This window comes from Solea solea, chromosome 20 (genome assembly GCF_958295425.1).
Source record: "Solea solea chromosome 20, fSolSol10.1, whole genome shotgun sequence".
Classification (NCBI taxonomy): domain Eukaryota; kingdom Metazoa; phylum Chordata; class Actinopteri; order Pleuronectiformes; family Soleidae; genus Solea; species Solea solea.
This window is the reverse complement of record NC_081153.1, coordinates 16022571-16166749: the sequence shown is the minus strand read 5'-3', so window position 1 is coordinate 16166749 and position 144179 is coordinate 16022571. Positions and strand designations below refer to the sequence as shown.

Here is a 144179-nt window from a genome sequence, read left to right as displayed (position 1 = left end):
CAATAATAGAAATACTTGAACATGGGCACAAAATAATTTTATAAAAGTTGAAATGCCTTTGAGGATCTCGAGGTAGGAACGGATGAAAAAATCTATGTCTTAACTTTGAATCAGCCAGATTAAGTGCCTTATGAGTAATTTAAGGAACATGCCTCCCTGAGTTTTTTTTGTCCGTTTCCTAATTAAATCAAGTCCCATTGCACCACATCGGATAAGTACTGTACATATAAAGATGAGACAAAAACAAATGGAATGAAATGGAATTAAACTAAATAGAATTCATTTCAAGGGCCATTATATATCACATTTTAGTTTTTGTCTCATACCAAATCAAATATCTCAGGATATGTTAAATATATGGCTGAGACATGACAAACTCATACATATTCATACATATTCTCACAATTTTGACAACGTGAAAATAGCTGGAAAATCACAACAAGCAGTCATAGTAAAATATTATGGTGCATGGGAAAACTACTATTAGACAATTACAGTTTATAGTTGTTTTGTTTTTTTAAAAAGTTAAAATTCAGACAATTCGATAAGTGTACAGATCATTTTACTGACCCCCCCCCCCCCCCCATGTCATTGTGCAGGCCTTCTGCATCCATTAAGCATTTCAGCAAAAAAAACAAAAGAAAAATTTGTATGTGACCCAGTTGTATTTATTCTCTTTCCTTTGTTTGTCCTGTCCCGCAGGCTGAAAGTAGGTGAGTGTGTCTGTCTGGTAGCTTGCACCATCAAACTCGAGGTAATGCCAGCCTCCATTATGGGTTTGGGTGGATAAATCCTTGCTGATCTGTCAGCATGTTGATCTGATATGCACTGAGCTCAGGACGCGACAGTGAATCTCTGAGGGCAGAAGGAATCATGCACATTAGCACAAGACCCATTTTTAAACTTATAAACTATAAACCACAGTCAGTCTATTTCTGGAGCCAAGAATAAAATACCGTTCTAAAATGATAAGCTGTTTGGTCCATGTGCAAAGAAAACACACTATTTTATTTTATAAAGTATTTATATATTATTATAGTTATGTACTTAACTGGTTTGAGTTTCTTGGCACTGAATGAATCCACTCAGTGCTTGCTGTATGGAGCATCTGCTCTCTGTTTCAACCTGTGATGCATTTCATTTTTCATATTTTCATACAATACACTATACTATATATAGTATACTATAGTATGTCGTCCAAAATCACTCAAAAAAGTCATACTATAGTATGTCGTCCAAAACCACTCAAAAAAGTCATACTATAGTATGTTGTCCAAAATCACCCAAAAATGTCATAGTATAGTATGTCGTTCAAAATGTGACAAAAATGTCATAGTATGTCGTCAAAGTATGTCGTCCAAAATCACCCAAAAGGGTCATAGTGTAGTATGTCGTCCAAAATCACCAAAAAATGTCATAGTTTAGTATGTCGTCCAAAATGTGACAAAAATGTCATAGTATAGTATGTCGTCCAAAATGTGACAAAAAAGTCATATTATAGTATGTTGTCCAAAATCACCAAAAAATGTCATAGTATAGTATGTCGTCCAAAATGTGACAAAAATGTCATAGTATAGTATGTCGTTCAAAATGTGACAAAAATGTCATAGTTTAGTATGTCGTCCAAAATCACCAAAAAATGTCATAGTATAGTATGTCGTCCAAGATGTGACAAAAATGTCATAGTATAGTATATCGTTCAAAATGTGACAAAAAAGTCATAGATTAGTATGTCGTCCTAAATCACCCAGAAAAGTCATAGTATAGTATGTCGTCCAAAATCACTCAAAAAAGTCATACTATAGTATGTCGTCCAAAATCACCCAAAAAAGTCATACTATAGTATGTCGTCCAAAATCACTCAAAAAAGTCATACTATAGTATGTCGTCCAAAATCACCCAAAAAAGTCATACTATGGTATGTCGTCCAAAATCACTCAGAAAAGTCATACTATAGTATGTCGTCCAAAATAACGCAAAAAAGTCATACTATAGTGTGTCGTCCAAAATCATGCGAAAAAGTCATACTATAGTATGTTGTCCAAAATCACCAAAAAATGTCATAGTATAGTATGTCATTCAAAATGTGACAAAAATGTCATAGTATAGTATATCGTTCAAAATGTGACAAAAAAGTCATAGTTTAGTATGTCGTCCAAAATGGGTCAAAAAAGTCATAGTATAGTATGTCGTTCAAAATGTGACAAAAATGTCATAGTTTAGTATGTCGTCCAAAATCACCAAAAAATGTCATAGTTTAGTATGTCGTCCAAAATCACCAAAAAATGTCATAGTATAGTATGTCGTCCAAAATGTGACAAAAATGTCATAGTATAGTATGTCGTTCAAAATGTGACAAAAATGTCATAGTATAGTATATCGTCCAAAATGTGACAAAAAAGTCATAGTATAGTATGTCGTCCAAAATGTGACAAAAAAGTCATATTATAGTATGTTGTCCAAAATCACCAAAAAATGTCATAGTATAGTATGTCGTTCAAAATGTGACAAAAATGTCATAGTTTAGTATGTCGTCCAAAATCACCAAAAAATGTCATAGTTTAGTATGTCGTCCAAAATCACCCAAAAATGTCATAGTATAGTATGTCGTCCAAAATGTGACAAAAAAGTCATAGTATAGTATATCGTTCAAAATGTGACAAAAAAGTCATGGTTTAGTATGTCGTCCAAAATCACCAAAAAATGTCATAGTTTAGTATGTCGTCCAAAATCACCAAAAAATGTCATAGTATAGTATGTCGTCCAAAATGTGACAAAAAAGTCATAGTATAGTATATCGTTCAAAATGTGACAAAAATGTCATAGTTTAGTATGTCGTCCAAAATCACCAAAAAATGTCATACTATAGTATGTGGTCCAAAATCACCCGGAAAAGTCATAGTTTAGTATGTCGTCCAAAATCACCCAAAAATGTCATACTATAGTATGTAGTCCAAAATGTGACAAAAAAGTCATAGTATAGTATGTCATTCAAAATGTGACAAAAAAGTCATGGTTTAGTATGTCGTCCAAAATCACCCAAAAATGTCATAGTTTAGTATGTCGTCCAAAATCACCCAAAAATGTCATACTATAGTATGTAGTCCAAAATCACCCAAAAAAGTCATACTATAGTATGTCGTCCAAAATCACTCAAAAAAGTCATACTATAGTATGTCGTCCAAAATCACCAAAAAATGTCATAGTATAGTTTGTCGTTCAAAATGTGACAAAAATGTCATAGTATAGTATGTCGTTCAAAATGTGACAAAAATGTCATAGTATAGTATATCGTTCAAAATGTGACAAAAATGTCATAGTTTAGTATGTCGTCCAAAATCACCAAAAAATGTCATAGTATAGTATGTCGTTCAAAATGTGACAAAAATGTCATAGTTTAGTATGTCGTCCAAAATCACCAAAAAATTTCATAGTTTAGTATGTCGTCCAAAATCACCAAAAAATGTCATAGTATAGTATGTCGTCCAAAATGTGACAAAAATGTAATAGTATAGTATATCGTTCAAAATGTGACAAAAATGTCATAGTTTAGTATATCGTTCAAAATGTGACAAAAATGTCATAGTTTAGTATGTCGTCCAAAATCACCAAAAAATGTCATAGTATAGTATATCGTTCAAAATGTGACAAAAAAGTCATAGATTAGTATGTCGTCCAAAATCACCCAGAAAAGTCATAGATTAGTATGTCGTCCAAAATCACCCAGAAAAGTCATAGATTAGTATGTCGTCCAAAATCATCCAGAAAAGTCATAGTATAGTATGTCGTCCAAAATGTGACAAAAATGTCATAGTTTAGTATGTCGTCCAAAATCACCAAAAAATGTCATACTATAGTATGTGGTCCAAAATCACCCAGAAAAGTCATAGTTTAGTATGTCGTCCAGAATCACCTACAAATGTCATACTATAGTATGTAGTCCAAAATGTGACAAAAAAGTCATAGTATAGTATGTCGTCCAAAATGTGACAAAAAAGTCATATTATAGTATGTTGTCCAAAATCACCAAAAAATGTCATAGTATAGTTTGTCGTTCAAAATGTGACAAAAATGTCATAGTATAGTATGTCGTTCAAAATGTGACAAAAATGTCATAGTTTAGTATGTCGTCCAAAATCACCAAAAAATGTCATAGTTTAGTATGTCGTCCAAAATCACCAAAAAATGTCATAGTATAGTATGTCGTCCAAAATGTGACAAAAAAGTCATAGTATAGTATATCGTTCAAAATGTGACAAAAAAGTCATACTATAGTATGTCATCCAAAATCACGCAAAAAAAGTAATACTATAGTATGTGGTCCAAAATCACCCAGAAAAGTCATAGTTTAGTATGTCGTCCAAAATCACCCAAAAATGTCATACTTTAGTATGTCGTCCAAAATCACCCAAAAATGTCATAGTATAGTATGTCGTCCAAAATGTGACAAAAAAGTCATAGTATAGTATATCGTTCAAAATGTGACTAAATGTCATAGTTTAGTATGTCGTCCAAAATCACCAAAAAATGTCATACTATAGTATGTGGATCAAAATCACCCAGAAAAGTCATAGTTTAGTATGTCGTCCAAAATCACCAAAAAATGTCATACTATAGTATGTAGTCCAAAATGTGACAAAAAAGTCATAGTATAGTATGTCGTTCAAAATGTGACAAAAAAGTCATGGTTTAGTATGTCGTCCAAAATCACCCAAAAATGTCATAGTTTAGTATGTCGTCCAAAATCACCCAAAAATGTCATACTATAGTATGTAGTCCAAAATGTGACAAAAAAGTCATAGTATAGTATGTCGTCCAAAATGTGACAAAAAAGTCATATTATAGTATGTTGTCCAAAATCACCAAAAAATGTCATATGTGTCATTTTGTCATTTGTCATTTGTCAAAATGTCATTTTGAACGTATGTCGTTCAAAATGTGACAAAAATGTCATAGTATAGTATGTCGTTCAAAATGTGACAAAAATGTCATAGTATAGTATGTCGTCCAAAATCACCAAAAAATGTCATAGTTTAGTATGTCGTCCAAAATCACCCAAAAATGTCATAGTATAGGATGTCATCCAAAATCACCCAAAAATGTCATAGTTTAGTATGTCGTGCAAAATCACCCAAAAATGTCATACTATAGTATGTCGTCCAAAATCACCCAGAGAAATCATAGTATAGTATGTCGTCCAAAATTACTCAAAAAAGTCATACTATAGTATGTCGTCCAAAATGTGACAAAAAAGTCATACTATAGTATGTCGTCCAAAATGTGTCAAAAAAGTCATACTATAGTATGTCATCCAAAATCACGCAAAAAAGTCATACTATAGTATGTCGTCCAAAATCACTCAAAAAAGTCATACTATAGTATGTCGTCCAAAATCACCCAGAAACTCATAGTTTAGTATGTCGTCCAAAATCACCCAGAAAAGTCATAGTTTAGTATGTCGTCCAAAATCACCCAAAAATGTCATACTATAGTATGTCGTCCAAAATGTGACAAAAAAGTCATACTATAGTATGTCATCCAAAATCACGCAAAAAAAGTCATACTATAGTATGTCATCCAAAATCACGCAAAAAAAGTAATACTATAGTATGTCGTCCAAAATCACCCAGAAAAGTCATAGTATAGTATGTCGTCCAAAATCACTCAAAAAAGTCATACTATAGTATGTCGTCCAAAATGTGACAAAAAAGTCATACTATAGTATGTCGTCCAAAATCATGCGAAAAAGTCATACTATAGTATGTCGTTCAAAATCACCCAAAAATGTCATACTATAGTATGTCATCCAAAATCACGCAAAAAAAGTAATACTATAGTATGTCGTCCAAAATCACCCAGAAAAGTCATAGTATAGTATGTCGTCCAAAATCACTCAAAAAAGTCATACTATAGTATGTCGTCCAAAATCATGCGAAAAAGTCATACTATAGTATGTCGTTCAAAATCACCCAAAAATGTCATACTATAGTATGTCGTCCAAAATGTGACAAAAAAGTCATACTATAGTATGTCGTCCAAAATCACTCAAAAAAGTCATACTATAGTATGTCGTCCAAAATCACTCAAAAATGTCATAGTTTAGTATGTCGTACAAAATCACCCAAAAATGTCATACTATAGTATGTCGTCCAAAATCACCCAGAAAAGTCATAGTATAGTATGTCGTCCAAAATCACTTAAAAAAGTCATACAATAGTATGTCGTCCAAAATCACTCAGAAAGGTCATACTATAGTATGTCGTCCAAAATCACAAAAAAATTTGATAGTTTAGTATGTCGTCCAAAATCACCAAAAAATGTCATAGTATAGTATGTCGTTCAAAATGTGACAAAAATGTCATAGTTTAGTATGTCGTCCAAAATCACCAAAAAATGTCATAGTATAGTATGTCGTTCAAAATGTGACTAAAATGTCATAGTATAGTATGTCGATCAAAATGTGACAAAAATGTCATAGTTTAGTATGTCGTCCAAAATCACCAAAAAATTTCATAGTTTAGTATGTCGTCCAAAATCACCAAAAAATGTCATAGTATAGTATATCGTTCAAAATGTAACAAAAAAGTGCAAAATCACCCAAAAATGTCATACTATAGTATGTCGTCCAAAATCACTCAAAAAAGTCATACTATAGTATGTCGTCCAAAATGTGACAAAAAAGTCATACTATAGTATGTCGTCCAAAATCATGCGAAAAAGTCATACTATAGTATGTCGTCCAAAATCATGCGAAAAAAGTCATACTATAGTATGTCGTCCAAAATCACTCAAAAAAGTCATACAATAGTATGTCGTCCAAAATCACCCAGAAAAGTCATAGTTTAGTATGTCGTCCAAAATCACCCAAAAATGTCATACTATAGTATGTCGTCCAAAATGTGACAAAAAAGGCATACTATATAGTATGTCGTCCAAAATCATGCGAAAAAGTCATACTATAGTATGTCTCCCAAAATCACTCAAGAAAGTCATACTATAGTATGTCGTCCAAAATCACCCAGAAAAGTCATAGTTTAGTATGTCGTCCAAAATCACCCAAAAATGTCATACTATAGTATGTTGTCCAAAATGTGACAAAAAAGTAATGTCGTCCAAAATCATGCGAAAAAGTCATACTATAGTATGTCGTCCAAAATCACCCAGAAAAGTCATAGTTTAGTATGTCGTCCAAAATCACCCAAAAAAGTCATACTATAGTATGTCGTCCAAAATCACCCAGAAAAGTCATAGTTTAGTATGTCGTCCAAAATCACCCAAAAAAGTCATACTATAGTATGTCGTCCAAAATCACCCAAAAAAGTCATACTATAGTATGTCGTCCAAAATCACTCAGAAAAGTCATACTATAGTATGTCGTTCAAAATCACTCAGAAAAGTCATACTATAGTATGTCGTCCAAAATCACTCAGAAAAGTCATACAATAGTATGTCGTCCAAAATCACTCAGAAAAGTCATACAATAGTATGTCGTCCAAAATCACCCAAAAAAGTCATACTATAGTATGTCGTCCAAAATCACCCAGAAAAGTCATAGTTTAGTATGTCGTCCAAAATCACCCAAAAAAGTCATACTATAGTATGTCGTCCAAAATCACCCAGAAAAGTCATAGTTAAGTATGTCGTCCAAAATCACCCAAAAAAGTCATACTATAGTATGTCGTCCAAAATCACGCAAAAAAGTCATACTATAGTATGTCGTCCAAAATCACTCAAAAAAGTCATACTATAGTATGTCGTCCAAAATCACCCAGAAACTCATAGTTTAGTATGTCGTCCAAAATCACCCAGAAAAGTCATAGTTTAGTATGTCGTCCAAAATCACCCAAAAATGTCATACTATAGTATGTCGTCCAAAATGTGACAAAAAAGTCATACTATAGTATGTCATCCAAAATCACGCAAAAAAAGTAATACTATAGTATGTCGTCCAAAATCACCCAGAAAAGTCATAGTATAGTATGTCGTCCAAAATCACTCAAAAAAGTCATACTATACTATGTCGTCCAAAATGTGACAAAAAAGTCATACTATAGTATGTCGTCCAAAATCATGCGAAAAAGTCATACTATAGTATGTCGTTCAAAATCACCCAAAAATGTCATACTATAGTATGTCATCCAAAATCACGCAAAAAAAGTAATACTATAGTATGTCGTCCAAAATCACCCAGAAAAGTCATAGTATAGTATGTCGTCCAAAATCACTCAAAAAAGTCATACTATAGTATGTCGTCCAAAATCATGCGAAAAAGTCATACTATAGTATGTCGTTCAAAATCACCCAAAAATGTCATAGTATAGTATATCGTTCAAAATGTAACAAAAAAGTGCAAAATCACCCAAAAATGTCATACTATAGTATGTCGTCCAAAATCACTCAAAAAAGTCATACTATAGTATGTCGTCCAAAATGTGACAAAAAAGTCATACTATAGTATGTCGTCCAAAATCACTCAAAAAAGTCATACTATAGTATGTCGTCCAAAATCACTCAAAAATGTCATAGTTTAGTATGTCGTACAAAATCACCCAAAAATGTCATACTATAGTATGTCGTCCAAAATCACCCAGAAAAGTCATAGTATAGTATGTCGTCCAAAATCACTTAAAAAAGTCATACAATAGTATGTCGTCCAAAATCACTCAGAAAGGTCATACTATAGTATGTCGTCCAAAATCACTCAAAAAAGTCATACTATAGTATGTCGTCCAAAATGTGACAAAAAAGTCATACTATAGTATGTCCTCCAAAATCACTCAAAAAAGTCATACTATAGTATGTCGTCCAAAATCACTCAAAAATGTCATAGTTTAGTATGTCGTCCAAAATCACCCAGAAAAGTCATACTATAGTATGTCGTCCAAAATGTGACAAAAAAGTCATACTATAGTATGTCATCCAAAATCACGCAAAAAAGTCATACTATAGTATGTCGTCCAAAATCATGCGAAAAAGTCATACTATAGTATGTCGTCCAAAATCATGCGAAAAAGTCATACTATAGTATGTCGTCCAAAATCACTCAAAAAAGTCATACTATAGTATGTCGTCCAAAATCACTCAAAAATTTCATAGTTTAGTATGTCGTGCAAAATCACCCAAAAATGTCATACTATAGTATGTTGTCCAAAATCACCCAGAAAAGTCATAGTATAGTATGTCGTCCAAAATGTGACAAAAATGTCATAGTATAGTATGTCGTTCAAAATGTGACAAAAATGTCATAGTATAGTATGTCGTTCAAAATGTGACAAAAATGTCATAGTTTAGTATGTCGTCCAAAATCACAAAAAAATTTGATAGTTTAGTATGTCGTCCAAAATCACCAAAAAATGTCATAGTATAGTATGTCGTTCAAAATGTGACAAAAATGTCATAGTTTAGTATGTCGTCCAAAATCACCAAAAAATGTCATAGTATAGTATGTCGTTCAAAATGTGACTAAAATGTCATAGTATAGTATGTCGATCAAAATGTGACAAAAATGTCATAGTTTAGTATGTCGTCCAAAATCACCAAAAAATTTCATAGTTTAGTATGTCGTCCAAAATCACCAAAAAATGTCATAGTATAGTATATCGTTCAAAATGTAACAAAAAAGTGCAAAATCACCCAAAAATGTCATACTATAGTATGTCGTCCAAAATCACTCAAAAAAGTCATACTATAGTATGTCGTCCAAAATGTGACAAAAAAGTCATACTATAGTATGTCGTCCAAAATCATGCGAAAAAGTCATACTATAGTATGTCGTCCAAAATCATGCGAAAAAAGTCATACTATAGTATGTCGTGCAAAATCACTCAAAAAAGTCATACAATAGTATGTCGTCCAAAATCACCCAGAAAAGTCATAGTTTAGTATGTCGTCCAAAATCACCCAAAAATGTCATACTATAGTATGTCGTCCAAAATGTGACAAAAAAGTCATACTATATAGTATGTCGTCCAAAATCATGCGAAAAAGTCATACTATAGTATGTCTCCCAAAATCACTCAAGAAAGTCATACTATAGTATGTCGTCCAAAATCACCCAGAAAAGTCATAGTTTAGTATGTCGTCCAAAATCACCCAAAAATGTCATACTATAGTATGTTGTCCAAAATGTGACAAAAAAGTAATGTCGTCCAAAATCATGCGAAAAAGTCATACTATAGTATGTCGTCCAAAATCACCCAGAAAAGTCATAGTTTAGTATGTCGTCCAAAATCACCCAAAAAAGTCATACTATAGTATGTCGTCCAAAATCACCCAGAAAAGTCATAGTTTAGTATGTCGTCCAAAATCACCCAAAAAAGTCATACTATAGTATGTCGTCCAAAATCACCCAAAAAAGTCATACTATAGTATGTCGTCCAAAATCACTCAGAAAAGTCATACTATAGTATGTCGTCCAAAATCACTCAGAAAAGTCATACTATAGTATGTCGTCCAAAATCACTCAGAAAAGTCATACTATAGTATGTCGTCCAAAATCACTCAGAAAAGTCATACAATAGTATGTCGTCCAAAATCACTTAGAAAAGTCATACAATAGTATGTCGTCCAAAATCACCCAAAAAAGTCATACCATAGTATGTCGTCCAAAATCACTCAGAAAAGTCATACTATAGAATGTTGTCCAAAATCACTCAGAAAAGTCATACTATAGTATGTCGTCCAAAATCACTCAAAAAAGTCATACTATAATATGTCGTACAAAAAAGTCTTAGTTTAGTATGTCGTCCAAAACCATGCAAAAAGGTCATACTATAGTATGTCGTCCAAAATCACCCAGAAAAGTCATAGTATAGTATGTCGTCCAAAATGTGACAAAAAAGTCATAGTATAGTATGTCGTCCAAAATGTGACAAAAAAGTCATAGTATAGTATGTCGTCCAAAATGTGACAAAAATGTCATAGTATAGAATGTCGTCCAAAATGTGACAAAAATGTCATAGTTAAGTATGTCGTCCAAAATCACCAAAAAATGTCATAGGTTAGTATGTCGTCCAAAATCACCAAAAAATGTCATAGTATATAGTATGTCGTCCAAAATGTGACAAAAAAGTCATAGTATAGTATATCGTTCAAAATGTGACAAAAATGTCATAGTTTAGTATGTCGTCCAAAATCACCAAAAAATGTCATAGTTTAGTATGTCGTCCAAAATCACCAAAAAATGTCATAGTATAGTATGTCGTCCAAAATGTGACAAAAAAGTCATAGTATAGTATATCGTTCAAAATGTGACAAAAATGTCATAGTTTAGTATGTCGTCCAAAATCACCAAAAAATGTCATACTATAGTATGTGGTCCAAAATCACCGAGAAAAGTCATAGTTTAGTATGTCGTCCAAAATCACCCAAAAATGTCATACTATAGTATGTAGTCCAAAATGTGACAAAAAAGTCATAGTATAGTATGTCGTCCAAAATGGGTCAAAAAAGTCATAGTATAGTATGTCGTTCAAATTGTGACAAAAAAGTCATGGTTTAGTATGTCGTCCAAAATCACCCAAAAATGTCATAGTTTAGTATGTCGTCCAAAATCACCCAAAAATGTCATAGTATAGTATGTCGTCCAAAATGTGACAAAAAAGTCATAGTATAGTATATCGTTCAAAATGTGACAAAAATGTCATAGTTTAGTATGTCGTCCAAAATCACCCAAAAATGTCATACTATAGTATGTAGTCCAAAATGTGACAAAAAAGTCATAGTATAGTATGTCGTTCAAAATGTGACAAAAAAGTGCAAAATCACCCAAAAATGTCATACTATAGTATGTCGTCCAAAATCACCCAGAAAAGTCATAGTATAGTAGGTCGTCCAAAATCACTCAAAAAAGTCATACTATAGTATGTCGTCCAAAATGTGACAAAAAAGTCATACTATAGTATGTCGTCCAAAATCATGCGAAAAAGTCATACTATAGTATGTCGTCCAAAATCATGCGAAAAAGTCATACTATAGTATGTCGTCCAAAATCACTCAAAAAAGTCATACTATAGTATGTCGTCCAAAATCACTCAGAAAAGTCATACTATAGTATGTCGTCCAAAATCACTCAGAAAAGTCATACAATAGTATGTCGTCCAAAATCACTCAGAAAAGTCATACTATAGTATGTCGTCCAAAATCACCCAAAAAAGTCATACCATAGTATGTCGTCCAAAATCACTCAGAAAAGTCATACTATAGAATGTTGTCCAAAATCACTCAGAAAAGTCATACTATAGTATGTCGTCCAAAATCACTCAAAAAAGTCATACTATAATATGTCGTACAAAAAAGTCTTAGTTTAGTATGTCGTCCAAAACCATGCAAAAAGGTCATACTATAGTATGTCGTCCAAAATCACCCAGAAAAGTCATAGTATAGTATGTCGTCCAAAATGTGACAAAAAAGTCATAGTATAGTATGTCGTCCAAAATGTGACAAAAAAGTCATAGTATAGTATGTCGTCCAAAATGTGACAAAAATGTCATAGTATAGAATGTCGTCCAAAATGTGACAAAAATGTCATAGTTTAGTATGTCGTCCAAAATCACCAAAAAATGTCATAGTTTAGTATGTCGTCCAAAATCACCAAAAAATGTCATAGTATAGTATGTCGTCCAAAATGTGACAAAAAAGTCATAGTATAGTATATCGTTCAAAATGTGACAAAAATGTCAAAGTTTAGTATGTCGTCCAAAATCACCAAAAAATGTCATAGTTTAGTATGTCGTCCAAAATCACCAAAAAATGTCATAGTATAGTATGTCGTCCAAAATGTGACAAAAAAGTCATAGTATAGTATATCGTTCAAAATGTGACAAAAATGTCATAGTTTAGTATGTCGTCCAAAATCACCAAAAAATGTCATACTATAGTATGTCGTCCAAAATGTGACAAAAAAGTCATAGTATAGTATATCGTTCAAATGTGACAAAAATGTCATAGTTTAGTATGTCGTCCAAAATCACCAAAAAATGTCATACTATAGTATGTGGTCCAAAATCACCCAGAAAAGTCATAGTTTAGTATGTCGTCCAAAATCACCCAAAAATGTCATACTATAGTATGTAGTCCAAAATGTGACAAAAAAGTCATAGTATAGTATGTCGTCCAAAATGGGTCAAAAAAGTCATAGTATAGTATGTCGTTCAAATTGTGACAAAAAAGTCATGGTTTAGTATGTCGTCCAAAATCACCCAAAAATGTCATAGTTTAGTATGTCGTCCAAAATCACCCAAAAATGTCATAGTATAGTATGTCGTCCAAAATGTGACAAAAAAGTCATAGTATAGTATATCGTTCAAAATGTGACAAAAATGTCATAGTTTAGTATGTCGTCCAAAATCACCCAAAAATGTCATACTATAGTATGTCGTCCAAAATCACCCAGAAAAGTCATAGTATAGTAGGTCGTCTAAAATCACTCAAAAAAGTCATACTATAGTATGTCGTCCAAAATGTGACAAAAAAGTCATACTATAGTATGTCGTCCAAAATCATGCGAAAAAGTCATACTATAGTATGTCGTCCAAAATCATGCGAAAAAGTCATACTATAGTATGTCGTCCAAAATCACTCAAAAAAGTCATACTATAGTATGTCGTCCAAAATCACTCAAAAAAGTCATACTATAGTATGTCGTCCAAAATCACCCAGAAAAGTCATAGTTTAGTATGTCGTCCAAAATCACCCAGAAAAGTCATAGTATAGTATGTCGTCCAAAATGTGACAAAAATGTCATAGTATAGTATGTCGTTCAAAATGTGACAAAAATGTCATAGTATAGTATGTCGTCCAAAATCATGCGAAAAAGTCATACTATAGTATGTCGTCCAAAATCACTCAAAAAAGTCATACTATAATATGTCGTCCAAAATCACTCAAAAAAGTCATACTATAGTATGTCGTCCAAAATCACCAAAAAATTTCATAGTTTAGTATGTCGTCCAAAATCACCAAAAAATGTCATAGTATAGTATATCGTTCAAAATGTAACAAAAAAGTGCAAAATCACCCAAAAATGTCATACTATAGTATGTCGTCCAAAATCACTCAAAAAAGTCATACTATAGTATGTCGTCCAAAATCACAAAAAAATTTGATAGTTTAGTATGTCGTCCAAAATCACCAAAAAATGTCATAGTATAGTATGTCGTTCAAAATGTGACAAAAATGTCATAGTATAGTATGTCGTTCAAAATGTGACAAAAATGTCATAGTATAGTATGTCGTCCAAAATCACCAAAAAATGTCATAGTTTAGTATGTCGTCCAAAATCACCAAAAAATGTCATAGTTTAGTATGTCGTCCAAAATCACCAAAAAATGTCATAGTATAGTATGTCGTCCAAAATGTGACAAAAAAGTCATAGTATAGTATATCGTTCAAAATGTGACAAAAATGTCATAGTTTAGTATGTCGTCCAAAATCACCAAAAAATGTCATACTATAGTATGTCGTCCAAAATGTGACAAAAAAGTCATAGTATAGTATATCGTTCAAATGTGACAAAAATGTCATAGTTTAGTATGTCGTCCAAAATCACCAAAAAATGTCATACTATAGTATGTGGTCCAAAATCACCCAGAAAAGTCATAGTTTAGTATGTCGTCCAAAATCACCCAAAAATGTCATACTATAGTATGTAGTCCAAAATGTGACAAAAAAGTCATAGTATAGTATGTCGTCCAAAATGGGTCAAAAAAGTCATAGTATAGTATGTCGTTCAAATTGTGACAAAAAAGTCATGGTTTAGTATGTCGTCCAAAATCACCCAAAAATGTCATAGTTTAGTATGTCGTCCAAAATCACCCAAAAATGTCATAGTATAGTATGTCGTCCAAAATGTGACAAAAAAGTCATAGTATAGTATATCGTTCAAAATGTGACAAAAATGTCATAGTTTAGTATGTCGTCCAAAATCACCAAAAAATGTCATACTATAGTATGTGGATCAAAATCACCCAGAAAAGTCATAGTTTAGTATGTCGTCCAAAATCACCCAAAAATGTCATACTATAGTATGTAGTCCAAAATGTGACAAAAAAGTCATAGTATAGTATGTCGTTCAAAATGTGACAAAAAAGTGCAAAATCACCCAAAAATGTCATACTATAGTATGTCGTCCAAAATCACCCAGAAAAGTCATAGTATAGTAGGTCGTCTAAAATCACTCAAAAAAGTCATACTATAGTATGTCGTCCAAAATGTGACAAAAAAGTCATACTATAGTATGTCGTCCAAAATCATGCGAAAAAGTCATACTATAGTATGTCGTCCAAAATCATGCGAAAAAGTCATACTATAGTATGTCGTCCAAAATCACTCAAAAAAGTCATACTATAGTATGTCGTCCAAAATCACTCAAAAAAGTCATACTATAGTATGTCGTCCAAAATCACCCAGAAAAGTCATAGTTTAGTATGTCGTCCAAAATCACCCAGAAAAGTCATAGTATAGTATGTCGTCCAAAATGTGACAAAAATGTCATAGTATAGTATGTCGTTCAAAATGTGACAAAAATGTCATAGTATAGTATGTCGTCCAAAATCATGCGAAAAAGTCATACTATAGTATGTCGTCCAAAATCACTCAAAAAAGTCATACTATAATATGTCGTCCAAAATCACTCAAAAAAGTCATACTATAGTATGTCGTCCAAAATCACCAAAAAATTTCATAGTTTAGTATGTCGTCCAAAATCACCAAAAAATGTCATAGTATAGTATATCGTTCAAAATGTAACAAAAAAGTGCAAAATCACCCAAAAATGTCATACTATAGTATGTCGTCCAAAATCACTCAAAAAAGTCATACTATAGTATGTCGTCCAAAATGTGACAAAAATGTCATAGTATAGTATGTCGTTCAAAATGTGACAAAAATGTCATAGTATAGTATGTCGTTCAAAATGTGACAAAAATGTCATAGTTTAGTATGTCGTCCAAAATCACAAAAAAATTTGATAGTTTAGTATGTCGTCCAAAATCACCAAAAAATGTCATAGTATAGTATGTCGTTCAAAATGTGACAAAAATGTCATAGTATAGTATGTCGTTCAAAATGTGACAAAAATGTCATAGTATAGTATGTCGTCCAAAATCACCAAAAAATGTCATAGTTTAGTATGTCGTCCAAAATCACCAAAAAATGTCATAGTTTAGTATGTCGTCCAAAATCACCAAAAAATGTCATAGTATAGTATGTCGTCCAAAATGTGACAAAAAAGTCATAGTATAGTATATCGTTCAAAATGTGACAAAAATGTCATAGTTTAGTATGTCGTCCAAAATCACCAAAAAATGTCATACTATAGTATGTCGTCCAAAATGTGACAAAAAAGTCATAGTATAGTATATCGTTCAAATGTGACAAAAATGTCATAGTTTAGTATGTCGTCCAAAATCACCAAAAAATGTCATACTATAGTATGTGGTCCAAAATCACCCAGAAAAGTCATAGTTTAGTATGTCGTCCAAAATCACCCAAAAATGTCATACTATAGTATGTAGTCCAAAATGTGACAAAAAAGTCATAGTATAGTATGTCGTCCAAAATGGGTCAAAAAAGTCATAGTATAGTATGTCGTTCAAATTGTGACAAAAAAGTCATGGTTTAGTATGTCGTCCAAAATCACCCAAAAATGTCATAGTTTAGTATGTCGTCCAAAATCACCCAAAAATGTCATAGTATAGTATGTCGTCCAAAATGTGACAAAAAAGTCATAGTATAGTATATCGTTCAAAATGTGACAAAAATGTCATAGTTTAGTATGTCGTCCAAAATCACCAAAAAATGTCATACTATAGTATGTGGATCAAAATCACCCAGAAAAGTCATAGTTTAGTATGTCGTCCAAAATCACCCAAAAATGTCATACTATAGTATGTAGTCCAAAATGTGACAAAAAAGTCATAGTATAGTATGTCGTTCAAAATGTGACAAAAAAGTGCAAAATCACCCAAAAATGTCATACTATAGTATGTCGTCCAAAATCACCCAGAAAAGTCATAGTATAGTAGGTCGTCCAAAATCACTCAAAAAAGTCATACTATAGTATGTCGTCCAAAATGTGACAAAAAAGTCATACTATAGTATGTCGTCCAAAATCATGCGAAAAAGTCATACTATAGTATGTCGTCCAAAATCATGCGAAAAAGTCATACTATAGTATGTCGTCCAAAATCACTCAAAAAAGTCATACTATAGTATGTCGTCCAAAATCACTCAAAAAAGTCATACTATAGTATGTCGTCCAAAATCACCCAGAAAAGTCATAGTTTAGTATGTCGTCCAAAATCACCCAGAAAAGTCATAGTATAGTATGTCGTCCAAAATGTGACGAAAATGTCATAGTATAGTATGTCGTTCAAAATGTGACAAAAATGTCATAGTATAGTATGTCGTCCAAAATCATGCGAAAAAGTCATACTATAGTATGTCGTCCAAAATCACTCAAAAAAGTCATACTATAATATGTCGTCCAAAATCACTCAAAAAAGTCATACTATAGTATGTCGTCCAAAATCACCAAAAAATTTCATAGTTTAGTATGTCGTCCAAAATCACCAAAAAATGTCATAGTATAGTATATCGTTCAAAATGTAACAAAAAAGTGCAAAATCACCCAAAAATGTCATACTATAGTATGTCGTCCAAAATCACTCAAAAAAGTCATACTATAGTATGTCGTCCAAAATGTGACAAAAATGTCATAGTATAGTATGTCGTCCAAAATCACAAAAAAATTTGATAGTTTAGTATGTCGTCCAAAATCACCAAAAAATGTCATAGTATAGTATGTCGTTCAAAATGTGACAAAAATGTCATAGTATAGTATGTCGTTCAAAATGTGACAAAAATGTCATAGTATAGTATGTCGTCCAAAATCACCAAAAAATGTCATAGTTTAGTATGTCGTCCAAAATCACCCAAAAATGTCATAGTATAGGATGTCATCCAAAATCACCCAAAAATGTCATAGTTTAGTATGTCGTGCAAAATCACCCAAAAATGTCATACTATAGTATGTCGTCCAAAATCACCCAGAGAAATCATAGTATAGTATGTGGTCCAAAATTACTCAAAAAAGTCATACTATAGTATGTCGTCCAAAATGTGACAAAAAAGTCATACTATAGTATGTCGTCCAAAATCACTCAAAAAAGTCATAGTATAGTATGTCGTCCAAAATGTGTCAAAAAAGTCATACTATAGTATGTCATCCAAAATCACGCAAAAAAGTCATACTATAGTATGTCGTCCAAAATCACTCAAAAAAGTCATACTATAGTATGTCGTCCAAAATCACCCAGAAACTCATAGTTTAGTATGTCGTCCAAAATCACCCAGAAAAGTCATAGTTCAGTATGTCGTCCAAAATCACCCAAAAATGTCATACTATAGTATGTCGTCCAAAATGTGACAAAAAAGTCATACTATAGTATGTCATCCAAAATCACGCAAAAAAAGTAATACTATAGTATGTCGTCCAAAATCACCCAGAAAAGTCATAGTATAGTATGTCATCCAAAATCACCAAAAAATGTCATAGTTTAGTATGTCGTCCAAAATCACCCAAAAATGTCATAGTATAGGATGTCATCCAAAATCACCCAAAAATGTCATAGTTTAGTATGTCGTGCAAAATCACCCAAAGATGTCATACTATAGTATGTCGTCCAAAATCACCCAGAAAAATCATAGTATAGTATGTCGTCCAAAATTACTCAAAAAAGTCATACTATAGTATGTCGTCCAAAATGTGACAAAAAAGTCATACTATAGTATGTCGTCCAAAATCACTCAAAAAAGTCATAGTATAGTATGTCGTCCAAAATGTGACAAAAAAGTCATACTATAGTATGTCATCCAAAATCACGCAAAAAAGTCATACTATAGTATGTCGTCCAAAATCACTCAAAAAAGTCATACTATAGTATGTCGTCCAAAATCACCCAGAAACTCATAGTTTAGTATGTCGTCCAAAATCACCCAGAAAAGTCATAGTTTAGTATGTCGTCCAAAATCACCCAAAAATGTCATACTATAGTATGTCGTCCAAAATGTGACAAAAAAGTCATACTATAGTATGTCATCCAAAATCACGCAAAAAAAGTAATACTATAGTATGTCGTCCAAAATCATGCGAAAAAGTCATACTATAGTATGTCATCCAAAATCACGCAAAAAAAGTAATACTATAGTATGTCGTCCAAAATCACCCAGAAAAGTCATAGTATAGTATGTCGTCCAAAATCACTCAAAAAAGTCATACTATAGTATGTCGTCCAAAATCATGCGAAAAAGTCATACTATAGTATGTCGTTCAAAATCACCCAAAAATGTCATACTATAGTATGTCGTCAAAAATGTGACAAAAAAGTCATACTATAGTATGTCGTCCAAAATCACTCAAAAAAGTCATACTATAGTATGTCGTCCAAAATCACTCAAAAATGTCATAGTTTAGTATGTCGTGCAAAATCACCCAAAAATGTCATACTATAGTATGTCGTCCAAAATCACCCAGAAAAGTCATACTATAGTATGTCGTCCAAAATCACTCAAAAAAGTCGAAAATCACTCAAAAAAGTCATACTATAGTATGTCGTCCAAAATCACCCAGAAACTCATAGTTTAGTATGTCGTCCAAAATCACCCAGAAAAGTCATAGTTTAGTATGTCGTCCAAAATCACCCAAAAATGTCATACTATAGTATGTCGTCCAAAATGTGACAAAAAAGTCATACTATAGTATGTCATCCAAAATCACGCAAAAAAGTCATACTATAGTATGTCGTCCAAAATCACCCAGAAAAGTCATAGTACAGTATGTCGTCCAAAATCACTCAAAAAAGTCATACTATAGTATGTCGTCCAAAATCACAAAAAAATTTGATAGTTTAGTATGTCGTCCAAAATCACCAAAAAATGTCATAGTATAGTATGTCGTTCAAAATGTGACAAAAATGTCATAGTTTAGTATGTCGTCCATAATCATCAAAAAATGTCATAGTATAGTATGTTGTTCAAAATGTGACTAAAATGTCATAGTATAGTATGTCGTCCAAAATGTGACAAAAATGTCATACTATAGTATGTCGTCCAAAACCATGCAAAAAGGTCATACTATAGTATGTCGTCCAAAATCACCCAGAAAAGTCATAGTATAGTATGTCGTCCAAAATGTGACAAAAATGTCATAGTATAGTATGTCGTTCAAAATGTGACAAAAATGTCATAGTATAGTATGTCGTTCAAAATATGACAAAAATGTCATAGTTTAGTATGTCGTCCAAAATCACCAAAAAATTTCATAGTTTAGTATGTCGTCCAAAATCACCAAAAAATGTCATAGTATAGTATATCGTTCAAAATGTGACTAAAAAGTGCAAAATCACCCAAAAATGTCATACTATAGTATGTCGTCCAAAATCACTCAGAAAAGTCATACTATAGTATGTCGTCCAAAATCACTCAGAAAAGTCATACTATAGTATGTCGTCCAAAATCACTCAGAAAAGTCATACTATAGTATGTCGTCCAAAATCACTCAGAAAAGTCATACAATAGTATGTCGTCCAAAATCACTCAGAAAAGTCATACAATAGTATGTCGTCCAAAATCACCCAAAAAAGTCATACCATAGTATGTCGTCCAAAATCACTCAGAAAAGTCATACTATAGAATGTTGTCCAAAATCACTCAGAAAAGTCATACTATAGTATGTCGTCCAAAATCACTCAAAAAAGTCATACTATAATATGTCGTACAAAAAAGTCTTAGTTTAGTATGTCGTCCAAAACCATGCAAAAAGGTCATACTATAGTATGTCGTCCAAAATCACCCAGAAAAGTCATAGTATAGTATGTCGTCCAAAATGTGACAAAAAAGTCATAGTATAGTATGTCGTCCAAAATGTGACAAAAAAGTCATAGTATAGTATGTCGTCCAAAATGTGACAAAAATGTCATAGTATAGAATGTCGTCCAAAATGTGACAAAAATGTCATAGTTAAGTATGTCGTCCAAAATCACCAAAAAATGTCATAGGTTAGTATGTCGTCCAAAATCACCAAAAAATGTCATAGTATATAGTATGTCGTCCAAAATGTGACAAAAAAGTCATAGTATAGTATATCGTTCAAAATGTGACAAAAATGTCATAGTTTAGTATGTCGTCCAAAATCACCAAAAAATGTCATAGTTTAGTATGTCGTCCAAAATCACCAAAAAATGTCATAGTATAGTATGTCGTCCAAAATGTGACAAAAAAGTCATAGTATAGTATATCGTTCAAAATGTGACAAAAATGTCATAGTTTAGTATGTCGTCCAAAATCACCAAAAAATGTCATACTATAGTATGTGGTCCAAAATCACCGAGAAAAGTCATAGTTTAGTATGTCGTCCAAAATCACCCAAAAATGTCATACTATAGTATGTAGTCCAAAATGTGACAAAAAAGTCATAGTATAGTATGTCGTCCAAAATGGGTCAAAAAAGTCATAGTATAGTATGTCGTTCAAATTGTGACAAAAAAGTCATGGTTTAGTATGTCGTCCAAAATCACCCAAAAATGTCATAGTTTAGTATGTCGTCCAAAATCACCCAAAAATGTCATAGTATAGTATGTCGTCCAAAATGTGACAAAAAAGTCATAGTATAGTATATCGTTCAAAATGTGACAAAAATGTCATAGTTTAGTATGTCGTCCAAAATCACCCAAAAATGTCATACTATAGTATGTAGTCCAAAATGTGACAAAAAAGTCATAGTATAGTATGTCGTTCAAAATGTGACAAAAAAGTGCAAAATCACCCAAAAATGTCATACTATAGTATGTCGTCCAAAATCACCCAGAAAAGTCATAGTATAGTAGGTCGTCCAAAATCACTCAAAAAAGTCATACTATAGTATGTCGTCCAAAATGTGACAAAAAAGTCATACTATAGTATGTCGTCCAAAATCATGCGAAAAAGTCATACTATAGTATGTCGTCCAAAATCATGCGAAAAAGTCATACTATAGTATGTCGTCCAAAATCACTCAAAAAAGTCATACTATAGTATGTCGTCCAAAATCACTCAAAAAAGTCATACTATAGTATGTCGTCCAAAATCACCCAGAAAAGTCATAGTTTAGTATGTCGTCCAAAATCACCCAGAAAAGTCATAGTATAGTATGTCGTCCAAAATGTGACAAAAATGTCATAGTATAGTATGTCGTTCAAAATGTGACAAAAATGTCATAGTATAGTATGTCGTCCAAAATCATGCGAAAAAGTCATACTATAGTATGTCGTCCAAAATCACTCAAAAAAGTCATACTATAGTATGTCGTCCAAAATCACCAAAAAATTTCATAGTTTAGTATGTCGTCCAAAATCACCAAAAAATGTCATAGTATAGTATATCGTTCAAAATGTAACAAAAAAGTGCAAAATCACCCAAAAATGTCATACTATAGTATGTCGTCCAAAATCACTCAAAAAAGTCATACTATAGTATGTCGTCCAAAATGTGACAAAAAAGTCATACTATAGTATGTCGTCCAAAATCATGCGAAAAAGTCATACTATAGTATGTCGTCCAAAATCATGCGAAAAAAGTCATACTATAGTATGTCGTCCAAAATCACTCAAAAAAGTCATACTATAGTATGTCGTCCAAAATCACCCAAAAATGTCATACTATAGTATGTAGTCCAAAATGTGACAAAAAAGTCATACTATAGTATGTCGTCCAAAATCATGCGAAAAAGTCATACTATAGTATGTCTCCCAAAATCACTCAAGAAAGTCATACTATAGTATGTCGTCCAAAATCACCCAGAAAAGTCATAGTTTAGTATGTCGTCCAAAATCACCCAAAAATGTCATACTATAGTATGTTGTCCAAAATGTGACAAAAAAGTAATGTTGTCCAAAATCATGTGAAAAAGTCATACCATAGTATGTCGTCCAAAATCACCCAGAAAAGTCATAGTTTAGTATGTCGTCCAAAATCACCCAAAAAAGTCATACTATAGTATGTCGTCCAAAATCACCCAGAAAAGTCATAGTTTAGTATGTCGTCCAAAATCACCCAAAAAAGTCATACTATAGTATGTCGTCCAAAATCACTCAGAAATGTCATACTATAGTATGTCGTCCAAAATCACTCAGAAAAGTCATACTATAGTATGTCGTCCAAAATCACTCAGAAAAGTCATACAATAGTATGTCGTCCAAAATCACTCAGAAAAGTCATACTATAGTATGTCGTCCAAAATCACCCAAAAAAGTCATACCATAGTATGTCGTCCAAAATCACTCAGAAAAGTCATACTATAGAATGTTGTCCAAAATCACTCAGAAAAGTCATACTATAGTATGTCGTCCAAAATCACTCAAAAAAGTCATACTATAGTATGTCGTCCAAAATCACCCAAAAATGTCATACTATAGTATGTAGTCCAAAATGTGACAAAAAAGTCATACTATAGTATGTCGTCCAAAATCATGCGAAAAAGTCATACTATAGTATGTCTCCCAAAATCACTCAAGAAAGTCATACTATAGTATGTCGTCCAAAATCACCCAGAAAAGTCATAGTTTAGTATGTCGTCCAAAATCACCCAAAAATGTCATACTATAGTATGTTGTCCAAAATGTGACAAAAAAGTAATGTCGTCCAAAATCATGTGAAAAAGTCATACCATAGTATGTCGTCCAAAATCACCCAGAAAAGTCATAGTTTAGTATGTCGTCCAAAATCACCCAAAAAAGTCATACTATAGTATGTCGTCCAAAATCACCCAGAAAAGTCATAGTTTAGTATGTCGTCCAAAATCACCCAAAAAAGTCATACTATAGTATGTCGTCCAAAATCACTCAGAAATGTCATACTATAGTATGTCGTCCAAAATCACTCAGAAAAGTCATACTATAGTATGTCGTCCAAAATCACTCAGAAAAGTCATACAATAGTATGTCGTCCAAAATCACTCAGAAAAGTCATACTATAGTATGTCGTCCAAAATCACCCAAAAAAGTCATACCATAGTATGTCGTCCAAAATCACTCAGAAAAGTCATACTATAGAATGTTGTCCAAAATCACTCAGAAAAGTCATACTATAGTATGTCGTCCAAAATCACTCAAAAAAGTCATACTATAATATGTCGTACAAAAAAGTCTTAGTTTAGTATGTCGTCCAAAACCATGCAAAAAGGTCATACTATAGTATGTCGTTCAAAATCACCCAGAAAAGTCATAGTATAGTATGTCGTCCAAAATGTGACAAAAAAGTCATAGTATAGTATGTCGTCCAAAATGTGACAAAAAAGTCATAGTATAGTATGTCGTCCAAAATGTGACAAAAATGTCATAGTATAGAATGTCGTCCAAAATGTGACAAAAATGTCATAGTTTAGTATGTCGTCCAAAATCACCAAAAAATGTCATAGTTTAGTATGTCGTCCAAAATCACCAAAAAATGTCATAGTATAGTATGTCGTCCAAAATGTGACAAAAAAGTCATAGTATAGTATATCGTTCAAAATGTGACAAAAATGTCAAAGTTTAGTATGTCGTCCAAAATCACCAAAAAATGTCATAGTTTAGTATGTCGTCCAAAATCACCAAAAAATGTCATAGTATAGTATGTCGTCCAAAATGTGACAAAAAAGTCATAGTATAGTATATCGTTCAAAATGTGACAAAAATGTCATAGTTTAGTATGTCGTCCAAAATCACCAAAAAATGTCATACTATAGTATGTCGTCCAAAATGTGACAAAAAAGTCATAGTATAGTATATCGTTCAAATGTGACAAAAATGTCATAGTTTAGTATGTCGTCCAAAATCACTCAGAAAAGTCATACTATAGTATGTCGTCCAAAATCACTCAGAAAAGTCATACAATAGTATGTCGTCCAAAATCACTCAGAAAAGTCATACTATAGTATGTCGTCCAAAATCACCCAAAAAAGTCATACCATAGTATGTCGTCCAAAATCACTCAGAAAAGTCATACTATAGAATGTTGTCCAAAATCACTCAGAAAAGTCATACTATAGTATGTCGTCCAAAATCACTCAAAAAAGTCATACTATAGTATGTCGTCCAAAATCACCCAAAAATGTCATACTATAGTATGTAGTCCAAAATGTGACAAAAAAGTCATACTATAGTATGTCGTCCAAAATCATGCGAAAAAGTCATACTATAGTATGTCTCCCAAAATCACTCAAGAAAGTCATACTATAGTATGTCGTCCAAAATCACCCAGAAAAGTCATAGTTTAGTATGTCGTCCAAAATCACCCAAAAATGTCATACTATAGTATGTTGTCCAAAATGTGACAAAAAAGTAGTGTCGTCCAAAATCAGGTGAAAAAGTCATACCATAGTATGTCGTCCAAAATCACCCAGAAAAGTCATAGTTTAGTATGTCGTCCAAAATCACCCAAAAAAGTCATACTATAGTATGTCGTCCAAAATCACCCAGAAAAGTCATAGTTTAGTATGTCGTCCAAAATCACCCAAAAAAGTCATACTATAGTATGTCGTCCAAAATCACTCAGAAATGTCATACTATAGTATGTCGTCCAAAATCACTCAGAAAAGTCATACTATAGTATGTCGTCCAAAATCACTCAGAAAAGTCATACAATAGTATGTCGTCCAAAATCACTCAGAAAAGTCATACTATAGTATGTCGTCCAAAATCACCCAAAAAAGTCATACCATAGTATGTCGTCCAAAATCACTCAGAAAAGTCATACTATAGAATGTTGTCCAAAATCACTCAGAAAAGTCATACTATAGTATGTCGTCCAAAATCACTCAAAAAAGTCATACTATAATATGTCGTACAAAAAAGTCTTAGTTTAGTATGTCGTCCAAAACCATGCAAAAAGGTCATACTATAGTATGTCGTCCAAAATCACCCAGAAAAGTCATAGTATAGTATGTCGTCCAAAATGTGACAAAAAAGTCATAGTATAGTATGTCGTCCAAAATGTGACAAAAAAGTCATAGTATAGTATGTCGTCCAAAATGTGACAAAAATGTCATAGTATAGAATGTCGTCCAAAATGTGACAAAAATGTCATAGTTTAGTATGTCGTCCAAAATCACCAAAAAATGTCATAGTTTAGTATGTCGTCCAAAATCACCAAAAAATGTCATAGTATAGTATGTCGTCCAAAATGTGACAAAAAAGTCATAGTATAGTATATCGTTCAAAATGTGACAAAAATGTCAAAGTTTAGTATGTCGTCCAAAATCACCAAAAAATGTCATAGTTTAGTATGTCGTCCAAAATCACCAAAAAATGTCATAGTATAGTATGTCGTCCAAAATGTGACAAAAAAGTCATAGTATAGTATATCGTTCAAAATGTGACAAAAATGTCATAGTTTAGTATGTCGTCCAAAATGGGTCAAAAAAGTCATAGTATAGTATGTCGTTCAAATTGTGACAAAAAAGTCATGGTTTAGTATGTCGTCCAAAATCACCCAAAAATGTCATAGTTTAGTATGTCGTCCAAAATCACCCAAAAATGTCATAGTATAGTATGTCGTCCAAAATGTGACAAAAAAGTCATAGTATAGTATATCGTTCAAAATGTGACAAAAATGTCATAGTTTAGTATGTCGTCCAAAATCACCAAAAAATGTCATACTATAGTATGTGGATCAAAATCACCCAGAAAAGTCATAGTTTAGTATGTCGTCCAAAATCACCCAAAAATGTCATACTATAGTATGTAGTCCAAAATGTGACAAAAAAGTCATAGTATAGTATGTCGTTCAAAATGTGACAAAAAAGTGCAAAATCACCCAAAAATGTCATACTATAGTATGTCGTCCAAAATCACCCAGAAAAGTCATAGTATAGTAGGTCGTCTAAAATCACTCAAAAAAGTCATACTATAGTATGTCGTCCAAAATGTGACAAAAAAGTCATACTATAGTATGTCGTCCAAAATCATGCGAAAAAGTCATACTATAGTATGTCGTCCAAAATCATGCGAAAAAGTCATACTATAGTATGTCGTCCAAAATCACTCAAAAAAGTCATACTATAGTATGTCGTCCAAAATCACTCAAAAAAGTCATACTATAGTATGTCGTCCAAAATCACCCAGAAAAGTCATAGTTTAGTATGTCGTCCAAAATCACCCAGAAAAGTCATAGTATAGTATGTCGTCCAAAATGTGACAAAAATGTCATAGTATAGTATGTCGTTCAAAATGTGACAAAAATGTCATAGTATAGTATGTCGTCCAAAATCATGCGAAAAAGTCATACTATAGTATGTCGTCCAAAATCACTCAAAAAAGTCATACTATAATATGTCGTCCAAAATCACTCAAAAAAGTCATACTATAGTATGTCGTCCAAAATCACCAAAAAATTTCATAGTTTAGTATGTCGTCCAAAATCACCAAAAAATGTCATAGTATAGTATATCGTTCAAAATGTAACAAAAAAGTGCAAAATCACCCAAAAATGTCATACTATAGTATGTCGTCCAAAATCACTCAAAAAAGTCATACTATAGTATGTCGTCCAAAATGTGACAAAAATGTCATAGTATAGTATGTCGTTCAAAATGTGACAAAAATGTCATAGTATAGTATGTCGTTCAAAATGTGACAAAAATGTCATAGTTTAGTATGTCGTCCAAAATCACAAAAAAATTTGATAGTTTAGTATGTCGTCCAAAATCACCAAAAAATGTCATAGTATAGTATGTCGTTCAAAATGTGACAAAAATGTCATAGTATAGTATGTCGTTCAAAATGTGACAAAAATGTCATAGTATAGTATGTCGTCCAAAATCACCAAAAAATGTCATAGTTTAGTATGTCGTCCAAAATCACCAAAAAATGTCATAGTTTAGTATGTCGTCCAAAATCACCAAAAAATGTCATAGTATAGTATGTCGTCCAAAATGTGACAAAAAAGTCATAGTATAGTATATCGTTCAAAATGTGACAAAAATGTCATAGTTTAGTATGTCGTCCAAAATCACCAAAAAATGTCATACTATAGTATGTCGTCCAAAATGTGACAAAAAAGTCATAGTATAGTATATCGTTCAAATGTGACAAAAATGTCATAGTTTAGTATGTCGTCCAAAATCACCAAAAAATGTCATACTATAGTATGTGGTCCAAAATCACCCAGAAAAGTCATAGTTTAGTATGTCGTCCAAAATCACCCAAAAATGTCATACTATAGTATGTAGTCCAAAATGTGACAAAAAAGTCATAGTATAGTATGTCGTCCAAAATGGGTCAAAAAAGTCATAGTATAGTATGTCGTTCAAATTGTGACAAAAAAGTCATGGTTTAGTATGTCGTCCAAAATCACCCAAAAATGTCATAGTTTAGTATGTCGTCCAAAATCACCCAAAAATGTCATAGTATAGTATGTCGTCCAAAATGTGACAAAAAAGTCATAGTATAGTATATCGTTCAAAATGTGACAAAAATGTCATAGTTTAGTATGTCGTCCAAAATCACCAAAAAATGTCATACTATAGTATGTGGATCAAAATCACCCAGAAAAGTCATAGTTTAGTATGTCGTCCAAAATCACCCAAAAATGTCATACTATAGTATGTAGTCCAAAATGTGACAAAAAAGTCATAGTATAGTATGTCGTTCAAAATGTGACAAAAAAGTGCAAAATCACCCAAAAATGTCATACTATAGTATGTCGTCCAAAATCACCCAGAAAAGTCATAGTATAGTAGGTCGTCCAAAATCACTCAAAAAAGTCATACTATAGTATGTCGTCCAAAATGTGACAAAAAAGTCATACTATAGTATGTCGTCCAAAATCATGCGAAAAAGTCATACTATAGTATGTCGTCCAAAATCATGCGAAAAAGTCATACTATAGTATGTCGTCCAAAATCACTCAAAAAAGTCATACTATAGTATGTCGTCCAAAATCACTCAAAAAAGTCATACTATAGTATGTCGTCCAAAATCACCCAGAAAAGTCAAAGTTTAGTATGTCGTCCAAAATCACCCAGAAAAGTCATAGTATAGTATGTCGTCCAAAATGTGACAAAAATGTCATAGTATAGTATGTCGTTCAAAATGTGACAAAAATGTCATAGTATAGTATGTCGTCCAAAATCATGCGAAAAAGTCATACTATAGTATGTCGTCCAAAATCACTCAAAAAAGTCATACTATAATATGTCGTCCAAAATCACTCAAAAAAGTCATACTATAGTATGTCGTCCAAAATCACCAAAAAATTTCATAGTTTAGTATGTCGTCCAAAATCACCAAAAAATGTCATAGTATAGTATATCGTTCAAAATGTAACAAAAAAGTGCAAAATCACCCAAAAATGTCATACTATAGTATGTCGTCCAAAATCACTCAAAAAAGTCATACTATAGTATGTCGTCCAAAATGTGACAAAAATGTCATAGTATAGTATGTCGTTCAAAATGTGACAAAAATGTCATAGTATAGTATGTCGTTCAAAATGTGACAAAAATGTCATAGTTTAGTATGTCGTCCAAAATCACAAAAAAATTTGATAGTTTAGTATGTCGTCCAAAATCACCAAAAAATGTCATAGTATAGTATGTCGTTCAAAATGTGACAAAAATGTCATAGTATAGTATGTCGTTCAAAATGTGACAAAAATGTCATAGTATAGTATGTCGTCCAAAATCACCAAAAAATGTCATAGTTTAGTATGTCGTCCAAAATCACCCAAAAATGTCATAGTATAGGATGTCATCCAAAATCACCCAAAAATGTCATAGTTTAGTATGTCGTGCAAAATCACCCAAAAATGTCATACTATAGTATGTCGTCCAAAATCACCCAGAGAAATCATAGTATAGTATGTCGTCCAAAATTACTCAAAAAAGTCATACTATAGTATGTCGTCCAAAATGTGACAAAAAAGTCATACTATAGTATGTCGTCCAAAATCACTCAAAAAAGTCATAGTATAGTATGTCGTCCAAAATGTGTCAAAAAAGTCATACTATAGTATGTCATCCAAAATCACGCAAAAAAGTCATACTATAGTATGTCGTCCAAAATCACTCAAAAAAGTCATACTATAGTATGTCGTCCAAAATCACCCAGAAACTCATAGTTTAGTATGTCGTCCAAAATCACCCAGAAAAGTCATAGTTTAGTATGTCGTCCAAAATCACCCAAAAATGTCATACTATAGTATGTCGTCCAAAATGTGACAAAAAAGTCATACTATAGTATGTCATCCAAAATCACGCAAAAAAAGTAATACTATAGTATGTCGTCCAAAATCACCCAGAAAAGTCATAGTATAGTATGTCATCCAAAATCACCAAAAAATGTCATAGTTTAGTATGTCGTCCAAAATCACCCAAAAATGTCATAGTATAGGATGTCATCCAAAATCACCCAAAAATGTCATAGTTTAGTATGTCGTGCAAAATCACCCAAAGATGTCATACTATAGTATGTCGTCCAAAATCACCCAGAAAAATCATAGTATAGTATGTCGTCCAAAATTACTCAAAAAAGTCATACTATAGTATGTCGTCCAAAATGTGACAAAAAAGTCATACTATAGTATGTCGTCCAAAATCACTCAAAAAAGTCATAGTATAGTATGTCGTCCAAAAAGTCATACTATAGTATGTCATCCAAAATCATGCAAAAAAGTCATACTATAGTATGTCGTCCAAAATCACTCAAAAAAGTCATACTATAGTATGTCGTCCAAAATCACCCAGAAACTCATAGTTTAGTATGTCGTCCAAAATCACCCAAAAATGTCATACTATAGTATGTCGTCCAAAATGTGACAAAAAAGTCATACTATAGTATGTCATCCAAAATCACGCAAAAAAAGTAATACTATAGTATGTCGTCCAAAATCATGCGAAAAAGTCATACTATAGTATGTCATCCAAAATCACGCAAAAAAAGTAATACTATAGTATGTCGTCCAAAATCACCCAGAAAAGTCATAGTATAGTATGTCGTCCAAAATCACTCAAAAAAGTCATACTATAGTATGTCGTCCAAAATCATGCGAAAAAGTCATACTATAGTATGTCGTTCAAAATCACCCAAAAATGTCATACTATAGTATGTCGTCAAAAATGTGACAAAAAAGTCATACTATAGTATGTCGTCCAAAATCACTCAAAAAAGTCATACTATAGTATGTCGTCCAAAATCACTCAAAAATGTCATAGTTTAGTATGTCGTGCAAAATCACCCAAAAATGTCATACTATAGTATGTCGTCCAAAATCACCCAGAAAAGTCATACTATAGTATGTCGTCCAAAATCACTCAAAAAAGTCGAAAATCACTCAAAAAAGTCATACTATAGTATGTCGTCCAAAATCACCCAGAAACTCATAGTTTAGTATGTCGTCCAAAATCACCCAGAAAAGTCATAGTTTAGTATGTTGTCCAAAATCACCCAAAAATGTCATACTATAGTATGTCGTCCAAAATGTGACAAAAAAGTCATACTATAGTATGTCATCCAAAATCACGCAAAAAAGTCATACTATAGTATGTCGTCCAAAATCACCCAGAAAAGTCATAGTACAGTATGTCGTCCAAAATCACTCAAAAAAGTCATACTATAGTATGTCGTCCAAAATCACAAAAAAATTTGATAGTTTAGTATGTCGTCCAAAATCACCAAAAAATGTCATAGTATAGTATGTCGTTCAAAATGTGACAAAAATGTCATAGTTTAGTATGTCGTCCATAATCATCAAAAAATGTCATAGTATAGTATGTTGTTCAAAATGTGACTAAAATGTCATAGTATAGTATGTCGTCCAAAATGTGACAAAAATGTCATACTATAGTATGTCGTCCAAAACCATGCAAAAAGGTCATACTATAGTATGTCGTCCAAAATCACCCAGAAAAGTCATAGTATAGTATGTCGTCCAAAATGTGACAAAAATGTCATAGTATAGTATGTCGTTCAAAATGTGACAAAAATGTCATAGTATAGTATGTCGTTCAAAATATGACAAAAATGTCATAGTTTAGTATGTCGTCCAAAATCACCAAAAAATTTCATAGTTTAGTATGTCGTCCAAAATCACCAAAAAATGTCATAGTATAGTATATCGTTCAAAATGTGACTAAAAAGTGCAAAATCACCCAAAAATGTCATACTATAGTATGTCGTCCAAAATCACCCAGAGAAGTCATAGTATAGTATGTCGTCCAAAATCACTCAAAAAAGTCATAGTATAGTATGTCGTCCAAAATGTGACAAAAAAGTCATACTATAGTATGTCGTCCAAAATCATGCGAAAAAGTCATACTATAGTCAGTCAGTCAGTCATCATCTACCGCTTTATCCTCCACCAGAGGGTCGCGGGGGGTGCTGTGCCAATCTCAGCTACATCGGGCGATAGGCGGGGTACACCCTGGACAGTTCGCCAGTCCATCGCAGGGCCACACACAGATAGAGACAAACAACCATTCACTCTCACACTCACTCCTATGGTCAATTTGGAGTGTCCAATTTACCTATCCCCACATTGCATGTTTTTGGACTGTGGGAGGAAGCCGGAGTACCCGGAGAGAACCCACGCACACACGGGGAGAACATGCAAACTCCATGCAGAAAGGCCCTTGTTCCAACCGGGGCTCGAACCCGGGTCTTCTCGCTGCAAGGCGAGAGTGCTAACCACTACACCACCGTGTGGCCCTCATACTATAGTATGTCGTCCAAAATCATGCGAAAAAGTCATACTATAGTATGTCGTCCAAAATCACTCAAAAAAGTCATACTATAGTATGTCGTCCAAAATCACCCAGAAAAGTCATAGTTTAGTATGTCGTCCAAAATCACCCAGAAAAGTCATAGTATAGTATGTCGTCCAAAATGTGACAAAAATGTCATAGTATAGTATGTCGTTCAAAATGTGACAAAAATGTCATAGTATAGTATGTCGTCCAAAATCATGCGAAAAAGTCATACTATAGTATGTCGTCCAAAATCACTCAAAAGAGTCATACTATAATATGTCGTCCAAAATCACTCAAAAAAGTCATACTATAGTATGTCGTCCAAAATCACCAAAAAATTTCATAGTTTAGTATGTCGTCCAAAATCACCAAAAAATGTCATAGTATAGTATATCGTTCAAAATGTAACAAAAAAGTGCAAAATCACCCAAAAATGTCATGCTATAGTATGTCGTCCAAAATCACTCAAAAAAGTCATACTATAGTATGTCATCCAAAATGTGACAAAAAAGTCATACTATAGTATGTCGTCCAAAATCATGCGAAAAAGTCATACTATAGTATGTCGTCCAAAATCATGCGAAAAAAGTCATACTATAGTATGTCGTCTAAAATCACTCAAAAAAGTCATACAATAGTATGTCGTCCAAAATCACCCAGAAAAGTCATAGTTTAGTATGTCGTCCAAAATCACCCAAAAATGTCATACTATAGTATGTCGTCCAAAATGTGACAAAAAAGTCATACTATAGTATGTCGTCCAAAATCATGCGAAAAAGTCATACTATAGTATGTCTCCCAAAATCACTCAAAAAAGTCATACTATAGTATGTCGTCCAAAATCACCCAGAAAAGTCATAGTTTAGTATGTCGTCCAAAATCACCCAAAAATGTCATACTATAGTATGTTGTCCAAAATGTGACAAAAAAGTAATACTATAGTATGTCGTCCAAAATCACTCAGAAAAGTCATACTATAGAATGTTGTCCAAAATCACTCAGAAAAGTCATACTATAGTATGTCGTCCAAAATCACTCAAAAAAGTCATACTATAATATGTCGTACAAAAAAGTCTTAGTTTAGTATGTCGTCCAAAACCATGCAAAAAGGTCATACTATAGTATGTCGTCCAAAATGTGACAAAAATGTCATAGTATAGTATGTTGTCCAAAATCACCAAAAAATGTCATAGTATAGTATGTCGTTCAAAATGTGACAAAAATGTCATAGTTTAGTATGTCGTCCAAAATCACCAAAAAATGTCATAGTATAGTATGTCGTCCAAAATGTGACAAAAATGTCATAGTATAGTATGTCATCCAAAATCACGCAAAAAAGTCATTCTATAGTATGTCGTCCAAAATCACTCGAAAAGGTCATCCTATAGTATGTCGTCCAAAATCACTCGAAAAGGTCATACTCTAGTATGTCGTCCAAAATCACTCAAAAAAGTCCTACTTTTTGCCTCATTTTAGACGACACACTATACTATGACTTTTTTGTCTCATTTTGGACGACATACTAAACTATGACTTTTTGCCTTATTTTGGAAGACACAATACTATGACTTTTTGTGGTTATTTTGGACTACATACTATTGTATGACTATAGTATCACTGAAAAAGTCATACTATAGTATGTCGTACAAAAAAGTCATAGTTTAGTAAGTCGTCCAAAACCACGCAAAAATGTCATACTATAGTATGTCGTCCAAAATCACCCAATAAAGTCAAACTATAGTATTGTGTCTTCCAAAATGAGGCAAAAAAGTCAGTTTAGTATGTTGTCCAAAATGAGGCAAAAAAGTCATAGTATAGTATGTCGTCCAAAACATGACGAAAAAGTCATAGTATAGTATGTCGTCCAAAACATGACGAAGAAGTCATAGTATAGTATGTCGTGAAAAATTAGACCAAAATGTCATAGTTACTTCATCCCGCAGAGTGGGAGTGAAGTATTGTTTTTGATGGCTCTGTCTGTGTTTCCGCACATGGGGCGAAGTCTTCCATCTCTGATTGCCTTGTTTATTGAAGAAAGACAGGACAAACGTAATAAAATTGTGAGGAACCTTTGCTTTGAAATTTCAATATGTTTAGTGATCTCATGCTGTTTTCTATACATTTTAAATGCAGCATTGCACATGCTTTTTATATTGAACTGTTTGGAACATCATTTGAAGACAATACCCTGCAATCATAACAAAATTGAACATGAATTTTAAACAGGTAAAACTATTTAAAAAGGTTAGCGCTGTTGCCTTTCTCCCTGTGTGTGTGCGTGGGATTTCTCTAGGTCCCCTAGCTTCCTCCCACAGTCCAAAAACATGCAGACCTTAAATGACTCTAAATTAGACAAAGTAGATAATAGATGGATGGATATCCGTTTCATTCAAGATGACAACTAACAAAATAACTATGAACAAAACCACCAGCACACAGGTAAATTTGACCTTTTATTACTCAGAAATTGAACACATGAGCTCATGCAGATCCAACAAGAGGATTAGATGTTGTGTCTGGAGTGATTCAAAAAAACAAAATGAGGCATCAACCATCCACTCGTCTAGATACAAGATCTTATCTCCAGACCTCACATGACTCAACCCGAAAGTCCAACCCTTCAATTATGTGACACTCTGTCACTTCAGTCAAGGTAAATACTGATTGATTGACTTTTTTTTAGCTTGTATCATCCAGACATGTGGCAGCTGAACCACATTTAGTGAAAGAAGCACATACACATCAGTTTGGAGTGACTTTAAAGTGCTGTTTCATTTCCAGCTGTGTTGGATTGGCAGAGGCAGTGGTCATAAATCACATGAGGACAATGATCAAAAGGGCAACACTGAGCTACATCACCAACTACAGTATTAGTATCAAATAGAATACTACTTAATAATACATGTATTTCCAGTTTTCTATTGCATAGCAACTCTGTTACCTTATATTTTTTTCTTCCGTTGATTACAAATACTACTTGGAAAACAGTGGAAATGTTTTCCATTCTAAATTCTTATAATGATCAACTAATTTATCTAAATGATCACAGGAAAAGCATTTGCACTGTTGAACAAGCTCCATATATTGATTCTGTGCTACTATGCAACGCTCAATCAATGCGTTAGACGTTCGTCCATCATCAGTTTCCATAAAGGTCACCAACACAGGAGATAACTCAACATGATATCACTGCATGTGCAAATAAAAACATGTTACTATATATAAAGGACCTTGAAGTTACATCATAATGCCCCACACACACACACACACAGTCTCTCTGTCGTGCCATCATTACAGGGACATGTCCTCAGTCCAGCACATATATAGACCTCACTTTATGTACAAAAACCAAAACATTAAAGACACAGTTAGTGCTGTTGCATCTGCGACACTTTTTTTGTGTATTTAATTTTGTTATGTTTGTGGTTAAGTTTTGGTTAATGCCAGTCTTCAGGGCTGGGAAGGCAAACTGGAACAGACTGCGATTGAAATAAATGGGTGGACGTGTTTTTTTTTGTTCTCGCTTACAGACAGAGACAGTGTGTGTGACATGGATTACAAAAGGAAGACGTATTAGTTATTGGTCAAGGATTGTTTGTCCGATACGATCTACATCAGTGCGCAGATATTTCATCACAACACAACAGCGTCTCACAAATCCCTTCTTTTTCTCTCGGTTTTTCACTGTTATACAAAAAAGTCATACAAAAATACCCCAACATTACATTCAATGAAGGAAATTTGTTTCTGAAAAAAAGTGCTCTTGCATAACTGCTCATGTTCATGTGTCACTTTTTCTTCTCTCTCTCTCTCTCTCTCTGCACCGTCTCGTCAGGTAGTTTGTTTCTATACAAAGACCATAGAGGATTTTCACAGTATCGGGGGTTAACAGTTGGTGGCCGGACAGGTGGACGCACATTTCAGTCAGAGAAAAGTGCAGGTTAAGTTGGGACAGAGTCAAGACGCTGCCAGGACTCGGCAGCTGTCAAGGAGGAGGGTTTGTGATGGTCAGGGAGAGGCCATTAAAGGGACAGGCCTTTGAGGAGGACAGAGGAGACAAGAGGGGACGACAACATGTCATAACAAGCAGGCGGAGGAAGGCGGAGGCGAAGGGCAGAGTCGATGGCTCAGTGTCACAAATCTACAATTGGCAGGAATCCAAGCTGAAATCAGCATCTAAGACTTTGTTGTTCCTTTTATTTTTAACATGTTCCAGTCCATACCATGGTCCTACTGTTGGAGAGAGGTGTGGCAGAAGGTGGAGGTGTAGGAGTAAAGGTTCTGGTTTATGCCTCCATGTACTGGGGAGGAGGCTCCTTGGGTGGAATGGCGATGGCTTCCTCGTACGGTGGCAGCAGAACCTGAGATTTAAAACAAAAGGAGACTCAGTGGAAACTCACAGCTCAAACACATCGTCAGTTTCAAACGGATGACACCAGTTAATTAAGGACACACTCGGTGTGTTCACATGCATGTTAAAAGTCTGATTGTAGTCAGACTAAGACAATAATTTGGCTAAAATCAAGCTAGTCTTAGTCAGACTAACATACCTGGATAATGCAATTCATAGTCAGATTATTCCTGCATGTATACTCCTAGTTGGAGTCGGACTTTAGACGACGTTATAAACTTCAGTGCTGTTGCCGGAAATCATACAACGGCGGCGTCTTTCTTCAGACAACGCGACAACCACAAGAGCCATGCTCCCTCTAACTTGGATCACAGTAACATGTACAGCACGATCTATCTCGTCGTCCACTGTTTGTTTTTCTGAGACTTCTGAAACTGATTCAATACGCACTATCTTAAAGCGAGATACAGCGCCACCTATGAAGGTGGAGTCAGGCATGTATACTCAGACTCGGCAAGTTGTCCAACTACGACCGATTAAACTGCATGTTAACGTACTGACTGACTTATCAGTTGTAACTTGTGACTGTCATTTAGGTGTAGGTAAAAAATCATGTCATTGAAAATGTAGAAAAATAAGAAGCTAAAAGGTAGTACGACATGTTTCATAAATTCCAATTTATAATTATTCAAAGATAACGAGAGGGCCTGGAAGAATTTAAAACAAAGAACAACAGAAATAAACAAAGTAAATGGCTATAATTATTCATTCATCCAACAAAACCTTAAATGTGGAAATTAAATTAATTTGCGCATTTAAGACGGTAAATAGGTTTCTTTAAGAAGTGATTGCATTCTTAGGTTTAGCCACTGTTGCATGGTTCCGTCTGATTCTTTTGAACGCTTTCTACTCCATTCCCCCTTAGAAAACAACACTCAATGCACTGTATGAACACACACACTGAGAGAGAGAGAGAGAGAGAGAGAGAGAGAGAGAGAGAGAGAGAGAGAGAGAGAGAGAGAGAGAGAGGGCCAGGCTTTCTCTGTAAATGGTGTTGCAGAAGCAGATTCTGTGAACGCGAGAAAGTGAGAGAAAGAAAATTCTCGGAGGGTATGGAAGTGTGAAACAGCCAGGGAGGCCCCGGAGAAAAACCTCACAGGCTGGATTTGAAAAGAAGTGGACAAGAAGACTATTACGTAACACGTCCAGAGGAGACGGGGACGGACAGAGATGTAGGGAGAGAGTGGGAGGAGGAGGAAATGTGTGTGTGTGGGAGAGAGAAATGACCCTTGTGCATTTTAATGGCATTTATATAAAAGCAGAGCAGATAAGCAGCTGGCTGCTTGATGTCCGGGGCTGTAAAAAGCCTTTTAGACACACCACCAGGTCTCTAATCGTAAAAATAGATGGAGCCTTTTATTCATTCACCACCACATGTATAGAGATTTTTTATTTCTCTCATGAAAACTCACAGCTTGGTAAATTCAGTCGATATAGAGCCAGACCAATTCATCAGTTGGGCAGATTAATCAGGCTGATATTTGCTATTTTCTAATGTTTTTATGTATGAAATCTAATATATGTGTTTCAGATTACACGTTTGTTCTCAGAAACCTGATAAATGTTTTTTTGGATGACCTATTTTTATGGAAGATACTTAATATAATAGCGCTGGCGTGCAGACACAAAATGGGGAACTGGTGACTGAAGTTAAGCAACTGTTTTGAATTATTTGTAATCATTTATACAAGTTATAACTCATCAGATAGAGGGAGAAAAAATGCTGCTCTGGTTTTTAAAACCCTTTTATTGACATTTTAATCAGTATTAGGGCTCTGTTCTCAACCAACGTTTATCCAGTTCCTTTTTTATAGTTTTAAAATATTCCCTTTAAATCAGGTTCTTGTTTTCATGACAAATGTATTGCTCTTCCCTTCACTTTATAAAACCTATTTCTCTACATGACTGTCTGCAGTCGTCACAACTTAGTTACTGGCACATGTTCAGCATTTGCTCACATCGCGTCGTATGAAACACAACATGCTGGATTAGCGCCTGCCTCGATGCTGAGTCTGTTTCATAAGGTGGAGACCGTCGGCGGTGATCCGCGGCCGTGACAACACAAGGACAACGACAGAGGGTGTGAGACAGATTAATGTCTTATGTGTGAGTGTTGAGGATTATACACAGTACAGACAAATGGAAACCAAGACTATGCTTAAGCTTCTCAGAGGCTCAGTGTTGACACTGAGGGATGGACGACACACCCGTCTCTAACCGGACAGCCAATCACACTTCAGGATGGATCTGCAATATCAATGTCGCATGACCGACTGACTCACAGCCAACAATCTGTGACAACATATGTTCTCAGACTGCAAACTGTGTGTGTACACTATTCGACTAGTGTCTAAGATATAAAGATAGATTACAATATGGTTTAAAATAAGTACTTGTTTGGTCCACAAACGTCAGAAAGTATTGGAATTTTTGGTCAGTGTTTTCCAAACCTCAAAATGATGATGTTAACCAAATGTCTTATTTTGTCCACAAACCAAAATGAATGAGTTTGAATGATTTCTTTGGGATATTGAGAAAGAAACCAGAAAATATTCACATTTAAGAAGCTGTAGAGCTGTGGAGCTTGTTTTGATTATTTAAAAGAACACTCATCAAATTAGTTGAGTAGTCAATACAACTACTGAAGGCACGTGTGGGATTCAAATCTTATATCTTGCTTTTATAAATCTTTATGTGACTCCCTAATAAAATAAACATTAATCAAATCCTGTACAAACATTGTCTCATATGCTGTGCAATAAGTTGATGAGTAAAAATATGCGTCATTGGATAAAACACTTCAAATAGCTACTGTATACATTTAGTCTGATCTATTTTTTTTTTTTATTACAGCAGCTACTGGGTAAAAGTGGTGCTTCTTCCTCCTTTAATTTGTATTAGTTTAATTTCCCAGCAACATTTAAAAGTACTTCCCTCCTAGTTTTAAAAATAAAACTTCTTTATTTCCTGACTCTAAACTGCTGCTCACAAATACAGCTCTATAAAATGATGTACATTAAAGGTCATACCTGGCTTGTATACTTGTATCAATACATACTGCAATAACAGATAGAAGTAAATGTAGTGTAGTTATTATGTCATTTAAAGTGTCAGTGTCAGCATTTGCTACACTGAATTCAAATAAAGGTGCACACACAGTGATGATGATGACTTTTCAGACCTTATGAACTAGAAGCGTGTCAGCCATAAATAAAATCAATACTGTGTAAAAGTAATTTAATATCATGATCTGATGATGGGAGGCTTTTCACCACTATGTCCTTGAGGTGTGGAGCTGGAGAGGGGACGTGAGGACTCACCGTGGTGTCATTGGTGGTGACATAGACCAGAACTTCAGTGGTGCCTCTGCCGCTCACATATCTGTAGCAGTTCCACACGCATCCAATCAGGTAAGCCTGAAAACAGAGCACACATAATGACCTTTGGATGTATCCTCTCCACTTTACATTATTGCTGCCGCTGCATGCTATGATCTAATCTATTTATCAAGGTTAGAGGACGGTGACAGCTGAGATGCATCACATGAACACTTCATGAAGATTGTTGCATGTCTTCTTGTCATTGAGAAGAAGCGGACAAGAAAAGGTCATGACTCATTTCTGTTGAACTGTAAAATACAGAAATAACACAGTTTTATGCGCAGATTCTCCACATTTTAACAACAGGCGTCTCTTTCCTGTGCAGGGCTTTGCCTGCACTGAGGTTAAGGTTTGTCTGACTTGGCAAAGAAACAGGAAGGTCATTGTGTGGATGTGTGATTAGCCTGCTGAGTCAGTCAACAAACCCAAGGAAGCCCAGCAAACTGCTAGTAAATAAATTCACCATCTGTTGACCTGCATAGTTGTGAGTGGTGTTTTCACCTGTGATATCAAGTCTTAACTAAGGTCAATGTCAAGACTACACACCACAGTATGTGTACACACAATTACCACCTAACTGTATTGAAGAATCAATTAAACTTAGCACTTGTTTTGTTTGTTTTAATGTGCAAACTTTAAAAAAAAAAATCACACAGTAATACAAAGTCTAACTTGGACCATCTTTCCCTTTTACATCCTACAGTGTCTCACTTTGTATTCATCCAAGCTTCTTTCTAGTGCGTCTAATGTGAATCTGCAGCCTTTCTCTTCTCCTTCCCCAGCTCTATTTCTTCCTGTACGTCTGAATCTGTCCTTTATGCTAAGGGCCAGTAAGTGGAGGATGTTGGCTTTAGAAAGACACTCGTGCAAGTGCAGCCTCTATGCTGAGAGCTGGATGTGTCCTTTAGATTTCCGATCTGGTCCTTTTCCAAGGAACTGACTCAACTATCACCACAAAAAGGACAAGTTGCCAATATATTATATGTGCAGCCCATCAATAAGTATTAGGTTCTATTGATTTTTGCTTGGCAAACGTCAAGATCATGCTTTGAGGGAGAACATTTCTGTATTTAATCTTTACTATTGAATTTTGGAGCAATCTGCAGTTGAATTACCCCACATACTCAGTGAAACACAGCTGTCTGATTCATGACATGTATAACGCTTCTCTCTGTGAGGCCATCAGTGTGTCTTCCAGTGGCTGCTTCCTATCATAACGCCCCAGCTCTAGCTTTGGATATCTGCCAAGAACATTTTCCAGTCCGAGCTTAGAGGGGAAACAACTTGATTTAATTGTACAGATGACTGCAACTTCCTATCTTATCTCGTCCCGGAGCCCCTGAGCATAGCTGCGGCTGCAGAACCATCCATGCATTAAAGGGGAATTAGCTTGACAGGAGTGGGTTTCCTATTGTCCCTGAACCAGTGCTCTCTGGCTGTGTGACAATCTCATGTAAAAACATTGATAATGGAAATGTTCACACTGGCAGATTCATTACATATGCCATATGGCTCATAGTGCTATGAGATGTGCACAGTGTGAAACTTAATTGCTCTAATCACATTGGAATATGATGAGCAAAAGAAGCAGTTCTAGGTGGAGAAATTGAGTGCGTGTACGCTGTGGTAATGTGCTGAATATATCATTAAAATATATAAGTTTATCTTTATATCTGCAGGTTTAGACATCAGTCAAATGGCTCTTGATGGATGTTAACCAAAGTCAGCTAAAATATCACCTTGAATGTCGTATCCCTGTGTCCCTGATTTCATTATGTAGTGAAGAGTTTGAAGGACTTTAATAATCAAATTTGGAGATGACCTGATAAAATACTCGTAGCGTAGGCCAGGCTTGCATATTGCGTGGGTTTTTTAAAGTTTTGAATTAATTTGGAGAGGCGACCTGAAAACATAATACCTCTAATGACACCACAGCCGTCATCACTGCAGAGCCATTAAGAGACTAACACTCTGCAGAACAGGACTACGTGCAGTGATGCACAGACTGTTCTGTGTCTCTTACCTTGAAGGAGAGGATGCAGCCGATGAAGAGGAGGACTGCAAAAACTAGGCACATGTTGTTGGTGGACATGATGTCCTCTTTGTAAGGGAACGTCCCCGGCTAAAGGAAGAGAGGGAAGAGATACATTTAAACAGACTTAAATGAAGGGACAGATGAGATAGAGAGTATACTTTTTACATCCTACTGAAAAAAACGTGACCTTTAAATCCTAAACAAAGAGTCTAAAATAGAAAGTAAATCTGTTCCAACTACAAACTGTGCTCATACTTCAGTGACCTGTTTAGTTTCTACTGAATCAACTGTTTTATAACACTACCTTCTTAATTCAAAATCCTCATGTCTAGATTAAACAACATTTTGTATTTCTATGTTCTTATTGTATACTGACTGGATAGTTGTCTTTGTTTGGTGATTATAGAGCTGCATATAACAACTATTTTCACAATCAATTACTCTGTCTATTATTCTCTAGATTAATCGAGTAATCGTTTGGTCCATAAAAAGTCAGAAAATGTTGAAAAAATGTTGATCAGTGTTTTTCAAACTGGGGAAATGATGATGTTCTGAAATGTCTTGTTTTGTCCACAAACTTAAATGATTATATTTATCATATGGAGCAAAGACACCAGAACATATTCACATTAATAATGAAAAACACCCTCAAACCGATTATCAAAATAGTTGACGATGAATTTAGTAATCGATTCATCAAGTAATTGCTTCAGCCCTACATGACTGATTCATACATTTGTGTGTACAGATGTTTTAGATGTACAATCAAATTGTGCTCACCAGCTGCTGGAGATAGTCCTGCACTGTGTTGGGATAAACCAAGACGCTAATGGCTACCAGTGTGTTAAGGGCAAAGTCGAAGATTTGGTAGCAGAAGAATGGAATGATCCAAGCAGCATGTTGCTTCAGAGGAGAGAAAACAAAACAGGAGTTTGGTTTCAAGTTTCATAAATCTGTTATTGACAATGTCAGGGCAACAGTTTAATTTCTCATTTCTGCTGTTTTCATTTATTTACCTTGTAAGCGCCATACGTTGCCATGCCACATATAAGAATCATGAGCAAGGATATTGCAGTAGCTATGCAGATATCTGCAGAGAGAGAAAGCACAAACAAATACGATGTCATTCATTCCAGGGGAACCTTGAAAATCCACTCAGAGATTTGTACAAAACAAATCACCTCAGTAACCTGACTATTTTTAACATCCAATCTGATTTTGTCAAAACATGTCCAACACTTGGGTGATTGTGAGGCAAGCAGAGCTGAATTTGACAAATTTCACAGTCACATTGCAGCTGTGAAAGATGACTAACGAGAAGTTCCTGTACAGTTTGTAGAAAATGATCCCATATCAGACTTGCCTGCTGTAAAATCAGAATATTTGGCAGTTTTGATGTCATCCTGAACGTGGGTTTCCCCTTCACACGGCAACAGCTATTATTACAGCGCTAATACTGTGTTAAGACTCATCCCTTTGCACACACCTGAGACACAGACACATGTTGACACATACTATATATAACTAAGCCTTGCATACAGAAATGCACTTAAATAACACTTCCCCACACATCTTTTAATTGCAGGGTTTTCTCTGTATATCATCCCAGTGTCATTTGCACTATTAAAAACTGCTTACTACAAAACTAGGACAGCAGCTTGTCTCCATCCTGTCCCACTGTTTCACAATCTTTTGCACTGGCGACAACGCCAACTGGGGGAGAATCAGTCAAGATGGCCGTTTTAATCCAATGGAGAATTAGAGCAGTCGTTTTTAATCACCAGAGTAGCCAGTGACAAAGTCAGTGGCATTCCAGAGGCGACTGTGATGATGATGATGATAGCTGCTGGAGGGAGAAACACTAGAAATACACATGGACTGATTTGCTCTCTATGGTGCCAACTCAGCTGTGTCGGGGAAAAGAAGCAGTGGGCAGAAAGGAGAGGAAATTTTACAGAAGCATAAACATGTGAGGCTCTATGGAAATAGATGCTGCTGATTTTAATGAGGTCTCTCAGGCAAAAACATCATCAGTGGGTTTTGAGCCTTTTTTTAATGTATTCAACATAATATACTGTACACTCATTTCACCCTCAATCTCTGAATTATGTGACTTTACAAAGAGATCACTTTACAATCATAATCATTCAAAAATGAAGCAAAGATTCACAGGCAATCTGAAGTTAAACATTTTAAATGGATGTTAGACAACATGTAAAAATACAAATTTTAATCTGCAATTTATAATGTTCCAGTTGATGACCAGTAACTTCTTAAGAATATTTTAACTATTAAGAGCCCAAGGACACGTCCTCAGGTTTATTTTTGTGTTTCACTAACACTCCACATCCCAAAAATAATCCCTTTACAGTGACATTACGCAGAGATCTTCACAGTCAATACGCCGCAGGAAGACGCCTTTTGCCTGCAAAGTCTATAAATAGACGATCTAAAATGGTTTCAGATTAATCTCCTGCCACTTATTCAATCGACTGACCTTTGATTGGCAGCTCCAGTTTCTTAAGTCATCAAACATGTAAGACAACAGACTGTTTACCAGTGGATCATTTACACAAGGTTGGACATGTAACAATGACGGGATCAGCTGTACTCACTGGCATCGTCCATGACATCAATGTCAGTCCCCAGCTCAGAGCTGGTGAGGTGGTAACGGTACTGAACTGGGTCATTGAGAGCGGACAACAAGATGACTAGAACCACTGCATTGATGAGCTGTGTGGGGGCGAAAAAAAAAAATCAATATTAACTTTCGTATTTCACACTGAGGTTAATCAAGCTCTTAGCTTGTTGTCCTTTTAGAAATGTTTTGTAGTCATTTGACAAGAATTTATACAACAATTACAGCCAGATCTGAAACAATGTTCAACATTTGAGTATCTGACTTTAACAACTGAATGACCAAAATGATTAGATCAAAATCCCTGATTAATGTCATGGTGTTTGAAACATAGAATGAAACTGCAATGGTGCACCATGTTATGTCTATTTATTAGGGCTGAAAAGTTCATCAGGAGGCGCAATATTTGTTAAAGCCAAAATTTATTTTGTCTTATTCTACAGACTGAAGAGAACCTCTTTGTTTCTCACAGATCTGCACAAATATCACACAGTAATCATTTTAAATATGTTTTTTGAATGAAAATGAGAATAATGATGTAATAATTAAAATTCCCTCTGATAAATCACATCACAATCTCAATTCCTGTCAAAATAATTGCAATTAGATATTCATTCAAAATCCAAAAATGCAAATCCAAAAATGTTTGACCTATTTGCAAAGGTTGGCAGCTTTCCATGGCCTTTGCTCAGTGGTGCAACACATATATAATAAAGAAGGTTCAAGAAGACAGGGGGACTAATGCTGATGAAAGGTTAAGGGATTTACAAAGCTCAGTGAACTATTTTTAAAACTTTAGGTTATCCCACGGGTATAAACCGCAGCAAAATCTCTATATATAAACAGTACACATGTAACACTCAAAGAGGCTGCTGAGGTTATATTATTTTCTTAATTGGCTCCCAGTTCATTTTAGAATTGATGTTAAGATTTTAATGACAATTTTAAAGCATGTTTAATAGAGATGAGCTGATATTATATTCAGTATCATTATCAAAAATTTTTAAATCCGATACAATCCACACATCCTATATATTGCATACTTCAGCCATGTTATGGCAGGGTAACTTCAGGTCCTCATTCAAAGGCTTATTGACCAACTAACCATCACTCAATCCAGACAAAAGACTGAAGGAGAACCAGGCTCTTTGAGGACAGGACCTCAACCTGCCTATGCTTTATGAAGACATACTTCTAAGTGTCTGGTTAATGTGTCTCAGTTATGATCACATTAATGATTGATTTTTATGATTGTTGTCTCAATGTTGTACCACTTAGTCTTTCCTCTAGTTCTACGATTGTTCTGTACAGTGACTTTCTTATGAAAAATGCAATGTAAATAAATGTACTATTACTATTGATAGTATTATCTTCAAGGAAAAGTGAATATCATAGCCACATATTGTGAATATTTTCAAGTTACAGGTTTATATTTCGTGAAAACGTGTTGTATCAATAAAGTTATCATCATTATTTCATCATCACAACACACACAGATTACTTAAAGGAAACACAATAAGTTTCACATTCAGACTGAATTATAATTATTTTATGAATTTAAAACATGTAAGAAAAATTATAGTAAAGGGAGCATTGGTTGCTAATATTGCCAAATTTGACAAATTTACAAAACAGCAGTAGCAGCATGCTAACTTAGCTTTAGGTGTAGAAACTCGGTGGTAATTGACACTGCGTTTATTCACATTTTTCTTCATATATGAGAGGATATTTGGGCCTGACACGGAGTGACAAATGTTACTCACCATGTACCATACTCCCAGAATAATGGTGCCCGTCCGTACATGGCAGCAAAGGCAGCAGCTCGTCGAGTACCACCGGTCCCACGGCGAAATCATATTTTATCCTGCTAAATACTTCCACGCTATTTCATAAATACTGTCGATAAATCACAATTCTTCGGGGGGGAAAGACAGAATACAGCTGTTGTCCTTCCTTCCGTGTTAGGAGCCCCACATCCAGAGTGCTGGGTTCTAACCGATGTCAGAACGTTTCTGTTTCTGCGAGTGGACTCAAAGCGAGCAGAGAGCCTGCCGTTAATCTGGCTCGTCCCAGAATCACGTGACCACCGAGAGGGATTTTCACCAGCCATCGAGGGCAGGAGGATGGTGATGGAGGTAAAAAATGTTTATTAGTCACACAACAACACATGTCGTTTCTGAAATCACGCTTCTTTCTTTCTTTATTTTTACGTTCACTCACTGTCTGCATGTGAAGTTTTCTTCATGACTGACAAAGGAAATCTGTTCATGATCGATTAACCTCTGTGGAAGGACCAGGGGCAAAAGTATGATGTGGATTTAATATGGGTATCGGTCCGATAAGTTTAATACTGGTAAAAATCATATTGCACAGATAAAAATGTAAAATCCGATTCAATCCAAAAATCCTATATATCCATGCTTCACTATGCACAGACTGTAAAAAATGTAAATAAAAAAATATTTGTTACATAGTCGAAGAATTATGTCCTTGAAATGACTCAGCACAAATGTGTTGTTAACAGCTTCATAGTTCATTAATGGTCTAAAATGACTGTATCAGGCTAATATTGGTATTAGTAGATGTGTTATCAGTATCGGACACAAAAAAGTGGCATCATCCCATCCCTAGCTTTAAAGCTCCAGTGCATATCTTTTGTCTCTTTGTGCCCAACTGCAGAGGTAAATAAATAAATGCGAAAAGAATAATAGTTGTAGAGGGAGCCAGCATAGAAGTCAAGGAGGTAGCAGCCCATTTAGCCTACTGTTGTAGCCAGTAGTCATATCGGCAGACCCTGGTGTGTTTGTCGATATCCAATAATACATTTTAAAGCCAGTGACTGCCGATATCGTTTTGATATGGTGCAATTTTAGTAATTGAACCTTTTTTGAATTTTGAATACTGCTGATCTAGGTAACCCAGCTCCACCCTCCACTACCCAGGTGTTATAATGTGTAAATATAAATTGCTGAGCATCCAGGAATTTTTATAAAAGTGGAATTCAATTCTAAAATGTGTGGGCACTTCTCTGCATTTCCTTCTTTCTTTCAGCACTCTGCCTAAAAAGTCAATAGGAGATGAGCCGCTCTAGTCGTGCACGGCCACCACTATGCTCTACTGACGCTTATGCTACGTGACAGTTTCATTATCTCAACAGCAGTGTTAGGGAAATCAATTATCCATTATGCATTTCTCATAGGTTTTGTTGTCAGCTGTTTGCACTGACATTTTTGTTAAACAACACTAACATGCACCTCCACCTGTCACAAGCCAAAACAAGACATTTAACAAACAGGCAGCATTTAACCAGGTGTAAAGAGGAAACTATGTTTTTTGTTTTTTTTTGGGACAAGCATTGCTAGGTGAAAGAAACACTCTCTCTATGTTTGTACAAACCTGACAGATGGGCTGTGAGCACAGCTCTAAGCTGTGGTGGGTGGACCACATCATCACCACAAAATAACAGATTTTCCTCCACAGCCATGACTTAATACTGACCAAACATGCTACCTTGTTACATGCTGGAATTCAATCTCTCATCTCTACAATCTAACACTTGTTTTTTTCCATACAACACACATATTGATTATCAAACAGACAGTATTTGGGCAAATAAACAAGAGGCTCTGACATAATGACCAGAGGTAACAAAGCCTTATAATCCCTTTTTCTAAGATCTTCTAGGAAGAGCATAACAAATCCCACAACCAGGGTTTGGTTGAATAACACGACTGTGTGGGATAATGTGGGTTTCAGGTACTGAAAAAAACAGCATTAGCAAGTGATTTTAATAGCATGGCTTTGATTGAACAAAGTACCTTCCATTACACAGTGACCTTCATTATTCTTTCATACCAGCAAGAAAAACAATGAATAATAATAAAAAAAAAAAAAAATGTGACATGCCCCCTAAGTAAAGGTGAATGGAGAGCGAGCCAGAGATTGTGAGAGATTAAAAGATGGTAAATCCGAAATAAACACAGAGATAAGGGATGGAGAGAGAGATGAGGCAAAGGAGGTCAGGCACTATAAGCATGCCATGCGACTGTCCCACCACATTGACCGGGGTCAGGAGGGTCAGTGGAACTGGGGCCTCACACACACTCTGACTGCTGACATAGATTTGCACTTTAGCATGCAGTAATAGTCACAGATTAAACATACGTTTAATCAGCATAACATGAAAACAACATGCCAGCAGACAGAGGAAAAGCCCCATTTCATATCAGTACTGGTAGAGTGGAATTCTGCTAAAAAAGGAAGACTCTGATGCTTTTACAGTGATTTGCCATGTAAATGCTATTAAAAGTCAGCACATACATACATGTCCATCCATCCATTTTCTAACACTGTATCCTCCACATGAGGGTCGTGGGGGGGCTGGAGCCAATTCTAGCTGACATAGAGTGAAAGGTGGGATACACACTAGACAGGACAGGTTGTATGGCGACAAGAAGTATATCATCATCATCATTATTATTATTAGTAATAATAATAATAATAATAATAATGATAATAAAAATAAATCTAATATTCTGAAATGCCACTGGATAGGCTACATTTCAAATCCCCTAGTAAAATGTTGCAACCTTTCTAGAAGTAATGTATTTCTCAATTGTAATACTTAAAAAGTATGATATTTTAAATAGAATAATTTCACTGGGAACCAGAAAAAACACAATCCCCTGACAAAGTGAAATCAAGCATTTCTGATTTATTTTCATCTTTACCAAACAAACATAGAAATATCTGTATCTCTTCAATAAACAGAATCATTCACAAAAAAAGCAAAAACATTTTCTAGACACAAGTATATAAATACATTAATTTGATCACCTTAATCATCAGTAAAAAATTAACCAAAAAAAGATGCCTGAAGCCACAGCAACATATGGACTTGTTCTATCAGGTCTACAGTTATAACCAGCACAAGCTGAGGCTTTTTCACCTACCAACAACAGACTCCTGTTAACATCTGCTAAATTGAATTCCTGCAATTTGTCTCCTTTAAAAAAAAGCTATAACAATATACTGTTTACACTGATTGGTAGGCTACTCCAGGACAAAGTACTAACAGTTAAAGCAAGAGATCGTTCATTTAATTTCATGTACACAAGTACTATTATCAAAGTCATGCAAGAGGAATTTATTTCTGACATCAAAATTTGCAATTAGATTGAAACTATATTAAAAAAAAGGATGCCAATGCTATACATCAACATATTAAGGCAATGGAATTAAATTCCTTTTATAAATGTGTAAGTGTGTTTTGTTCAAATCCAAGTTTGATGTGGAATTAAAGCTGTTCCATATCACGCATCTACTGTATGTTTTTGTTGTCAATTACATTACATTGAGAAATGTCCCCCCTTTTCGTAGATCAAGCCACAAAAAGTTGCCAATTTCACATTCGACAAAAAGGTAGTAAAAAACAATTCATTGACATCAAAAGGAACTCAAAGCAGCCTTTTGCACAGTGCAGACACATAACTAGAAAAAGCCCTTACTATCTGTACATATGGCATGGCCTTTTCAAGCACAAAACCAGGAGGAAAATGTCCTTTAAAAAACACACATGTAGTCAGATGAAGAAAGACAAGCTCAGAATGATAAAAGTAAAAGGGACAATACTCAATAGTGCCACTGCTTTAAGGGATAATCCTATTAGTCCTTCAATTTACATTACACTGCCTCCTGGTGGTTGATATCAGATACAGTGCCTTTTACTTGAAATGTCAATCAATTATCAGTTAACATCGCATTTTCAGCATCGACTTTAGCTAAAAAAAGGTCTGAATGAGTTTGCTTAAAAAACAGAATATGGCTACATAGAAAGTCAATGTATTGATATCTCTCTCCAATAAGAGGTGCATTTCACCATATTTTGGCAAAACCTTGGACAAATTACACTGTACAACCTCCCACCAGTGTAAATGACTGAATTTAACATGTCCACAGCTGCCATTCTTCATAAAGACACTTTGAAAAACTATGCAGCCCACGGTCACTGAGCTACACTCAACGGATGGATTTACACTAAAGTTTATCACAAGCCCAAGCTTGGATGTGTTTTTCAAGTCTTATTAAATCTGTAAATAGTAAATATGTTAGGGATCACTGGGAAAATGACTCCTCTTCATACTGGCCGTGCAGCAATCCAACACGTCAGCTTCAGCAGTCCAAAAATAGCCCGATCACTATTTATTACCTGTATTTTGTCTTGGCAACAACAAGGAACTATTGCTGTGCCACAGCTCTGCAGGAAAGTCACTGAGCTTTGCTAAGGGTAACTTATCTGAAGCCTTATAGTTCATTTACTGTTCATGGCCAGAATAAAGAGAAGGGACGATTATAGTGACCCCCTAACTATCAATTTATATACAGCATGTGAGTTTTGTATAAAAATTAACCCTTAGAAAATTCCAAACCAAACATTTAAGACTGATTTGAGACAAGCACTGACATACGCCTTGTGTTCAAACATTTCAGTTATCGATAGACGGGCAGCAGCATGACAAACTTAACAAAGTGCAACATTACATTACAGTATTGGTGCATTCAAACTAATTGCAAAGCTGAATTCTGTGCATTGACTTTACATGAAAATACCAAGTGCAATAGTCATGTAATCTGAGTGATGCGTATCACACCACTGGTGTTTCACTTCATCAAGCTGAAATTGTGAAAGCCAATCAGTGCCGAGATTGGGATGAAAGTGGTGGAAAATAATCCTGCAACCAAACACCAAAAATTTGCATCGCATTTGGTGTGAACGCACATTAAGAATGTATGGTTCTAATTCGTCCTACAAACAATATTAATTAAGACATTCATTAATGTTTTTGGGGGTTAATAATTATGAATTATCAAAAAAAAATCATAAACATGTACCTCCACTGCAAGTCCACCTTTCGTCCACACTCAACTCTGACTGCAGTGTAGCAAGTAGTGCAAATTACTCAAGTCCACAGGACCAATTTTTATCACTATATTGAGCCAAGCAGGTGATGATCCACTGCTTGATTATTTTTTGTAACTGATAATTTGTTAATGTAGCTGAGAAAGAAACTATGTACCAAGTAATTATTGCATGTGACATATTTAACAATTGTTTGCATATGCTTAGTTTGGACCTGTGGTGTGACTTCATGTTTCTTTCCTGATCTTTTTCTTCTGGGAAGGTTTTGGAGGCTCCACACTCTTCCCAGACACCTCTGCATGGAGACCAACAAAATACAAATTGACATCAAAGTTACGAGTAGTTATGATACAGTATTATAAAAAAAATATATATATATTTAACACAACTTCCTCATGTCTCATTCTGTGACTAAAACCAGATTGAAAAACCTACGTTGAGAGGAGGATGTGCTGGGATTCTGCTTTTTGGAAGTCTTCACAGGAGGCTCTTGAGGTTTGGCCGCTGTGAACACTGGTGCTGTGCTCACCACCTACAGCATAAAAATGACATAGCCAAACAGGGGTAAGTGTCCACAGCACAGCACAGCATTGTTCTCACAACTTGATGTTCTGTTTTCTTGCCTGAGCCTCAGATGCAGCTTCCTCTTCTGTTTTCTTCTTCTTTCTCCTCTTCTTCTTGGATTTGGCTGCACCTCCGGAGGAATCCTCTGCGTCCTTCTCATCCTCTGATACCTGCCATTACAAAAACAGAATTTCAAATAGTTTCAGCTGAAAACTAAGCTACACTAAGCGGAAGGGCTATGGCAGATTAATCAAGCAAAGAAGAGGGGACGCTTTGGGGATTAACACTTAGAATAAAAAATTACTTTACATGTAATCAAGCTTTGACAGTACTGATTCAGGAAAGTTTATAAGGATTATACAGGTATAAAGTGACATGGAGGTGACGAAGATAAAGCAAGACCTTGTTGTGGACAGGCTGCTCCTTCAGCAAAGGGGCAGGTGTCACCAACAGAGGAGGCTCTTCATAGTTTCCCCAGTGCTCTGCTGGGGCATTCCAGTCAGAGGTTGGGTCCGCTGCTGCTGATCCATCTGAAGCATTTCACAATTATATTTTTGTTGTAATTCTATTATTAAAATAATATTATTGATAAGACGTCAGTAAGAGCACTCACTAAAGGGAGACCATTCATCATCAACATCTAGGTTGCCCGCCCACTGCAACTCAATTGAAGATGATATTGGGTCTGAGAGAAAGAAGAAAGAAAAGCAGAAGTATGAAACCACCTGCAAATGTAAACAGAATATAAAATACTAATGAGGTTTTACAGATTAATTACAATAATAATAACCTGAGGTGTTAAGTCTCTGCATGGAGAAGGACACACGCTCAGTGTTTACCTGACCATCGATTTCACTCCATGCTGTGGAAACAGAGAACATAGAACAAATTAAATGAATGAAACATCACATCGACGAGGAAAAAATACACTCAACACAATTCAAAATCCCTCTCAGTTTGGCTGTTTTACCTGTCAATGAATGACATGTCATAAAGTTGAACATTTGTACAGCATATGAGGATATCCCTGTTAAACAAGTGGGTGAAACTTGAGACTTTGAATGGTTTCACCGCCTGCTAACGCAGTAATACCACTTTAGTCCAGCAGATGGCTCAATGGAACAGGGTTTTTAAATTAGTCACTCAGGAAGAATCCTATTTCCTAATTCCTAATCCTAATTTTCTCTTTTCTTGTTTATTGTTGTTAATTAATAATTGAAGGTGCTAAAAAAAAACTAAACTGATAAATTGAAGTTAAGTCAGAAGAATGAAATACTGTGTTGCCAAATCTGCAGCTGTTACTATGTTGTAAAGGTTTACCCATGTGGTACCTTGTGTCTCAGCTGGGCCCCTGAACTGTGGAGCTGTGGCCATGCTCCTCCTCTTGGCTCTGTCCATAGATGCCATCTGACCCGGATGTTTAACAGAAATTTCGGTCCATCCTACACCATTTACTGAATGCTCCTCTCTCCATTTGGATGACGCTGAGGAAAGAGAAAAGACTGCACTTCAGTCAACCAGCAACTGATGACAATTACTTCTTTAAAAATAACTTCAAGACTTTTGACCTATCTTCAATAAGGAAAATAAAGAAGGAAGTGAGGAAAAAGTAGAATACCTTTAGCAGCCCCACTGGCTCCATCCACCTTTCCTGTAGTTTTCGATGGTAGTGATTCTGAAATAAAGTGTGGAAAATAATTATGCTTGAGAAAAATTTTAAATTGAGAGAGCACTGATCTGTTCTGAGCACACACAATGAATAAGCTCAAACAAGCTATGTCCATGTTAGAAATGTATAATTTGTCTAAAAGAGGTCAATTAATAGGGTGTTTCAGGACATTTTATGACAGGCCCTAGCATTTTTTGCCTCTCGAGCCTTGGATATTACACTCACTCTCTATTTGTAACATCTAAACACATTCAGTTGTTTTCTAAACAAATACCCTGGCTTCCTCTGTTCTTCTTGGTGTTGACAGGTGCTGTGGCTGCTGCAGCTGCCATCACGTGGTCTTTGGGGGCCTCCACACCTCCTGAGCTACCAGAGTCCTCAGGGCCCTTGTCCTTCCTGCGCTGCTGCTTCTTCTCACGGTTACTAACTTTAGTCTCCCATGCACCTGGTGGACACAAAAACAACAAATGGTTAGGTGTCTTTGCTTGTGCAAGGTAACAACAAATCCATACATTTTGGTTGTGTCGTGAAAATGCATTTTGGTTGATTATTTAATACGGAGTTGGTTACAACAGAAAAACACTCAACAAAACCAGAGTGGTGAAGGAAGTAACTACTGAAAACATGTAATGACTAAGAAGTCAGTTTAAAAATGAGAAGTTGTGAAATTTTCCCCTCCAACAAATTCCCCTACAACAATTGAATCTTACCATCATCAGGTTCCTTTGCGTCACTTGTGGACACTAGCTTGACTGGTTTCACATCTGCCTTGGTTTTTTTCTTGCTCTTTTTCACTTGCACAGGAGCCTGTACCTCATGGACCTATGGAACACAAACAAAGAAGAAATTAACTGGGGGTACACATACAAAAAAACACAACCTAATGGCAATCATGCCATACTAGCAAACCTGACAAGAATGTTTCAATCATTTTAAGCAATATTTCATCAATAGTAGAACTGCTTTGCTATACATTTTTATGTTACTGCAGAAGACAGAAAAGAGGTAAAAACATGTCCACTCTTTCCACTAACAAACCTTTAATTTTGTCAGTTGCACCTTCTCAGTTTTGATGTGTGGAGACACCTTGGGAACCATCCCAGTCACTTTGGCTTCCTCTTGAACTATAGTCAATGGCTGTCCATTAGACTGACTCTTCTGGGGGAGAAAGATAAGAAGTCAGATACGGTTGTGATAATGCAGTAATAATGCTAGCTGTTCACAAGAAGATGAACGCTTACACTATCTCCTTTGCTCCTGACTAAACGCAGGGAAAAAAATAATGTACTAGAATATACTACACTAAATACCTACTACAGTGCTATCATACAAGCCTACTAAACGATGCAAAACAGTACTATGTTGAGTAAAAAGCTTATTGTAGTAAACAATAATATGCTGAAGGAGTCGTGTTTATTCTAAACAATATTATATTTCATACAATGTAATTTCAATACAATATTTATGCTATATAATACTACACGGAAGGCCTACTGTAGAATAATATACTACACTATACAATAGTGGATAAGACGTGAGCTAGTTAGCATCCTTGTCAAATCAAGACATTTGTTTCTATTCTTATTTTTGTATAGGTAATTTCATTGTTCACAATTAGGCTAATATGTAAACGTTCTTCCCTCAATGACAGTTTTTACTGTCAGATAGACAAGTTAACCAGCTACCTAACGTTCAACCTGGGGGTTCTTTGTGCTAAAATGTCAGTGGGATTAATGTATGAACTAGTCTAACAATGTGAGACAGAGAAGTGGAACAGAAGCACTTGTTTTCATTTGGACCAACCGTAATTCGACAGCTCGTCACCGCCGCCTGTGGAGCCTTTTCAGCCGTTTTCTTTCTGTTTCTCTTCTTCTGTTCTTCTGGTTTCGCAGTTTTCGCTAAACTGGCCTTGACGGGCTCGCCGCTGCCCTGGGTCATCGGGCATCCTCGCTTTTTCCCCACGTTAACGCCGCCACAGACGGCGGCCCAGGACAGAGCTAGCAGCAGCAGTAGACCCGCCGCGGCCGAGGACAGGATAACCCACGTCGGGTAAAGCTCGGGCTTCAAACCCAAATCTACCCCAAACTGAGCCTGAACACAATCCTGTCCCGATGTCAGGAGCTCCTTCAGACGACCGGAGAGCATTTCGGCTTTTTCTAGCGCGACACTTTGCCAGTCCCCTGCCATCTTTCCTAATTGCTTAAACACCAGCTAACTGTTAGCTATCATTTCCTGCAGCCGTATGCTAACGGAGGAGTGGCTAATCTAATGTGGTTGTTGAAGAATTATCAGTACATTAAAATAATATTAAAAATGACTTAATATGGCTGTTCTTTCATAGATATGTTTGGCAATATTGACACAAGTTATGTACAAAAAAAACGTTCAAATCAAAGACCTTTTTTTTTTTGCAAAAACATTGTTATTGTACATTAAAAATGACAAAAACTGTTAAAACTTTTCACCACAGAAACCAGCACACAGACCTGCAGACCTGATAAAATATAATCTACATAGGTACCCTCTTCCAACATAATGTGGTAGGAAAGGCTACATATCGTCAATTCTACTCATATTTGAATAAATCTGGACTTGTATTATATATGCTTGTTCTGTGCTGTCAGCTAGGGCTGCAGCAATTCCCTTACTGACAACTATTCTAATAATAAGTTTTATAAAATAAAAACTTCTCTAATATCACTTTAAGGGATTGGCTCTGGATTATTTGCTCCTCTATGATGTTAAACTGAATATTTTTGGTTTGTGAGAGAGAAATTAAATAAATTCTGGATGTTACCATTTTAAGTTTTGAAGACACCAATCACTTTCTGCATTTTAGAGACCAAATGAACAACAGAATAATCAACAGATTAATGGACAGTGAAAAGAACAGTTAGTTGCAGCTGTTGTGTGCCAGCTAGTGCATAAAACAAATAAATAAATATGTCAGAGGTATCAGGTGTGTAACAGAGGGCAGTCCCAGCTTCAGAAGTCTGCATCCAGTGTGAATTCACAGTCTGCCATGCTTGATGACATAACTCCAAACCTCTGGTACTCAGCTACTCGTTTCTCAAAGAAGTTGGTTTTCCCTTCTAGCGAAATGGACTCCATGAAGTCGAATGGATTCTCCACTTGGTAAACCTTGAAAGAGACAAGGAAATCACAGTTACTTGACACTATTACAAATAATTTATCAAAACAACTTGATTTTGTTAAAAGTAGTTTAAGTCATTAGCAAAGGAATATGTTCATTTATGATTGGGGTTAGATAATTAGTCAAAGAATATGACATCATAGGACATCATAGCACATCATAAAAAAATAAATAAAAGAGAAGTTAATTCTTGGTTTTGATTTCATGAAAACAGAAACATAAGTACCTTAGCGAGTCCCAAGTCAGCAAGAAGACGGTCAGCCACAAATTCAATGTATTGTTTCATCAGATTACCGTTGATTCCAATGAGATCCACTGGTATGGCCTCAGTCAAAAACTCCTGCCAAACAGGATATAATTATTTGTTTAACTATACTGCACATTATCCGATGAAGGTTGTGTACTTTTATCATCATAAATTATCAATTGAATTAACTTCTACACAAAGATTAAGTGGGTGGCAAAGACAGGCATAGATACGCTGTACAGTATAATACAATTCCCAGTGTGGTTGTATATACCCTCCAACTACAGTTAGCTGACCTGCTCAATGCTAACAGCTTTGGTGATGATGTCCTTCACTCTGTCGTTAGACGGCTTTTTCACAAGGTAGCTGTACAGCAGGCAAGCAAAGTTACAGTGCAGACCCTGAAAGACACATCAACACGCACGTCAGGATACATGGTTTAAAAAACAAAGAATCTGTTTACATTTCCAAACTGTGACCACATTTTCAATACAACAAAGATCAACAGCCCAACCATCACATAACAGGAAAGTTGTGTCAAAAATTTGAAAATAAGATGTGTTCATTCTGAATAAATAAGGCTTCCATGTATTGCGTGCTGCAAAATGTCATGTGTAATGCCATAGTGAAAGTATACAAACAATTGTGTAGCCTGACACACATATATTATGACATTATTTATTTATTTTTTAACCTGGCCACACAGATAGACAAGATGAGACTCATTATCTTTTTATCCTCTCACCTCATCCCTGCTTATCAGCTCATTGGAATAGGTGAGCCCAGGCATGAGGCCTCTCTTCTTGAGCCAATAAATGGCAGCGAATGAACCAGAGAAGAAGATTCCCTCAACAGCAGCAAACGCCACAATTCGCTCAGCTGAGGACAAAAAGACAATTAAACCCCCATAATAGCATGCACATTATATTCTATGCCTAATACAATGATTTTAATGTCATACCTTACTTACCAAATGTGGATTTGCTGTCATTGATCCAGTGTAAGGCCCAGTCTGCTTTTCGTTTCACACAAGGCATGGTCTGAATGGCGTTAAACAAATAGTCCCTAAGACATATAAAATTGATTAAAAACAGTTGCCATTTTTAATTCAAAACCTACTTTATTACAGTTGCCAATGACAGCTTTTTAAAATACTAATTCTTTTAACTTGATTTTTTTAATATATATAAAATACTGCAGAACCTCTGAAGGTAGAGGTTAAAATTAACGCAAAAGATGCTTGTTGTAGAGCAGATATATAACTCATGTGTTTGTAATTGGCAATGCAAGTAGCTTCTTACTGTAAATAAATGTCTGTTAGTACATCAAAGATGCTGCAGCTGGGAATGCAACGGAAAATCACCACAGTGTTGTAAACATATCCTGTGATAAACAGGTGCACGTCTTACAGTTTATCCGTTTTTTATTAACCAAGGCTGAGAAGCATCATGTTTACGATGTACCAGACTGTCAATAATATTCATACAAGCTTTATAAAAAGTGGGACTACCAAATCGGAACTTATGTTGCTGCATTCTTAATTAAAATGTAGTGACTCAGAAACACTGAGCCACCTCATATGAAACGATTAAACCTATAAACAACTGACCTCTCTTTCAGGTCTCTAATGTAAGTGTTGATGAGCATGCTGTACATCTCTGAATGAACAGTCTCTATTAGGATCTGGAAGCTGTAGAAAGAGCGTGCTTCTGGGACCTGCACCTCCTGGCTGAACCTCTGCACCTGTTGAATACAACACAAATATAATATCATATACACAAATATCATCATGTCATATCATTACATTGCACATTTTTAAATAAATCTGACTTTATTTCTTGATGGCATATGAAACTAACAATCATATTCACATGATAATGGAAGATAACTTTGACCTTGATTCATCTACATTCATGTGCCATGTACAAGTGGTTGGCATGCTTAAGAATCCCCTCTTCTGCTCTCTTAAGATACAGCATCCAGAACATTTTTTACCAGGTTCTCATTGACGATACCATCACTTGCAGCAAAGAAGGCGAGAACATGCGAGATAAAGTGTTTCTCTTCGGGTTTCAAACCATCCCAATGTGCCAGGTCTTTGGATAGATCAACCTGAAAGACACAACATGAGGAGAGAAGTGGTTTGTCTCCAAGACTACCCTGGTTTTTCCAATAATGACAGGATTTGATGGACCATTAACTGGGATACATTATAACAATTTTATTTTATTAATAGTTTTCATTCTCTCCTTGAAGACATTAGTGAAAAGTCAAATTAGCAATACCCACCTCCTCTACTGTCCAGAAGGAGGCTTGTGCCTGCTTGTACATCTTCCAGATGTCATGGTACTGGATGGGGAAGATGACAAACTTCCTGGGGTTTTCTCGGAGCAAAGGTTCATCCTCTGTCTCTAAACCTCTTTGGCAGTCTGGATTTTCATCTTTGAAGACATTCTATAAAAGTCAGAGCCCAGTAATCACATAAACACGTTTTAAACCCACATGCAGGACCCGGTCAGGCCAACAGCACCGTCTGCTCGCACCCAGGACACGGCTCAAGACCATGGGGGACAGAGCTTTCGAAGCTGCCGCTCCCCGTCTGTGGAATGCCCTTCCTGACCACCTCAGAGCTCCACACGGAGGATGCTTTTAAAAAAGAACTAAAAACCTACCTTTTTAGGAAAGCATACAGCTAATTTATTTCTTTTATTTATTTTATTATCTTGTTTTTAAAAATGTAGCACTTTGAGGTTTGTTTTTCAAATGTAAAGTGCAATACAAATAAAATCTATTATTATTATTATGCAGGTTTTCTTCTTCTTCTTCTTGACCAGAAGTAATTACATATATAAACTGTATATATTAATCTAAGTCTAGGTCAAATAAGATCTGATATCATGAATATACTGCAGCACAAGTAGCATTCAAATGAATATATCAACATTCCTATATGCTTAGCATTTCAAGATATCCATATACGAGGTTTTCAATATCATAGGTGGATTTTTCCGTTTGTTTATTTTTGATTTATGACTTTAAAGGTTGAACCTTTTTTCGTACTGCACCTTTAAAAAAACAAATTGACCACTGGGCTTGCGCGTTATTGTCACGTAACAACCACAACAAAGGACATTTATCACTTTATAATCAACATAGGTTTTATTTTGAATGCTGTACACGTCGTAAAAAAACAATCACGGCTCTTCGCGTCAACAGTTTTTAACACTTTAATTCATTTTTAGCGCACCTTATGTAATACCGCACACCGTCGTAGTTAGCTGACATGAGCAAAAACTAATTTGACTTTCACGTCAACCATGAACCTAAAAAAAAAGCAGTGGACTTCGATAACTTTAATTATCCACAGCATTCCCGGTGTTAGCCCTTGAAGACGAGACAAGCTAACATTTTTGTTCGTATATTTAATTTGACGCTGTACCATTTGAATCGGATTAAATGTCCATTTATATTAAAGCAGTTTTACCGTTTGTTTAAGGTCATCACTCTGACGACTAATATTCATCACATCCACTTGCTGAGGTCTTTTCACCGTCGGTGTCATTCGTAGAGCTGTTTCTTTCCTCTCGGCTCATGTGTACCTGAAGCTTTGTTACTGGTCGGACCATTTAAACCGTCGCACACAGAGCAGCGCCTCTAGTGCTTCCTTGTAACATTGTATACAAATAAATCCATCTTTCTTCCCTCTTTCTCTTCTTTTATTTTCAGTAACTATTACTGTATGTGTTCCACATTATGAACGGTATGGAAAATAAATAATAATAAAAAAGGTTGGTCCAGAAAAATAATAGAATAAAAACAACTGGGAATGAGTTGAAACGAAGGAGAAACATTAACAATACTAATAAATGTTTTTATTAGACATGAATCTACTGACACATCGGCATTATGGAGGAATTTTGCTTATGTTTTGATCTTGGCATAGTTTCAGGGCCACATATCGACGTTACACTGCAATGTTATGCACCCCCAAGCGGAACACGTCGTTTGTACAGGCCCATCCATTGTTCACGCACTTCAGCATAAACACTTGATGGAAGGCCATTGGTGGATCATCATCTGCCTGTTTGTGAGCACATGATGGGGGAAAAAAGAAGAAGCAGAAATTAATTTTAAACTATTCAAAATAATTTTACATTATATGCCATATTAACAATAAAACACCATCACTGAGAGGAACAAGTTAGTCTGACATCACTCATGAAACGCCATTTATTCATCATATTATTTGTACAAAAATTATATTTTCATTCAGTGCTCACAACCGTTTTCAAAAGATACAATTTTTGTTATTATTCATTAAAACCCAATTTATAAGAAATAATGCTCTACTCTGTCGTTACACATGTATTGTCATCATAATACATTCAACAACACTTATTTCCGCAGTATTTCTATTGCACTAAACTGTAATTGAATTTTGTATCATATTGTGTAAACTTTTGGATGATATTCAGACACTGACTACTTATGATGTAGTTTAAAAGTTGAGAAGATTTGTTCAAATTATTGTGGCAGTCTAACTAATAACTGTCACTAACAAGGTAATAACACTGGAAAGTAACAGCGAAAATGTAAATGCAGAATACGAAACACGTTTTAATGCCAGGTGTATTGACTCAGATAAGATGTAGTTTGATTAGTCCTCCACAGAGGAACTGGATTAGAAAAAAATAAAATAACGAATCCAAACGTCCATACTTAGCCCTTGCCAACTCATATCTTCACCACTATCCTGTCTCGAAAACAGGGTTGGGGGAAACTGTAAGACTTTGTGCAGAATAAATAATATAAAGCCTACATTAGCAGAACCACAAAGTGGTTTGGTCTGTTATGTTGTTGCCAACTAGAAAGCAGTGAATCTGCTCCGAGTATCACTGTGGCAGAAACACATGCTGTATCGTCGTTGGTTCTGCTACTGTGTTCTCTGGACCTTAATGCAAGAAGCATTAGATTATTAGATATTTTAAATTGCAATGCCAGATAAACAAATGATTAATACACCCTCCCCTTCAGCTGATTAATTTAACACATTTGTACACAAATAAAGCTTACCTTTAACTGTCCAAACACCATAATTAGGACACAACTATCTATTGTAGGTTGACAGTCTTGTTTGGTGATAATGTGCTTAATAAACTGAAAAGGCAGGCTCTGTGGATTGGAGAAAGAATAAAAATAGGAATCTTGATTAGTTCAAGAAAGTGAAAAAAAAAAAAAAGGATTAGTGTTAGTGTTAAAACTACAAACATAATACTTACTGCTAGTTTGCCTCCAATTGCTTCTTTCCCTCTATAAGTTGTTCCTTCCCAAGTCAAAAAAGCATCAGGAGACTAAAAAAAAACACAGGGAGATGCATACATTTGAACTAAAATCCTGAATTATGAGAAACACCAGCAACTTTAGTGAAGGGTTAGCTGGATGGAATGTGGTGATGTTGCAAGCAAACGTACATAAAGTTCACCGAGGCCCTTCCGGTCAGTGTTGTCAAATTGGCTGTAATAGACCTTGACAAATTCCTCTCCAAGGGTCTGCCACATTTCTTTCTCACAAGCCATGGGAGAAGCTTAGACCTGAAAGAACAAAGTCATGTCTTGTTATTGGCTCGTAGGTAGAAAGGCAAGCAACTCATACACAGTCACACACACAGCACAAGTATTATTACCAATGATAGGGGAAAAGCTCAGACCGACTGAAGTCTTAGTTCACACTGATTGAATTTCTTTTTGTGGATTTGGAATCCACAAACAGCAGAGCATAGTGACAAAGAAGCACCTAAATAATTTCTTCAATTATTCGCCCAACATAGTTTTTACGCTACTCTTATATTATTGAATAAATCTCTTATTGAATACTCAAAATTCAGGTCTCTCAATTTAGCATTCTGACAGTTAGTCATACGTAGCTGCACGGCTGGATTAAATTACAACTCAATAGCAATGTGCATTGTCAAAGGCATTTTCACACAGACAATAAAAGCAAACAGGTCAATTCAATAAGTATGAATTTCAATTTCTGATACACCGTCAACTTGGATGGATTTTGATGAAACTTTCTAGGGTTGTTGGTAAAAGTCTAAGAAATTATTTTATTTGGTGTGACACAGACCTTGATTTAGTATATTAACACTGTGGGGAAAGTGAGCAGTCCTGATGAACTGGACTGCTTTCTCTAACAAAACCTACAAACAAAAAACATTGCTGGTTAAAGCTACAGCTGCTATGTGCCTGTGTGTGAAAGGCTTCAAGAGCTCAAAATGTTATAAACAGTAATGGGACAACACTTTATGCTCCATACTGGGTTATTATTGCCGTTCCTGGGGAAAACAAGGTATATTCTCAATCAGAAAGTACTATATACATGATATTGTTCTTTACTTCAATACTATCATATTTGAGTTACTGTATAGGGGTGTGGGGAAACGTGTACAAAAGCAATATTCAACCAACATATATATAATGCAGAAAAGGGCCATCAGATTAATAAATCATGCTATAGAGACAAACACAAATGAACGCTTCATAAAAATACAAGCTATAAAATCAGATTCTGATCTGATTCAGTTAAAAACTGCGCAAATAATATTCAGAGCAAGAAATAACTTACTTAAAATAAAAGACATTGTTTTCAGAGAGACAAGGGGGATATAATTTAAGAGTGAAACTAAATGCTAGGGCAACTTTAGAAAGTATGTGTTTCAATTTCGGGGGGTTAAATTATGGCACAGTCTAACAGATGAATTAAAGCAGATGTAAAAACATTAATCAGTTATTAATCAGTTCAAAGAATATACACAATCCAAAATTTAAATAAATATCAGGATGAAGAACAGCAGGTTAATCCAGGACGGTGACAGAAATGGTAGCGTTTAAAGCCAGACATATTCTTGTGTTGTACTGAGAACAAAGTATAAAATACTGTGTAAATATTTGGTGACGGGACAGTAATAGAAATGTTGTAGGTACATATAACCTTATACTTCTGCCTCCCCCATTTCAAACATGTGACAAGATGTAAATGTGTTGTCATTATTGAAATAACCTATGTATCTTGACGACACAAAAACGTAGCAAAGTATTTCCTTTCTATTGACTTGGAGACTGAATAAAGATTTGTCAAATCTATAATTCTTTTTTTGATACGAATGGCTGCTTATTAAATGTGTAGTACATTAATACATAATCCGATGACCCTGTAATAATGTGAATATTTTGTCTTGGAACGTCAACATCGTGACGCCACAGTGTTGCCTGCCGATTGGTTTGTCACGTACGCGCTATGAACTGTGGGTAATTGTCTCCGGCAAAGTGTGAGAGAAACGGAAAATTAGTCATAAAATCCACAAAATGGACGCATATACGAGTCTACGAATCCATATGTTAATATATCAGGATTGAGTCCATCGCTACACGCCACCCAAGCAACGTGATATCAACACGGTTTACCGTACTTAACCCGATGTATGACAACTTATTATGATGTAAACGGGAGATCCAGATCAGTCAAAAAGTGGCAACAATGCTAGTCTGGTCATGTGTAAACACACCGCCGCCGACACAACTTCACTAGCACACTAACTTTATGCTCTCTTTACGTATCCGTGAGCACGCAAAATGGCTTCACTTTGGGACCGCCTCGTTTTATTCGCCTCAATATAACCGAGTTACTGTGTCAAGGAAATATTTTATCTTTGAAAGCAACGTACTCCAAAATGACAACTTAATTTCGTTAACTTACTTTTACAATCTGGGGGGATAACCAGCGTGGAGGCTATGGTAGTCGATCCCGTTGGAGGAAGAACACCCAGTTCCCGCTTCCTCCAAATTAAGACGTAGACATGACGCCACCTGCAAACTGACCAATGAGGCCACACGGTGCTTTGAATACTGTGGTGCCCTGAGTTTAGCCTAGCAGGAGCTAGCCCCCAAAGCCCGAGCCAAAACAACGTCAGCGTCTTCCTTGAACACCAGTGACTTCTATTTAGTCTGCAGGGATTGCAAAATTGCCTATACAAAGTTGCCTTTACATTACATGATTAAAATAAAAACATAAATCAAACACAAGGTTAAAATGAAACATTTATTTCAAAGTTTTGGCAAATCATGAATCAAATCATTTATCACTGCTCTGCCCATTATTATTTGTTGAAAGTGAAAGGGCTACATCACATCTCTAAGGTGTGGTTTTCTTTGAAGGATGAGATCCAGCTTTCCTCCAGTTTTTGGTATAAAACTCACTCCATCTCAACTGAGTCACTGGCCCAAACTTTGAGTAATCAGATGGTCTGGCTTGTAAATCTAACATACAGCATCAATAGTGTGCTTTTTTCTTTTTTGAGGAAAGGTGCCATTTAAAAATGTAGCTTTGTATCAGCAGGACAGCTGTCATCAAAGGTTAGTAGTATCAGGCTAGCAATAGGGTGAATATATTTAAGTGGAAGACAAATACAGGTGAAAGTAAATATTGCTTGGGGGAAAGCGATAATTTACTAAAAAATAGGGCTTGATTCATTAGAGCATGTCAATTTTTTTTTTTTTACAAATACTGGTAATAGGAATGTAATTTATAAAAAGGCTGGGTTCATCCTTCATGTATTATATCTTAAAATCTTAACAGCATTTCCTATTGTACCTTCTTTACAGTGGGATGACTCTGTCCTCTTGTCACACTTAACAACACACATTGTTCTCTTCACAATTAGTGAAATAAGGACCGACAGGGTATAAGACCCATTGAGGCACATTTCAAACTACTTTTGCTCAGTTCAGTGCTTGTTGCTGCCAGGGAAACAACACTCAAAAGTGCAGTGTCTTCACACTCTCTCGCTTCCAGTGACTTGTTCAGATAGGCTACTATTGCTTTGTTGAGGCCACTGCATCAACAGATCCTCTTGCAATGGATGGCAGTAAAAGTTGTCTCTATACTTTCACCCACACAGGCCTCTGTGGTTAGAACCAAGTTTTGTGTCCAGTGTTGAGGTGTGTCATTGCTCTGGCTGTGATATGAAATAATCATCTGTTCGGAACACACTGGGGATATCTTGACGCTGATGTGGTGTTGATCTTCTCGGGCTGGCTGGTTTCTGTCAATAAACACACACAATTTTATCCCCCTTGACCCTGGAGTAGTTGGATTAGAAACTACTGTACTTAGAATAATTATAAATGTGTTAATAACTCATTAGGGGGTCTCAGGCATGTTCAGCACAGTGGTAGGAAAGACAGTTACACACTTTATGTCACCACTTACACAAGTAGAAGTATATTCATTGATACTATTAAAGCAAACTGTCAGTGTGACACTACAAATTCAAAAGTACATGAAAGAGCTCTTACATGCAAGAAGCCTGGGATGCGAAGGATCTTTTTGAAAGCACTCGGTAGTGTTCCAAGTTCTCCCTCTGCCTGCATGACTTGCTCCTCCATGGCGTTGACATTAGCGCCCACCATCTTCACGAAGGACTGTAGGCACATCAGAATATCATGTCAAAAAGCCGATACAATCAAAATCCATCCATCTTCTACTGCTTTATCCTGCACGAGGGTTGCAGTGGGTGCTGGTGCCAATCTCAGCTGACATGACATGGTGAAAGGCAGGGAACACCCTGGACATACAACCATCAAACTCACACCTATGGTGAATTGTGTTCAATTTGCCTAATCTCCAAATCTGCATGGAATGTGGGAAGAAACCAGAGAACCCAGAGAAAACCCACGCACACATGGGGAGAACGTGCAAACTCCATGCAGAAAAGCCCTTGCTCCGACCGGTTTGTGAACTAGGAATGTCCCAATACAACTTTTTCACTTCCAATACGATACCGATATTGCAGCCTTGAGTATTGACCGGTACCGATATCAATCCGATACGATGTCAGCACAAATCATACATACTTTAATTACTTATTATGTAGTGTGGAATGTTAGAAGAAAAAGTTTGAGGAAAAACTGACCCATTTATTATCAACCAATAGGTTACATACATTTTAACCTTCAACATAAGAATATTTGATTTTTTGCCATGTTAATTTTGTACAGTCTATGGTTAATTTCACCAGGAGGAAAGTACCAAGTGCTAACAGGGGTGTTTTCAGAGCACCCGTGTTTCACAGGTAACAGTGTGTCTTCAGAGAACACCCCCCTTGTTTTCACTATTTTGGATTAGCCCAACCCACACAGGGTGAGTGACTCGTCCCGCAGGTAAACCCGGAACCCGGAACCCGGGGACCGGCCCCGCAGATGTACTTAGCTCCGTGTGTGGAGCTTCAGGACACATTTAAAACACAGAAAGCTCTTGCAATGGCTGGTTTTTGGGGTATCATTTACAAACGGAGGCTGTTGAAAGTCGACAGGTGGTGCTGGTTTATGCAATAATGTTGTTTTAGCAGCTCGCCTCAGGATGAGTGTGGTTCCAAATGGCTCGCACACACGCTGTTGTTGTGATCATGTGGGCTCTACATATATCCAACACACAGAGCCCACGTGATCATAATGGCGCTGCTGGATAGAAGTGCTGGAGTGGAATGGACTGCTTGTAACAGAGCGCTTATATCAGAGATTTTAGAGCCAGTCCGATATAATCCGATACTCATTTTTTGGCTGATATCGGATATAGGTCAGCCAAAAAATTAGCGATATCCGATATCAATATCGGATCGGGACATCCCTATCGTGAACCTTAGTCTTTTTGCTGCAAAGGCAAGAGTACATCAATTGTGTGGGTACAATAAAATTCCATCATGAGGAAATAACAGTCAAAAAACAAAAGTTTAGATAAGAGCATACAGTGATTTGTTTATAGTACCAAGAGTCAGTGTCAAACTGTTTAAAGCTTTCATATAATATCAAAATCACAAGTAAAAAATGTACAGTAAACAGAAGAAAGAAAAATAGTTATAAACACTGTCTAGGTCTTTAACACAAGAAATGGAAGGATGACAAATATCACTATGTAGTTTGTATCGCAAAAGCTTATAAGTTATTATGTTTTGCTCACTGATTTCTCTATGTGTGCCTGAAATATTTCAAAACCAAATCATGCTGCATCCCAAGACCAGTGTAATAATTTCCATTACTAAAGTTATGAAGAAAAGAAAGCAATCTCTTTCCATTCTTGTAAGAGACTTGAAATAAACACTGCCAAAAGCTTCAATTTCTTTCACTCACATCCTACATTTCATGTTACATTACCTTCACAACCCCTTCAGTATGACTTTGAAAAGTTCTAAACAAACTATTTTGTACAGAAAATGGTGACACTCACCTCTAACTTATCAATTTTCCTGTATATTTGTCTCATTTCATCAGACTTCTGCTGGATTTGAGGTAGGTTTTCGTTCACTATCTGGGAGGTATCGTTACGGATCTAGGGAAAAACACCAAAGGATGCACAGGACAAATAAGTATGAGATAGGGTGCACTCATAATAACCTTTTTAATAACACATAAGCATATTGTTTCACAGCCCGACCTACAGTATCTTACCATATCCAGCATTCCAACAAATTCATCTACTCTTGTCAGCATTTCTTCCAGGCTCTTCTCCAGGCACATGATCTAAAAAGAGAAATCATTGAAAGAAAAGGTTTGAAACAATACACATCTATAAACCATGTAGAAACAAACTAACACACTACACAACGATTGCAATGAGCCATCCAGTGGACTTCAAATTCAATTCCCCACAACAATTTAAACTGGAATTGACAAAAAGCACTTAAATTGTTTCAGCAAGGACCACAAGGCCAAAACACAGGGGGCTTTGTCTTCCTACAGAGCCAGCAAACACACTCAGTTTCCCAATACACTGTCCGGTGTCATGCATATCCAGTTAATGTCAACTCATAAGTGACAGTGAGCTGGTCAGTCAACAATCTTAAGAAAAAAAAAAAAAATTACACCAAACAATTAAGATGGAAGTGAGATAGGGGAGTTTGGGAGTTTGGGATTTTCATTCTATTTAAATAACTCTGCTTTGAAAAATATTGTGTAATATTACCACATGTGTTAGTATGTAGTCTGGTTGAAATCCAGATCAAAATCATGAAGCATATGCAATATTACTTATTTTTGAAAAACATTCCTAGTTTCAATTGTAGCTGCTTTATTTTTAAATCTCATTTACAACCTCTCTGGCTATAGCTTCAAACAATGACACTATAACAGTAACACATAGTGCTTCTTATCCTGTGATAAAATGTGATTATAACTGGATATCCCAAATATCCCAAAAATCCCAAAACCCCTTCCCAGAAAGAGGACAGGCAAACAAACTTCTGCGCTAGAGGAGGATTTTTCACAAGCTGGCAACCCACAGCCAATTCTTCACATTTAGCTTACAGCTTATCACTAAACAATTAGCACATTAACAAGTTAACCATTTATTAAGTTAAGAATTACAACTTGAACCCTTAATAATCTGTGTAGTGTCACAAAAGGCTAATGTTAACGTAGCTAGTTAGTGTGCACAGTGCCTCGGTAGTTGGAAAAGTCCGCAGTACAAACCTCTTCTCCGGCTGTTGACCTGATGTAGGACGAGTAGCTGAGCGCCGTGTGTCGCAGGAGCTCGTCGTCCTGCTCCTCCGAGTGTTGTTGGCTCGTCGACCCGGGCTCTGCTGCCTCGTCAAGGCTCGGGCTTTGGGAGATAACTAGGTTAGCTGCGTTCGCCCCGAAGCTGGGGCTCTGCGACACGGTGCCGCTGCTGAGGATTTCGCTCACCATGGACAAACTGCTCGCACTTTGGGAGACGATGCCGCTGTCTCTGCTGATCTCAGCACTGGACTCCTCCAGCGGAGACAGGAGGCCCACTCTATCAACCAGCTGATGCTCCATGTTTCCTCTCTGCTTGAGCTACTGCCGTGTTTTGCCCGATCAACTGACCCCACAGATCACGTGTGGACTGTGCGGCCGACGGTGGCTCGTAAGGGTCAAAGCAGCGCAGCACACACAATCATTCAATAATATTCTATTTTAAACTCATTTTCAGTTCACCAAATATACTACTACTAACACCAGCACCACCACGACCACCAACAAAAATTATAATAATCATTTATTTATTTATTTATTTATGTGAATATACAACCAACCATATTATTGTCTTATATACTACTTATATGTCTCTTCTTTCCCAAATACAGTGCATAAGTCCATTTCAGAAAAATAAAACCGAAATCAAACACTAGGATCACCAATATTTATCAGATATAAAACCATATCTTGAGTGTATTTGATAAGAATTTCAGAAATAGCTGTTAAGTGACATCAAATTAATAATATAATCAAGTTTGGAATATGTTTTTAAATGTACTTTTACGCTTTCCCACTGATGTGATTGTCCTGTCATTCATCGAAATATGCAAATGTGAATATTTCAGAAACCTGTTGTTGATTTCCTGTGCTGCACAGTATGTCCTTTTAATCTTGACCAGCAGATGGCAGCCAGAGTCACTACATGACAGCCTGATACATTTAACTTAAGAACAATAATAATACAATAACTTATACCCTTGAACGCACAAACTTTCCAACAGAAGGGGATGTAGAGATGGATTCCAGGATTCAGCATCCTCTTTAATCCATGTGATTGATAGTCAGTGCTAAATCACTGAAAGTAAAGACAAACGGTGTGACTCTCAGGGTTTGGGGTCTCCCAGTGTACAAACTACAATCAAAGCCAAAACCAGAGCCAGACCAGCTGGATGTTTGAGCAGCGCTGCATGCCGAGTAAACACAGCACACCAGCATTCATTAGCGGGGAGGTGAAAGGGGTTTGCTGCTGCTGGTGGGCGTCTGACCCGAGACAAAGCTGCATTCCTTGTGCACATGCAGGGCAGACGGATTGTCTGTATCAAACAGTCAGAGGGTGGTAAAGACTGATTGGGTCTGAAAATTAGAAAAACAACTTTCGGACATTTTGTCTTCACTCTATGACATCTGGAGCAAATCACTTAGTGTTGAAACTTGACCTTTGCGTCTTACCCACTCAACCGCTCAACCTGATTATTGCTGTTGCATTAAGCTTCTGATTTGCATGTTGTGAGTGAGGTTAAAGTGAGGATAAGCAACACTAACAGCGCACTAAATTAGTCTCATCTGTTCATCACCTTTGAATAACTACACTGTTGCTTAAACATAGTATATTTTGTTATTTAGTCATGAGGTGACTGCACTGCCATTAAAGATGACAGATTAAGATGTTTTATAGTTAGTCAATTCCCCGTTCCCAGATGCCTCTGTTGGTGAAGAAGTGAGATGTCATGCTCTGCTGTGATTATTCATTCTGCTGACTGTCAGCAGTTGAGACTGAAAAGTCAAAGTGGTTCTGAGGGTGTTGAATCCTAAGGTATGTGCTGTTCCAGATAGTTTTCCCTCCTCAAACCCAGCCATGGTGAGTTGTGCAAATCAATTTCAAATGAAGCTGCACCCACTGCATGTTTCTTTGCCATAAAAATTTGAAACCAATTACATTTCAGCAAATTAACGCACTCACACTGTGACCGAGTTATGAAAGTGGGGAATTGAATTAAGATTTGATTTATGACAAATTAAAGTCACACAAACGTTCTTCTCTCAATGTGTTTCTAATCATTCAATTTAAAGTCATTTAAAGTCTTGATGCATTAATGACAATCTTCTGTTAAAAATACTGAATAGATAATTACTATTAAAAACACATCCAACTCCACATAGTCCTCTAGACTTGAGCTCTAATATCTACATCATTACAATTTTGCATAGTTTTAGCTACTTAAACAGTTGCGATTATTAAGAAGCGACTGTGAGATCAGAACCGTTAAACCACACATGACTGTGCAAATCTGTGATCACTGGCTTTAAAATGACGCCAGACAAAACATTACTAGTTTGCAAAAGTGTCAGAGAGAATAATTTATTGGAACAGATACAAGAATTTGATCGAAAAGCATCAATGCATAAAAGACCTATTAAAAAAACAAACTCATACTCTACACAGCATGTATCAGAATATAAGAAATATAAATTTACTCTTTAAAAACATCCAAAAGCAACCCAAAGTTGGTCCCAGTAATAAGAATGAAAAGGTTTTTGTAAAAGTGGTCACTAACAGGAGACGCCGTGCTGTGGGCACATTCAGAACTCTCGGATACAGTGGACTCGCCTAAAAACTGTTATTTGTTCTGATGCTTATTACATACATACGTACACATTTTTTTCCATGTAAGACAAAACAATCTTAAAGAGACAGAATATATACATGTTCCTTGATTCCTGGCTTGAAACTTCCTTTTATCAATGATCTTATAAAAACAAAACAAATACAAGTTACTGAATTAATATCTGGAAAAAAAACAACAACCCACTGCTCATATGTATCCAGCCTGGTGTTCCAGTTTAAGTCTCTGAGCAGTTTGGGATGTTGGAGTCTCTGAGTGTGTGGGTCTGAGTATTATAGTGTGATGACGGTGCCATCCTCCTCCACCCCTCCCCTGGGCAGCGCGAGACTGTGCCGTGGGTCCGTTTTCAGGGAGCTGAGGATTTTGTGCAGGCTGCCATTGCTGTGACGGAGGGCTGGGTTGCTACTGTGATGCGGGGGCTGTACGTGGTGGAGACTGTGCTGGGACTGTTGGTGCAGGCTGTGCTGGAGGTTCAGGTCTCTGTGGAGCTGGTAGCTGAGGCTGCTGTGTTGTTGTTGGTGGTGGTGGTGGTGAATGTGGTGGGTTCCTCCGTTGAGGCTCGGCTGAGAGCGAAAGGAGGCAGTGGAGACGACCGACGAAGGACGAGTGGGAGGGCTGGGAGGTGCTGCGAGGCCCGTCACTGTTGTTGGCGTCTGCTGTTGTGTGCGAGACACAGTGGACGCCAGGGAAGCACTTGATCTCTGAGACGGCCGCTTGATGCTGCTCTCGATGACAATGTCTGCGTCCTCGTCACTCTCCAGATCATCTTGGTAGCCATGTGCTCCCGAGGACATCACTCCCACGGAGGCCACCGACAGACTTGGATAACCAGTCGACCCGCCGCTATCGGACGATTGTCCTGAGCTGCCCGATATCCTGCTGCTTCGGACCACATTATTGCGCTGGTTCACAGGCTTGACCGTCACGATCAGGTTGTGGCTGTTGGCGATCATCATATCCGTCACCTGATCCAAGGACTTTCCAGTCACTTCAATGCCATTCACCTCCAGCACCTCATCATTAACTGCCAGCAGACCAGTGCTTTCCGCCAACCCTCCAGGCACCAGCCGGGATATGAAGATGCCGGGGACTTTCTCCAGCCCGTGTGGCGTCACCCGCACGCTGGTTCCATCTCGGATGTAAAAACCCAATGGTTTGTCTGAGCCGTGGCGATACAGTCGGACGCGGCGGTGAGACTCAGGCAGGATGTCCACATCGATGATTGAAGAGACGGGCCGGAAGTCCTGGGGCATGCCGATGCGGATGTGTGGCCGCTTGCGGTTGATGTCGTTGTTGCGCAGAGCGACCACCGCCTTCTTCTTGCGAGTTATTGTGTTGGTGCCAAAGTTAGCATAGTCGACCTCTTCTGCAAAACAAAAATAAAAGACAGAAAAACAGAAAACAGTGAGTATTTGGGGCGTCATTGCTGTAAGTGAGCAACACAGGTGGAAATCAGCGAGCTATTTGATTTCATATGCAACTCAGAGATGGCATTAAAAAGTCTGAGAGTAGCAGCAAACTGACAACATAAAAGATTCTATACGACAACTACAAAAGCCGCACACACACACACACACTCAAATTTAAATCAAACCACCTGTTGCACTAACCCATAGAGCTTGGCTCAAATCATGCACAAATGTACTTGAAAAGATTTTTTTTCCGTGAGAGAACTGCTAATCATGTGCAGAGATTTCATTCCACACGTAACCGTTTTTAAAGTGAAGCTTTAAACACCTGCTGGTTTGTCCTAATGAGGAAGAATGACAAGTCAAACCTAAGGATGAAAAATGACGTGAACATGTGAATTATATTCACATACTGCTACTGCTGAGAAGCTGTGTGTGTGTGTGTGTGTGTGTGCGCACATGTTTAGTTAAAATGCTGAGTGTGCACACTTTCCCTGCCTTTGCTAATAGAGGTGACCCACCCTTCTTCCACTAAGCTGCAGCTATAGATTCTATGTGTATTTATGCCCTAAGACACACAGGCACATACATGTATTATCCTCACAGACTTTGAACTGTAGCAAAATACAGATTGCTCCTTCATTCCTGCTACAATTAAAGTGTTTCTCCAGTGGCTTAACCAGAAAGTGAACTCAAAGTAAGACAAGACAAAACAGTGTGGAAAGAATGAGATGCGAGGGAAGATCAGTGCACTAATCTCAGTACAAGCATGACGTTTCCAACCAGAGATTTAGAACAACGAGTGAAACAATGAAAACCTTCATGCAAGACGAGATCATCCTCATAGTGAAACAGCAACTTCCTCAGAACAACATTCCAGCTGCGAAACAGCTTGGATAACATGAAGAAAGGTGTGAGAGGAATCTTCTAAGGTGTCACACTGAACAATAAAAGAAATTTGGTCAGATGTGTGCGCTGCTTGATTAAAAAAATAACTCCATAGTGCTCTAATCTTTCCTCGTCAGGCAGACAGGAAATCTGGACACAGCAAAGCCTAATGTGACAGGAAGTGAGGGTCCCCAGGCGGGAGCATCAGCTCCTGCACTGCCATGGCAACAACGATGAGTCATCTTTGCCCTACTGTGTGGACACCTGCTTTATAAAATGATCATGAGTGTCCATAGATGAGCATAATGTCATTTTTGATCCCATCTTCAGAGCACACTTAAACAAATATGGAGTCTTTGAGCATCCCTCTGACCTTGGAGGGGTGCAGATGTTTGCCATGCAGCGTGCTATGCAGTGCTGATTCATTAATATGTCCTTCTCCACCACCACTGTCGTCTCCCTTGGTCAGAGCAAAATGTTGACCGAGAAGGAGCCTGTTTAATTACAGCTTTGGAGAGGAAGTGGAATTTGTACTGAGGTTTTGGGGGACATGGTGTTTTTGGTATGTGCTCAATGTCTTTGCGTGCATGGTGAAAAAGACGCCGCTTTTTGGGTGGGGTCAACAGTAACGCAGACAATGGCGCACATGGGGAACTAGCGCTGAGAAAATACTGAAATAGTGCATTAATGTCAGCACAGCCTGAAATAAGGACAGAAGCCACAGTGCTCTGCCAACAGTACTTAATAGCTGATAAAAAAAATGGCCTGGAAAATGCCTCTTATCAGCTTTCGCTGCTTTAAAAATCAGTTTTTCATTTTTTATTTCAACTATTATGTCTGGGAAGGTTCCCAGTCATTCTGGTCATAGTCGTCTTCAGGGGTTTGCTGTAGGCAGCTGGATATGCTTAAGTTAAGTTGAAGATGTTTCACCTCTCATCCAAAAGGCTTCTTCAGTTGAGAAGAAGCCTCTTGGAGCACACTGAACCAAATATGGAGTCTCTGAGCAGAGCCAGCTGGCCCTCCAACATCACATGTCTGCCATGCAGCTCGCTCTGCAGTGCTGATTCTTTAATATGTCATCCTCCTGCGCCACCTTCCTCTCGCTTGTTCTGAGCAAAATGTTGACCAAGCAGGAGCCTGTTTAATTACAGCTTTGGAGAAGAAGTGGAAATGGTCTTGAGGTTTTTGGGGTACATGGTGTTTTCAGTATGTACTAAATTTCCTTTTGGGTGGGGTTAGCAGAAACACAAGAAGCCATTTGGATGAGAGGCGAAACCTCTTCGACTCAAATCCAGCCTGCCTACAGCTAACACCTGAAGACATCCGAGTATCACCGATCTTTTTCCTCCTTTGCCCTCACAGTTTTCTGCGCACGTTACGGCAGAAGCTGATTTGATTGAATCCAGACAAGGCATTTGCTTCAGCACTGGAATTTCAGCCACAAGTGCAAGTTTCGCTGATGGGAACCATATTGGAGGGGATTGCAGCAAAGTCTCATTACAGGTCCATGGTGTAACGCCCTCTGCTCTCCACACCCTCACCTCAGTCTGAAACCAACGGCACACCGCACACTCCACCACATCACCAGCGTTTTTAGTGGGACAGATGATCTTTCAGTCAAATCCTATGTGTACAACTATAATTACACTTCCTCCGTGTACTGTCACACAGCTGTTTTGCTAAATCCCATAAGAAGCCCATTATAGTGCAATTTATTTAAATAACCCTACATATCCAAGGACATGGCGTGAGTGTGATATATCCTACAGAATAATTGCTGAAGACTGAAGGAAATCCGAGCTTTAGTAACTTTCTGTCAATGAAGCAGCATTTAAAAAAAGTTATGTATGAATTTTTTCTTGGTGGTTTGCAGAAATGTAATTAACAATGACAAATGCATACGTCTCCCTTCCCTATGTCCATCTTTCTAAAACTATAAAAGGAAAAGTAACCAAGAGATAACACTCATCATATAGCTAATGCCATATAAGGGCAGAAGTTTGCCGCACTGATAAGTCCTTTTAAGACTTCACTTATCTACATAATTACACTGCTTGAAGTGTAAGCATGAGTACATTTTGATGGAGCATTAAAACAATGACAACAGTTGCAGGTGGAGCAGGTTCAGTGCAAATTGACACACTCACATTCAGAGAACACATGCATAACCTTTGATTTTTTTCTTTTTGATGGTTGAGTTTTGACTGGGATTCAGTCAAAAATGCTAAGAATTCACTTCCTCCAAATGTGAGAATCAGTTTCCCGTCTTTGACAAACAAACCTGGAGCTACTGTGCATTCTCCTACTGAGTAAAACCACTGGAGCGTCATGGAATCAACAAATAAATGAAATTGTTGAGGCAGAGAATCAGACTACAGTAGCAAAATCCCTGCCTGTCTATGTCTGTCTGTCTGCAGGGCTGGCATTTCTTATAATCTGGACCAAAGCATTCATCGGTCTGAAAAAAAAGGGGTTTTCCATTACAGAGTTACACACATTATGTTCTCTGTTACTGAGACGGTGTACAATTTCAGTGGTTACATTGCACACACTCCTGTAATCACATGTGACAAACAAATCCTATCAAAAATGCAAGAGAATTACTTAAAATTTCCAATAAAAAAAGGTTATTAATTACTTCAATTAAGATAAATAAGAACAGTGGCAGAACTTCCTTAACTTGCATACACACACACACAGATTGTGGTGCAGACCGAGCTGGGCTAAGTGAGCATGTTCCGGCTGATCACACAAAGGTTATCTTAACAACTCCTGACATCCCTAATCCCGGCTAGACTGAAGCATGATGGGTAAACCAACGTGAACCCGTTGATCAAACCGTGGCGAGTCAATGCCAGGCATCTGCCGGCTCAACAGCACCTTGCAACCAAATCCTATTAGAAAAACATGCTTCAATTACGTGTATTACAGTATTTCCACGATGATATTTAACAATGAATTTACTGATAATAAAAAAAAAACCCAGTTTGGATGATACACAATCGAGGAGCATAGTGGGTGCATGCATAGTGTGCATGCACCCACCAGCTGTTTGCATTTATCCTCAACTTCAGTTTGTTCTCAACTTAAGGTCGGGGGGCGGGGGGGGATAAAAATCCAGCTAATAATGATGCTAAATGCTGACGGAGACGGAAAAAACATTCATTCACTTAAAGAACATTAAACATCTGCGGTTAAGACTATCAGCGAGGGGAACATGAGAGCTCTGACACAGCTCTGTGGATAAAGAAGGAAGGTCAGAAAGTGACGGTGAGACGTAAAGGGAAGAGGTTTCATTCAGGAATACAGGCTAACCACTGGCTAACATGGCTCTAGGAGGGTCAGAGGTGAAAACCATGGCTCGTGGACACTCTTTCTTACTGTGTGTGTGTGTGTATGAGATTAAAGGAGTGTATTTCTAAAAGTTTCTGAACAGGTTGGATTAAATTTGCAGGTATACTTTTTAAATAATGTGATCCATTACCAGAATAATGTTGAATAGACCTGACAGTCATATTTGAATTAGGCAGGAAATGTATTCTGCAGACTTTTTGTGTGATACTAGTCCATTCCGGAGGATACAACTGGTATCTTTGTTGCCCCTGGTAGCTCTTGATTGTCCCAACCTGTTTTCAAGTTTACAAAGTGTGGGCAAAAGAAAAAAAAAAGAAAAAGAGTATTTGTTCCACTGCAGCCCACCTCTAGTTAAAACCAACGCTGTGAAAAGAAGGGCCCTTTAAAGTGCTACTACTTTCCATCTCCCATAAAAAGACAGGAATCTAAAGGGTTTTATGATGAGCCATTAAGGCTCACACACACACTTGTTCCTGGCAGGTCTTCTTACACTCACTACAGATTTGACACGACTGTAAACACAAGAGTCAAAAGACGATGGAAATGAACCAAAACAGAAACAAACATCCATTCAGACAAAGTAGTTCAAAACTTTTCTACGCTTCATTTCACGTGTGATGCAGTGTTGCAATATGCATAATAGTATTTATCAACCGGGGCTTTGTATTGTACGCGCACATGTGTGTGTGTTTGTGTGTGTGTGTGTGTGTGTGTGTGAGAGTGTGTGAAAGAGAGCACTGTTACCCACTGTTAGTGCGTGTGTGTTTTACAGAAGGGAAAATGTCACAACACGACTGATATGACTGGTGAGCGACACCACGATAACAACACAGACCTTCAGACTAATGATGTTTGAAAAAGGGTTTTGGGGCGGGCTTCAAGTGTGATATTTCACACGGGACTCTGTGAAAGTGGGCTCACTGAGTACCTGCGCTGGCAGTGGAAATATCATGAAGAAGCTATATGACCTTCATTTATGAGTGATTTGTGGGCACATGACTGCACATGTGTAAATGAATGAAAATCTAATAATCCAATATAATTCACTTTTATTTTACTTTAAGATACTTTTAGTATTAGTGGTCACAAATGTAACTACAGCATAACATAACTACAGTAGCGATCTAAAATGTTTATATTATTAAATGTGCATTATCATTATAATATTTGCCGTGAATTGCATTTGCTCATATTAAGCAAATTCATTTTGTGTTTCCTTTTTATTATAAAGTTTATGTTTCGTGTATTTTCCTTACTAAATCTTCATAACGGGTACAATCTATTTGAGGACGACAACTTTTGTAATTTTCTTGAATTCAAAAGCTATTTTCTGGATCACAAGTTTATTAACTTGTTTTTTTAAGAGTGAAAATACTTTTTATTACAATCGTGTGAGACTTGGTGTGGAGGTGACAACATCAACACCCTGCTAATGGCTTTAGAGGTGGCCCCTCGAGGGTGTGACCCGCCTGGTGATGATATTTTTACTCGGTGATATGACCCCGAGCACCAGCAGCTTGGCCGAGCAACTTTGCAAAACACAATCTCCTTTCAAACGGCTTCACAGAGGCAGTGACTACTGTGGCGACCCCGGACCATGCGGAGAGATAAATTAAGCACATATGAAATTCTAATTAAATGCTAGAATTAACATCTTGATTTAGGAACAGTAGCCTGGGTAATTTCTGCCACTAGGGGTCTCTCAATCAGAACAATAAGAGAATGACAAAAAATCCCAGTTCATAGGACTATGAACTAGTTCTATGGGGAGAGCTTCCACCGCAGAATCTGCAGCAAATGGCAAAAATTCAAAAACAACACAAGAACTAACGTAGTATTGAATATTTCCTTCCTTACTGTAGTGTGTCGTGGGGGTGGGGGGAGAGATTTCATTAAAAAGTGACTAAAGTAAAAAGGTCAGTTACCTCGAGTAGAAATACAGATTCCTATTGAAATACACCATTCAACAAACTGTATAACACACATTACATTACAGTCTTGTTTTTAGATATTTTACTGCAGAAGTTTCACCTATTTAATGGAAAGTGCTGTTAAGCAAATAAAGTACAACTTTACCATAAACTGTATAAAAACCCTACATGGATTATGAAAAAAAGTGCATAGTCACTACAGCTGAAAAAAGGCCACCTTCTTAATGCTTTAAAAGTTACTGTCGTGGAAGTTGTTTTTTTTTCCAACATGAATGATGTTAAAAACATCAGTTCATGACTGTTCTCAAACTCAACAACCTCAGGCTTGATGTTGTGTCTATTCTGCTACAGTCCATCTACGCAAGTGACATTCCTGCACCCCAAACCCCCCCCCCCAAGCTTCCATCATGATCCCCGGCCAAGCGTGACAAAGCGCTAAGTGACAGGAGAGACCATAGACTGGGGAGAGAAAGAGACGAAGCACACACACACACACACACACACAGGGAATAGAGATGGCCCCTGCTGCCTTTTGCATTAGGTCACTGGATGCTGTGGCAGTGGGCTTCATTCCCGGGCCCCACAGACACACACATACACACGCACCCACAGCTGGAAGCCCCTCACTTTCAAAACCACCAGGAATATGGCGTCAAGTAGAACGGGGTGAAACAGCACATGACAGAACAGAGCTATGGCGGTGAGAATGAGGCAGCCCATTTCAATGCTGCAGATTAAAGTGTATGCACTGTAAATATATATATACATATACATATATATATATATATATACATATATACACATATACATATATATACATACATATATATATATACATACATATATATACATATATACATACATATATGTATATATGTATGTATATATATATATATACATACATATATATGTATATATGTATGTATATATATATATATACATATATACATAAATATATATATATATATATACACATATATACACATATATATATATACACATATACATATATATATATATATATATATATATATATATATAAATATAAAAAAACACTGATACATTACTCCCCTTTGTACATTTGTATTTTTTGACCCGTTTGGATTAGAAAGGACATAATTAAATGAAATGCAGAGAGCTTTTTTATCTCCTCGAGCGTGGGTTCACAAAAAGTTGTTCCTCACGACTCTCCAGTGGTTTCATACATCAAATCCAAACACAATCCAACAAAATAAAACTGAACAGCAAATGTCTACATATCCTTCCAATAAAATGGAACTGTAGCAAAATACAAAAAATGCACTTCTGTTTAGTTGCAACAAAATGCATGGAGCCCCTTCCAGTGGGAACGACATGTAGAAATGCATAGGATAAACCAAAACAATTAGTAAATGAGTATTCTTGGACGTCTCCTCTCTTCCGTGTTGGAGACGCCTGGGAAGTCTATCTATGCTCGGGGCCCGACTGCTGCCAAGACATCCAGCTAGTACTAACATGGAAAAAAAGAATCCAGACAGAACAAAGATGGACTTTTTTTAAACATGCAAACATATTTCACATTCTTGCAGGGATGGTTGAGGCAGGGCCCGGGTGGAAATTTGGAGAAGCTCGATAAACGTACGTCTTTAAAAATCGAAGGCTTCTCTGAAAGTCTGGGTAGGAACTTACTGGAACAGTCTAGTGATCTTGTGCATGCTCTGTTATTTTAGGTGCACACAAAAGAGAGAGTGATCATAAAGACAATGCTTAAAAAGGAACTAAATACCTCCGTATTTAAATTTGTAAAGCTACTTTATATGTATACAGTGAGGTACAATACATTTACCTGATTGCTCCAGTTACTAATTAATTCAGTTCATGAGTTGCTTAATTACATTTCCAATATATTAGTACTTTGAAGAAGGTATTTTACTTGAACTATGAATGATTCCAAAAAAAGATCACATAGATATCATGGCTCTATTACTTTCTTCTGATTATTACCAACTATTTGTTATGCAAGTAGTTGGTACTTAAGTGAGGAAGTATCTCATTTCCAAACCTGTGCAGATTTGTGACTGCATCTTGCACAGTTCTCGTGCTGTTGCAGTTACAAAATCTGTCCAAAACAGACAGACGAACCCTTGTATGCAAAACTCCTTCATTTTGCCATAGTGACACAGACTCAAAAGACATAAAGGCACAAAACATTCAGTAAATAAGAGCGTCAAGTGAAACCATTTTCTAAGAGAACGCAACAAAGCTGTAGCATACATACAGTATATGTTTCACTTAGCACACACACACTGCCTCCACTCATTTCACTACTAGTTACTGCAGCACACTGCAGGGGCTGAACTGCACATCTGGGACAAGTTAAATGGAGCTGCCTCGTCTGCTTCTCAGTGTGGTGGAGAGAGAGAGTCACAGGTTTAAGATTCGCTACAGGTATCACCACCCCCACAAAACACACACACACACACACACACACGGCCATAAGGCCATAAGGCACTTTTACATGGACTTATTGTCGGTACTCTCACAGGACCTCACACAGCACCAGCACCTTTATTCACACAAACACAAATGTCAGGTCAAATCATTAGGGTAACAGAGGTTAAGAACAGGAGAAAGGTATTTAAAGAAGGGAGTAGGACTGAGCATGTGCATACGTAAGGAGATTAACCTGCATTTGTGTGTGTGCTGACATAGACAGAGGAGGGTAAAACATCAAAGAAGGAGGAAGAGAAGAGCGATGGAGGAGACAGGTCTTGCATTCCTCAAAAGGAACAATCTACACTCCATCAGGTACCCTCCCCTCCTTCAAGAGAAAAAAAGTGGTGGTGGGGGTTTACAATTTTTCCTGCTTCCTCCCCAAACTACTGCTTCTGGTTTTAATGCAGCTGCCTCTTTGTCGGTCATATGCTTGAATCTAACTGGGCAAACACATGCTGTTGATTTAAGTTCCACTAAGCCTCCACTCCATCTGGCCCACAGGTACACGAGCTCGTCTCTGCTTCGTACCAATGCAAAGATATAAATAAAATGTCACAAGTTAATCTTTCCTGAAGAGACGAGTCGGGTTGTTAATTTCAAACCAAACAATAAAGCCAGAGAGTGACTCAACATTCCAAAACACACACACATGTCTCTCAGCCATATGACAAAGAACACACTTTCAGGCATGTTGGCAAAGAGAAGGTAAGAGGAAATACATTGCGTCACCGTAGTGGCGACACAGGTCACAGCAGCAGACTTGGACTGGAGTCCTACCACCTGTCTGGCCTTCTGTTCGAGGGAGTCAATGCTAGTGATAAAGAGTGCCAGTGTGAGAAGTTCAGACTTAAAGATTTGCATGAATCCTCTTCTCCTGCAGAACCACCACAACAAGACTCTTCAAAAACACACAATCTTGTTTAATGAGCTCCAGAGCATGTTGCTTATTTTATTGCCTTACAAAAATGAATAAGCCAATCCAAGGTTGGAGTTGTGTTGAATTTATTCAGGTTGCTTAAATATATGCAAACAGGACAGAGGAATTTGATTAAAAACAGCTCAAACAAGCAGGGAGAGCTAAAAATAATAAACTCACGTGTAAAGAGGACACAGTAGTTTGTGCTGTTTAAACCTAATTAAATCAGTATTAAATACTTTTATTTGCTTTTTATTGTATATTAGATTACATTATATTATGCAACACAACTTTGCTGACTTCTACTTGACTTTTCTTAACTTCATCCTCGTCCTCCTTAAACTTCAGAAAACCCATGTAGAAAAGGAGACAAGTGAGCAGAGAGACACAGACTTAAAAATAGCCACATTTCCCTCTGTAAACAAGTGACAATATGAGCAACTCATAACGCTCCCCGTGAGCCAGTTTCAATTTGTTTAGTAGTAAACAAGCGGCCTGAAGAGCAGACAGCAAGAGAATGAGGAAAGGGCGAGACTGTCCGTTTTCATAGAATATGTCTTGCTGAGAGGGTCTTACATCAACCCACAGGAAAAGTGATCCTTTGTTATGAAGCTGCCCCTGGGGACGTTCGGCTCATTCACACCACAAGCAAGAAAAATAATCCTTCACGCTACTACTTGACTTATAAGAGGCCAGAAAAAACGTTATCTTCAAAGGCAGATGAGATCACGTTTTATTCATCCTTGTCCAGGCAGACAGTCACACACACACACACACACACACACACACACACACATACACGAGGACACTTAGTGACAGAATGCATTCTCCTAGCCCCTTATACCTCAAACATTACAACTACAGGCCCATACTCCTGAACCTAGCCCTAAACAGCACGTCAGGATTTTCAGAAAGTAAGAAACACAAAAATGTGCTCACACATTGCCATTTTAACACAGGTTTCAATGTTTTTTTAACTAGTGGGATTATGGTCAATCGGCATTCACTCCCAGGTCAAATTACTTTTTTTATTAGCTTTGGCATTAGTTGGAACTCAAAAAAATGGGTGAACATGCTAATTTCTACTTTGTCTGCTTAATTTCTGGCAGCGACAAATTCCTGCATCATTTCCAGACCCATTTTCTAGCTTGCTATAGCTATTAGCCTATGAATGTTTGTGCACAAACTTTACTCTTTACAACTTGGGACAGCACTTAATATTTTTGATGTCATCAATCAGATTAGTTGAACAATTCACTGAAAGAGGGACCAAAGTAAAACACACAAGAGTCACCACCGTAACAATGTCACTGAGCTTCCACCTACTCATTTCATTTCTGGCGTGTTAGTGACATCACAATTCATGGAAAACTCAATTAAACAGGTTCACCCGCGTTAAACTCTCAAGTTATACTAACATTTGTGTAAAAAGGCTCTAGTCACACTGGTCCACTTACAGACAGAAGAGTAATGCTACCATTCTTAATCCTTTTAAATCCATGAGTTTTGCACAGCTATGTGTTGGACATTGTCATTAGCACAGGCTCTCTCATTGACCTCTTCTCAGTCAAGAACAAGGGTCACTGAAAATGCCGTTTACGGCCTCCAGGTGAGGCCCCCCCCCCATTCCCAGTTTGTGATAGGGCAAGTCCTTTGCAAGTCAGGGCAGGCCTCATTACCATCCTCCCCTGCACCTGAAAACACCAACACCCTGTCTTACACAACCAAACAGCATAACAAAACACTTCCTGTGTGTGGTGACACATATCCACGGTTCTTCCTGCTCCTGCTTTGCTCCACTGCCTCCATTTGTAGTTTACCTCATCAGGTTTCTGTATCTCTCTCTCCCCCATGAGCTGTCAGTGACCATTGTTAGAGCGGGTCTCTGGGACACAGTTCATATCAGCACAAGAGTCAGGGCTCATTCCTCCCCTCCTCCATTGTTTTCCTTCCTCTCCTATCCTCTACTGCTGAGTTGGCCTAAATCAAGCACCAACTCGGGGGGAGGAGGAGGAGAGGATGGTGTGTGGGAGAAGGGGCTGCATCTTCTCACAATGTCTGTCCATTCCAGACATGTGTGAGTCAGCTCAGGAGCTGGTGAGCCTGTATTTTAGGAGGGCTTTGGGTAAAAATGCAATTTATCAAAGTTTATTAAGGTTGATGTTTGTATCTTCATTCATCATCACGATGCGGGGGTCAGAATTACTCACTTGACAATCATCTCACTTCATTTATGGTACACAAGGCTTCAGTTAAGAGATGCACTCCTACTTACCCTGAAGCTATCTTTCCTAATCTCCTAAAACATCAACAGTTAGCTGATCATGAGGTCTGCACATATTAATCAAAAGTATGAAACAAAATGGAGCTTGTGTTGTTCTGAGTCATTGAACCGATCATTAAAGACAGACTATATAGTACAGCATTAAAATCAAGTACCTTATGGCCAAATTGGAACTTCCAGGAGTAATCAATGTTGCCAAGGACAAGACGTGTCATTCAGACGCTCGTTGTCATTTACTTTAATGTTGAATATAATATAATAGCCAATCATTAAAAAAACCTCTGTCTGCATTTACAGCCAATCGAAGCAGTGAAGATCATGTTATGGCTTAAGAACTGCCAGACTGGTGTGGGGCATGACCGCTTGTCTCATTGTTTTAGACTCGTGACCTACATAAGGCTGTACTTTGAGCTAGCTGTAATTGTTCTTTTAATTTGTGGAGCACGCATGCACACACACACACACACACACACACACACGCAGAGTTGTATAATCCTCTTCATCACCATAATCTAGAGTTTTAAAAGGCATCAGCTGAATTCTGTCATTTTCAGCACTGGCTGCCGTCAGAAAACATAGAAATAACTCTAAAATGCAGTCCCTCTTTTTTTTCCCCTTAAAAGAAAAAACAAACACCAAAGTGGCCTCAGATTTTGTCAGTGTGGCTAAGCCACAGGGGGAAATCAAAAAAGTAAACAACACTACAGAAACAGTCAACTCCCTCTCAGCAAAGAAAACCCTAGTACGTATAAACTACTCCAACATATACTAAACTGGCTGAGTCATATACAACATAAATATGCCTTTTTGTAATGTTGAAAGAATGATTGTCTGTTCACCGTGAACAAATTACTCATGTCTTGCACTAAATAAAAACTGAGAGAGAGAGAAAAAAAAACCCTGTTCCTTACATTATCCATATATACAAACATTGAAGAGTACACTTGAACACAGTCTGTATACGTTTCCTCAGACTTTTAAGTTAAGTGGTTTTAGCTGTGGATGGTACATGCCTCAGGGAGAGTAAACTTCAAATGGGGAAAAATAAATGACTTCACATGGGGCCAAACACATTTGACTGGTTTCTGGAGGCAGATGGTGTGTGTTTGTGTTTGTGCATGTTTGCAATGTACAGATTCCCAGCACATGAGACTGCCGTGTGCACCGGGGGCAGCACAGTGCACAAGAGACTCCCGTCATTTCAGAGCAAAGTGGGAAGTTATGTGATTTACTTTGATTAGAAAGAGGAGATGAGACTTTTATGAACTTAGTTTAAGGTGAGTTATGAGCAGTGATTATGAGCACGACTACAGTAGACCCAAAGCCGGGCCAGTGGTGAGTGCGTTTGCTGCAGATGAGCTTTCGTGAGGCAAAGTCAGTCCCTCCTTTGTAATTATGGACTCCAAAAATAACCCTTTGCAGAGGCAAGGTTGATGTTGTGCGAGCTAGGTCTTAGGGCTCAACTTGCTCATGATGTTTCTGAGGCCAGAAGAAGCAGATGTCTCAGCACTGTGTACCGGTAGTTCAAATTAATATTTAGAAATGATACGCCGTATTTTAAAAGTAATATCTACTTAATGACTGAGTGACATTGATTTTAAGTTCCTTAGAAAAAAAGAGAGGAAATTGAGGATTCTGATCTGATGTGTACATCAGTGACTCTTTCTAAGCAAACCTGGATGAAGTGAGGTGAACTTGGACTTCCTCAGTGGGACATAACATTAGCATATGTGAATTAGTGTGTTCACAGATGCACGGGCTAGCATGCCTGGCCTTGTCATTCACTACAGCTGTAATTAAACAGGAACTGCAGTGAGCAGTCTCACAGCGATCCATCTCTGCACAAACCAGCAACTCCTCCCTCAGAAACCCACCAACACCCACCCAGCGTCTATACTCCCTGCTCCCTCTAACCCCAAATGTGCACCCTCTTCCCTCACTTTGCTCATGGCTCGGTTCTAAACTGGGCCTGGGAATTTTCCACTGCATTCTCTTATTCAACCATTTTCAGTATTGTCCGAGCACAGACTGAAGGAAAACATGAGCAGATTTACACAGAGATGGACAGAGTAAATATCCACTGTGACACGACAAATCTGAAGGCCAGATTGCCTAAAGGGTGACCACATGACCACAAAGAGTAAAACTGGCATCGCTGCCTTTTCTCTGTTGCTCTTTGACTCTGAGCAACTGACAAAATAAACTGATTTTAAAAGGAAAAGTTTAAACTTTGGAAACACATCTACTAACATTCTGGTAAAATGATCAAATTATTACCAGCTTTGGATTTCTCCATAGTCAGTGTAAAGCTACAGTCACAGATTAACTCAGCATAAAGCGCAAAAGCGAATGAGAATTTATAGAGACATCCAACGACAAGCACCTCGGTTTGTGTAATGTGTGCAAAAAGCATGACAGCTTCATGCTAATGCTACATTTATAGTATTACATTTGCATTGGAAAAGCACATTTCTTTCATCTGCGTCCAGACACATTTCAGAGAGTTCACTAATATGAGAAAAGACAATGGCAAAAAGTAAGAGCAAGGATTTCTGTTATAACACTGAAGAGGAGGTAAAACTGAATGTAAATGTTAAATATTTTTGGCTCACAGTTGTGGTTCATGAGAACCGATCAGGGAATGAATGTGGGCAACTGCGTAATTTCAAAGCCCTCACTGTCTGCCCAGACTAAAACAGAGAAATCAGCCATTTTGACTACATAACACCAGAGTAATGTGGATGACAGATGTATACGGAGCAGATTTAATGCATTTTCAATTTAAATCTGGTTAATATATATATATATAAAAAGTATAGTAAAGTAGAAAACATTCTGTAATATTATTGTTTTAAGTTCATTTTCTGTGGGAATATCTTCTCTATTGTTCTGGAAATGTTCTACAATAACGTGGAATTCTGTTGTGTAGATAAACAGCTGTGTTTATCCAGACTGCTGTCCAACAAAGTTAAAACAGGAGCCCAACAAGCCCTGTATTCTCATTTTTATGACAGCATAAACAAACGCATAAACAAAGACCAAAATACACACACACACACAAATCTAGGTCACACATGTCATAGGATCTCGATCCACTTTCAGCCTGTAAATGAACAAAGAGAAATGAGGCCTTGAAGTACATTTTAATCTCATTTGTCTCTTTGATGGTTCATACTGCGGAGAAGTGGCTGTGCTGCTGCTGTGGTGACTTTAGGAAGTTGTTTGTTTGTCCCCAAAGGACCGGCTATATTCATCACATCCAGCATACAATTTCCGAGGACTAGGTCTCTGGGCTTATTTAGATAAAGTGTGAGGTCAACTTCAACTGAGCCACTGGATTTTTGAGAATGAGAGCAGTCACAACAGACACTTTGTCCAGACGCTGAGGCGTTTCTGAATTGAGAGCAGATGTGTACGTTCATTTTTTACAAATATGAAGAACTGAAAAGCAACAACAGGGGAATTTGCATGTCAAACATCAGACCAGTTTTGATCATTGATTTTCTACAAACCCAGAACAATGATATTTTCTGCTCACAGAAAAACCACAAAGGGGACACTGTCAAAGTGTACTTTCAGAAATACAACAGTAAAAGGATGAAAAAGAGCTACACAATGTGATTGGGATCATTTTGACAGATTGTGAGGATTTGTGAAAAATGTTTGCATCTCAACTGTTAATGCCACACAAAAGTATTATAATGATTCAATATTTTTAGTATCCGTTAACAAATATTGACCCAATTATTTGCAATGAATTGTGCAGAGTATGAAACTCATTAAAAGTGACAAAACATATCGAAGGAGTGGCCCTGACACAGACAACTCCTGTCCCACAATGTCTGGAAACTTCATTGCGGGGGAGCGGATAGTCAGTTCAAAGTGGGGTCGTAAACCAAAATGAAAGCAGGGACTTAGGAAACACAAACACCAATGAAGTTTCACCAACCGCCCTCGCATGTTTAATTAAAACAAAAGGCACCTCCCCTGCAAGACGAGAGAGGACTCAGTATGTGTTGGTCTGAAATGCACTACAATCATAGTCTAAAAGGAATTTTCTTTGCATCCTCTTTAACAATATGCCGTGTTATGGTTAAAATCCCAAACACACAGTATGAAAAGGATGCAGTGGATCAGACATTGTGTGTGTATGTCTGTGTCTAGCTGCACATTGACGTTAGCCTCCTTTTGTGCCAGCTGACATGATTTACGGCATCATCCAAGCTGGTTTTGTCGTGTCTTCACAGTCAGAGGGCAGCTCCCCGTCGGACATGGCTGCCGCTCCTCTGTTCTGCTCCTGGCATCTCCATCACACTTTAACTCTGGCTGGCATTGTCTGAAGACATGCAGAGAAAAGGCCACACGCAGGTTTTATGGAGAAGCCCACACACAGCACCTAAAAAAAGGGCTTTATGGCACGGAGACCCTTTTTTCTCCAGTAGAAACGGGGGCAGATTTCTTACACTGACTGGTCCTGAACTTGTCTGACATTTCTCCTGCTGCTGCCCTCGAGATATGTCATCAAAGTTTATGTCTAAAGCTGAGAAAAGAAGGCTCCAGTAAAAGGGCTTTTTGTCTCATGATGTACATGACATTTGCTTGTGGCACCTCAGCTTGTTCGGGCTTCCCCTGTTCCTGATTTCAGCTGACTCAGATTGAAAAAGGAGGAAAACAGCCAGACCACTGGATGGAGGTGGACTCAACCTGCCCACTCCTCCCACCATTCTTCCCTTCCCATGCCTGTCTGTCTTTCTTACTGTCAGACTGACTCCCCACTGTCTGCCGTGGTTTTCTCTCCATCACCCCCACCGACAAGTGAGCAATGCATGAGCTCCGATGTGAAAAGGTCATGCAGCTACACCTAAAACAGTATTCTTGAAGGCAGATCGAAACGATAAAATGGACGGGGTTTCAGGATTTTGCTGAAGTTAGTCTGACAGGAATCCTGCACTTTCAACACGGCTCAGGGGAAAAGTGAAAGCACGGAAGCGTGGAGATGTAACAAAGAAAACAAAAGGACACGAGAGGGGGGAAAACAGAGATGGGCTTTAAAAGAAAAATACACAGCTGCTGTCTCCTTCAAGGAGCAGTAGGCAGCATGTAGTCCTGTTGTACCATAGTGAATCTTTTTACTAAACCAGGTCCATGTTGCACAGCCTGAGGCTGCTCTCAAAGGAGCACAAAAGGTAGTGGAAGCCACAGACAGCACTCACAAATCATTACTAATGACTGAAGAGAGACACATGCTACAGTGAGGCAGTAACATAGTAACGTGATCAAAACAGACCCCATCATGTGGCTGGGACGCTTTTGTCATGAATCTCATGAATCTACAAAGCAGCATCCGAATCACAAGTGAGCAACAGCTGCACCTCGGCATCGATACAGTCAGATTGATCTACATCAATCAAACAATCCAGTTTAATCCGGTGTCCGAGGAATAAATCAGCTTAGAGTGATTTGGCTGGGATAAAGAGCCAATGCTAATTATTCAAGAGGCGGTTTTCCTTTTTTTACATGGATCAAAAGGTACAGGGGCACAGCTTTAACCTCCAGCTACTACGACTGAGCGCTGACATGTTGGCACATCTGTAGCACAATCCCATCCAGAGAACAGGCCATGTGGACTAAAGCACTCTCTCTCACACACCTCCTCTTTTCTCATAAAGCCTGAGTGTATTGGTGTGAATTGCCAGCTGTGTTGACAGGATTTGTTCAAATGACCAATAGAAAATCACAGAGACGGGGAAGGGAATAAATCAGAGTGGATTGGCACAACTGCTTTTACAGCACAGCAACAAACGCAACAAATCATTTGGTCCAGACAGCATGGAATGCTTCACTGCGTGTATCATACCCATCACCTTGCAACACGTGACCAGAGTCTTCACAACAAGCTGGAGAGGCAAACTGAAGCAGAGATGATAGCCAGAGGTTAGCGAGCCAGAAATCACAAAAAAACTGCACCTTAACGTCACTGTTCAGCTACAGACGATGACTTTTACTGAAAGAAAACTGCACCTTAACTTCACTGTTCAGCTACAGACGATGACTTTTACTGTTTGGGGCAGAGATTTGACAACAGAAGGGAATGTATTGTTTGGCTGGCTAATCCTAGCTGTTCCTCTTATGGACTAGGGCTGAGCAATTTGGGAAAAAGGAAATCCAATTACAATTTTTTATTGACATATATTACAACTGCGGGAGTTCATGCGCTCAAATATCATAAAATATTACAGCATTTGAAAATTATGAAAAAGACAGCAATATTGAGAGCACAGAGGAACATGAGAACTAAAGAAATGACATGTCTATGAGCAACTTCCCTTATGAGAGGAAATAAGATTTTAAGAAAAATTCGGTAAATGCAGAAACTGCTTAGTATAACCAGAAACCCAGACAAAACAAAAAAAACGCCCTCTCTGTTCCAACATTTGGACTGAAGCCGTTTCAGGAATAGTGACGCCAGTAGAGTTTCTGTTTCACATGTGGCATTTCTTAATTTGGCCGTATATTATCTCCTTTACAACTGTCTGTCTGTTTCTATTTTTGACAATAAACAACAGACTGAGCCATTAAGAACCAGATTCCATGCAAGAAAAATGGATAAAGTAGACTAAGTGGGGCTGATGGTTGAGCAGAGCTGAGCCAGAGTGACTCCATAGATAGAAAGGTTAGGTCAGGTCATGTCTGGGTAAGGTCAACCCTTTGCTATATCCTCTGACATCTCTACACACACCTCACAGACCATTAAACATTGAAGAGAAATACACCCTCTTCTAAAAAATGCTGTTATTCTTAATGCTCATTTGCTTGTGATGGAATTCAAACTCCAACTGCAGAGTAAGAATTAGGAAACTATTTAAATCTTGTGCATTTATCCTTAGAAGAAATGTCAAGTCTGTGCGTCTGAGCACAGATATGGTTTAAAAAGGTGATGACTAATACGCTGAAACTAAACTCAAACAATTCCACCATGCTGCATTCATTTTACTGTTACGTACTCCGTTAATAGTTTCGAGTGTAAATGACATTTCTTTATTCACGGCCTGCCAAGCTTTGTTCTGTTTACAACACATTTACAATTCAACTGATGCGAAAAGAAAAAAAGCTAAAGGCGCTGTGGAGAGTGTGGAGAGAAGTTGAGTGCAGACAGTCAACGCAGCCATAGTCATGGAATAACGCCAGCGGTTCTTTGATCTCCAAGCAACTGTGCAGGCCAAGTTGTTGAGAAACAGCACCGGCCTGGACGTCTGCACTTTTTAGCTTTAACTGGCTCAGCTGCAGTTACGTTTTCTTTTTCTGTTTTATTCTGTAGTGCCACATCTCTCTTTAGTTTGGCTGCTGTTGATAACTGGCCTTTTAGTTTTTACAGGTGTGGAGAGCATTGGGGCTGCCGGAGCTCAGCCTGCTAGATATTGAGCTGCACAGACTCGACCTTGGCCCACCCCATCTGCTCTATTTACTTAAACTTTTAACCCTTCACCAAACAAGGGTCTCTCCTTTTTTGTTGAAAGTTTAGTCTGTGTGCAGGCCACTGGCACTGACTACAAACCCCCCAGCCCCCCTCAAAACTGAGCTCCAAAAACCGCTCAGTGTTTTACTTGGTTGAGAAAGACTCATTAATTAACCATTAATGTAATTATAGGTAATGCGTTAATTAAATATAAGACATAGCGTTATACACAGAGCTTCACCAAGACCATTGCTGTAGTGTGGGAAGTAACAAAGCGTGTTATCTTATGACAAGGTTTGCCAGCTCAAAAAGCCTGTTAGTATCTTAACAACCTCCATTCATAGTGACAATTAAAATAATGGATTCACTTGAAAAGATAACATATATTCTCTCTAACGTTTTTACTGCTTACATGGACCATTGTTGGGGATTTGCATAGCTTTGCACAAGACTGAGCAGTTAAGGCTCATGTTATTTTTCCTAGATAAACCTGTGATAATGTCCATTCTCTGAGCACATTCTGTCTGAACGTCTGAAACAAATGAAGCCAAATGTACTCCCAACAATGTCTAAGACTGACCCCAAGCTAAGATCCAGCATCGACCAGACCAGGAGTCCAGCGCCTCAGCATTCAGAGCTGCTTTAGCCCCAAACTCTTCTTTCGCCACAAATCTTTAGATGAGGTCAGTCTCCTGCCATCACTTGCTCGGCCACCCCTCCCCCACCCCACTCTGTGTGTGTGTGCGCGCGCGCAAGTGTGGAAGCATGAGAAATGTTGAAGTAACAAAACTTCCCTCTGTGAAACGACGACCCCTCCCCCACTTTCTACAAATTCACACGTCTCATCATAGGTTTGGTCTTACTAATACAGACATATGTTAACATTAGGCCAGTTCTTAATGATCCATTTGGCAGAAATTAAATATGAAATACTTATACTGAGGGTTTTTTTTGAATGCACAATCCCCTGAAAGTATAAATTGTTATTACCACAGAAAGGGCCCTTGGTGGTCTCTACAGAGACCACCATGTTGGATGAACATATCTTTAATGAACACACTAAACATCTTTTGAGTTAATTGAGTTCTCCAACATATTTGGACAGAAAGGATGAGGTGAGGGATATTCCGGTGCAACCAAAAGATGTTGTTGAATCCTAAACAATGCATCAGACCCATGATCTTTTATTTTCACGTTGTTTTTAAACGTGGGAACTTGATGTGCAAAAGACACTGGGTTTGAAACAAACAGGTGGACTAACACACCTGGATAATGAAATTGGGATTTTGAGCATGAATATCTTCATTTGGACCAAAGATGGACACAAGAAAAACAAAGAGAAGACAAAAGAAAAACAAATACGATTAGAGTTCTTACAGAAGCAGGCATAAGCATTTTTGCTGCAGTACCATAAAAACGTCAATACTGCCCTCCGTTCACTTTGGAGTAGCTCTGACTTTGAATATCAATCAATATTCTCCCAAAAGAAAATATGTCTTGGACTCGTGCTGTGCATAAACGCGCTCAAATACAATAAAAGCAATAGAAGCAACAGCATAAAAACAGAACAAACGCCACAAATCAACTGATTTCTAAAGCTTCTGAATATAAAAACAACATACCATCGTTATTACACCTACTCTGACTGAAGAGTGCTCAGGTCATCATTAAAGAGGATGCCATCTTTGCCCACAGGGTGTAAACCTCAGGTATTGTCAGTGGGATTATCACTGCATTACCACACAACTGCTGCGCGTGCTCAAGTGATCTGACCAACAATGGCTATGTAAACCCTGGAGGTGGGTGTCAGGTAGATAAAAGAGAAACATGTGCGATGATACCTATTGTTGTTGGACTGGGCAAAAGTGCTCACACACACACACACACACACACATTCACAGAGAGTCTTCTTGTCAGGTTAAGATGAAGGTTTGATTTGCTGAGAAATTAATTACAAATACGTAAGGTTTTTAGCCGACCAGCCCAACAGAGACACCTTTGATACACCACTGGGCATATCGGTCCATTTTCTTTCCTCTCTTCCTCAAAAACTTGATCCCACTTATACTAAACTTTAGCGATGCCTTGCTTCAAGTAGTCCTTTTTTTTTCTCCTTCCCTTTTTGTCTCTCTTTGCGTTTCATCTCTACTGGGAGCCATTACACAGGCCTTTCCTGTACAATGTACCCACGAAGGTCTGAACATTTTGTTCTGACACGTTTTACACATTGTGACAGCTTGTGTGTCCAAATGAAGTGTTATCTTTTGCCTTTAAAAAAAAGAGGCAGAAAGAAAAATAACTTTAGTTGAGCAGTCAGGGGAACAGTCCAATTCACTTTCTTCTTGTTGCACTCATGGCCATATGAAAGGCAGTTAACGTTCCACTGAACACCCCTGCTATGACTGAGGGGTGAGTCATAGTGTCTTTATATGTGTGTGAAGCCTTTTCTTTCACCGGGGGTGGTCTGCTCACTCACTGATGATGACCTGATGACCAATAGACTGGTACTGACCAGTCATTATCAGACACTTTCTCGTACATGTACCACACTGTGTAGGGAGGGAGCGATCTCCTGAGATATGAGGTACCCCCGCTGTCACACACACACACATACACACGCCTCTTTGTCTCGCAGTTAACAATAGTCTGCAGTGAGGCTCAAGATGCTCATACTGCTGCAGCATCACTCACAACACGGGACATTCCCCTGAACCACATCACCATGTCAGCGCTGTGTTTACAGCACAACAGCGCGCGAGATAAGTCCTCATCTTAAGACCGAACCAAATCTGTCACTCAACGAGTTACACCTTAATACCCCTGGTGTTTTAAAGGATTTCTAGCGTGGAAGGTAGCACAGAAGAAAGTGAGAACAAGACATAATGAGAGCGTGAAACATCCCGACAAACGTGCTCGTTGAACACCTAAATCTCGTCAAACAGGGGCGTCTTATGCGAGTGTTAATGATGTCCAGCAGGATAGGACAGAGAGATGAGTAAAGAACTGCTAACAACTGCTAAAACTCAGTGGTTTCCTGTAGTGTTTTAAAGCAGTTTGCAGGCTGGCTTGCATAAAACAATGACCTACATAAGACATGATTTCAAGCAGCAGTTTAATTAGTGTGCTGTTTGTTTAGGCTCTTATGTATTAATTACACTGATAAAAAGTCACACTCTCAGTGGCTTACGCAAGATTTTCTTTTACATTTTACTATCTTTTCGATTGGGTAAAGACTGAGTTGGAAGATGTAATACTAAAATCCTAAATTATGTGACATACAATGGTTTCATTCAGCTCAAACAAGAAATCTGCAGCAAGATAATTTCCCGCACCATGACAAGCTTTTGTATCTGTACCATTGGAAGACAACTTAAACAATACCCTGGAGTGTACGTGTTCATTACACAACCAAGCCAGGGACATTCCATAAAGGATTGGGGGTATGAATAGAAGTGAATGGTGATAGATTCATTGGTATGCTCCCTGGCAGGCTGGCAGACAGTCAAGACCCACTCCAGAGTTGAGTTGAGCCGGGATCAATGAGGGAGAGACGGGGAGACAGAAGGGCAATAGCACTTGGTTACCATTCAGCATACTTCGATGTTGTCTTCGAACAAATACACGCTCGCACGCACGCGCATACAAACACATGCAGAGAAGTGGAGGGCGCTCGGTAAGGAGTCTCTCTCTTTTCATACAGATCTTTTGTCTCTCTGTAATGTCTGGTATGCCGGGATACAGGGTTTGCTCAATGACCTGATTTCTATGGTGCTGCAGAGGCACTGACTTGTGTGTATGCGCGTGCATGTGTGTATGCGGGAAAAATCTGTGTTCATCTGCCTGCGAGCCCTTCCGCTGCATAAGACACGGAGAGACTGAGACTGATTCAGCCAATAAGGGGGCAGGAAATACAACACACACACACACACACATACAGAGACACACTGAAAACCTCACATTAAGTAAACAAAAAAAAGCCTCAAGTTCCCAGAGTGGGAAGACCGACCGATAATTGGAAGAAGAAATATTCAGAGGGGAAACTTGATTCGAGTCAGCACAATAACTGCAGCCCATGATGCAGCTAATACAATAGATGATTGTTTTATAGGTTTGTCAGTTGCAGGATGTTTGAAAACAAGTATCCATCCGATGTTAATTAAAACTAATGGGTTTTAGCACTGTGGAATACTTCACTAGTTCAGACCCTGAGAGACCCACATCACTGGCCAAACACTCACAAAGGAAGTGATGCCATCTTAAAACCTCAAAATAACTGACCTTGTCTCTGTATGAAGAGCCTGAGCAGGGGATGAGCTGTCGACACGGCCTTGCAAAAGTTGTCATCGTTGTTGATTGGCAGCAGGTCGCCGTGGACATCCGCGTAGCCAATCATCACCTCCATATTTGCAATACGGTGAATGTGCAGAATAAGTTTGTAGAACTCCTCAAACTTGCCGGGCTTGATGCGATCAAGGGAGAAACGGCGGAACTCTGCCCCATACTGGAGGAGAAAACAAGATCAGAAGACAAGGGCACATTTAAAAAAGAGAGATGGTGGTTACGGCCAAACAGGAAGAGGAAACTGGGACGTACAACATCGTGTATTGATCTAAAACAGTTGACTGGCACACATAAAATGAACGGGGTGGAAATCCGCAGAGCGCCGTCACAATTCTGGCCATGACCTTTACATAAAAAACATCAGGGTCAGCGATTTTAAGAATGTCTGACAGAAAAGATCAAAATAATATTAATGCAGCACATGAGTCAGTTGCAAGAATATGCACTGCTTATATCTGGTTTCACTTATCCTCTCACAAACTGCTGAGAGGATAAAAGTAGCTGTTTAACTCAGTTCATCTGCAGCCACTGCACTTACTAGCGCTTATTAAATAACAAATGAACACTCCGAAGTCGGAATAAGTTATATTTTCTTCTTCATGCTATTCTGCAAGTGTGTGAATGCGGCATTCATTTCATATTTGGGGTAAATACACGAGTGTTGTGTCAATACTGTCATCTAGGGATTAATCAAGTTATCAGCTGTACATCAGTATTTGATGATATTCACTGATACATTAAGGTAAACTGAATGCACATCATGATTATGTCAATGCAAAAAAAAACGTCACTTGCATCACTTGTTACTTTGCCCAGTGGGACGCAACTTTTCAAAAGAAGAGCACAGGTGGATGAGTAAGCAGCAGCAGGATATATGAATCTGCTCTGACTCAGCCCAACACACTACAACAATTGTGCTACAGCTTTTTCCGGTGAGGTCAGCAAAGCACCAATGATAGCACAGCTGAGGGTCACGCCAGGGTCACCGTGTGTCTGTGAGTCATAGTCAAGCACAGACGTGAGGAGGAGCGATACGAGTGAGGCACAAAAGCACAGTTCAATAAACCACACACACGCACAATTGCTGTAGCAGCCGTGTAGGAATCACAGTGGTAATTTGTAGACTAAAGGTGCTGCTTGTTACTGTAATCATCAGCTCACAGCGGAGGGAAGCTGACGGCAGAGGAGAAGAGAGGACAGGAGATCTTTGGGGGGGGGGAGAGGGAGGGAGGGAACAGAAAACTGCTGACAGAGGAGCACAGGGGAGAGTCGTGGTATACTTTCTGGGAGGAGAGTGGAAGAGCGGGGGATACATTAACCAGTGCTGCAATTAGAAGATGACACATGAATTTAAGAGGGGGCATGTTGGGAAACAAGGGGGATGCCAAGCTAAGTTACTGTAGCCAGTGGAGCCACATACTGTATGTAAACTTGCTTTTTGAAAGTGTGACACTCAACATTCGACACAAGAAGCAGACAAACAGGTTTGTCCGTCTTCAACAGGTTCACGTAACACCTCAAAAAGGGAAACCAAAATAGGAATTAAGTGTAATTAACATTGCATTCGTCCTCATTATTTGACTTATCAGCTCTTAATACACATCTGCATTATCAGTGTGTTGCGTCACTGCAGAGTCTGGATGTTTTCCTGCACAGTGCTCGGTCTGAACAATCTGTTTTCACCAGCAGAACATGGCCCTCGGGTACAAGCAAGTCTCGACAAGGAACGATTAATCATGAGCTTCAGAACTAAACGCGAACCTAAGAATACATCATTACGACTGTGACATCACCTGTCCGCCTGGCCTATCAGGAGAAAGTGATGTCAACAGGTCGAAACACGTCGGGAGACACAAAACTCTGACACAGTGGAGAGAAATGGAAGATAACTGACTTCTGTATTTCACCAGTATTGGCTTTGTCCCTGTTTAAGGCTCTGGAGAACAGCGATAAGTCACCGGAAAAGTAAACAACGGTTCCTGGCATATTTAAAGACTCATAATTACATATTAAGCTTCATTTGGAACGTGAACTTTAAATGATCTACCGAGTAAGTTATTAAATATAAATACAATTTGGTGAAAATCTGTATAAAGAAAATAGGAGTGAAAGGATGAAAAAAAAATCCAACCCAACCCCCAACAGGCCCACACACTCTCCCTGTCTCTGATAAGAGCTTAACATGAGTGAAACCAGCTCCTGGCTGAGGCTCCAGGACAGACAGCAACACACCTACAGTGTCACCCCCGATAAGCTTATCACTGGAGCAGTTTCCACTAAGAAAACCAAATGTGAACCAGTGAGAACCAGACACACAACCCCACACCAGACTCAAATAACAGGTTTGAATGCCTAACATTACTACGTCTATTAACTGGGACATGATGTCAAACTCTTGACATCTGGTTGCCGGAGTGTTGATTGGCCATGAAAGACTGATTGTGAAAGCTACTGCACACCAAAGAGAACAACTACAACAAATCAGTTTCCCTTCTAGTTTTAACTTCTCTATGTCCCCAGTTTTCTAGATTCAATGATTATTTGGTCTAAAGACAGTAAATAGTAAAATGGCTGCCACAACTTTATGGAGCTCAAGAGGAAATCTCTTAACCAAAATTAGAAAGACTGAAGAAGATCATTTTATTAAATGGTAATGAAATAACTGCTGTGTAATTTGGTGTTGGCATGTTTGTATTATTACTTCCGCCAAGGAGATCGTATGTTTGCTGGTCTGCTTGTTTATGAGCAGGATCACTTAAAAAGTTGAGGATGCATCCAGATTACAGATCACCTTTGAGTGTCTTAACGCTGCAGGATCCTTAGCTGCCTTAGCTGAAGTAAGGTTGTGTCTTACTTAAATGTCCTTGACTGAATTCTCTCCCTTAGTCAAGTGAAACTTCTTATCTTCTCTTACTTATGTGAGTATGACACGGCCTTCAGCACACAACAGTCTGCTCATAACAAAACCTACGCAGAAAGAGCAACATAATATTACAGTCAAATTTAAGTTATTACGTGGGATCCAAAAATGGAAACATGTGACGTTACTATAGGACAGTGAGTCAGCTCAGCAGTGATGAGGTGAGGACGCTGCTCAACCTGGCGGTTTTCACCACGCAGCTCTCACCCACAATCGAGCTCTACGTCACAGAAGCACAGTGACCACAAAGATGAAACTGACCCTGCCTCAACACCTGAAGACACTGATGATCATTTCAATTCAAATCATTTCAGGAATCACCAACCATTTCTGCACCAAACAAAGACTCCAGGTCAACCTCCCACCACTCCTCTGAAACTGGGGCAGCCAAAACACAAAGAACTTGTGAAGTCACTTCTTGCAACATTATACATGGCATGTCACCTGTGACTCAGGAACACTTTCATTCAATATATGTGCAAACACACATGTGTGTGTGCAGACACGTGGATGTGTAGTGTGTTTAAATCGCAACTATACAATGGGTTGTCACTGTGCTAGATTGAATCTGAAGAAAAATGCTGGTTATAGAAAAGTCCCTGAGACTCAGAATAGTTCACTGTTATTTTGTGGTCAGGATTGGATTGTCAGGACTACACACACACACACACACACGAACTGTAGACAATGAAACTATTCAAAAAAACAACTTTTCTTATATTTAAACTCTTGACAAATTAGATATTAAATATGGTAATATGATTCTAAAAAAACAACCTTGCTGGTTAACTTGATTTAAGCAGCTGCTACACACTGACCTAAAAACACTGAAACTATACTTCACAAAATCCGAAGTGAATGCAAATGTTGTTGCAAACGCACACTTTTGACCAAATTTTAAAAACTAGTATAGAAAAACTGGATTGTACATAAAGAATGCTAAGCCAGTTTTGGGGGGTTTTGGGGGAAAAGAGCCAAATCAGTGCAATCTGCATTCTGTCGGAAGCAAGAAGAAAACAATCAGTGCAAATTACAGAAAACATGCTCAGAGTGCTGCGTTCAGGTCCCGTCCCAGGCACGAGATAACGACTTTATCACAGAAAAGATAAAAATGTGTACCGTTACACGCAGACAGTTTGTCTAACCAACTCCAGCTCCGACCATGTGAATGTGAACTCTTTTCATATTTTCTCTCCCCAAATCCACACACACACACGCACACACATATGCGAACGTCCACACTCACCTTGCTTTTCACTTCCACGGCGTTACAATCTACATTTCGCAAAGGTTGCGACTTATTAAAGCTCCGATTCATTTTTTCTGTTATTTGTGTTATAGTTTTAAAAATAAAAAAAATCTGCCGCCTTTGCCCGCAAAGAGCGAGAGGGAGTCTGAGGTCCCGCCGGGGTTCTGCTGTTAAATCCGTCTGCGCTGCTTCTCGCGGACCACTTCGTGTTGCTCTTCAGTTAAATTCACCTCCTGTTGTTGTTTGTTCTTATTATTTTTGATCCGTAAAACAAGAACGAATACTTAACGGAAAAACGGGAGGCGAGCTAGTACTCGCTGCGTTGACTTTAGGAGAGTGAGGTAAGTTTTGGAGTGACATCAGCCCTCCCAAAAAAATGGGATCTCCTGATAACTTCACGTGTTGCACGTAATCCCCAGTTTCCTTTTCCACCCGAGGTTATCATGTTCATAAAATAACAGTCAATAAAAGTCTCCATAGCTATAAAAGTTACACATAAGAAGAATATGCTTGTTACTGAAAATCAAAGCAAAATGGAGAATAAATATAACAGTATTTAATAATACTCATGCATTACATGTGTACGCATGTTGTTTTTGTTTTTACAGAAAATAAACTCAGAAATCGTTTGAAAGGCAGCGATGTCTCCCAAGAATTTTCTGATGATCGATATAGGGAAACTGAGAATGTTCCTCGTCTATACACAATTTACCTTTTGGCCGTTAGGACGCTTTAATACAAGGTTTGCTATGTCCGATAGTACATGAAGGCAGCACAACGTTCTCTGCTCCTCCGGTGCGCCAGGTGGCGCCAGAGGGCGCAAAACTTTACAAAAGTACAAGAACCACAGACGTGAAGTGAATCACATGGTTGCCAATTGACAATACATTACTTATATTACGTTTACATGACTTTCGTTCATTGTTGTCTTTTCTATTTTTGATTGATTTGGTGTATCTGTCCTGGTATTTAATTATTTAAATATTTTCAAATCGCGAAGATAAGATAAGATAATCCTTTATTAGTCTCACAATTATTCACATTTATTCACATCACATTTATGAACGTACACTATAGAAGAATTCGACTATTAAGATTATAAAAAATCTTATCTTGTCCAATGTTTGCTTTGAAAATAGGATTTATATAATCATTCATCTAAAACAACAATTCCCAAAGTGTGGGCCCTGACCCCTAGTGGGCCGTGACGGTACTGCAAGTGGGCTGTTAATATTATAAATATTATGATTTTTGTATTAAGATTTAAAGGGTTAGGGGTTAGGGTTGGTGCAAAATGTGTACGTTTAAATTATATGTGATAATGATATTTTAATCTTCATGTTGATGTTGGGTTTAATACTTTACATTTTATGTGTATCCAGTGTCAGCCGGACAGCATACAGGCCTAACATTTCATTTGTCAATTTTCATTTGTAAATTATTATTCTTGCTGATGGGTAATTACAAATTTTGTTGTGAAGCTAAACATTTCAAATATTAAATGGAGCCCAGCTGTAATAACCATATTCAAGTGCAGATATAAAGTGAGGTCAACAGATTATTAATATGCGCTAAATGTTTGTATCCCCACATGAAAACAATAATATATATGGGAATTATTAAGCCTAGTCTTGTATTATGTCATATTAAATACGTTTTTGGATCTCCAGTGACATGGAGCAGACATGGTATAATGTATCTTATATAAAGTACGTTAAAGGGATATTTGAGTAAGTATCAGAGTACAGAAAATGACTTCAGCTCATCAAGACTAGAAAAGCTCTATATAAATACAGACCATTACCAACTCTTCTTCTTCTGATTTTATTTGGTCGTAACAAGTAACAAAGACAGTTAGAGGAAATGTAGTGGAGTAAAAGTAAATGTTGCGAGAAATATAAATAACAAAGTAAAGTATGTGAATTGTGTGCTTAATTACAGCAACAAAGTATTTATACTTTGTTACATTATAACACTTCTTATACCTTATTGCACCTGTCCAGTTGTCATTAAAACATGATGTTAATGTTGCAACATCTCTTCTACTGGCTTTCTCACTACCTCAAAGTTTAACCAACACCTAGTGTAAGAAGCTTGGTGAAAGAGTGTGATGCATTTCCCCGACTGCTGTCTTGCTTTACAACATTCCATGGCCCCTAAAGTTGCCTGCACAACAGCTGCAGTCTGCAGTGTTTCCCCCCCACACATGCTGCAAATATTGCTTGTTTACTTGCTACAGGACTTTGTTGACGAGGTACAACCTCTCAAGGTACACAAATAGCCATTGTGGCTATGCGTGCACCCGTCTGGTGGTTTGGTATAATAGTAGTTTTGGGGTTTTATATTTTGGGCTTCAGTCATGGCAGCTAAATGATTTATCATTTTATTTAATTAGTGATCTAATCCTTAATTATATGTTTATCTCATCTACTTGTGACGTAATGTACCAGGTGGATGTGATTATATTATTTATCTTTACACAATTTTACACATGTTTAAATGTGTGTAATCATGTAAAATGTGTTTTTTTTAGCCTCCTCAAAGCTAAGTTGTTGTTCTTTTTAAAATTTGTTGAGGTCTTTATCGATCAAAATGGTGCCTGATGAGAAGGCTTTCTGTAATATATGATGTCATTCATTTTGATAACTTATAATTAATGAAATAGTGGGAAGAAAATGCTGAAAATATTAATGCTGTTTTTAACTCTATGTTGTCCAAGATGCAGACTGATAGCGCCCACCTAGGCTTTCCTGTAGTACTGCACCTATTTGTGGAAGTGCTGCTAAAAAGCCTGGATATTTGCACAATTTTATGTGCTGTAAAGTGATCTTAGATATAATATGACGTCACTTTAATGCACCATTACGAACACAGGAAAATATTCAATCAGTATAATATATTACTTGCAACTCTGTTTGAATTCACAGTTGTTGGCAGGTTTTTCCAATCAGCAGAAAAAGAAAGAAAGAAACCTAATTTCACTTTGGATGTATTGAAGATTCTCAATGAGATAATAAAACATCCACTGTATTTGAAATATTTGATCAAACATCGCATGTAGATCTTAACGTGGCTGTCACTGCTGGTTTAATTAATATTTAAATCTTTTATAATCTTCTGTCTTTGAGCCAAGGGAAATCTGGACAAAGATGCCACTGAGGGAGAGAAAAAAAACTGATCTGTATCAGCTGTGGTTTCAAGTCACATCATAGACGTCTGCAAATATGAAACTCCATACAGGAGAAAATGGAACTTCAGTGGTGCATAATCAGCATAATCAGAATTGGCCAGGAGCCTAATTAGATCTTGTTAGAACCCAGCGCTGGCAAGCATTCACTCAGTAGGACTGTAAATCTTTATCATTTAAAAAAAACAAAACCAAAACATTACACTTAACATGTGTTAAATCGACACACAGACATGTTGTACATGTGCTTTTCAAACAGAAAACATGACAAAGTCCTTTACATGTAAGAGGTTATTTTGCAGGGTGTCGTTTACCTAATGGAGTAGTCCCACTTTTGACCAGCAGGTGTCAGCACATGCCCACAAAAGTAGTGGATATTCGTTTTAAGAAGAAGGCTTTGTCAGGCACAGTGAGTGCTGACTTGACAATTAAAAAACATGTACATTCACTTGCAATCCAAATTTTTGTCTGATGTATCTGTGAAGACAACACAGCACATACGTTGGCATGCAATAAGTACACATATGTATATATATACATATATATGTATATATATATAGATATATATAGATATATATATATATTGTATATATAAAGCTCATAGTACAGTGTGATAGAGAATAGCTGTGGAAAAACAAGACTTAGGAATTAAATCATCAAGATCAAACACAATCTCACCATCAAAAGTGTGCAGAAACTTTGTGAAGGTGTTGTTTAAAAGATTAAATTAGTTAACGTCTTTTATGAATGTCCCTGTTCAGTGGGTGAATGAGAGCCAAAATATCCTCGTTGTTATAATGAAGGACAAGATGAAAAAGAGCAGAGAAGTGGGAAAAGACAGAAGTGATGGAGTACGTAAAAAAACAAGGGAATGTAACTGAGTCATTGTATTCACGCGTGCACTTTCTCGCAGAGGATGTGGGTACAGCACAGTCACTTTATACTCACAATGAACCGTGTGTGGTTTTAATCCAGATCCATATGTCTGAATTCAGGTGGGCCTCTACTTGGTAATGTGAGAGCAGATTACAATGAGATGAAGAGATACTCGTTGCAATTTATTCTCGGTGCAGAGACAGAGAAACATCAGGAGTTGATTACAGGCGGGTATTTAAATGGCAGCAGTGCCAGCCTAGAGTCAGCCAGACCAACAGAAAGTCCCCTGATTCAACCCTCCTCTCTGTTCTGCTCCACTCGCTCCCTGATTAAAGAGAATACACACACACACACACACACACACACACACAGAAATATTGCCTTCACGTTCATTCTGTGGTTGTGCTATAAAATAAGCAACGCTGCAGCCTTTCCTCCGGACCACACTGAGTCATGACTCACCATCAGACTCTCCAGCCGTGCCCTCTGACTTGTCTACTCACCAGACAAAATTAAATGTGGCAGTAAACCTGGTTGCAAACTTGAAAAGTAATCTCTTTCTGTTTCCATCACTCTGGTTTTCTCTCTCCTGCTGTGTAGCCCTCACAGTATACATGTCTGCGTGTTAGACACAGAGTCGGGAGGAGAAGGAGGAGGAGGAGGAGGAGGAGGAGGAGGAAGAAAAGATGCAGGAGAGGATGGTGAGAGTCTGTGGAGGAGGCAGGAAGAGATGCAGTCAAGTGAACACATGGAGTGTTGTTGGCAGAAGCTTTCTCGAAGGCTGTCACCTCTGTTACGGGGGCGACTTGATAAGTGGTGCTGGCCACACATCTGCTGCCATTGGATTAAAGAGAAAATTAATAATCTTTACAGCTGATGCCAGTGACAGCTTCATTTTTGGTCGGTAGCAGAGTGAAGTTAGACTGCAGCACTATGCTTTTGTTAGATCATTTTCTATGAATATTTCTACCCAGAAAACCCATTTTTTTTGCTACTTTTTTAAAGATGTGGTGTGCCTCAAGGCTCCATTTTGGGCCCCCTTTTTTAAACTAAATATATGGTTATAATGTATGTATATATATATATATATATATATATATATATATCACCATTTTATTTTAAGCTGATGACATCCAGCTATACAATAAGTACTTATACCAGTTATTGAAGCTAGCAGACAGTTAAGTTATATAAAAAGTTAATGTCAAGAATGCCAACAACTATTATTTCCCTTATTTGGGTACATAAATTAATGAATGTATTGCACATGCAACTAGATATTTGCATATTATGTTATGGAATGTCAAACATCATTTTGATAATCATTATTATAATGTCATTCATTCAAGTCCATTGATCTGATCTGTAACAATTATGCCTGTAAATGAATGTAAAGTGTGTAGCTTGTAACCCAGAAATGCTCACTGATTTCTCTCTCACGTTTGTGCAGCAATGAGGATCTTAACTAATTCACATGAGCATGATCAAATCACACTTCAGTTATTTCCGTCTTCACTTGTTACCGGTTAGTTTTATAATACATTTCAAACTTGCTACAGCCAAACAACAGACAACAATTAAATAAATGAACTTCTAAGATTTTAGGGTACTATCTCTGCAATGTGAAAACTTTTTTTGTTGTTTTTTCCCGTAGGAGGGGGCTTTCCATGCTCACACCCGTGATGGACCCTCCACCTAAGTGTGCCATTGTCATGTCATTAGCCACACACACACACAGACATGTGCTCAGGCACGTACACAGGCCTGTGAACCCTCTGCTGCTTTCACTTATTCTCTCCGTCTTTTTCCACAAAGACACACATATTTTCACACAATGCCACCTCTCACACTTCACTGCCCGCTTTAGTTTCAATCCCATATGGACATCGCCTCTTGTCTGCGCCCTGTAATTTGTGGACTCTTTTGATGTGCAAAGTGGCAGAGATCTGCACCTCGGGTCTGGGTTTCGCCACGGGTTTTTGGCTGGGGCAAAACTTTCACGATTACACCGTCATCAAGCGGCATTTCCTAATTAGTATTGATCCAAAAGATTAATTCCACAAACCTCCTGGGAGCTCAAGCCTCTTTGCAAAAGACTGAACGTTGCACGGCAGACGACCTGATTCAGCAACAGCTCTGTCTGATCCCCTGTTGACAGACAAACACCTCCATCATCCTGCAACGCGCTCGTCCACCTTCTCTTCCTGTGACGCCATGCACGGTGCTTCGTTTCTTCTCACTCCAGTATGAAAACATCAACCATCTGGTCCAGGGGTGAAAGGTTAAATCTCAGGCTGGTAATGAGGATGGCGTCGCTAGGGGGATGTAGGAGGTGTGTGTGTGTTCCTGTGTGTGTATGTGCAAGGCTTGCTGAGCATGTCTGCTTCCTGAGTGAGCATTAAACATTAACGAGTCAGCTCTGTGTGTCTGGAGAGAGAGACACACACACACACACACACACACACACACAGACAGAGAACAGGAGGACAGGAGTTGTGAGGGAAAAGAGACACTGCATGGGCAAACTTACTTAGGAGACAAAAATGTGGCAGTATAAACATGGATGCATGTACATCACACACACGACACTTGAGAGCACAGAGAGATTGACTCCATGTGGAGACACTCTTCCTCTCAGTCGCCCTCTCCTCAAAAAGCTTTTCCTCTTGTTTATTGACTCAGCCTCCCAACATTCGGTTTATCAATAGCGCGGGTCGATGAGAGAGAAACAGGCACAGAGGCTGCTGCGATGAGGTACTCGGTGGGTGTGTGCATTTTCCTGTCCGTGTACACAACAACCTTTTTCTTCCACCCAGGCTATTTCATCCAACACATCCCATCATTTGTTCCAGTTATTTTCCACCGCGGCTGCAATAATGTCCGCTGCATTTCCACTGCTTGTAATAACATGCAGGTTTATAACAAGGTAAACGGTTAAGATAATAGTAAGTGGTCTCCTCTGGCCTCTGCACCACAGCTGCCTAATTGGTTGGAAATAACAATGGTCCAGAAGTGAAAGTCAGCACTATATCGTCAAGTACAGTGAGCACACAGGAAAGCTGAGTTATACCTACGTCTCTTTATGCTCCTGAGAGACTACTCCTGCATGCGTGTGTGTGTGTGTGTGTGTTTATGTGTGTAGTTGCCATGGAGATATAAAAGATGGTGGGAATAATGGAATACTCGCGTCTTCAGCAGTAAACCCATTCTACCAGTAACCTTTGGGTGTGATGCTTTAGTCTCTGTCCCTGACCACGGAGCGGTCTAATCATAATGTATGTACCGCAGAGGCTCCCTACCTATATCACATGGGTTACTGCAAATAGAGATTCATGCGGTTTGAGGACAGAAGCGCTTGTGGGAAATGCTTGGGTGGCAGTGGGGACAAATCCTGTTCGTCACTGACATGGTCGGAAAACGGTCGGTAGGAAGGAAACGTAACACGAATCAGTTTAAATAATGCAATGTAAATCACTGGAAATACAGTATGTATGGGGACTATAGAATACATTTAATTGCATATACAGCATACAGGGGTGCAATTGGGCCAGTGTCCTGAATACACATTGTTCTTGGACCTTAAATATCCTACAATAGAAGTGTCAGTGTTGGTGAAGCAAGTGCATGTGATATTTTTAGCAAAATCCTAAATTCAAATGTGCACGCATTAAGATTGAGTTTATGTCCGCAACACATTTCAAATCAACAAATATAAAATCTGTGTGTGTGAAGTTGTTTTACGCCTTGTTACGAATGACATACATTTTATTTTACATTAATCACATTTACTGTTTGTCTATTCTACATTATCTCTGTATCTCAGTGTTTTTTTTTTACCCCCTGCAGTCTTTTCTAATCTCACTTTTTTGTGGCCTTTAGATTCCAGCGGAGGAACGACATTGTCACACAACGTCAACGCTCTACATGCTCCACATCATCGGACTGTTACTGCTGAGCAGACTCAAGGGGGCGCTGAATGTCACGAGAAAGCCGGGCTGATGGTGAAATGGGAACATTCGTTTTAACCCCGTAACAAAAAGCCTCTGAAGTGTAGCTGACGCTTTCATATATTCAAACCATATTCAGGGAAACTGGTTCCATACCATGTTACTTCACATCTGTGGCCAGAGCTGGCTGATGTGCTCCATTCTTTTCTATTTTGTTTTTGGCTGTAGTGACACTGTGTCCCCCTTTGAAAGTTATCGTTTCAACATTTGTGGCCTAATTTAACCTTACATTTGACAAATCTGACACCGACATGGAACCATATGTTGCAATGTTTAGTTTAAACAGACATTTGAGCTTTATTTCCTGTCCTATGTAGGAGGAGGTTTGTTTTATTATCCCTCTTAAATCCAAGCTCCATTACAAAATGCTTCACTAGAAAATACAAGCAATTGCAAGAATAAGAACGGCAGTCATGGTGTCAAAAAAACCAACCGTACAGCATAAATGAAATTCATCACGCATAGGTGCCTTTTAATTGAAAACATACCTGTGCCGCACGGTTTGCCCCCATGGAAATATCTGTCACTTCCCAACACAGACACAGAGACAGAGACAGTCAGGAGCCGACACAGTGTCTGGGCCTGTCCTCCCTTCACTAAAGAGTGTTTATGTGAGCAGTCTGCAGTGTGTGAGCGCGTCCCACACGACGGCTTGATTGAAAGAAAACAATACCAACAGGGCACGGACCCCGAGGCCATGAAATTAACTGGCAGGATATTTAAATCAAAGATCCCATTCCCCTTCATGCTGCCACTGACTTTGGACACACACACACACACACAAACAACACGGTACACAAACATGCATATTTTGTCTATTGCCTTTTATATTAAAAAAAAAATATTCATATTTAAAACAAAAAATATGTGCGTTTACATTGTTGTGTGCGTGCACACACATACATACACCACCCCACAATTGCCCCCCATATCACTGTCTCCTCCAGTCAGTCCCTCCTCCGCACGTCCACCCGACTGTATTGTGGTCATTTTCATTCATCACCCCATCATGCTCAAGTGTCAAGGTTAGAGTGTGCCAGCTCTCTCTCTCACACACACACACACACACACACACACACCTGCTAACAAAGAGAGGGGCAGCAGAGGAGAGAGAGGAAAATAAAAAGGGAGAAGAATGAATGTGCACACTTGAATAAGTCAGGGTACGTAGTCTTGCCCCTCCCTCTCTGCTGCCTGTGTGTGTGTGTGTATATGGGCTGGGGTTTAACTTAATTTAGTGCTTGTATTTTACACTGACGATTACGAGCCCACATGATCTGAAGAGAATAAACCAAACTACTCCCTGAACAATCATCTCATTTCCTGACTTGTTTGTCAGTTCATTTTTTCTTTCTTTTTTAGAGGCATTTTACAGTAACAATCTCAGCAGAGTACATGGCACCAGTGCAATTGGAACTTGTCCAAATCTATTTTTTGCAAAGTTACTCCGCGGGGCTCATGGATTGAAAGTGTTGAGTGTTGTCGTCTCTTAATTCATCATATTTGTGTTTGTGGTGTAAAAGGTAGAGTGGAGCACCTTGGTGGATTAGGATGAAGTGCTGATGAGCCAGACGAAGAGAGAATGCTTCCCTGTTCCTGCTCCGGCACAAAGTGACAGCAGAGATTTTTCCTCCGTATAAAGAAATGAATGGTTCTGTGTCACTTCCCTCTTGTTTCAAAGAGAAGAAGCAGATGAGGTCGAGGACACATGTGAGGCTGACATTTTCATTGCTCCGTCATTTCTGTTGGTTTGCTATACATTTTTCTCCGTTGCACATATGATGCAGCTGTTGTGGGAGTGGGAGTTCACACAAAGGCAGCGAGAGGAGTGATTATTGTAGAGGATGTGATCAACACTGCAGGCTGGGTTTTTGGAAGCATTTTTTCTTCATGTTTCATTGAACTCTGACATAAAAAAAAAGAACCAAGCCTTGTTGAAAAGGGCAATGGAGAAAAACACTCGGAGGCTTTTTTTTCTCCCTAAATATCAAATTTTACCCACCAACACTCCAACAAGTCTTACCGATCAGTAACCCCTCCCAGCCTTAAAGCAGCGTCCCCAGAGAACTCGGATAAACCAGCTGCTTTTGCCTTCAATTCACTCAGCTCTAACAGTACTTATACCTTACTCCTTCCCCCCCCCACTCTCTTTGTTAGCCTATGGGGTTGATTTCTGGACCTTGTCTTTGGTTTTACCGGACCTCACACTCAGGGGCACACTTTGAAGATGCTGCAGAAACAAGGCAAAGCGATGATGAAGATCAATGTTGTCACGCTGGTGGCCTCCTCGTTTTCAGGCACAAAGGAAAATGCACATAAAACATTAATGATGATAAAAAACAAACTCTTAAACCTGGATTGGAACTGTAACTTCCTGTATTTTTTTTTTCACCTGAGACAGTGAAAATGCCAAGTCTGACATGTTTACTCTATGTTCATGCCGTGTTGTGGAGTGGAGACTGTGTAGGAGTGAGGAGTGAGGAGTGAGGAGTAAGCGTGGGAGAGACAAGCGAAGAGGAAGGAGAACTGCTGTCGGGGCTGTGTTTGTGTGCGCGCGAGTATTATGTGTTGTTTTCTCCCCCCCCCCCCAAGGGCAATTAATGCTCATAGCACGAAGCAGCAGAAATGAAGTAAGAAAGAAAAATGTTAATTGAGCTGTACACTGCTACAGCAAAGAAACACCAGCGGAACAACAAAAGTACATTCATTATTAAAAACACTCTTCACATTTTGATCAAGTGCCACATGTGGAGCTGCAGCGTATCTACGAAACACTGCTGCATGCACGAGTTCCAGAGATGGTTGACACTTCACTCTACTCTATCTCTGTCACCCATTAATGCTGTCCCCTGGATTACCTGCTAAAACAGCCCATAATGGTGGGAGGAGACACACACACACACACACACACACACACACACATGCACACACCGCCAGTGAAGGAGAGAGGCTGCAGCTGCAGACTCTGCAGAAAATGTCTTCTCGTTTTAAAAAAGAAAAAAGGAACATGATGCAGACCAGACCCCACCTCCTCCTCCTTCTCCTCCTCCTCCTGAAAACACACACCCTCCTCCGTGTTATGAGGTGTCGCTGGTTGAAGACAGACAAGGCAGGTCTGGTTAGGATTAGTTCACCACAGCCCTATAGCCCTGGTCTCAGTAGTCTGAGCTTGGCTCCCTTGTCTCTCTGTCTTTGTTCCACACCTGTTCCAACACTGATTTGTACAGTAGCGTTCTCACTATTTAGCTATTACATTCCCTTTCAACCCACATTTTTATTCCATGTGTGGATATTTCATGGCTGCAGAAACTCAGCAGGGATTCGGAGCTTTAACACTTATCTGCTGCTGAGAAGTTACAGGAGCCGCGTGCGGACGCCATGTGCCCTTCAAAGGTCCCTACAGGCGGAATTTATTTGCTTCAGAGCCTCCAGGAAACAATCTCTATTGTTCTGAAGGTTTTACTTCTTAAAGGCTCTGGGGGTACGCTACCTCATAAAAGAGTCTGTTAATGTACTCTGACCTGGGGTGGGATTATTATTTCGACAGTCTCTTGGCACATGGGGAGGATTCAGCTCCGGGTACAGCCTGCCTGGTTGGATCCTTCTTCAGAGAAGGTTTGGACGATGTGCCACAGAAAAGCACATGTGTGATCGGCACTCAAATAAATGTAACTAGGTGCGTTGGCGACGTAGCATGGGAACATAAGGAAACTAAGGAAAGACAAATGGGCTGCAAAGACATGTAAATAGCAACAGAATGCAACAGCATGCTCCGCGTCACGCAGACGATCAGTTTACTCACGTCTGTTGTAACTGACTCCACTTTTATGAACGTGTTTACTAGAGGAAGTTCTTCTGACGTTCGGAGCAGAGGAGAGGCTCGGTGTCGTCTGTGCACACACAGCACATGTTTGCGGGGTTTTCTGTTCAATGCACCGAGGCATAATGGGAAAATCTGGTCAAATAAAAGAGGAGAAAAAAAACCCCACGTGCATGAAATCGTCAGCATCTCTCAGCTTTATATCAAGTTCAATTTATTGAATGTGTGAATACAAAAAGGTGAAGGAATTTAGGTTTCCACCGAGAGTGAGAGTGATTTGTAAAAGAATGTCAGGGATGTGCTTGAAACCATTCATCTGTGACTTGATCGTGGTGGCTGTTTGTGCCAAGTTACTCTTTCATGTGCAGGTAAACAAATTATTCAGCCAGTTTATTAAAAAAAGCTCAAGTCAATGAAAGGAAACACTCATCAAGGTTGCGCTGCCTTCCTGTATGGACTCTGTCGCACCAAAACAGAAATCTTCTACTCCACAGTTAACAGCCGCGCAACCTTGGTGAGTGTCAAACTGTCATAAGTAAAGTGGTAATGGGGGCGGGACTAGATAAGCTCTTGCTTCTCCCGCTGTGTATTGTGTGAACTACATTAAGATGATGTGTGATGATGATTGATCTAACTGACATGACCGAACATAAACATAATAACACCACATCACTGCCACCAGTGATAGTGTTATCTATATGTATATCTGTATTTATATATAACTATATCTATAGCTGAAACACATTTCCTGAGACAATCTTCCTTGCTCCTTCCTTTGATACAGTAAATTCTTTGGGTCTGTGTTATACAAAATGTCTCTTTTTATTATATTTAATCTAAACTTTGTCTACTCAATGTTCTATTTTGTTTTCTGGGTTAAAAGTAGTAGTTCTTTTTGCAAATTGTTTTTTTTCCCACACGTTTTGTATGTGAAATACTATAAGCACATGCCGTTTTGTAGTCTTAAAATGGGATGGGACATGAGTTGAGGCATGAATTAAAATAAAACTATAAAATATCTATTGTAATGAAAATAATTGTAAAAAACACCATACTCAGCTTCACCTTAACTCGTGTACCTGAACTCATACAGCATTCATATAGAGTGTCACATGCATACACACTTGAGGTACCCCTTTGAGGAAGTGGCTTTCTGGTTTCACATATCTTGCTCACTGTGTGTGCGTGTGTGTGTGTGTGTGTGTGTGTGTGTGTGTACATTTGTATTTGTTGCTTCTTTAGGACCTTTCTTCTGGCATAAACACTGGCCTTGTCAACCAATTTCTGACGAACGGGTTAAGTTCAGGGCTACGATTTGACATGTGCTTATATTAAGGTTAGGGTTAGGTGTTAACTGGTTCTGGTTTAGGTGCGGGATAAGACTTTGGTTAGAGAGCTGTGTGAGCCTGTGTGTGTGTGTGTGTGTGTGTGTGTGTGCCTGGCAGAGGCTTATAGAGGCCCAGCTCAAGGTAAAAAGACAGGCGCGGTCACTTCTTTTCTTTGTCTCTCTCCTCTGTTCTGCACTTCTCCATCCCTCTCCCCCGTGGCACAGTGATGGATGGCAGACTGCAGGGGTGAAGGTTGAGGAGTGTATGTGATCAACAGCCAGGCCTCTGCATGTTTGTGTGTCTGTGTGCGTGCGTGTTTGTTTGTGTGAAGTTCTCTTTAGGAATGGTTGTGTGTGTGAGTGTGTGTGTGTGCAGTAGGTAAGCAATGTGTGTGGTGTGAAACCTGTAATGATGAAATTAGTCGCTAATCACCGTGATTAGCAGGTTGATGAGGGGGAGTGAGTGGCTCAGCTTTCAAACACAAGCTCACGCACATGAACAAAAGCACGCAGAAGAAACACACAAGAACTTCTGTCCCCCCCCCCCCCCCCCCTCTGCAGTGCATACAGACACACACACACACACGCACAGAAAGAAAGGTTTGTGCAGCCATTATTGTCAGGATTCTGAATTGACTTTCATTCATTTGGACAGCCGAAACAAAGTAATATACTAAATTTAACCAGTTCCTCAGAAATCAGGCTCGGCCACACTAGGACCAGGTTTTGGTCTCTGCGAGGACGACTGGTCCTGACCAGAAAAAAGGTCCCAAAGAAGTAACAAATACAAGGACACACACACACACGCACGCATGTGCTTGCATAAAATTAATTCACCGAGCTCATTTAATGGTCTGTGGGCTTTATGCTCTCACGTGTCACCATCACTTACAATGGATATAAAATCTGAGCACATTACACTTCAATTAGCCGTTTAATACGTCCCATTAAATGACTCCTATTTCAACCGGTGTATGATAACAGTTTGAAAAGTCATATAGGATTTTTTATGGGCCATACTCGGTAAATCTATACGATAACAGGAGCTGGGGTGGCTGGTCTGGATGTGGTGAAGCTGAGCTGCAGTGGTGTGGCTTTGAGAGGAAGCCATGTGATGAGCAGTCACAAGTTTGCCCCGAGCAGATAACGCATTGCTGAGCATGTATGCTGTAAAATGCCATTTGTTTAAACTACTGAGAAAGGGAATGGTGAACAAAAAAGGAAAACTAAATGGAAGAATTCAGACATTTTGCAAATACATTTAGATTTCAGGCCTTTCTCTCCATGCATTGAGTTTATTAAGTATATTACATATTCTGGTTTTGGTGCATTGCTACGGTGTATGGCTAGAGAGAAAGTTGTGGTTTTGTGTCCCTATTTTCTGTCATTAAAAATCCTCATACTGTCCTAAAAATCTATCCTATTTGATATTTGAGAAGCCAGTGCCAATAATCATTTGACTATTTTCAGCAAATGACTTGAAGTTGCTCAGAATTTGACACAGCATCATTCAGCTGTCAATCTGTTTAAAAAGTATTTTAATGAGTGAAAACAAATCATACGAAAAAAACCTGCAATTGTTTAACAAACCTGCCTGTGGAAGTGAGTTATTATAAATGAGGTACAGAAACCTTCTGCACCTTTAGACATGCTTTTTTTTTTCTCTAGACAACCTGTAAAATGCATGTGAACACCTCCATCTCATTCAGACTGCACCTTACATCCTGTGTGTGTATATATATATGTGTGTGCGCTCAGACAGACGAATATATGTCAAACCACTGTGGTGTCTCACCCACACTTTAAAAACACATGCTTTCTTTCTTTCTTTCTTTTTTTTTTTGCAGATGCACAAACTCAGTGCAGCCATGTAAGCAGCGTGCAAAACAAGCTCAGCCACCAGCCGTGATGAGGCCTCGGTGCTCAACAAGGTTCAAACGCCAAGCAAGAAAATAAGCAGCTACTAAAAAAAAAAGACAGACAGAAAGAAAGAAAAAGAGCTTCTGCCAAAACAGGGAAGAAGCCAAACAAATGAGAAAAATGAGAAAGTAGGCACTGCTAAATGATGATCAGTGTAAATCTGCATGCGTATCTGCTCGGAAAGCAGCGTGGAGCACAATTTATCATCCCCACTGTGCGTGTAGTGGGTTTGTGTGTTGATGCTGATTTCACATTAAGGCATGTCTCTGCTGGTGGGTTTTTATTCAACATAATATATTTATAGGCATATATATATATATATATATATATATATATATATATATGTGTGTATATATATATATATATATGTATATATAAACATATATGTGTGTGTGTGTGTGTGTGTCTGCTCTGTCTGTGGCACACTAAACAGGACAGGTGTGAAAGTTCTGTGAGTTGATGACTGGTTTTGCATTCTTTGTGTGGCAACTCATAATGCATTGACATTATGCATTTCCTAGCTCCTTACCCTAACCTTAACCACCACAACTAAATGTCTAACCCTAAACCAAACCTGCTTCTAACCCCTAAAGGCACTGGCATACTTGCGTGATTTGCGTCATCAACGCGCAACTCCCGCAAAGAGTGCGTCGACAGTGCACGCACAAACTGAATTCCCGCCCCGCTGGTAGGTGGAGTATTAAGCCCTGCTCACCAAGCGGAGAAAGGATAGTCATCCGAGCCTCAAACAGACTTACCCTCCGACTCCCCTGCCCGACAGGCCTTTCAGCTGTGAGCGCTCAAACCAGACGTGTCCTGAGGGCGCTGTAGTATCGTTCTTTTCTTCCTTGGTAGGAATGCGTCCTATTCCCTTCATCCAGACTTGTACCGCCACCCAATGGTAAAGTGAGATACTACAGGACCCTGAAGGGGGAGTTTACCAGGGCCTTAAGCCTTAAAACCAGGTCTAATCTTCAAAAAGCCAGTTAAAATTGCGTAGACCAGCCAAAATGTCCTCACAAGGCCGAAATGTCTTGGTCCACACAGCCTATGAAAGACATACACACACATGCATATGTTTGTGCGTCATTCATCGTGAGGACCCTCATAGACATAAAACATTCCCAAGCACCTTACCCTAACCTTAACCATCACAACTAAATGCTTAACCTTAACCCTAACCCTAACCTAAACCCCAGTCTAACCAACCAGCCAAAATGTCCTCACTTTGCCAAAATGTCCTCACTCGTATGGTTGAGACACAAATACAAGAACACACACACTCACCACAGAGGGATAAAAGTAGCCTGATAATTTGACCGTCTCACACTTTAATCACAGTCTTATTCCGACAACACTTTGGCCGAAATTAGACATTTCCCCACACATCTTGTTTCTATTATGAGACAATTTCACACTGTATAATCAATATGTTGTGTCACTCAAACCCCTCCCACATAATCATGTTGTTATTAGTGTGTCCGACAGCTTTGGACGGCGTTTGTTTTAGACAGTAGAATAAAGACGTTGCAGCACTTGATGATGTTTGGGCTCTGCAGTCACATATGGTGCATAAAATAAACCATGCGGTGCACTTTTCTTCAAAGGGGCAAATCAAATCCACCCTGAGACAAAGGCACTCTGACAGTGTGCAAATGATCGCAAATGAAAAACACAAACTTGAATTTCTGTGGTGTGCCATGTTTTGAAGTAATGCAGGACAGATGTGCCTAATCTGATCTTGTTTTCTTTTATTATATGTTACCCACACAGACAAAGACAGTTGTAGCACACACACACACACACACATGGGCACAGGCACATACATATACGGGCACAAAAGGAAGTCAATGCTAGAGGCAAACCTACCATGCTGTCCCATGCTTGAATGGCATGAGATGGATTATGAGCGTCCCTCAGACAGACCCGCAGGTAGCGAAGGAATCCATTCTGGGACAGACTGTCAAGCATAACATTTTATTTCGCTCATCAATGAAAAGGAACTGCTAATGCATCCATCTTGGCTCCTGTGCAGCGCTGCAAGCAAATGGCATCAGACATGATAGCTATCTGAGCCTGAGCTAAACAATTCCGCACTCATACAGTACTTCCCCCCGTGGACACAAACAGATAAGATGCAGGCTGATGCAGAGAGTGGAGGCCAAACGTTGCAGACTGTGTTTGATTTTGGTGTACGGGACACCAGAGTGGATGTACATGAGGAGAGACAAATAAAGGATTATCCTGTCTTATCTTTTCTCATCTCAGGTTCCTATCATGTCATGAATTTACCAAACTGAAAGAAGTGTGCGTCACACCTGCGAGGACCCCGAGGAGCAGTTTTCCACTCCTGACAATGTCTTTACTGTCACAGGACACCCATTCTGCTCTGAGCTGTTTGTATATCATAAGATATTAAAAAAAAAAAAAACTAAAGTCATGTTTGTTTCTTCTACGGTTTATTGCGCAAATGATTCACTCCTTCACTCCCCCCTCAACACAGAGAGCAAAAAGCCTTATGTCACTGTCATGACATTTACTGATCCACAAAAAACAAACCTGTAAAATCTGGCAAGTGCAAAAGGAACAGGTCAATGTTTTTCACTGTGCTCGTCTTTCAGCTCACTGACACACTCTCCTTTCCCCAGGATTTATGCCTTGTCATTGCGAGACATAAAAAAGGTGAGAATGATGGATAAGGCGGTGTATTACCTATGCCGCACTTGTCAAATCTGATCCCGCGCACCCTGTATTTGTTGATGAAAGACCAATGCTGGCACAGGGAAGTAAATCTAATTTCTGCTTAAACTGAGGAGACTACAGAGCAAAGTGGAGCTGACACAGTTACAGGGGGAAAAAACCCATCAGATCCACTTTCAGGCAGAGAGACAGAGAGAGGGAGGGGAGCCAGATGTAAACACAATCTAATCAAAGACACATACAGCCACACTTAATCATTTCAAATCAACCCGGGATCATGAATTATATGAGAAAATGTCAAAATGGTTCTCAATCACATGTGAAAGTAATTCTTTTCATGAGGGTGATGGCCTCACTCCAAGCAATCACTTTATAGAATATTTTTCATTTAAAAGAGTGAAATCCAACTTTTTTTTTTATTCTTCTGTTGAGTTTTTTCCCCCTAAAGTTTCCATGAAAAACACATAAATGAATTGATTTCCTTCAGCCGTGTCATAGCTTATTGAACAGGTGTTTGGTACACGTCACCTAATGTGACATTTTATTACCTCCATGCCATGGAGGTTTTGTTTTTGGCTTGTGTTTTGTCTGTCTGGTTGTGACCAGCATATCTTAAAAAGGAAATGGACGGATCTGGGTGAAACTGGGGATGTGGGTTTGCGGCCCAAGGAAGAAATAATTAGATTTTGTCGGTAATCTGAATATGGATCAGGACTGTATTGACCCTGTGGGAAACTGAATCATTGGTTTTATTTTTAGTTCTGCTGTATTGTGCATGGAGGACACCACATAACTGCATAAATGAAAAGCTAACAATTCATAAACTTAGTGTTCTCAAGTCAAAAATATGTCAGTTCTGCTGTTTCTTGCATCTTGCGTCCTCCTCGTCTCGTCGCTGTGCTTTTGCAAATCACATTTGTGCCACCTGTTTGCCTTTCCAGTGTCAGCTTTCCTACACAATGTCACCTTTGTCAACCAGGTTGCTGTCTGCTTTGTCCCACTGTCACCCAAATGCTCCCCCGAAGACACCTTTGTCTCACCTGTTAGTCTGACACGTCCGTGGCACAGCTTCGTGTCTCATGTTACCATGCATAAGGGACAGAGATGTCCTTCCATCTTCCTTTTGTTACTCTGGCCCTCTCTAGACTCTGTCCTCCAACCTCTCTCCCCCCCCCACTGTGTCCATCTGTTCATCTCTCAGTGGAGCAGGGTGAGGAGGAGGTGAGACATGCATACGCAAGCACACAAATACTTAGGCTGTAAACAGGCCTACGCTCCTGGCATACACACACACACACACACACACACACACACATACTTGTACAACATTCTTGACAAGGACACTCATAGACATAATGTACTCCCTAGTTCCATGCAATTACCTTAACCATCACAACCAAATGTCTAACCCTAACCCTTAGCCTAACCTTAACCTAAACCCAATTGAAACCATAATCCTAAAACCTAGTCTTAATCCATACATTTATTTAGTTATACTGTGAGGACTCGTCAAAATGTCCTCACTTTCACAAGATGTCCTTACTTGCAAAAGTTTTTTGGTCCTCACAAAAATGTATGTACAATCGCTCACACACACACACACAGGCAAATGCACGCATGCACAAACCACTAAACCTAATTCTAACTGTAACCCTAAAACCAGGTCTTACCCATACAAGAACATACACACACACACTTGTTTGTGCAGCTATTCTTCTTAGGACACTGCGTTGACTTCCATTCACATAGCGCAGCCTTAAACAAAGTATTATCCCCAACCTCAGCTCATCACCCTAATCCCTAACGTAATATTAACCCCAAACTTAACTAGTTCCTCAGAAATGAGCGTCTGCCTTATTAGGACCAGGTTTTGAGGGTTTTAAAGACTACAGTGAGGATTTTCATGATCCTTTATTCAACCAGTTTTTCAAGGTAGACGGGCAAATAAAACATCACGTTGCAGTCACGCAGTAAAAGACAAGAGAAGACAAATAAAATAAAGCAAACATTTAACAAATTGAATTAGTATTTAATAAGATTAACTTCTTCCATGTTGCAGGTGCAGAATATGCAAAAGGTTAAAATTCTGCGAAAGACAAAGCAAAAGACAGTCCTGAGACACAAACATAAACCAAGGTGATTTTTCACTACTTTAAATAGACAATCAAATAATATATCCACTGAGGGAACCTGAAATGTACTGTCTTTCTCAAGACCTTCAGACAAAGTGATAATTTGGATCTTTGTGGTCCACTGAGTCTTCATCTTATAAGAGGGCAAAGCAAGTACACAAATTAAAATAAATGTATGCGTCACTACTTGGATTTAGTAACCTCACGCTGGTGGGAATCCCCCCCCCCCCCCCCCCCCCCGACCCCCGAGAGTGATGTTACTACGGTGATACGGCCGTGCCCTTTAAACTTTGGCCCCTGCACTTTGCTGCCCTTGAGGGGGCATGTGCCGCCAGCGCTGCAGAAAAAAGGACCCTTCACTCACATTGTCAGGCGAGATCCACTGATGAAAATAGATGGTGCTTATAGAGTGTGTGTGTGTTAGTGTATGTCTGCGCTCTTGCACTCATATTTTAACATAGCGTTATACACACGGTGTGTGTGTGTGTGTGTGTGTGTGTGTGCACACACTAAGAAAAGGGGAAGAAAAATGCAAATATTTGATCAATTGACAGCTGCTTTAATCTGTGAGCCAGCAGCCAGGCAGCAGCAGCAGCAGCAGCAGAGGAACACTTCCTTTGTACAAGCAGATTCTCATTTCCTTCGCACACAATTGTTTTCCCTCCGTCAGGCAGAGCCACATGTCACTTATAGACTCTATTGCTCTAGACTTGCAGCTCGTACAGCAGCTCATTCTAACATAAATTGACATTTTCCAGAAATTTTGGCCATAGAAGGTCATCTTAATCACTTGCTCACTTCACTTGTTGATAAAGATAGTGTCATCCAGAATGACTCCAGTTGTATGTTTATAATCATTATATTCATTCAATTGTATTTCATCAATTTCGCTGCTCTATACTGTATTTCTGTTAACAGGCATAATGCACTAATTTCACCAAAATGGGGTGTCCCCCTTTAAACAACCATTACTCTTATGTAACAACGAAAAACACACAAAATAACACACAATAAAGTTGACCAAAATGTTCAATATTTAGCTGACCCCCATCATCACTGAATTCAGGTTTTGCCGGGTGTCTGTAAGCAGCTCAAACATTAGGATTATTAGGATTATAGAAAATAAAATCATCCCATAATGAAAAATTAAAGATTATTTATCTTCCTCTGTTATCTCTTTTTTAAAATACATATCACAGTCCTCATTATTCCATCATAACAGCTACTACCGCTTTGTTACTACACATTTCTCGCATTTGGAAACGAAAACTATGAATTACAGGAATAAAAAGACAATGGGTTTGAAGCAATCGTATAATACATACAGCAGCATAATGGTGTGTAATAACAGCCTGGAGTCGATCCCCCATAATTTAGGCTTTGTTTGTTTATTTACTTCCATTGTGCAGTTTACGTGTGCGCTGTTCACAAGCGGCAGATTTGTAAAGATAAATTGACTGTGAGGGTAAATATTGTGCATGTGTTTGTATCTGTTTATTTGTTTGCCCGTGCGTAAACAATCACGGGCTCACTCTTAATTTCGTTGTCACACATGCTTGTGGAAAAAACGGAGGAGAGGCTGCGTGTGCGCACAATGAGCACTCCCACTCGGGCCACTCCTGCAATGGCACTATAGCTGGGAGTGTGTGTGTGTGTGTGTATAATAAGTGTGAAAAATCTCATTAATGCAGTGCGGCTGCTGAGCCACGGCTGCTGCTGCTAAGTCCCTTGTATTGTCACTTTTCTCCAGGGCCCCGGAGCACAAGCTAGCTAACTAGCATTATTGCCATGGAGACCCCGGCAGCTATGCCTCCCCACTCATCCTCAGCACTTTCACCCTCACACACACACACACACACATACAACTTGTTTTTATGTCTTAGTGAGGACACGTCATTGACAAAATGTATTCCATAGCCCCTTATCTTTACTTCAACTATCACAACTAAGTGCGTATCCTTAACCGTAACCTTTACCCTAACCCTCATCTAAACCCAATTCTTTATATATATATATATATGAATAGGATTTATTTATTGATTTATATGAACCTCTACGTGCATCACTTGACAAATAAATAGAAAAGAACAATGTGTGAGAGTGTGCAAACACAGGGGCGAAACCTGTACCACAAAACATCCACAGTGATAATGATAATAATAAAAAATAAAATAAAATGACTTTAAATCAAACAATAAAAAAGCATAAACCACTAAACCACTAAACCAAATTCTAACCCTAACTTTAAAACCCATGGGTTTTAACCCTGAAAAGGCCCTTTAAATGTGTGGGGCCCCGCAAGGTCAAAATGCCCCCGTAAAGATAGGTTTTCCTTCCTCTGCCTCACTCTCCCTTTTTGTCCTCTGACAAAGCTTGACAAACCGCATGTGACTCGGAGGGCTTAGCACCGGGGAATTGCCAGAGTTCCCCTCTCTCTCTCTCTCGACGATGCACACACACACACTCACACACACACACACACACGTGAGGTTCAAACTCTAAATAAGCAGCCGTATTGATTTTTAATGATGCCAACCAGCAGCTCTGCTGTGGAGACGGAGAGCGCGGGACGAGGCGAGGAAAGTTAAGTGAAATGATTGAGCTGGGTCACATCTTTATGTCTGTTTGTGCACGTTGAAACAAAAACTTCTTTTTCTTTCATTGTTGTTGTTGATGAATAAATGGCTAAATTACCCATGTGATAGTAACAGGAGAGGGTAACAGTGTTGTAACGGGTAACGGGTGTGTGAGGACCCGATTGCAGTAACCCGGACCACAGGATAGTTTGGTAATGATGAGTAATGAGTCTTTGGTAATGTCTTTAATGGCTTGATTACTGATGAGGAGCACCTGAGTGCACAGGTGAACAGAGTTGGCTGATGAGGTGGGAGTGGCCGGCAGGGAGAGTGGAGCAGAGGGGAGGAGAGTGGAAATTTACTGGCAGAGCAGCAGAGGAATGGATGTGACAGGTACGGGCCCGTGGATCGGATATTAGTTAAAAGTACGTAAAAGCTGCTGTAGTTCTTACTCACTAAATACCGAGTAAATGCTTCACTTAGTGTCATGTGACCAGGAGGTGATGGCTACACAGGTAGGTGGTAAATCCATCAGTACAAACGTCTTATAACAGCTAAGTTAGTTAGTTGATTTCGGTCACAGGTATTCACATTTCAAACACACATTCTTATAAATGAAATAGCAGCGTTCTGCACGAAATAAATTGTTTACGGTAGAGGTAATATCGGTACTTTTCACAGGAGGCCGATTTATTTATTCCTAATAAGATCATTTGCTCTCTCATCATCCTCCTCCTCCTCCTCCTCCTCACATACACTTCACACACTGGTATAGTGACATTAGATTAAGATGGAGCGAGAGATAAGGTGACTCTAAATGTTATAATTATTATTATTGAATTTATTTTTAATTCCTCAGCTCCACTCTGATCACATGATTTTCCACCAGAGGAAGCTCGCGTACCACTGGTCGTACACGTACCACAGTTTGAGAACCATGGCTCTAGGTAGTGATATTAATACCTGAATTATATTATTATATAATACAGTTTGATTCCCAATAATTAGAGATGAGAGACAAATGCAGTCACAATAGTATCAGTGGTATCTTTTCTTTTCTTTTCCTCCACTTTGGGCTCCCTTGGTGCCCATATGAAGCCACATATGGTCCAGATCCTACACGTGCAGTCTCCATCCAACATAATACAAGCTACCGTTGTGCTGAAGACAAAGTTGGCTCCACATATGGAGGTGATTTCATAGATCAAAGTGTCACTACAGCTAATTAATCTGTATCAATGTTAATTAATCAACTTAACCTCAGGCTTAACAGACAACCCCTAATCAGTGTTTGTGTGCGTGTGTATGAGAGAGAGAGAGAGAGAGAGAAGGGATGGGGGGGGGGGTTGGTGGTAAGACATCACTCACTAGCTTTGCCATTTAAATACAAACAGATGTACTTTGTAATTTAAGAGAGATGTCAAGGAAGATTAAATACAGGGCAAAAAAATGAGGAGAAAAAAACAATCAGCACAAATGTGGGTGTTCTATTGACAAAAAAAAAGGTACAATGATTAACCTCTGAGACGTTTCCCTAATTAATTCCGTCCGCGCCTTAAATGAAGTGAACAACCTTGGAGCAGTAGCCGCACTGTGGAACTCATGTAAAATGTATGTCATCCCTAGAATATCGTGTGCTCAACAAGAAGCCGCCGCGACTTAATATAGTGACACATGTAATCTTTATTCAGCTGGCAGCCTGGAGGCGCGCAGCTTTGTTGCAGACGTGGAAACAACTAACCCTTTCGCCTAAAGCTAAAGCTAAATAAACCGGCAATCTATTGACGCAGGTGGGAGCCTATAAAAACCATGTTTGCATGTAATTATGAGTGTTTACGTCGGTTGTAATCACCATTACTGACTTTGCGCTGGAGTTCATCAGTATGTGAAAGTGGTCTCTGATGTTGCGCGCGCTGAATGGCGTTACTTTTTGTTGGAAGGTGATTTATTCAGGAATACAGTCAAGAAATCTTTTTAACCCTTTAACACCTAAGCCTTTGCTTCTTTTAAGCACAAATGAGACATAAAATGTCCTGTAACTAAGTGCTTTTGCAGTAACATTCAATATCTGGCAGTTTTTTACAACTAACTGCATGTTAAAATACTGTTTTAGTAAAGTACCGTAATATCGTAACCGATAGCACAAACGTTTGCGTAATTACGGTAATGCAAAGTGCGCTTGTGCAAAATGTGTCACCTGCGCTACGCTGTTGAAGGGTTAAAGCCCCAAATTTAGTTTCCACTCCTTATAAGAAAAAAAACACTAATGATTAATTAAATACAAATATTTCATTCAATAAGGTCAAAAAGTTTCACTTTGTGATAAAATTAAATTAAGTACATTTATAGGACTTGCTTCAAACAGCTGAAGGCTTCCTCAAGAGCTGCCAACAGTCTGCCTGAGAATTCCTGTGGTTTAACGCTGTGCTTTGAAAAACAAGGGATGACCAAGTCCCTGGAACAACCCCCCCAGTCCCCACTCGTCCCCACACCCAGCACTTCACTTCACCGCTGCATGTCATAAAATATCAGAGAGCACTGGCTCCTTCCCCTGGGGAGAGAGGGAGAGAGGGAGAGAGAATGAGTTTTGAGGTCATGTGTTTAAAGTGTCAGGGCACATGCAGCCATTCATGTACACAACTTGTTTAATTTTAGACTGTGGGGTAAATGGTTGGCAACAATTAAATGAATGAAGGTTGCACAAATCTCACCACTTTAAAGGCGTCGTGGTCACATTAGTTATTTTGGTCTCACAAGACGAATCCTACAAAGTCCTTGGATGAACCATAACTGCATAACGGCGACGTTTGAAATGTCTTTCCGACTGCTGTGCGCGCACAAGACAACTGGCTCGCTATGTTTCCATTTGGGCTGCGATAATGTAAGCAGTTGACTCGCAGAGGCCAGGCGCGAGATATGTAACGCACAGCCACCGTCTCTGTTTGTTGCAGGCTGTTCTGTTATGGAATATATAAGTGGAGTGTCGCGTCAAATGTTGTGGATGACCTCTCCGTGTTACAGTATAAATATGTTTTTTTTCTCATAAAAATCTCTGCGGTTTTTCTACAAATATAAATGTGTTAGAACATGCAGTAGCTTCAGGATTAAACAGCTAAAAAAAATAGATAAAACAGCTGGCAGCTGTGGAACAAAGGACCCTAAACAACAGAAAATACATATAACGAACAAGCATCTTAAATCCCCAGGCAGTAAACTACAGGTTGATTAACGTTTCATTATTTGATACGAGAGAGTTAAGCTACAAGAATTTTACAAAAATCTTCTCACGTCAAGGTTATTTTCTGTCTTTTGTCAATTTTTCCACCTAATTATTCAGTCGACGCAGTAGTGGTGTGTGTGTGTGTGTGTGTGTGTGTTTGTGCGCACATGTAGTTAATTCTAACAGGTACACACACGAGGGTGTGAAAGGAAAATGCTCCTGTGTGTTAGAGAAGTGCATCGCGTGCCGCTTGGACGCAGTGGAGGGTAATAGGTTTATTGACAATAGCGCGAGCTTTCTGATGAGGTGCACTAATGAGCACCGGGCAAATAACACTCTAATAATACAGCGCGCCGGATTAAAAATGCCAAGTTAAAGGTCTCCTTGTTCAGGCGGGGAAAATTAGACGGGGAAACACTGTAATCGCTCACCTTGCTCGGTCAACAGTTCAGACCCGTGTTTCTGTTTCCAAAGGCACATGTGTTGAGTGTTAGAACAGCGCTCCTCACAGCTGCTTGCTGGTGGTTTCTCAAAGTTGCTCTGAAGTGGCATTTTAATATGACACATTTCACTGAATAATATTTAACTTGGCAGCTCTGTATATTCACTCCCATCTGCTGCACACACACACACACACACACACATGCACCAAAAGGGTGTAAAAGACATTCAGTCAGGACAAAGCATTGGTGAACGTGTGTCTGTGCACGTCAGGTGTGTTTGTGTACATGGATGCATGTGTGTGACTTGCACAATGGCAGCGAGAGGGAGGGATTCAGTTTACCAAACAACCAGTTGTGAACACAGTGACAGTGACCAGTCCTGGGAACGTGCCGCTCAGTACGTTTACATGCACAGTTTAATCGAGCTACGGCCGTAGTCAGACTAAGACAGTCAATCGGACAACTTGCAGAGTCTGACTCCGCCTCCCTAGGTGGCGCTGTATCTCTATAAGCTAGTGTGTATTGAATTATTTTCCTGTTGACCTTTACATCACAGAAAGGATCGTGGCGCGGCTCTGTATGTTTCGTACCTGCTGCACATGATAATCCTTAGATCCATTAGATGGAGCATGGCTCTTGTGGTTGCTGTGTTGTCCAAAGGTAGGTAGGTACATGCAGGAGTAATCAGACTATGAATTGCATTAACCAGGTACTAGTCCGACTAAGACTAGCTCAATTTTAGACGGATTAACGTGTGTACATGACATTAAGAAAACCGAATGATGTGCTTTTTTACTTCACAATGTGCAAAGAACCTCCCGTTTTACACATTTTCGCACAGATACTAATACAAAATGTACTCACTCAATACAAAGCAGATTTTGTGCAAAAAAACCCCAGTGGTTTTGTTATAAGATTAGACCCGAAACCCGTTTTCCATGTGTTGTAATTTGCCAGAATTAGCCCACACTGAGCAGCAGCCTTTACGGCCCCAGGGGACGCCTGCCTTTGTTCTCACTGTTTGAAAACACTTGTCAATCTTTATTTTATTGTTGATCAAAAAAAAACCATGCCGGTTATTTCCAGCACCAACCCAACAAAAGACTTTCCTTCTAAAAATAAACAATTGTTTACTTGTATTTGCTTAGCTTTTGTAGCTTTAGCTTTTGTATTTGTTGAATGTGCCGTCATGTTGTACCCACCTTTAAACCTTTGAACCATAATAACTGTTCACTGTGAGTTTTGTAGTTGACTGATAATAACCACAGTCTTGTGCGCCTACATTTACATCTAATGGAAATGTTCAGTGAAACAATCTACTGGATAATTTTATTTTGAGCCAAATTAATCTCCTCCCTCCTCTCACCGTGCTTGTTGAATTACCATCCAGCGCAGGCAGCATGCTGAATTCCGTTCTGGTCAGACAGTGGCATTCTAATTTAATTTAACGGTATTGAATATTTAGGAACCGCCGCACGCCCCCGCTCCGGGAGATTTTAAGCTTCTTTGCACCTTTGGATTAGCATCATTATACTGTATTTACATTACAGAGACGTAAGATTTCCTTTATGTGACTTTCAGTGGCGCTGATAAAAGCAGTTTTCATAATATGTGCACATAGCTATTCTGAAATCAATTGGTCGATTTCCATTTTTGGATGGGTACACAGCCTGTCCAATTTTTATTCAGGTCAGGCCATTGTGTTTCCCCACATGATTTGAATTCATTTGGAGTGGAAATATGCTTATATATCTCACATGTGTGATGCCCCCCCCCATCTCTGTGGACACACACACACACACACACACACTATAATGGCATATACAAAGGTTCTGCGCTGGCTAATTGTTGTGTTTGGCCGACTCCTCGGAGTACGAGCAGGCAGGAGACAGGTTATTTTTTATTTTTCTGCAAATCTAAACAACATTAAGTGTTGGAGACAGACAACTTCCCCAATTGAGCAGCCTGCAGGATCCAGTGAAGCACAAAATCTTTACTGTTTGTTAGCAGGGAATAAAAGAAGAAGGGAGTGCAGGCAGAGGGAGGGGAGGGAGGGAGGGAGAGAAAAGGAGTAATAAAGTGGGATGCATGTGCATGTGTACGGTTGGTCTACAGGTCTAATCCTCACTCCGATCTCAGAACATTATGGAGGTGTTTGGTCTCCTAAAGCCAGAGGCAAAAGTCCACTTCACTCTCGCGTTGGTGGGTGCAGAGCCGTGGTCAAAGTTCATCATCTGGATAGTTTTAGCTTTTTCAGAGTGTCCCCTTCAGCGCTGATTGAGGTCACGCAGTGTGGCCTCAAAACCTGTGACCCCTAATCCCCTCTGTGGTCATCTGGCTGTTGGCAAAGAGTTTCTAAGGGCAGACGTGAAATACTTTTGACAATGCAAATAAGCAAGGACCTCGAAACTGAGATCTTGGATAATTACATTTTTTTTTCCCTTTATTGGATAAAAATGTACCGTGGTGTTAATAATACCTGTCTTAATCGAATATTAAGGGCCTCGTGTGGTCATTTCATTCTTCTTCTATACGTCATAAAGACATTATTAAGCGTAACAGGTAAATAATGCCACTGAAAATTGAAAAAAACACTAATTACGCAGACAAACCTACAGAGAGTGGGTGTCCGGCGAGGGCCCAATGAGTGATTGCGCTTTGGTGTTGCTTTATCCAATATATTTTTATGTGCTCCCACTGTGTTAATAACATGAAGTTTATGGAGTGTGCGCTGTAATTAAATAATGCAGGATGACTTTGAGGGGGAACACAGTGGAATATTTTTTCATGCTTTCTGCACCGCGGCCCCCTTGTGGCTCTAATGGGATACAGATGGCGGTCAGAGTTTGGCCGACAGGCGGTCGGCACTGCAGACTGAGACCAGCAGGGAGTGTCCTGAAACTTGTTCACCACAATACTGTGCCCCAAATGCCATGCCTGGGGCCACCAAGTGTGTCCGTCTGTGTGTGTCACAGTCTGTGTGTGTGTGTGTGTGTGTCTGGGACAAAAAGAGATACCAATTCTGAAAATGTGGTGGCACAATAAGGTACGACACTGGTATAGGACATGTCACACGGTGGCAAACAAACCCGCTAAATATTTAATTCCTGACCACATCAATTGACTTGTTTGGTTTTGTAGTTTTGTAAAAGATCACCGAGCAATAACTTTTCCCCCTCAACACATGTTTACCCCAGTCTTCACCAGACTTCTTCCAATTCCATCCAACCCCCTCCAGGCTGGAGCAAGGCTAGACCATTAAAATATATTGCCACAGAAGCATCTGTTGGGTGGAAGGCATTAAACGCAAACAACTTGACAGTTAAAAAAAAAAGAAAAAAGGAAAAAAAAGCCAATTTATCTTGAATCCATGCATTCTACCTTGCTACTGAGCCACAAACTGAGTGCCAGCAGTGGAACACTCCCTAATTGTTAACCTATGACTCCTGCTAGTTATTCTGAGATTAGCCAGACTGTGAACACTTGGGTTGGATTTTTTGTGCTATAACGAGTTTAGTAAAAAAAAAAAGGCGATCTTTTTAGCAGGATTTATTTAAAATAATAGGTAAAAGTATACAGTTTCCTAGTGTTTTTCTCCTTTAACTACAAAAACGTACCCACATGCTTTCTGGAGGTGTAAAGTTAATTTGCCATGTTGCGTTGACTCTCGCGAAGAACTTAGTGTGAGACAGTGCCCAGTTTGCGACACGGGGAGAGGCAAAAGTCTTTTGATGAATCGTACAAATCCTCCTCACGGCGCTCCAGAGGGCTGACGAGATGTGGCATTTGAAAAGAGCCCAGGGTCAGAGAGCCTTTGAACTTTGCCCTTTGCACTGTGGCTCTTCACAAAGGCCAGAGACAAAGGGGCCGAGCAAAAGTTGCACCTCCTGAGCTGCACAGCGTGAGCGTCAAGGGATACAATAACTCTGACATTTTGTGAAGAAAAGGAAGAGCTTAAAGATATGAAGTGTCATTTTTGTTCTGCTTTCAAATATCTAAAAAGACAAAACTAATGTTATGAAGTTTATTGAGTAATTTTACTTACATGAGCCAAAACCTTACCACCGCATTTCAAGGTTGACTTTGGTCGCCTTTTAATGACCTCATCTCTCGAGTGTTATTACACAGTGTTACCTGCACATAACACATAACAAATGCCAATTTATAACTGCTATACTTTCCAGGGCAAACCCTGAGTGAGGAAGGGAACATTTGGTACTACTAGTTATCCAGAGTTTTTCATTTCATTGTGTGTTTTTGGCACAAACACGTCACAACTGCTCATTAACATTTCCTGCAGGTTCTGCCGCTCTGGACAATCATCCCCACGATTCCACGCTGCTTCACAATTGCTTTGATTGAAAGACTCCCCGCAGCAGACGTTACACACGAGAAGTTGAGCAACATCAGGTCGGATTGATGCAACGTTATGATTTCGACTTAGTTTATTAGTGACAGCATATCCCACAAAGAGATGGCATGGCTGTTAATTGTGTGGATTAGATCTCCTGAATAAATAAAGACGAGAAAATGAGAGAGAGAGAGAGCAGGACAGCCAAAGACAGCTCCTGTTTGATTAGCCGTTCGCCTCTGGTGATGGGAGTCACAGTTAGAGTGCCACTCCCTTTGATTACAGTGCAAGACAACGCTGGAAGAATACATCTCCCCAGTCAATACATATCACTTCAGGGGGCTGATTTGGCTTGCTGCTCTTTCACTCCCTATGCTGTAATCAGAAGTACTGTCATTACAGAGGGACAAATAATAATAATAATAATAATAATAATAATAATAATTATACAAAAAACATGATAGTATATTATATAAGTATATTAGGATTACAAGATTACAAAAATGCATCCTAATATGCCAAAGTGTTCAAGGTGTATTTATATCTAGGGAGTGGAAATGACACAAATATTACCCACCAGGGGTCATTTCTTTATGTGGAGAAGGCAAACTGCATAAATCAAAAAGTCAGACGTGTGAAGACAAGGGCAGGTCTAAACAACATAGTCACTGAGCGTTAAAGGCCTGTCCCTGCTTGAGGCTTTAGTAAGCAACAGTTTTATGATGCCAAGGACATTGTGTTGTCTTAATAAGGGTTCCTGTCAAGTAAACAGAGAGCTCGTGCCAGCGTTCGCCTATCAGCTCCCCTACAGAAACAGCTGATTATTTTCATTGCAATAATGACGGCTTATTCAGGAACACCTTCTCTCTCTCTCTCTCTCTCTCTCTCTCTCAGCGCCGAGTGTCAAATGTCGGACAGAAATGTATCCACCCTGCTGACGCGCACTTAATAATGACAATATCTGTCAGCTCGCTCCAGGATAACCTAACCTGCTTTGTGCTCTTATGTCTTCCTGAGGGAAAATAGAGGAACATTTCTTCAGGGCGTCGCTCGAGGAAACAGTGACGACCACAATATAGGAGGCTAAATGAAAACACGCTGCTCTGTTGTTTTGTTTTGACGGACGAGCACAATTAAGGACACTGCAAATGGCTCGGAAATGATGCATCCACACTGACAGCGTCTGAGGATAAATCTTGACCATGGGATCCAGTCCAAGATGGATTATTGTTTGGCATTCTTTACTCCAGGAGAAGTGCAGGGCTGAGCACAACAGCTGGCAGTTCATGCCCCCTGCTATTTCTCTCCAACACACCCCTAATTTCTTTTTGGCTCCCCCTCTCCTGCTTTCATGCTTGAGTTGCAGCAGCTTTTGTCCAGTGACAGAGGGGGTCTTCTGTGTGTGTGTGTGTGTGTGTGTGTGTGTGTGATGGGGCTCAGGAACTGGACTGTGGTTTGACGGGGGATACTTCCCTTTGCACTGCCCACACCTTTAGATGTGCAATCAACTCCACAGCCCTTTTAATCTTGAATGCTGCCAATCGTAGCATCTGTCAGTATGCACCCTGTGGCATTTGCCTCTTCCCCTCGCGATTGTCGTACTTACGTATTCCACCATTTTGTTGTTTATCTTGGCAAATCCTTTATTCCGTTCAGTTACTTCTGTACGGCAAAACGTCAGAACTTAAAATACGTCCTTATTGCCTGCAATCAATTCATGCTTAAACAAATCAAATTCATTGCTGCACTTCTGTTCCATTCACCATCTGCAGTCCCAACATATTCCCTGGTGTGCATGTCTCCCTCTCTCCCCCCCCCTCTCCCCTGTGTGTGTGTGTGTGTGTGTGACAAGATAGCCTAAGGCCAACAAGGCTGACCATCAACTCACAAGACCTCCTGAGCCGTTGCCTTCCTAAGGTAAAGCTGCCAAAACTGAATCTTGATGCAGATAAATTTGGGACTTTTGCCGCCTGGAATACTGACAGGAAAGGTGAGATTATATTACACCAGAAGCTAATAATGGTGCTGCAATTTTTTTTAATGGCATCCCACCTAGTTACCCCATTTATTACAGGAAATTAAATTTCTGTATTGAGAGCTTACAATGACCTATTCAGGCTTGCATCCCGGTTCCCTATTTAAACAGGAAATATTAATTCATTAAGGGGGGGGAAAATAACCTAACATGGGGTCTTAATAAAATGGCAATAACACTTTGGGATTTCTGAACCACAGAGATCGTGGCTGTTGTTGTACCACAGCCCTGCATGATGCCACCCCCATCTGTGATTTTCCACATTTCCAGATCCCAGCGTTTCAGAATTTGAGATGTGCCATATCTTGTTCCTTATGCTGATTTGCAGAAAGATGAGGTTTGATAAAACGGCTGCAGCCAGCTCAGCTCACTAGGTCTAGGATGTTAATTCACACAAATACCATCCATCCATTTTCTACGGGGGGAGCGAGAGTCAATCCCAGCCGACCAGTCCATCACAGGGCCATAGTGACAAACAACCATACACACACAACTTTCAGTCAATTTAGATAATTAACCTAATTCCCAATTTGGCATATATTTTTGGACTGTGGAAGGATCCTAGCCGGTGAACTTCGAGCCACTTCACCTCTGTGTGGGGCAGAAGCACTCACTCACTGAACATAAAATCAAAATCAATCCAGACGGCCTGAATATCATGATGGTCACAAGAGGGTTAATATGTGTATCCAGTTAATGACACCAAAGTGAAATGCCTATTTTGCACGTGTTCACTGAACAAACCGGGCTTCATCTTCTGGGCACCATGCACGCCATTTTCAAAAGTTCAAGGTAATCAATAGAGCAGTCTGTCAGACACTTCACTGCAGACAGACTGATTGCTACTGGAGCGAGGCTGAAAGCATCGCAAAAACATAAAGATTGTAAAGATCTCCACGAGAGGGATGGGAGCCAGACAGAGGAAGTGGTCGGGTGTCGGTTTGACCTGCCGTCAAAGAAGACGGTAAAAATGCCATTCTTAAAAGGCAGCAGCAGGAGGTGTGGCTGTTAAAGGACAAGCCTGGTACACACATGCAAAGCAACACACACGCACAGATGTACTGATGTGCACTGAAAAGCAGACAGCAGACAGCAAATGGACCAACACATCAGTCTTTATACGCTGCTACCCCCCCCCCCCCCCCCCACACACACACACACACAGCAGGCCGGCCACGTGCTCCATCCCCACAGCATTGTGGCTAATTCTGCCACTGACAGCCAGCGCTGCATGCTAAGCCATTACTAGATGGTGGAAATTGATTAGTGTGCAGAAGACTTCCCCATGGTAATGAAGTTAGAGCTCAATCAGCTAATTATAAAGCATGTGACATATGTGTGTGTGTGTGTGTGTGTGTGTGAGTATTGTGCATGTTTGTTTGCACAAATGCGGATTGATGACGCTGGCAAACATTACACATGTTGGTGTACACGCGTGTGCTTGGACATGTGCACACCTGCATGTGAAAAATACAAACAGAAACCAAGGCAACATGAGAATCGTGCATTCCCACTCCTGCCATTGTATATCTCTTTCTCTCTCCCCGTCTCTCTGCTAACATGCTTTCCTTCCTCCCTCTCTCTCTCTTTCTCAGCACAGACCTGGCCTGTCCATCTCCAGTGTTTCAAACCAGTTAGCCAGGCGTTCCAAACATCCTTAATGAGCCCATGGGGAATGTGACGGGACCATTGCGACAAGCGTTTGCCGCAGCCCCCACCCCAAAAAAAGAAAAAAAAATCAGCATCCAGCTGCTAGAGTCTAATTGTCAAGTAAGTGGCAAATCATGGTAATGCGGCAGACAGTGGGGAATCCCAAATTTTACAGATACAAAAAAAAACACCCACACACGCACAAAGAGGCCCTTGTTCCCTTGATTATTTTAAATGCATTTTCATCACGAGGATATTTCGCCATACAGATGCGAAACATTCTCTTTCTTAAGTGTAACCACTGCAATCTTTGTTTTTACAATCATATCACGGTGCTAAAAACTCAGAAAACAAGATTATCTAAGTGTACGTATACCATGTGTACATGTATTATACAAAACATCTGTATAAGGACCTTGTGGAAACCAGCGGAGTCTATATTTGTGCGTTTTTTTTTCAAATAACTAAAAATATATATTAGAGCTCGATTACTAAATAAATCGACAACTATTTTGATAGTCGATTCATCGGTTCAAAGCTTTTTTCAGGATTAAAACATGATTTCCGATTGTTTAAGCTTCTTAAATGTGAGTATTTTCTTCATTTCTTTGCTCTGGATAACATGCTCAGAAATCATGTTTTGCTCAGAAATCATTCAAAGTTGATCATTATTGGTTTGTGGTCAAAACGAGACATTTGAGAACATCATCGTTTCCAGGTTTGACAAACACAGGTTTGGTGATTAACAACGATTAATCCATTAATCAAGAAAATAATCGACTATGAAAATAATTGTTAGTTGCAGCTCTAACATATATATATAAAACAAGCTGATTCAAGAATAGCACTGGCACTGTTACATTAAGGCATTCTTTTTTTTCCTCTTCTGCTGAATGCCCGACTATGCACAGATGAGTCACCATAGCAACACAGACATAATTTATCATAACCAAGTGGCTAATATGCCTATAAGCACTCTGTGATCTTTGACCTCACTCTTGCCGGCTGAAACACTTAATATTCCCATTCCATTGTCTGCTAATTCTTCTCCCCCACGCACGCACTCGCTCACTCTCTCTCTCCCTCGCTCACCAGCTCTCGTTAAACGCATGTAATTGCCTAATTCAACATGCATTAGAAATGTAGTGTTTAAGTAATCATCTCCGATAAGATAACATTTCAATTACCTTGATGGTGCGCTATCTTTGCCGCAGTGTACATGACGATTAAATGATCAGCGCAGCTTGACAGCAACAGCTGTTTTGTATACATAGCATATATTCATAAATCTCATTTTGTCTTAACGTAACGCCTCCCCCATGAAAACGGGGTGATCACAGCCAATCAGATCCTCTGAAAACAAAAGGAAGACAAGTGAAACTTCCTTCTGTCGAGGATGATGTTTCAGAAAAATTGAGTTTCCCTTGAACTTGATGAGTAAAAGCTGTACAGATGACTTCCAGAAACAGTGGCAGATGTTTTGTGTTTAGCCGGGGTTGACCTAAAATAAGCTTGGCTTGCCACTTCCACTCTGTCCCAGCCTTAGCTACACATTTTATTAAAAGAACATGCGAGGAATGTTGACTAATAGCTTCCATACCGGGTCTTGTGGCTTTCTAGGAGAATGGCATTGTGTATGTGTAAGTGTATGTTGTTGCTGTCCTGATGACATAGTGAGAGAAATGGCCGTGCCAATCAAATCTTTCCTCTCCTCTCCTCTCCATCCAGAGCAGCAGGACGTGTTGATATGTACTGTTGCACTGAAACTGCATTATGTCGTAATTAACCCCTCACCTGTTTTACTTACACAGTGCACAGTGTGCATTTGCACATTTCCCAAATGTGACTCATATAGAAAGGTCAAAAATGAGCAGCAGAAGACGAGGGTGTCAACTGTCTGTGCCAGTGTGATTGAACCTGAACACGTTATATTCAGACTACCAGCCACATTTCTCGTTATTCAAATCTCATGTCACGCCATCCACACATCAGTTAAAAAGGCTTAAAATCCCAAAGACAGGGGTTAGACTCCACATTGAGACACATCACAATCCCTTCCACTGTATTTCAGTTCATTTCAAACTGTGACTCCGGTCATGCACATTTCTGTGAGCAAATCTTTTTAATTACACTGAAAATGTCCAAGAGTCACTAGTTTGTGTGTGTTGCATATACATTTTCCTTTTCATGCAGCCGTGCTATGATGACTCCGCCTACGCTGAGGAGGTACTATAGTAATGGAAAACCATGCCAAACCCTGTAGAGTTGAGCCATCCCGAGCTGAGGCGAGCCTTGCTGGAACTGGGCAGTTAAAAAAGCGGCAATAGTGAAATGAGATTGAGAGGATGACACTCTCTTCCAATGTTGTTTGGCTTTGCTGCTGGTGCAGACCTCTCATTGCGTGCAACAGGATGCTGCGTGGATTCTAATGTATGTCGCATGGCCACATGAAATACCTATGCAATCTGATACCACACGTCAGCCTGGTAATCTGAATGCAGCCCGAGTTGCATATATGGGTTGGTACAGTTACAGCCGGATATCCACTTTTACTTCAAAACTTCGTTTTGTGTTTTGTTTTGTTTTTCACTGCCTGAGGGAGAGAAAGAGATTATGATCTGGAACAGGTAACATGCAACTTCAAAGTTGCAGAGATTGTATGAGATCTGTGATGTTTATCCATTCCAAAAAAGTTCATCTGGGTTGTTTGTGACTGTGGTGGCCAAACCCCCGCATCAGCTCGTGCTGTCAGTCTAGTCTGGAAAGAAAAAGATAGTGTACATGGCCATGAAAACCAAACTGAAAATATTTCCTATGAGGAAAATGGGACATAGTTGTAACAGAAGAGGCGGGGGAACTAGTTTCTCTGTTATGGATGGAGATGATTGGTAAAAAGCCCACTAATATGGCATCAAGAATGCAGATCACTCACAGATCATTATTTTACGCTTCATTACTTTCTTGTTTACAGAGCACAATGAAGGATTTTTGATGATCGTTAAATCAAAAAAAAACATACAAATTGTGATAAAATATGACACAGAGGATGCCCCAAAGTCAAGAATACGTAAATCTTCGTTTGTTTTGCTCTCCGTGATGGATTGTAATTTGCTGCTCAGTTCTGTTTAGATCATTATAACTTGGTCTTTATTGTATGTTTGCTTTCCCCACCCTTTTTGGAACAAGCAATTTTGGGGTAATTCATGTGTATTAAGCCCAGACTTATTAAGGAATTGATACTGGCAGACATGAAAAGGTGTCGTCACATGTTTGTAGTTTGTAAGTAAACGGGTCGTTTAGGCTACACATGCTCGCTCTCTCTCTCACTCACACACACACAGCAGTTAGTGGGTGCGACCACAAACTTATATTTAGATCAGGGAAACCACAATGTCTTGTTTCTCAACCGTCGTCTCTTCTTCCCTCACATGCTTCGTGGAAAGTACTGTGTCGTTTGGCCGCGCTCTTCGTCTCTCTGTCTACCTCACTCCCTCCTGATCTATTTATCCTCCCCCCTCTCGTTCCAACTCCTTTGTTTCCTCACCTTTAAGCACTTCCTATCTTGGCTCTGTATGTCCTGCATCCTCACATCTTTGTTTCATTTTTTTATTTTTTTTTTGCATTTTGGTCGCATTTCGCCGTTGCCGCTCATCTGCGCTTTCTCGTGTCTCGGTTATTTCCCCCTCAGGTCGCTGCTCTTCCTCCCATCTCACTGGGCTTTGTCATCCTATCTTCTTCCTCTTCACCTACAGCTGCGTCTGAAATGATCTGAGCACATCTGCCTCCGGAGAAGCAGAAAAAAGAAAGAAAGAAAGAAAGAAAGAAAAAAAGGTAGAATGCTCGAGGGGCCTGGCCTGTGAGGGTCCATCACAGACAGAGAGAATGAAGGGCCTTCACCTTTGAGAATTATTCTTCTTGATTTGGTTTGGTGGAGGAAAGTGAATAGGGCAGAAGACTGAAAAACAAAAGATAGTAAAGAGAGCACACAACCCCAAGATAAAACACATTTTTGCGTTTTTACCAAGGCCTGAACACAAATTATAGGATAAAAATGCAACTATTCAAAGTGACGATTTTGTTAAAGGTTCAGAGATGACGAGAGGGGGCAGGAGTGGTTGGGGGGGGGGGGGGCGGGCGTAGGAATGCACACCCAGTGATCCCATGATTTGCTCGCAGACAAGCCCTGTATAGCTCTTTTCAATGCAGGCACAATGAACACTCTATCGAGGAGCTAACCAGCCATGTCAAGCCATTGCCTGTTTGATTAAAGGGCAAGAAAGAGAGGCTTTATCTGCTAATGATTGGGGGGAGAACAAAACTTATTCTGTGTTCGATTGGTATGGCTGGGAGGAAGGACTTTTCTGTGCAGATATTTCTACTTGTGCATACGGTGGAAAAAAAAAATAGAAAAAGGAAAAAAAGTCAATGTTTGACCCAATGGAAGGATATCGTGGGTTATCCAGGCAGAGGTCAGCGAGCCCCAGAGAAGTCAATATCGGATGAGGAGATGTATGCAGGCATTCAGGCTTAAGGAAACATTGTAGGGGAGACAAACACACACACACACACACACACACAGTCCTATTGTGTCTCACTTGCTCCCCCTTATAGTTTTTCTTTCTCAAATATTCAAACTGATGTGTAATGTTTACACTCTGAGTGACGTTCACGTTCCCACTCCAGTAAGAAGAGACAGAAGGCATAAGGGTTGAGATCCCATCAACCCAGTTTACTCATATAACATCATACATAGTCATATGTTTAACTAACTGATCTCAATTTTCGGTTGAACTGTAACTTTAAACATAAACAAATGTATCTGTCAGCTCCACATGACTCTATGTGACTTACTATAGCATCCACTGACATTTCCACATACACACATGAGGAACACTGCGTTAGTAAAGTGAAAACACATGGAATGTGTCATGCCCCGCCTTGTCTCCTCCCACGTCTCCTCCTTTCCCTCCTGCGTCTACACCTCCAGCATGCAATCAGGTCACCTGTGGCGGGAGCACACCTGCTCCCAATCCACTCATCAGCTCAGTCTTTATATTTCCTGTTCCTGCAGTCACTCGTCGCCAGATCGTAACAGTCGACTCTGTGTGCAGGCTCTACTGAAAACATCGTTCACTCTCATGTCTGCTCGCTGCTTGTTTTTTGACGCTTATTTTGCTGCTGTTTGGGACTGAAAGTCTCCTCGCCTGCCTGCTCTTGGGTCCTAAACTGACCTTGTAACGTAGAAAAAAAACCCCAGTGGTTCAGCAGTTTGATGGTAGAAACACCTCTTGCCCCCTGCACTGTTATTAGTATATACACACAAACAAGCGCTACCTCAGTCAGGTCTGATAGCGTTGCTGTTTTAAGATGAAGTACACTGCTTATGAAAATAATGTTACATCAGAGCCAGAATAATAACATCAACAACAACCTACAATGCAGCTTTAAACTTTAAATAATGTGATAAAGACTTTAATGTAAGCTAAACTTTTTCTTCTGTTTCTTGCTCTTGACTCTGTATTTACTTGTAATTACACTAAATGACATGTCCTGTGTGATTAAGGTTCTTGTCAGGACCTAATAGGCCTTATTCATTTGATGTGTTACAGCTGGAAAACCACAGTTTTGGGCTCCTGGTGTTTGCATCTCTGTCACACTGTGATGGTGTTATTTTATTAGTAACCCCTGAGCTTTTTTTTTCCTCATATGACAAGTCCAACTGACTGTGAAAATGATTTTTCTTTTTTTATCCGTCATAGGAGCTAACGTTTTGGCTCCCATGGTGGGTGCTGCGTGTCATAGTTGCCGCTCCACCAGAGACTTTAATCTCCGTATTTAAGGACCTGTTAATTGCGAGCTCTCTAATCCAACTGAGACTCTTCATTAGCGCCTCATTAGTGACAGGTGTGCTCGAGGGGTCAAACGCTGGTCATTGAGATCGGTGACATCACTCGTAAAACAAACATACAGCGTGTTGTACGTCGTTTGACCAAGACATGAACTACAGTTTACAAAAGCTGCAACAGTAGCCTCCACATAACCCTAACCCAAAACATAATAATAAAGTAGTTTTTTCTGAAGATGCATGTAATAATAAAACCACTCTAAACACTGTGAAGCCTCTTGCTCCGCAGCCAGTGTCCACTTTATTTGACACAGACTAAAATGCCTCATCCTCAGTCTATAAATCACAGTCGCCGACCTCCAGCCTTCCAACTCCTCCTGCATGTATTTCACTGCGCTCTGAAGTTCCCCGCTCTCACACTACAAAAGCAATTGAGGTGCTATGCACATAATTATCCTCCTGACCATTTTACAGTTCGCGCTGTGATAAACCTCTCCAATGTTAAAGGTCCAGTGTGTAAAAAATAAATGAGTTCAATCTAAACGGTGAGACTGCAGATTGTAAGTGCACCAGGAAACAGTGGCCTTCACATATCAGAGAGGATATCATGCCTTCGTTGGATGCTCAGTACATTATCTCTGTTGCTGTAGGAACAATGTGATGCAGGTAATGGAAATAATGGGTTTATTCAAACTATTTTGATTGATTGATTGATTTTTGTGTACAGTTACTGCCTCATGACACGGTAGCTTGGAGCTTCCGCATATTTACGCGTTACAACACTGAGTGTTGCAACGCATCATGATGACACAGCCAGACATGACATCTCACCACCACCACTGACTATGTCTGCGGTGTTAACAGAAAAGAGAAGTTGAGATGATAGGATGATAGTGAAGTCATATGCTGCGTTCACACCAAACGCCACACACACACATATACATAGTGCATGTGGGAGTCTTTATTTTATTTTAGTCATAAAAATATAGGGCACAGTAAACTCTGAAAGCAGTAAAATGATAAGATAAAGTGTATAAAGTGATTGACGTGTTGTTATCAGTGAGCTCCCTGACCTGTGGACATCAGCACCTTTACTTGTGCGCTGCGCCCAATGGCCATGTCAGCGAGATATGTAGCATGACGTCGTACAGGTGCGACAACAAACAAACAACAACAACAACAACATCGTATGCGACGCGACAGACAACGACAGTTTTTTTTTCCTGCTCAGTTTGTGGCTGCTCGTCTCAACAAGACGTCAGATACCAGAAACACTGGTCGCAAGGGAGTGACGCTTTTCTGTCGCCCAATCAGATGACTGTCGTGGGTTTAGCTCCACCCATACCCCAAGGGAAGGATACCAAAAAAATGGAACGGAAAAAAACCCTGAGCCGTTCCACTGGGTGAAAACCCGCCAAAATAGTGTTGTATTAATAGGTTTGTGTACTCACAAACTCGCACAATTCCCTTTCTCATGACAGCTATTACACTGCTGTAAAACACTCCAGTGAGTATGTGTGCGAGCATATTTGTGTGTGGGTGAGCGTATCGTTTATAGTTGTTTATAGTTCAGCGGTGCAGTGGGCTGCCTCGGTCATAACTCATAAGCTACTCAGACACACACATTTATTTGTGTCAGTGATTCAAAAAAAAAAAAAACCCTCATTGAAATGTATTCCTACAAATAATAGAGACACATAAGACGCATAAAGCAAAAAATGCATGCATGTGCATGTGTGTGTCTGTCTGTCCTCATCCATTGACTTTATTTTTTTTTATGTTGATATAAAGCGAGTTTTTAAAAGACCTGGTGCTCTCGTAACACTCCTGCAGATGTCTAAACACTCCTCTGACTTCCTACTAAGTGTTAAATGCTTGGATGTCACACTGGTGTGTAAGTAATGATATAACATCTTCATA

General features: G+C 38.7%; 6 protein-coding genes across 8 annotated transcripts; all 6 read right to left on the bottom strand.

Annotated features, from left to right (window-relative positions):
• Nucleotides 1-35198: 35198 nt before the first annotated feature.
• Nucleotides 35199-47266, bottom strand: laptm4b (lysosomal protein transmembrane 4 beta). The gene is made up of 7 exons (XM_058619989.1): nucleotides 46986-47266; nucleotides 45200-45317; nucleotides 43601-43674; nucleotides 43365-43487; nucleotides 42573-42671; nucleotides 40490-40585; nucleotides 35199-37119 (listed from the first exon to the last, which is right to left on the bottom strand). The coding sequence occupies exons 1-7, from the start codon at nucleotides 47076-47078 to the stop codon at nucleotides 37045-37047; spliced, it is 678 nt and encodes a 225-aa protein (XP_058475972.1). The 5' UTR covers nucleotides 47079-47266; the 3' UTR covers nucleotides 35199-37044.
• A 2650-nt stretch (nucleotides 47267-49916) lies between these two features.
• mtdha (metadherin a) lies at nucleotides 49917-56659 on the bottom strand. Of its 2 annotated transcripts, none has more exons than XM_058619077.1 (12): nucleotides 56178-56659; nucleotides 55413-55532; nucleotides 55085-55196; nucleotides 54649-54819; nucleotides 54324-54380; nucleotides 54037-54189; nucleotides 53496-53567; nucleotides 53319-53390; nucleotides 53109-53235; nucleotides 52765-52879; nucleotides 52577-52673; nucleotides 49917-52436 (listed from the first exon to the last, which is right to left on the bottom strand). In XM_058619077.1, the coding sequence occupies exons 1-12, from the start codon at nucleotides 56559-56561 to the stop codon at nucleotides 52369-52371; spliced, it is 1548 nt and encodes a 515-aa protein (XP_058475060.1). In that variant the 5' UTR covers nucleotides 56562-56659; the 3' UTR covers nucleotides 49917-52368. The 2 variants fall into 2 exon arrangements, with proteins under 2 accessions (XP_058475060.1, XP_058475061.1); XM_058619078.1 differs by having other exon boundaries at nucleotides 52765-52875; nucleotides 53108-53235; nucleotides 56178-56658.
• A 139-nt stretch (nucleotides 56660-56798) lies between these two features.
• On the bottom strand, nucleotides 56799-61488 carry rrm2b (ribonucleotide reductase M2 b). Its single transcript, XM_058619079.1, has 9 exons — nucleotides 61260-61488; nucleotides 60065-60229; nucleotides 59771-59887; nucleotides 59385-59518; nucleotides 58746-58840; nucleotides 58521-58654; nucleotides 58072-58176; nucleotides 57755-57868; nucleotides 56799-57515 (listed from the first exon to the last, which is right to left on the bottom strand). Exons 1-9 carry the CDS (start codon nucleotides 61335-61337, stop codon nucleotides 57360-57362), a joined length of 1098 nt encoding a protein of 365 aa, XP_058475062.1. The 5' UTR covers nucleotides 61338-61488; the 3' UTR covers nucleotides 56799-57359.
• Nucleotides 61489-61625: 137 nt separating this feature from the next.
• LOC131447346 (nuclear transport factor 2-like) lies at nucleotides 61626-65655 on the bottom strand. The gene is made up of 5 exons (XM_058619080.1): nucleotides 65531-65655; nucleotides 63247-63366; nucleotides 63055-63126; nucleotides 62849-62947; nucleotides 61626-61856 (listed from the first exon to the last, which is right to left on the bottom strand). Exons 2-5 carry the CDS (start codon nucleotides 63349-63351, stop codon nucleotides 61740-61742), a joined length of 393 nt encoding a protein of 130 aa, XP_058475063.1. The 5' UTR covers nucleotides 63352-63366; nucleotides 65531-65655; the 3' UTR covers nucleotides 61626-61739.
• Nucleotides 65656-65853: 198 nt separating this feature from the next.
• bloc1s4 (biogenesis of lysosomal organelles complex-1, subunit 4, cappuccino) lies at nucleotides 65854-70690 on the bottom strand. 2 transcript variants are annotated; one of them, XM_058619155.1, is made up of 5 exons: nucleotides 70297-70687; nucleotides 69277-69348; nucleotides 69056-69157; nucleotides 67129-67254; nucleotides 65854-66875 (listed from the first exon to the last, which is right to left on the bottom strand). In XM_058619155.1, the coding sequence occupies exons 1-5, from the start codon at nucleotides 70621-70623 to the stop codon at nucleotides 66777-66779; spliced, it is 726 nt and encodes a 241-aa protein (XP_058475138.1). In that variant the 5' UTR covers nucleotides 70624-70687; the 3' UTR covers nucleotides 65854-66776. The 2 variants fall into 2 exon arrangements, with proteins under 2 accessions (XP_058475138.1, XP_058475139.1); XM_058619156.1 differs by lacking the exon at nucleotides 69056-69157 and having other exon boundaries at nucleotides 70297-70690.
• A 1978-nt stretch (nucleotides 70691-72668) lies between these two features.
• pard6gb (par-6 family cell polarity regulator gamma b) lies at nucleotides 72669-102539 on the bottom strand. The gene is made up of 3 exons (XM_058620054.1): nucleotides 102168-102539; nucleotides 97939-98161; nucleotides 72669-74313 (listed from the first exon to the last, which is right to left on the bottom strand). The coding sequence occupies exons 1-3, from the start codon at nucleotides 102237-102239 to the stop codon at nucleotides 73220-73222; spliced, it is 1389 nt and encodes a 462-aa protein (XP_058476037.1). The 5' UTR covers nucleotides 102240-102539; the 3' UTR covers nucleotides 72669-73219.
• Nucleotides 102540-144179: the final 41640 nt, after the last annotated feature.

Bases quoted from the DNA above. Each gene is read 5' to 3' on its own strand.
- mtdha (XM_058619077.1), bottom strand. From the start codon at position 56,561: ATGGCAGGGGACTGGCAAAGTGTCGCGCTAGAAAAAGCCGAAATGCTC. The intron at 53,236-53,318 runs GTGAGTGCTCTT...GAAATGCTTCAG, and splicing joins TGATGAATGGTCTCCCTTTA to ATGGATCAGCAGCAGCGGAC. The intron at 52,674-52,764 runs GCAAGAAAACAG...TTTATGCTGTAG, and splicing joins AAGCTGCATCTGAGGCTCAG to GTGGTGAGCACAGCACCAGT.
- laptm4b (XM_058619989.1), bottom strand. From the start codon at position 47,078: ATGATTTCGCCGTGGGACCGGTGGTACTCGACGAGCTGCTGCCTTTGC. The intron at 45,318-46,985 runs GTGAGTAACATT...GCCCCCACACAG, and splicing joins TTCTGGGAGTATGGTACATG to CTCATCAATGCAGTGGTTCT. The intron at 42,672-43,364 runs GTGAGCACAATT...CTCTTCCTTTAG, and splicing joins AGGACTATCTCCAGCAGCTG to CCGGGGACGTTCCCTTACAA.
- bloc1s4 (XM_058619155.1), bottom strand. From the start codon at position 70,623: ATGGAGCATCAGCTGGTTGATAGAGTGGGCCTCCTGTCTCCGCTGGAG. The intron at 67,255-69,055 runs GTGAGTGTCACC...ATGTGCCTACAG, and splicing joins GGAAAATTGATAAGTTAGAG to TCCTTCGTGAAGATGGTGGG. The intron at 66,876-67,128 runs GTAAGAGCTCTT...GTTTATTGACAG, and splicing joins GCATCCCAGGCTTCTTGCAT to AAACCAGCCAGCCCGAGAAG.
- rrm2b (XM_058619079.1), bottom strand. From the start codon at position 61,337: ATGACACCGACGGTGAAAAGACCTCAGCAAGTGGATGTGATGAATATT. The intron at 58,655-58,745 runs GTAAGTAAGGTA...TTTTGTCCTCAG, and splicing joins TGACAGCAAATCCACATTTG to CTGAGCGAATTGTGGCGTTT. The intron at 58,177-58,520 runs GTGAGAGGATAA...TGTGTCTTTCAG, and splicing joins AGCTGATAAGCAGGGATGAG to GGTCTGCACTGTAACTTTGC.
- LOC131447346 (XM_058619080.1), bottom strand. From the start codon at position 63,351: ATGGCTTGTGAGAAAGAAATGTGGCAGACCCTTGGAGAGGAATTTGTC. The intron at 63,127-63,246 runs GTACGTTTGCTT...GTTTTTTTTTAG, and splicing joins AGGGCCTCGGTGAACTTTAT to TCTCCTGATGCTTTTTTGAC. The intron at 61,857-62,848 runs GTAAGCTTTATT...GCTCACAAACAG, and splicing joins TGGTGTTTGGACAGTTAAAG to GCAGATGATGATCCACCAAT.
- pard6gb (XM_058620054.1), bottom strand. From the start codon at position 102,239: ATGAATCGGAGCTTTAATAAGTCGCAACCTTTGCGAAATGTAGATTGT. The intron at 98,162-102,167 runs GTGAGTGTGGAC...TTTCTCCTCCAG, and splicing joins CCGTGGAAGTGAAAAGCAAG to TATGGGGCAGAGTTCCGCCG. The intron at 74,314-97,938 runs GTCAGTTATTTT...TTTGTTTTGCAG, and splicing joins GCTCTTCATACAGAGACAAG to AAGAGGTCGACTATGCTAAC.